A 126,839-nucleotide genomic window follows, 5' to 3' on the forward strand; every position below is an offset into this window, starting at 1 on the left:
GGAGTGTGGGGGGAGGGGAGTGTGAGAGGGAGGGGGTGTGAGGGGGGAGGGGGGTGTGGTGGGGAGTGTGGGGGGAGGGGGTGTGAGGGGGAGGGGGTGGTGGGGAGGGGAGTGTGAGGGGGAGGGGGTGTGAGGGGGGAGGGGTGTGAGGGGGAGGGGTGTGAGGGGAGGGGTGTGAGGGGGAGGGGGTGTGAGGGGGAGGGGTGTGGGGGGAGTGTGTGAGGGGATGAGGGGTGTGGGGGGAGGGGGAGTGGTGGGGAGTGTGGGGGGAGGGGAGTGTGAGGGGGAGGGGGTGTGAGGGGGGAGGGGGTGTGGTGGGGAGTGTGGGGGGAGGGGGTGTGAAGGGGAGGGGGAGTGGTGGGGAGTGGTGGGGAGGGGAGTGTGAGGGGGAGGGGTGTGAGGGGGAGGGGGTGTGGTGGGGAGTGTGGGGGGAGGGGGAGTGTGAGGGGGAGGGGAGTGTGAGGGGGTGGGGGTGTGAGGGGGGAGGGGAGTGTGGGGGGAGTGTGTGAGGGGGAGTGTGTGAGGGGGAAGGGGTGTGAGGGGGAAGGGGAGTGTGAGGGGGAGGGGAGTGTGATGGGGGAGGGGAGTGTGATGGGGGAGGGGAGTGTGATGGGGGAGGGGAGTGTGAGGGGGAGGGGAGTTTGAGGGGGAGGAGGAGTGTGAGGGGGGAGGGGTGTGAGGGGGGAGGGGTGTGAGGGGGGAGGGGTGTGAGGGGGGAGGGGTGTGAGGGGGAGGGGTGTAGGGGGGAGGGGTGTGAGGGGGGAGGGGTGTGAGGGGGGAGGAGGTGTGAGGGGGGAGGGGGTGTGAGGGGGAGGGGGGGTGTGAGGGGGAGGGAGGTGTGAGGGGGAGGGAGGTGTGAGGGGGAGGAAGGTGTGAGGGGGAGGAAGGTGTGAGGGGGAGGGGTGTGAGGGGGGAGGGGGTGTGGAGGGGTGTGAGGGGGGAGGGGGTGTGGAGGGGTGTGAGGGGGAGGGGGTGTGGAGGGGTGTGAGGGGGGAGGGGAGTGTGAGGGGGGAGGGAGTGTGGAGGGGAGTGTGAGGGGGCGGGGGTTTGTGGGGGGAGGGGAGTGTGAGGGGGAGGGGGTGTGAGGGGGAGGGGGGTGTGAGGGGGAGGGGGTGTGGTGGTGAGTGTGGGGGGAGGGGGGTGTGGTGGGGAGTGTGGGGGGAGGGAGTGTGGGGGGAGGGGGAGTGGTGGGGAGGGGGGTGTGGGGCGAGGGGGAGTGGTGGCGAGGGGGAGTGGTGGGGAGGGGGAGTGGAGGGGTGTGAGGGGGGAGGGGAGTGTGAGGGGGGAGGGAGTGTGGAGGGGAGTGTGAGGGGGCGGGGGAGTGTGAGGGGGCGGGGGTTTGTGGGGGGAGGGGAGTGTGAGGGGGAGGGGGTGTGAGGGGGAGGGGATGTGGGGGGAGGGGGTGTGGTGGGGAGTGTGGGGGGAGGGGGTGTGGTGGGGAGTGTGGGGGGAGGGAGTGTGGGGGGAGGGAGTGTGGGGGGAGGGGGTGTGAGGGGGAGGGGGTGTGAGGGGGAGGGTGTGTGAGGGGGAGGGGGTGTGGGGGAGTGTGTGAGGGGGAAGGGGTGTGGGGGGAGGGGGTGTGAGGGGGAGGGGGTGTGGGGGGAGGGGGTGTGAGGGGGAGGGGGTGTGGGGGGAGGGGGTGTGAGGGGGAGGGGGTGTGGGGGGGAGGGGGAGGGGGAGTGGTGGGGAGGGGAGTGTGAGGGGGGAGGGGGGTGTGAGGGGGAGGGGGTGTGAGGGGGAGGGGGGGTGTGGGGGGAGGGGGTGTGGGGGGAGGGGGTGTGGGGGGAGTGTGTGAGGGGGAAGGGGTGTGTGAGGGGAGTGTGAGGGGAGGGGAGTGTGAGGGGAGGGGGGTGTGGGGGGAGGGGGAGTGGTTGGGAGGGGAATGTGAGGGGGAGGGGTGTGAGGGGGAGGGGGTGTGAGGGGGAGGGGGTGTGAGGGGGAGGGGGTGGTGGGGTGGGGGTGGTGGGGAGGGGAGTGTGAGGGGGAGGGGGTGTGAGGGGGAGGGGAGTGTGAGGGGGAGGGGTGTGAGGGGAGGGGTGTGAGGGGGAGGGGTGTGAGGGGGAGGGGTGTGAGGGGGAGGGGGTGTGAGGGGGAGGGGGTGTGAGGGGGAGGGGGTGTGAGGGGGAGGGGGTGTGGGGGGAGTGTGTGAGGGGGAAGGGGTGTGAGGGGGAGGGGGTGTGGGGGGAGGGGGAGTGGTGGGAGTGTGGGGGGAGGGGAGTGTGAGAGGGAGGGGGTGTGAGGGGGGAGGGGGTGTGGTGGGGAGTGTGGGGGGAGGGGGTGTGAGGGGGAGGGGGAGTGGTGGGGAGGGGAGTGTGAGGGGGAGGGGTGTGAGGGGGAGGGGTGTGAGGGGGAGGGGGTGTGAGGGGGAGGGGGTGTGAGGGGGAGGGGGGTGTGGGGGGAGTGTGTGAGGGGGAAGGGGTGTGAGGGGGAGGGGGAGTGGTGGGGAGTGTGAGGGGAGGGGAGTGTGAGGGGGAGGGGGTGTGAGGGGGAGGGGGTGTGAGGGGGGAGGGGGTGTGAGGGGGGAGGGGGTGTGGTGGGGAGTGTGGGGGGAGGGGGTGTGAAGGGGAGGGGGTGTGAAGGGGAGGGGGAGTGGTGGGGAGGGGAGTGTGAGGGGGAGGGGTGTGAGAGGGGAGGGGGTGTGAGGGGGAGGGGTGTGGTGGGGAGTGTGGGGGGAGGGGAGTGTGAGGGGGAGGGGAGTGTGAGGGGGAGGGGAGTGTGAGGGGGTGGGGGGTGTGAGGGGGGAGGGGTGTGAGGGGGGAGGGGAGTGTGAGGGGGAGGGGAGTGTGATGGTGAGGGGAGTGTGAGGGGGGAGGGGAGTTTGAGGGGGGAGGGGAGAGTGAGGGGGGGAGGGGTGTGAGGGGGGAGGGGTGTGAGGGGGAGGGGGTGTGGAGGGGTGTGAGGGGGGAGGGGGTGTGGAGGGGTGTGAGGGGGGAGGGGAGTGTGAGGGGGGAGGGAGTGTGGAGGGGAGTGTGAGGGGGCGGGGGTTTGTGGGGGGAGGGGAGTGTGAGGGGGAGGGGGGTGTGAGGGGGTGGGGGTCTTTGGGCGGAGGGGAGTGTGTGAGGGGGGAAGGGGTGTGAGGGGGGAGGGGAGTGTGAGGGGGGAGGGGAGTGTGAGGGGGGAGGGGAGTGTGAGGGGGGAGGGGAGTGTGAGGGGGAGGGGAGTGAGGGGGGAGGGGGGTGTGGAGGGGTGTGAGGGGGGAGGGGGTGTGGAGGGGTGTGAGGGGGGAGGGGGGTGTGAGGGGGGTGTGAGGGGGAGGGGAGTGTGAGGGGGGAGGGAGTGTGGAGGGAGTGTGAGGGGGCGGGGGTTTGTGGGGGGAGGGGAGTGTGAGGGGGAGGGGGTGTGAGGGGTGGGGGTCTGTGGGGGGAGGGGAGTGTGTGAGGGGGGAGGGGAGTGTGAGGGGGGAGGGGGGTGTGAGGGGGGAGGGGAGTGTGAGGGGGGAGGGAGTGTGGAGGGGAGTGTGAGGGGCGGGGGTTTGTGGGGGGAGGGGAGTGTGAGGGGGAGGGGAGTGTGAGGGGGGAGGGGAGTGTGTGGGGGGAGGGGAGTGTGAGGGGGGAGGGGTGTGAGGGGGGAGGGGGTGTGGAGGGGTGTGAGGGGGAGGGGGAGTGTGAGGGGGGAGGGGGTGTGGGGGGAGGGGAGTGTGAGGGGGCGGGGGTTTGTGGGGGGAGGGGTGTGAGGGGTGTGAGGGGGAGGGGGTATGTGGGGGGGGTGGGGACTGTGGGGAGGGGGTGTGAGCGGGAGGGGGGTGTGGGGGGAGGGGATAAAGCTCCTGACCTGCTGCTGCCGCCGCCGCTCCGGCCGTTGGGAGATCACGTGGCGCGCGCTCGGAGGAAGTGACGACACCGGCGGAAGTGAGGTCGGGTGAAGATGGCGGCGCTGGCGGCGGAGCAGCTGGTGGCCGAGGCCGAGCGCTCGGTCCGGGTGGAGCGTCCGGTGGAGTTGGAGCTGGACCTGGGCAACCTGACGGCGCTGGACACGAACCCGCTGGCGGCGGGCCGGCAGGAGGCCGCGAGCGAGGCCGAGGCCGAGGCCGGGGCCTGGCTGCGCTCCCTCGCCCGGGACAACACGCAGCTGCTGGTGAACGCCGTGTGGCAGCTGCCGAGCGAGAGGCTCCCGGAGGGGGTGGTGGCCTCGCTGCCCCCGCCCTCCACCCGCATGCCCCGGGAAAAGCCGGTGCCCAGACCCCGGCCGCCCACCCGCTGGGAGCAGTTCGCCAAACTCAAGGGCATCCGGAAGAAAAAGAAGAGCGGCCTGGCGTGGGACGAGGGCCGGAAGGAGTGGCGCCGCCGCTGGGGCTACCAGAGAGCCAACGATGAGACCAAGGAGTGGGTCCTGGAAGTGCCCGACTCCGCCGACCCCAATGAGGACCAGTTCGCCAAACGCGTGGCCGCCAAGAGGGAGCGAGTGGCCAAGAACGAGCTGAACAGGCTGCGGAACATCGCCCGGGCCCAGAAGTCCAAGGTGCCCGGCGCGGGGCTCGCCCCCACCCAGCAGCCCAGCAAAGCCGAGCTCGGCGAAGCCATCCGCGTGGCGAGGGCCTCCACCGCTTCGGTCGGCAAGTTTCAGGAAAAGCTGCCCAAGGAGCAGGAGCCGAGGAACGCCGGCAAGAGGAGGAAGTTCGAGCCCCTGATCGGAGACTTCTCGGCGGAGAGGCGGAGGCAGCTGGAGCTTCTCGACGTTATCTCCAGCCGGAAACCCAGACTGGACACCACCAAGGCCGCCAACAGGCAGCTTCGGGAAGACGACCAGGAGCAGGCGGCGAAACGGAAGAAAATGCGGCCAAAAGGAGGAAAAGGAGGAAAAAGTCACAATCGCAATAATAAGGGGAAAGGTCAACATCGGAAATCGGGCATGAAACAGCTTGGGAAGAGAAAATGAGCCCAACTGAACCCTTAAATACTGTACTCTTGTTTTAGAGAACGTTGTAATTTTGCGAGGACGTACCTTATTTCTTTTTTCAGAATTTATGTTCTGACAGTTGTTTTTCACGAACTTAAAATAAAGTATTTTGTATTTCTTATGCATCTGAGTAACTATATATAAAAGTAGATGATTGTGCTTGAGACGGCTTGAATTGTACCCATAGCCATTTGTTTGGTTTAAAGATTGTCATTGAAATTGCCTGTTACTGTAATCCTGCATGCAGTTGACTGCTTCAAAAGGGATTCATTGGAATTATTGTAAGACACTGTTACAGTAATTAACAAAACCTGAAAGAACTGCAGATGCTGTAACTTAGAAATAAAAACAAGATACTGGAAAAGCTCAGCAGATCTGGCAGCATCCGTGCAGAGAAATCAAAGTTACGTTTTGGGTCAGTTCTGAGGAAGGGTTACCAGACCAGACACATTAACTTTGAATTCTGTTCACAGATGTTCTGAGCTTTTCTGACAACCTCCGTTTTTGTCTTTGATATTGAAATTGACAAATTAATTTTGGTGACATATGTTTGACTTTACAAAAGTAAAGACTCTGTATCTGAATGTACATATCATTCCTAACAAAGTAAGTACATTTATAGTGCATATTGAAATGAATTGATAGCTAAACATAAGCAGGTTTGGGTTCTGAATATTAACATTCAATAAGGTTAGGTTGTTGTAGTAATTAGTTTGCAAGTAGGTTCCATGCTTGAGTCTGTTTGCACATTGATTTGTATATATGTCAGAACACATTGCAGAACAATATAAAATAGCTGTTCACAAGTAGAAGGCAGTGTTCATATGTCAAACTTTAAGTAAACCCTGTGTGGGATTGCATTTGTAAATCAGATGTTTATAGTTCGAGGATCTCTCGTATTAGGTAAAGGTGGAGGGATAGCACTGTTAACCAAGGCTGAGATCTATGCAGATTGCCTGATTTAGGAAATCAGGGCACAGAATCTCTGGGTGGAGATATTGAACAAGGGAAGTAAGTGACTAGTGGGGTTGGTCTGAAACCCACCATCCTCTAACAGTAGCCACAGTTTCGGACAAAACATGTGAAGAGAAATATTGCGGTGAGGGGATGGCAATAACGTTAGGTGACTTTAGCTATACTAAGGAAAACATCAGATTGGTAAGAGTAGCTTCGATGAGGACTTCATAAAAACTATCTTGAAAACATTGTAAACCAATGTTTCTGAACCAGCAGGATGTGTCCCACCTATAGTCTAGGTGGGATTCTGTTCTAAAAATAGCTATTAAAAGTTCCAAAACTAAAAAAAACTATTCAGATAAGAATTAAGATACTAACTATTTACACATATACATGTGAACAACAGAATATGAACAATTTAACAACAAAGCTATTCAGAAACTGCTACCATTTTCTTCTGTATATCTTTATGAACAAGTCTACAATGGCAACTATTAGAACAGTCTTCAAAGTGAAACAGTTCTTTGCTGTTTCAACATTAAACTGCTCGTGTGACACCCCTTTTCAAAAAGGAAGGGAGGCAAAAAGCAGATAACTATAGGCTGAGTGGCTTAACAATTGTTGGAAACGTATTGGATTTGGTTATTGAGGTAATAGAATATTTGGAAAATTGTGATCCAATCAAGCAAAGTCAGCATGACTTCATGAAAGGGAAGTCGTGTCTGTCAAATATACTAGAGTTTTTTGAGGAAGTATTAACCAGAGTGGACTTCCAAAAGGCCTCCCACATCTCAAAAGGTTAAGTCATAAGAGCCCCTGGTGTTGGAGGTCCTATATTAACATTAATAGAGAATTGGATCATGGGCAGGAAACAGTGAGTGAGGTTCTGGTGACCTGTTAACAGTGGAATTCAACAAGGATCAGTGCTGGGACCACATCTTACAATATTGATTAAAATGTTGGAGGAAGGAAGTGAATGTACAGTAGCCAATTTTGCAGATGACTCTAAAACAGGTGGAAAGGCAGGCTATGAGAGGGATACAAAGTTTACAGAGAGATATTAATAGGTATTATGCAAAAGGTTGGCAAATAGAGTGAAAAATGTGAAGTTCATTTTGGAAGGGAGAACAATATTATTTAAACAGAAAAACTGCAGAAAGCTAGACATAAAGATACTTGGGACTTGTGCATGAAACAGTAGGCTAGACACAGGCAGCAGGTAATCAGAAAGGCTAATGGAGTGTTGGGGCTGAAAATGTGTTGCTGGAAAAGCGCAGCAGGTCAGGCAGCATCCAAGGAACAGGAGAATCGACGTTTCGGGCATAAGCCCTTCTTCAGGATGGAGTGTTGGCCCAAATTTCAAGGGTTTAGAGTATAAGAGCACTGCAACTGGACAAGATGCTGTTGAGACCACATCTGGAGTACTTTGAGTAGTTTTGGTGCCTGATTTAAGAAAAGATATTTCATTGGAGGCAATTGAGAGAAGGCTTAGTAGGATAATCCCAGGTATGGAGGGATTGTCTTATGAGTGAAAGTTAAACAGGTTAAGACTACTCGTGAGTTTAGAAGATTGAGGTGATCTTACTGAAATATGTAGGATTTTTAAGGGGCTTGACAGGGTAAATGCTGAGAGGATGTTTTCCCCTCATGGCAGAGTCTAAGACTAGAGGAAATAGTCTCAGAATAAGGAGACACCAATTTAAGAGTGAAATGAGGAAGAATTTCTTTTCTCAGAGGGTTATGAGTCTTTGGAATTCCTTGCCACAGAGAGCTGTCAGGGTAGAGAAATTTTGTATATTTAAGCCTGAGATAGATGCTTATCAAGGGTTATGGGGCAAATGCAGAAAAGTGCACGTGAGGGACATCAGGTCAGCAATGATCCTATTGAATGGCAGAGCAGGCTTGAGGGGCTGAATGGCCGCCTCCTGTTCCTTTTTCTTATGGTCTTCTTAGCCAAGAATTGATGTGGAGGAGCTGGGGTGTATAAAGTTAAAAAAAAATCACACAACACCGGGTTATAGTCCAACAGGTTTAATACGATGCACAAGCTTTCGGAGTGGTACTCCTTCATCAAGTGGACCGTGCTCCACAACCACCTGATGAAGGAGCAGCGCTCCAACAGCTAGTGCATCCAAATAAACCTGTTGGACTATAACCTGGTGTTGTGGGATTTCTAACATTAGCCAAGAGTTTGACATGCTTGCCTATGAGATGCAACCAGAGGTGTTATCATCTCATTTTGTTTGGTTTTTGCAATTTAGCAATAAAACATAAGACAATTTTTAATACCCCTCAAAGATCTGGCGCAGCCAAGTGGAGTGGCTGAAACAAACCAAAACAGAAATTGCTTGGGAAACTCAGCAGGTCTGGCAATATCTTTCGAGAGAGGCGCAGTTCTGAGGAAGCGTGAGTGGACTCGAAAGGTTAACTGCACAGAGGCTGCCAGACGTGGTGAGTTTCTTGTTTGTTTCAGATGTCCACAGCTACTTGTTTTATCTAAGTTGAGTGGGCTCCTGTTTTCAGATCCTGCGCTTTTGTTTTATTCTGTGCTTTTCTGGAATATCAACAAACATTGCTGAATTTAAAAGCAGCGCTGCAACAGGACTGAGGAAATGTTTAATTTGTGAGAAACTGCGTGCCCCCATCCCAGAGTTCTCCACTCTCTGAAAGGGCATGGCAGGTCGAGACAGAGTTACCCACTTGTTGAAGCAGCTGCAACTGGCGTCGTAAGTCAATGAAGGCAAAGCAAATGACAGTTTCTCTTTCGTGCAATGCCAGTGCATTCATCTTTCCGCTGTTTAGACTGAATTTGCAAATAGTATTGAGCTGTTGGGGTGGGGGCAGGGAGAGTCACTGTCAGTACTGGGATCAGCAGCTTTTGCAGGAACAGGGCGCCACTCTATAAGCAATCAATCCGGAGCAGACCGAGCCCATAGCTGCTTCTAGCAGCAAGGACAGCAGATTGTATCTGTCGGTCCCCAAGGACACTAGCGGCTTCTGAATGTTCTCCAGCAATGTTCCCAGTAACTGGGCTCGCTCAGCCTGAGCTGCATTTGCAGGAATTGAGCTGCAGTAACTCTCTCACATTGGGCCTGATTTATTATGTGCACCCAGACAATGTGTTTTCTGGCAGTCACATTCATTTTGGGGTCATAGTACCCAAAAAAATACTAAACAGCGATGTTAAACCTGAATGGAAGCTACCATTAGTGAAATGTCATGATCAGATTGGAGAAGGATTTCTTTTTAGAGTGTTTGTCCCTGGGGTATGCGGGGTGCTAGCAGAGGCAATATTTGTTACCAATCTCTCATTGCCTTTGAGCATTTGGCAATGAGCCCCTATTCCCCCCCCCCCCCCCCCCCCCCGCCCTCCTGAACCATTAGCAGTTCCATCTAGTGCAGGTACACCCACAGTGTTGTTAGGAAGAGTTACAGACTATGACCAAACCAGAGTGAAAGAACCAGGGTATTGTTCCAAGTGAGGATGGCATGTGAGTTGAGAGATTTGCAAATGATGGTTTCCCATGTGTCTTCTGCCCTGTCAATCTCAGTGGTTGCAGGTTCAGAGGGTGTCTCGTTGCAGTGTTAACTTGTAGACAGTATGCATTGCTGCCATTTGTTCTGCTGATGGAGGGAGTGAATGTTGTGATGTCTGGGGTGCAGGGGGCTGCCTCCTGTTGAGTGTTATCAAACCTCTGGCCTGCTGTTGGAGCTGTACTCAACCAGGCAAGTCTTAACTTGTGCCTTGTAGATATGTAGACTTTGGGGAGTTGGGAAGTAAGTTATTAGCCATTGAATCCTCTGGTCTGCCCCTATAGTCACAGTAATTATGTGAATGGACCAGTTCAGTTTCTATTTAGTGGTAATCCCCAGGATATTGATAGAGGTCAGGGATTAAGCAACAGGAATGGTGTTGAACATCATGGGTAGGTGGTTCAATTCTTTCATGTTGGAGGTGGTCATTGCCTGGCACTTGTGCAGCATGAATATTTCTTGATACACATCTGAATGTCTCCAGGTCTCTGTGTGTGTGTGTCAATATCTGAGGAGTTACAGTGAACATTGCCATCACTGGTGAACATTGCTATTTCTAAATGGGGAGGTGGTGGCCTATTGAAATTATCATTGGACTGCCAGTCCAGAAACCCATGTACAAATCCTGCCATGGTGGAATTTGAATTTTAAAAATCTGGAATTAAGAGTCTGACGATCACCATGTCACCATTGTTGATTGTTGGAAAACCCATCTGGTTCACTAATGAAGGAAACCGCCATCCTTACCTAGTCTGGCCTACATGTGACTCAAATCTCACAGCAATGTGGTTGACTCTTAACTGCTCTTTGGGCAGTTAGGGATGGGTACTGAATGCTGGCCTAGCCAGTGACACCCTCATCCGGTGAATGAAATTGAGGATATGCCCTAAAGATTAAAAATGAGGCCAGGTGGGTTGAATGTAGGACCAAAAACACCCCAGCTTAGAGTATGCTAAACATCCACAAAGAGGCAGAAGGAGATAGGAAAGCAAATATGTTGGCAAATGGTTGAGAGTATAGATAGGGCTGTTCAACTACTTATATATTACCTTGAATAAGACCAACATTAAAATAAAGTTTTGCGATTTACATATGAAAGAACTGAAACCAACATGGTCATTCTAAAAGATGAGAGATTTAACAAACAATCCAGGTCTTTTTCAAGATATAATTTCAGTTACATCACACTGTAAACTTTTGCCATAAATTCTGTGTTTTAGGATCTTATTCTCCACAACCACCTGATGAAGGAGCAGTGCTCAAAAAGCTAGTGCTTCCAAATAAACCTGTTTGACTATAATCTGGTGTTTTGTGATTTTTAACTTTCTGGATTTAGTTTTAGTGAGGGATTGGAGCATCAGAATCATGTGGAAAGCTGTGCCCATGTTTCAGTCACTGAGGCCTATAGGTCTTATAACCAGCCTTGGCACCTGCTCCCCAGTGCTGTCCTGGGACTCAGAAAACCCAAATCCTGCAAGTCCCTGTCTCCAGGAGATGAAAGCAAGATAGCTGTGGCGAGAGACTGATGGAACTGGGTTTCTGAAATCAGGGAAACATGGTTTGTTGTATTTCCTGGTCCATGTACAGTAAAGCAAATGTGAAACAATATTTGACACATATAACTGCCATATGATGATTTAATGCTGATTATTAACCACAGCCATCTTTGTAATTCTTTTATACTTAGAGAAGTAATACCATTTGAATACCTTTAATTCTTTATTGTTTGTCTAGATGTCGGTGCCCTGCTCACTCTCACGGTTACTCACAAGGTAATCCTCAATTATGAGAGCATTATTCAATACTATAGAAGGTGAAAATAGCACACAAGTTAGAGATAAATAATTCTATTTAAAATATAATTTCAGCAGTTTGGTTAAAACATCAGTTAAAATACTGGCAGTTGCCTCGTGATCTGTTAATCAATTCAAGAATATAAACTTGTGTCAGTGGCTATAATAAATGGCTGGATGCATTTTTACCAAGGTCAAAAATCACACACTTTTTTTGTGTGTGTTTCTGATTAACTCCAAGAGGAGTTTGATCTTTGATACCATGATTTCTATGATAGAGGAACGTGATCTGACCAGACACCAGGATATAAACATAACAATCTCAGAACATAACATTGGATTTAGGCTTCAGATTTTACAATTTTCAGCATATTGTAGTACAAGTAACTTTTGGGCATTAGTGACTACTTTCTCCTGCTGAGATCGAGGAGCTTGATTATTTTTCAAATCACTGAATTATTACAATCCAAAGGAGGCCATTCAGCCCATTTTGTCAATAGAAAAAACTCCATTAAGTGCTCTGTGAAATCAGGTTCAGTTGCTGACCCACATTGTAATGTGAAATTTCCCACTGTATTTAGGTGATAACACTGGGATTTAAAAATTGTTAATCTCTCCACAGCAGTTGATAGTTGCTGAGCATAATTGGGAAACAGCAATTTTGGCACAATTTTATCTGCACGTTCTAACTATCAGTTTGTGTTCAGAATTATATTGTAGAGATAGGCGTTCCTCACAGTCATTTCAAATTGTTTGAAATCTTGAGGTTCCCGTTTTCTCTGCAGTGTGGTGTGAGGAAGCTGTGAATGCTTTTCAATGTTGTTATTTATGTTTCAGCTCCAGAACATGTTGCAACCAGGACAACAGATTACGCATTTGAGGTACAAATGTTTCATTTCAGGCGTCGTGAGTCTTTTAAAGCTCAATCGTTTCATCATTCAGTGTTGTGGGAAAAGTTATAAAAAAAGGAATTGAATTTTATTTGCAAGGCTGATGATCTGTACGGATAATTATTCTGTTTTAGATGGCCTGTTCCAACATTCGATATGGAGAAGGGGTGACAAATGAAGTTGGGATGGTAAGAATGTTCCCTCTCAGATTATACCGGTTGTTTTACACGTGGTATGCAGCACAGAAACAAGACATTCAGCCCAGTTTACAGCAGCACAGTGGCTCAGTGGTTAGCACTGCTGCCTCACAGCACCAAGGACCCAGGCTCAATTCCACCCTTGGGCGAATGTCTGTGTGGAGTTTGCACATTCTCCCCTTTTCTGTATGGGTTTCCTCTGGGTGCTCCGGTTTCCTTCCACAATCCAAAGATGTGCAGCTTATGTGGATTGGCCATGGGAAATTGCCCGTAGTGTCCAGGGATGTGCAGGGGAGGTGGATTAGCCGTGGGAAATGAAGGTTTAGGGGGGATCGGTTTGGGTAAGATGCTGTTTGGAGGATCAGTGTGACTCAGATGGGCTGAATGGCCTGCTTCCACACTGTAGGGATTCTATGAATTACTCCATACTGGTATTTATGCTCCACTCAGCCTCCTTTTATCTTACCTCAAATAAATCACCCTCCCCTCTAAATAACTATTAGCTTCCCCATAAAGGTTTGGATATTTCTCTGACTTTATTTTCATCTTTCTACAATAAATATGTTCAATCATGCTAGTGAGGATTAATTCGGCAAAGAATCACGAGGATATTACTTGCTTCGTAATTTTGTCTGTTCACTCTTTAATGCACTTTAACCATTCAAACAGACCTCGGGATCTGCTTTTTTATACAGAATTACAGAATGAATTGAAGTAAAATAGCAAAGTAAAATTCATATAGATGGAGATAAATGACTAATAAAGGAGCACTCATGTTAATAGGAATAGTTTATAGACCACCTATTAGTATTTCCTGCCTCTCCCCACACCTTCACTAAGTTAAAAGCCCTCACGTTTCTATTGCCCTACAGTTTTGTTGAAAGGTCGTTCACCTGAAAGATTAATTCTGTTTCTCTGCACAAATGCTGCCTGAGCTGCTGAGTTTTACCATTTCTGAGATTTTCAGCATCTGCAGTATGTTGCCTTAGTGTTATAAATTGAGTTGGTTCCTTCAACTATCCGATATTGTGGAGAGAATGCATGGTGTACCTGGCTGAATTTGTGTAGCGCCTCCGACGGCAGCTCTGGTGTTCAGCGACTGTGTCCCACTGTGCAGAGTTCGGAGAGGACTGAGCCCAGTGCCACAGGCCATTCTCAGTTCTCCCAGCCACCAGCATCTGTCGGTGCTCGCATGTGAAGTGTAGACCCCAGTGAACTCTCAACGAGAACCCATTGTGGTGTGAGTGTTTGCACAGGAGCAAGACTGTGGTGATTTGGTCATTGACAAGTTCATAATTTTGACAATTATCACTGTCCATGGTACAGTTATGATTAATTACAGTCAGCATATGTATTTCCCAATCTATCACCAGTTGCATGTGAGATTCCTGTGTCTTTGTCTTTGGCTGAGAGGCATACAGAGATGACACTTACCTCCTGGGCGTTGCCTCTAGATCTTTATACAGTTTGAATTACTCACCATGACCAACCTCTCCCTTTCCTGTAATTTTTCTCATCTCAGACAAGGGTGAATCAAACAGATTTGTGAGTGAGACGATATCAACAAGTGGATACCCTGCAGCCTGTGAGGCTGTCGAAGAGACAGATGTATGGTATTGCAGAAGGATTGAGATGGGTGACAATGGTAGTTGGATGAAGGGAAGGTGATATAGTGATGGCAGTGGCTGGGGTGAAGAGTGAGCTGATGGAGATTTCTGATCAATACAGAGTGAAAGTGTGGAGGACCTAATGAAACAGCATTGCAGAATCAACAAAAGTACTCCCATTTCTTGGCCTGGCTAAATCATTAACTGCAATCAAGATCTGGGGATAACACACCAGCTCATTTCCTCAGCAACTTCCAACCTGGCTTTTTCTTTGTTGAAAGACATGGGTTTCCTCTTCCCATAGATAGAGAAAGTAGGTCCTTCCTGCTTCTTCCTGTACCCAGGAGTAATCACAGCAATGCATCATTCAGTCTGAGTGCTGACCTTGCTTGATGTGTGCATTCCCTCCTAAACTCCTCAAACTTCCATTCGTGCTTTTCCCCTTTAAGTGGAACTAAGACTGCATCCTATGGTGTACATCACAACCACTGTGCTCTTTGGAGACACAGGATCCAGAAGTCAAAGCGGATTGGTTCAACTGTAGACGGACCGAGTTGACTTGTAACCCATGGTATGGCACAGCTTGCCTGCCTACAGAAACTGAAACTGTCCTCACAGGAATATCGAGCACGATGTGTCAAGTGTAGCCAGAAACCCTTTCCTTTTCCGTGACATCGACATTGATTTGCCAGTCACCCTTTCATTTAGCAAACTGACGTGTCTGTCCTGAACAAGCAAACACAAAGTATAAAAACCGAAAGAACTGCGGATGCTGTAGATCAGAAACAAAAACAGAAATTGCTGGAAAAGCTCAGCAGGTCTAGAAGCATCTGTGTAGAGAAATCAGAGTTAACATTTTGGGTCCAGTGACCCTTCCTCAGAACACTCATTTGATCCCCTGAAATGTAAATGCTGATTTCTCACCACAGATGCTTCTAGACCTGCTGAGCTTTTCCAGCAATTTCTGTTTTCTAACACAAAGTGCAACTTGTTTTACAAAAGTCAACTCTTTGTCAGGATGCTTGAAAGTAACTTGGAACCTTGGTCTTTTTTTCCTGTGTTTGAGATGCAGCAGAGGGTAAGAGTAGAACTCTGGCAAATGTATGAGCTGTTCACTAATTTGCTGTTCATATGTTTTTCATGTTAAAACATTCCAGCATTTGGTATTTCTGTAGGATCTACAGAACATGAAGGCCAGGAATGTTTGTGTCATGACTGACAAGAATGTAGCCAAACTCCCTCCTGTTAAAGCAGTCCTGGATTCATTGGTTAAGAATGGAGTAAATTTTAAAGTATTTGACAAGGTCAGAGTGGAACCGACAGATCGAAGGTAAGCAGTAACTCATTGTGAGTTATGGAGTAATATCATTGTGATATTATTGTTGCTCATATCCCGAGTATTACTATTCCACTATTAGTAATCTCTCAATTTAAAAAGTCTGTACTTCAACTGGGTATATATTTTGAAGAAAATGCCTTCCACACGACACATTTAGCACAGGTTGAAGAAACTGCCTCATGTGGACATTCCTCACCACAGTGACCCAACAGATAGATAGGATAGTAAAGAAGGCATTTGCCTCTATTGGTCAGTGCATTGAGGATATGATTTGGGATGTCATGTTGCGGCTGTATAGGACATTGGTGAGACCACTTTTGGAATACATGTGTTCAATTCTGGTCTCCCTGGATAAGGTGCATAACAAAGGTCTTTTTCCCAGGGTAGGGGAGTCCAAACCTCGAGGGCAGAGATTTAAGGTGAGAGGGGAAAGATCTAAGGGACAGCACTTTCACACAGAGGGTGGTGCGTGTATGGAATGAGCTGCCAGAGGAAGTGTTGGAAGCTGGTACAATTACAACATTTAAGAGGCATCGGAATGGGTATATGAATAGGAAGGGTTTAGAGGGATATGGGCTAAATGTTGGCAAATGAGACTAGATTAATTTAGAATATCTGATCGGCATGGACGATTTGGACCGAAGGGTCTGTTTCTGTGTTGTACAAATGACTCTGGGATGGTTTGCATTCTCCTCCAGGCAATGGGACAATAACAATAATGTGGGTGGGAAGGACAGTGGCTCTCCATCTTGACTAGGATTTCCTTCTGAATCACTGCTGGCTTCCTCTTTACTCACTGGAATTCTGATGAAGGGCTTATGCTTGAAACATCGATTCCCCTGCTCCTTGAATGCTCCCTGACATGCTGTGCTTTTCCAGCGCCACACTTTTCGACTCATTATTTCTATTATCAATAGGGTAGGCTGAATGGGCGGCACAGTGGCTCAGTGGTTAGCACTGCTGCCTCACAGTTCCAGGGACCCCGGTTCAATTCCAGCCTCAGCCAACTGTCTGTGTGGAGTTTGTATGTTCTCCCTGTGTCTGTGGGGTTTCCTCTGGGTGCTCCAGTTTCCTCCCACAGTCCAAAGATGTGTTGGATTGGCGATGCTAAATTGCCAATGGTGTCCAGGAATGTGCATGCTCGGTGGGTTAGCCCTGGGGAATATAGGGTAAAGGGATGGTTCTGGGTGGGGTGCTCTTCGGAGGGTTGGTGTGAACTCATTGAGCTGAATGACCTACTTCCAGATCACTGTACAGATTCTAGGAACCAAATGGATTCCAACAGAAAGCAAAGGCTTTTTACTAGTGGGGCGATGGGAAGGATCTGCAGGCAATAATACAAACTAAAATATAAATGAAACAGGAAGGGCGAGGTCCAGACAGAGTAACCTTGGGGAGGAGGTGAAATTGCCTGTGAATAAGCTGGATTATCCAGCTGAAGTAAAACGATACTTCCAAGTAAAGTGATAGGCCTTGTTAGCTAAAATAAATTAAACTACAACTAATGCATAGTGCCAGTGAAATAGTCCAGGCTGATTGTTGTGCTTGTTAGGATCAGTTAGCTCAGCACAGATTAGGGAGATAGTTTCTCGTCAACCTATTGTTACACACCTCTGCTGCAAGTGGGACTTGAACCCAGGCCTCCTGGCTCAGAAGTAGGGACACTACCACAGCATTACAGGACAGCTACCAGCGTAGACTTAGGATAAAGCCCTGGGTGCATTCAGAATCCCAGAAGCTCTTACTTTCCAAGTGGAACTTACCTAAAATCCCGAAGAAGGGTCGCTGGACCTGAAACATTCTCTCCACAGATGGTGCCAAACCCGCTGAGCTTTTCCAACAATGTCTCATTTACCTAGAGCTCTCCTTTTGAAAAAAAAAGCAAAGTGTAACACTTGTTTAATTTTTTAGTATATACTATTCTGACGCGATGTTTTGGTTTACATTGATTATTCTCCACTTTTTGAAACTATATTAGCTTCAAGGAAGCAATAACATTTGCTCGTCAAGAACAATTTGATGCGTTTGTCGCTGTCGGAGGTGGATCGGTGATGGACACATGCAAAGTGGCCAACCTTTACGCCTGCAGTCCCGATGCTGAGTTCTTGGACTATGTCAATGCACCAATTGGAAAAGGCAAACCAGTTGTTGTTAGTCTCTGCCCTTTGATAGCAGGTGAGTCTGTGCTGCTGATTTCATTCTGAGTTGGTCTGTATTGTACCATTTCAATTTTTCTGTGTAACATACAGATTGTGATATCCAACTTTGTGTTTAGAGAGGGAACAATGGAAGTGAAAAATATTGATTGGCAGTGCTACTAACTCCATGCGAAACTGCGCAATGTGCAAATAATGAAAATGTGTGATATTGATTTAAGTGCTTGACAACATCATCAACAACATTAACCATCATCAAACATCCATTATATCAGCACACGCAGACATTGGACCCTGCTATAAATGTGGAGAAAGTGAGGTCTGCAGATGCTGGAGATCAGAGATGGAAATGTGTTGCTGGAAAAGCGCAGCAGGTCAGGCAGCATCTAGGGAACAGGAGAATCGACGTTTCGGGCATTAGCCCTTCTTCCTGAAGAAGGGCTAATGCCCGAAACGTCGATTCTCCTGTTCCCTAGATGCTGCCTGACCTGCTGCGCTTTTCCAGCAACACATTTCCATCCCTGCTATAAATGTACCAACCTGTTCAGTTGGTTAAACATTTATTGTCATGTGCAATCTATTTTCATTTTGTATTTGGTATATTCTTAATCACCACTTTTTTCCTTCAACTTTTAATAATGTAAGATCATTCAAATTGTGGACTGAATGATTATATAAAGGTGGTTTTCAGAAAGATCATCACTCACCAGTCTGTATTATACTAACCTATAAAGAGCTGCTGGTTCAAATAACTATGAGTTCGCTTTACTAATTTAAATCAACTATCTTGTCAATTAGAATCAAGGTTCACAATAATTTGTTACTCCCAAAATTGGAGCTTTAAAATGGTGGAAGTGAAAATTATTTGCAGGCGCAAATTTTATCTCTCCATATCTCTTTTCCCGCAATCTTTCCCTCCCCTCTGCCCACTGTCCTCTCACTCTGTCTGCATTCTCTGCTCTCCTCTTTGCCCCTTTGAGTCTTTCCTCCATCTCAGCACTCCTGAAAAATGCTGTTAGTCTTGATTATGTTTACAGTGCCATTGGAGATTAACTGTTGATGCAGTCATAAAGATTGTTGCATATAATGTAGCCATATAACAATAGCAACAGAACTCCCATTATAAGACTGCCCCTTGAAATGTGATTGATCTGCTGCCCCACCATATTCTGCTGACCCCCACTAACCACATTGTACATGTTGCCCACTATCTGCACCTCCATCACCCCCAAATCAGGCTCCACTCCAGACACTATCCACTTTTGCCTTTAGTCCATGGATTCTCCTGACTAAACCAATCTCTCCCTAACTGTTCTTCCACTGTATCCTTTTTATTCAGGCTTGCCATCTGACATAAATATTTCAGCAATAAATCATATTTAAATAGTGTAGTTTAGGAGTTGGGAAGTCATGTTGAGGTTGGTGAGAATCTTCTGGAATACTGTGTCCAGTTCTGGTTGCCCTGTTATAGGAAGGATATTATCAGACTGGAGAGGGTTCAGAAGAGATTTATCAGGATGTTGCTGAATATGGAAGCTTTGAATTTTAAGGAAAGGCTGAATAAGCTGGGTCTTTTTTCACTGGAACGTAGAAGGTTGAGAGGCAACCTGATAGAAGTTTATAAAATAACGAGGGGCTAGCAAATTTTGAGAAGATTTGTAGCTCAGGCTGAGGTTCTGGGTGTAAGTTTGCTCGCTGAGCCAAAAGGTTTGTTTTCAGACGTTTCGTCACCATACTGGGTAACATCATCAGTGAGCCTCTGGTGAAGCACTGGTGGTATAGTCCGCTTTTTATTTATGTGTTTATGTTTCCTTGGGTTGGTGATGTAATTTCCTGTGGCAATGTAGTGTGGTGATGTAGTTTCCTGTTCTTTTTCTCAGGTAATAAATAGAATCCAAGTCAATGTGTTTGTTGATAGAGTTTTGGTTGGAATGCCGTGCTTCTAGGAATCCTCGTGCATGTCTCTGTTTGGCTTGTCCCAGGATGGATGTATTGTCCCAGTCGAAGTGGTGTCCTTCCTCATCCGTATGTGAGGATACTAGTGAGAGTGGGTCATGTCTTTTTATGGCTAATTGGTGTTAATGTATCCTGGTGGCTATGGGCCAGGAGCGGCAGATGGGGCTAGTTTAGATTGGGATTATGATCGGCATGGACTGGTTGGACCAAAGGATTTGTTTCCCTGCTGTATGTCTCTATGACTTTATATCATGTAATTATGAACTTAAGGGATTCCCATCCAAATCTCAACTTCTATTACCTCTGCCAGTTCACACCCATGTGGGAGGTCGTTTAGGGCCTATATATTGTTATGAAGATGTGGGTGTACTTTAAGAGAGTTAAAAGCAACAGAACCACCAGACATAGCACCAAGTGTTCTCAATGAGGCAACAATGTATGTAACACTTGGTCGAACAACTTGATTAGCTTTTTGCCTGGATACAAAGACAAATTCAAATTTGGCCAATCAGTTTAAATTATACCCCGAAAAAATACCAATTTCCAATCAAGTTTGAATTGAGTATATTGACAACCTTAAAAGCCAATGACACAATCCAATGCTTTGGGGTATAATACTGGGGGGATATTGAACAGTTGAGAGGAGAACTGCCAAGTCCTAGCAAGTAACAGACTGCTTGAAAAAAAATCTTTCTTAAAAGTACCTTTTCGATTAGTAACCTGTGATGCAGAAATTCTAAACAAGGAGAAAAGAAGATACAGGAAGATCCGAAGATAAGAACCTCAAGCTGCCTGGTTTTTGAGATAAGAAATGTTGATGTGTAAATCATAATTGGGAGTTTTATTGGACTAGTATTATAGAAGGGAAAGTAAAAGATAGGTTAGAGAAAGAAATTGTAAATAATGGTTAGTTAATTATTCTCTATTATACTTTAAGAAATAAAGTTGTTAATTTTTACTTTACATAGTTCTTGGCCACTCGAATATTTACAGATTACTGCATGGGATAACTCTTTTTTGTGTTGCTGGTTTTACATTAAGCAGGAGGGTTTACCCACGTGACAATATTTATACCTATTGTCAATTAGCCAAAAGAATGTTTCATGTGTCATGTTTCTTTAGTCATCACAAATCTTAAAGGAAGACAGATTTATGTTTCTGCCGTGCCTATAGTGACATAAGGCCATCACGAGCCCCATCTCAGCCCATTTCTGTAGTCGGCAAATTAAATGTTGGAAGTATATATATGTATATTAAAAAAAGCATATAGCTATTAACTAATCACATTTTAATTTTTTATTCTCAGTTCCTACGACAGCTGGCACAGGAAGTGAGACCACGGGTGTGGCAATATTTGACTATGAAGCTATGAAAGTTAAAACAGGTACAAGTAACCATGACGATGCAAACTGTGATGAGGTGGCTCTTTCCCATGTTAATTTGGTAAGGGTATTTATAACTAATTACAAATCTGATCCATAGAACCACAGCAGCACCTTCAGAATCCCCAAATAGCGTGTGCACATTTTGTGTGTGATTCACAGTACATGTGATTATTGTTTAGGCTTTTGATTTGATTTGATTTATTTATTGTCACGTGAATCTTGTTACAAAAAAGCGAATAGTGTTGTATAGTGTTGTCACTCTCTGGCACTACAGAACTTAATAGGCTACAGATCTTTAAACACAGGAAAATAAACCGAACCATAGAATGTAAAGGCACAACAATGCAGAAATAAAGAAAGTGTCCAGTTTTACAGCCCTTCTTGTTAAGTGCTCCATCACAGGCCTGTTGGCCAGCCATGAGTCCCCTTCACTGCACCATCGCGGATGGAAGGAAACTCGTCTGCTCTTCAGCACCATCTCACCACCACCACCACCACCGATGCCCTGGCGACTGTGGACCTCACCAATGCAGCCACTGCCGATGCTGCCAGGTACCCGCACTGATCCCAAACTCTACTCAACCATGAGCCCCCTTCGGGCCCACTTCGCCAATGCAGCCCCCGCCGATGCAGCTGGGTCTTGTACTGGGCCCAAACTCCCCTCCACCACCCATCTCCAGGAACGCGCGCTGGACGCAGACGCTGTCAGGAACCCCAACCTGTCTCTAACGCCACCACACTGAGTCCCACGCCATTGCGCCCAGTCACAGCTGCTGATGTTGTCACCACACCAAGCTCCTCACCGAGAGCCCAGTACAATAAAATAAAAAAGAGAAAAAAAGAACGAGAGAAGAAAGGATAAAATAAGAAAAGAAAAGTGAATGGAGTGGATAAACTCAGGTTCCAGAAATATCAGGGAAGGTGACCATGGAGAGTCCATCAGGCTCCTTCCCTGCAGGAGCTGGAGATATTTGCAACATCTGAGTTTGCTACAGTGAGTACATCAGACAGGTCACTGCAGCCTGAGATGTTATATCCCGTCACCTACTGGGGACTGGGTTACAGACACACCCTGACTTTGATGGTTCACAATGGCAGGTCCTGGCTTTGCCTAAGGCAGGGGTATGAGCTAATCTCTCCCTGCCTCCAGAGACCACGGCAGAGATTCCTCATGGGAATTGGACCGATACTGATGAACTTAGTGTTATTATCTTAGAATTTTATCAAGAGGGTGACTTAGGACTGAAATGGTGAGAAATTTCTTTAGTCAGAGAGTGCTGAGCCTGTGGAATTCACCACCACAGGGAGTAGTTGAGCCCAAATCGTTGTGTTTTAAGAAGGAGGCAGATGTAGCTCTTGTGACTAAAGGGATCAGAGGATATAGGGGAGGATGGGATTAGGGTATTGACCTCTCCCTGCTATAAGAAAGCTGTTGTGAAACTTGAAAGGGTTCAGAAAAGATTTACAAGGATGTTGCCAGAGTGGGAGGATTTGAGCTACAGGGAGAGGCTGAACAGGCTGGGACTGTTTTCCCTGGAGCATCGGAGGCTGAGGGGTGACCTTATAGAGGTTTACAAAATTATGAGGGGCATGGATAGGGTAAATAAGCAAAGTCTCTTCCCCAGGGTAGGGGAGTCCAGAACTAGAGGGCATAGGTTTAAGGTGAGAGGGGAAAGATTTAAAAAGGACCTAAGGGGCAGCATTTTCACGCAGAGGGTGGTACATGTACGGAATGAGCTGCCAGAGGAAGTGGTGGAGGGTGGTACAATTGCAACATTTAAAAGGCATCTGAATGGATATATGAATAGGAAGGGTTTGGAGGGATATGGGCCGCGTGCTGGCAGGTGGGACTAGATTGAGTTGGGATATCTGGCCGGCATGGACAGGTTGGACCGAAGGATCTGTTTCCATGCTGTAACATCTCTATGACTCTATGACTGAGCTGGTTTTGTTTTCCCACTGTCTGCTGAATATTCCATTTTAGGTATTGCCAGCAGGGCTCTGAAACCAGTGCTTGGAATTGTGGACCCTTCGCACACACTGCACATGCCTGAGCGAGTGGCTGCTTACAGTGGATTTGATGTACTTTGGTAGGTAATCTTTCCAGGTTCAAAATTGTCTTAGCAACTGCTCCCTCTCTGCTAGCACAACATCACTAGAGATGTGGTGGAAATCACACCTTCCATTGCTGCACCAGTGAGCACAGATTTGGAGCAACTCTGAAATAATTGTAAGCAAACGTAATAAAAGTTTAAATGATCGAACGAGTAACATTCTGTGTAGAAATTTCAGTATGTCTATGATTATTTAACATGTATTTTTCTTAGTTTGATGAGCTTTTTTTTACTAATTTTGTCAAATTTGAAAATGCATATTTTGTTGTGAACAATCAGATTTCTCACATAGTCCTTCTGTATTGGCTGAGAGATCTCTGAACATCTCTTGAGAATTGCAGCTATTCACTTTTTACATTACTGATCGAAGGAACTAAGGGCAGTATTGCTAAGATTGCAGATGACACAAAGATAGGTGAAGGGACAGGGAGTGTTGAGGAAGCAGGGAGGCTGCAGAAGGACTTGGACAGGCTAGGAGAGTGGGCTAAGATGTGACAGATGGAATATAATGTGGGAAAGTGGGAGGTTATGCATTTTGGTAGGAAGAATAGAGGCATAGACTGTTTTACAGAAGGAAAAAGGCTTCGGAAATCTGAAGTACAAAGGGACTTGGGAGTCTTAGTTCAGGATTCTCTTCGAATTAACAGGCAGTTAGGAAGACAAATGCAATGTTAGCATTCATTTCCAGAGAGCTGCATACAAGAGCAGAGATGTACAACTAAGACTGTATAAGGCTCTGGTCAGACTGTGTTTGGAACATCGTGAGCAGTTTTGGGCCCTGCACCTAAGGAAGGATGTTCTGGCCTTGGAGGGGGTCCAGAGGAGGTTTACAAGAATGATCCCGGGGATGAACGTCTTGTCACATGAGGAGCAGTTGAGGAGGTTGGGTGTGTACTCGATGGAGGTTAGAAGGATGAGGAGGAATCTGATTGAAACTTACAGAATACTGAGCGACCTGGGTAGAGTGGACATGGAGAAGATGTTTTCACCGATAGGAGAGACTGGGGGACCCAAGGGCACAGCCTCAGACTGAAGGGACGACCCTTTACAACTGAGATGAGGAGGAAGCCAGGGGGTGGTAATTCCATGGAACCTATTGGCGCAGAGGGCTGTGGAGGCCAAGTCATTGAGTGTGTTTAAGACAGAAATAGACATGTTCTTGATTTGTAAGCAGTGATCAAAGATTACCAGGAGAAGGCAGGAGAATGGTGTTGAGAAACCTATCAGCCATGATTGAATGAAGGCAGATTCGATGGGCTGAGTGGACTACTTCTGTTCCTATATTATATTGTCCTAAAGTACAGGAGCTGTCTGATTCTTCAGATTATTGGAATTAGTATAATGCGCTTATAGTAGGGTCTTATCTTTGATAAATGCTGTGAGGGTAATTTTTGTTTGGTTTTTCATAAGCAGCCAAACTTGTAATTTCAGTCATATTTCCGATATAATTTTCTTCCATGTAATTGAGATGGTCTCATTCTTGATCTTTTGGATGTTCTAACTTTATAGTGTCTGTAACATGCAATACAGAATCATAGAGTCATACAGCACAGAAACAGACCCTTCGGTCCGATCAGTCCAAGCTGAACATAATCCCAAACTAAACCAGTCGCACCTGCCAGCACCTCCAAACCTTTCCTATTCATGTGTTTATCCAAGTGTCTTTTAAACGTTGTAATTGTACCCACATCCACCACTTCCTCAGGAAGTTCATTCCACACACAAATCACCCTTTGTGTAAAAGATTTGCTCCTCATGTCTTTTCAAAATCTCTATCCTTAAAAATGAGGCCCCAGTTCCAAGGTTCTCCATCCTAGGGAAAAAGACACCCACCATTAACCTTATCTATACCCCTCATGATTTTATAAATTTCTATATGGTCACCTCTGAACCTCCTGCACTCCAGTGAATGGCTGTTACTACACTGTTTTTGTCAAATATGTCAGTTAGGCTAGGGAAAGACCAGGCGGGTCCCAATCCTGACTATTGAAATAGCTGTTGGGAAGTGTCTATAGATGGCCATCATGGCTGTGATATCCCAAACCCAGTGCTCAACACTCATGTACAATATTGGTAACTTAACATGCTGAATGATCAGACCCATATCCAATGGCATGTCTTCAAGAGGTAAAATGAACGTTGTATCTTGTCATCAGACAATCAGCTCATCTTTGGCATATAGTTGTATTGTGATAGTTAAATATGAAATAATTATTCTGTTTTTTTCTTCAGTCAACATAATTTCATTTTCCCAGAAACCAATACATTCTTCCAGTTGCAGAACAATCTCTAAATTATGGTGTTGAATTTCAACAAATGTTTGATCAACATTTAATATAAGCTATATTTTGCTAAAGGAAGTTAAAGCACACACCCTTGCTAAGGATAATGAAACCTTTATTTATTTATTTAGGTGAACACTTGAAACAACATGGCACACAAGGGTCTGGGCAAACTGCTGGGAAATGGATTGGTTTGAGGGTTGGTGCAGCCAGAATGAAACATGGAGCCTCTTTTTCTGTTACAAAACACTGACTGTAAATTACATTTAATGTTCAAGAAAGAGACCACATATTGTTTTGCAGCTAATGCTGTCATTAACAACCTCTACGAACCTCTCTAAACTGCACAGTATAAAAGGCAGGAGAGCACTGTGACATCGATTAAAGTCTTACTCGCTATTCACCTGCTGCTGCAGATAACAGAAGGAGATTTCTGAAAAGCCAGTGGGAGGCTTTGAGGAACCATTATTTCATAAAGCTTCTGAGAGGGAGTAACTCTACCTAATTGGAGACCTTATAAGAGCGATGAGATGAAAAAGAGCTGGAAAAGCCGGAGGTAGTTGCCTCAGTAAAGACCAGACTTTGGCGCTTAGGAAGGAAGGACGGAGTGGGAGAGCAAGCTGACAGGGTCGGTGGATAGCAATGTAGCAATCTATCACATTTATCCATCTGTGAAATTGCACTGTAAACCAGATGCTGGCAAACATCATCAAATCAGCATTTATGGCCAAGGCTGTTGCTGATAAGCTAGAGTTCGGACTATGGTGGGGCAAGTTTAAGAAGAGCAGCCAAAAAAAATTAACATAATTTTCACCAGCTAATCAAATTATTGGAAGGCACATCGACCATAAACCAATCAAATTGCTCAAATAGCAACAGATGGTTCTGATGCAAAATTCAAAAGACCAATCACAGTGGCTCAGTGGTTAGCACTGCTGCCTCACAGCACCATGGACCCGGGTTTGATTTCAGCCTCGGGCAGCTGTCTGTGTGGAGTTTGCATGTTGTCCCCATTTCTGTGTGGGTTTCCGTCGGATGCTCTGGTTTCCAAAGATGTGCGGGTTAGGTGAATTAGTCATGCTAAATTGCCTATAGTGTTCAGGGTGTGTAGATTAGGTGCATTAGTCAGGGGTAAATGTAGAGTCATATGGTAGGGGAATGGGTCTGGGTGGGTTACTCTTTGGAGGGCCAGTGTGGATTTGTTGGGCTGAAGGGCCTGTTTCCACACTGTAGGGATTCTGTTCTATAAATCAAACTGTCTAGAACTCTCTTTTTAATCACGTAGAAACTTTTTTAAGTTCCAACAGTCACATTTAAATTCCTCCACACACAGGAAATACATTTAAAGTTGTTGATATTCTCTGTTCTTGTTCACAGCCACGCTCTGGAGTCCTACACCGCACTCCCCTACAACCAACGGTCACCCTGCCCATCTAACCCAATCAATCGTCCAGCTTATCAAGGGAGTAACCCCATCAGTGATGTCTGGTCCAAGCATGCCTTAAACATCGTGGCAAAATATCTGAAACGGTAACATGAAACCGATCTCTAGCTATGACTGGTTACAGCTTTAATAATTTGGCACCGAAGCAGAAATTGTTTGAGAAACTCAGCCTCAGAGTGAAGAGATGACCCTTTAGAATTGAGATGAGGAGGGATTTATTTTGGCCAGAGGGTGATGACTATGTGGAACTTATTACTACAGAGGGCTGTGGAGGCCAAGTCATTGAGTGTATTTAAGACAGAGACAGATAGGTTCTTGCTTAGTCAGGGGATCAAAGGATATGGGGAGAAGGCAGGAGAATGGGGTTGAGAAACATATCAGCCACGATCGAATGGGGAAGCAGACTCGATGGACCAAATGGCCTAATTCTGCTTGTCTTAACTTTTAGAGTGCAGTGACCCTTCTTTAGATATCATTTGATTTTAATAATGTGGTGTTTTGCGTTTGAAGAGGAGTTCGACTTGCAAAATAGAATAATTAGTAAATAAATAATGTCAAACTTAAACTTTTGAGGAAGGATATATTCTCCAGAAAAGGATTGGGAATCGTTGTTTTGGCCCAGTTATTCCCAGGCTGCTGCCAGTCACACAGCTAACCCACAGAGGGCAGTATAGCCATTCCAGAAATCAGAGGCAAGTGAATCTATGGAATTTGTCTACACACACGGCTGTTCAGGCTGGGTCAATAAATATATTTGAGGCTGAGGAAGGCAGATTTTTAATCAATAAGGGCAGTAAGGATGTAGGCAGGAAAGTGGACTTAAGAATCTTCAGATCAGCCACTATCTGATTAAATGGCAGAGCAGATACAATGGGCTGAATGGCCTAATTTTGCTGGTACATCTTGATGGTGACACAGTCATCAGCAATGTGAGCCTTTGTTAGAAAAAAAAACTTTATTACAGAGAGAACAATTAATCTTATTATCAAAGTTACTTAGCTGCAACATAATGGAGGAAAAATGAAATGAACTCTTCCAAAGTATTCAGTCTGTACCAGGTTCTAATAATCTAACTGGTTGGTGTATGATGACAGCTAAGATATATTCTTTGTTTCTTCTCTGGTTTATTTAATACTGTACATGGTCAAAAATATCATGGTTAAAGTTAACAATAAAATGTTATATTTATAATACCCTGAGTATTTCAAACATTGAACATTACAATCCAGGCCCTTCAGCCCTCGATGTCATGCCGACCTGTGGAACCAATCTGAAGCTGATCTATCGTACACTATTCCATTTTCATTCATATGTTTATCCAATAACCATTTAAATGCCCTTAAAGTTAGCAAGTCTACTACTGTTGCAGGCAGTGCTTTCCACGACTCTACTACTCTCTGAGTAAAGAAACTACCTCTGACGTCTGTCCTATACTTATCACCCCTCAATTTAAAGCTATGTCCCCACGTGTTAGCCTTCACCATCCAAGGAAAAAGGCTCTCACTGTCCACCCTATCTAAGCCTCTGATTATCTTCTATGTCTCAATTAAGTCATCTCTCAACCTTCTCTCTAACAAAAACATCTTCAGCCTTTCCTCATAAGACCTTCCCTCCATACGAGGCAACATCCTAGTAAATCTCCGCTGAACCCTTTCCAAAGCTTCCACATCCTTCCTATAATGCAGTGACTAGAACTGTCCAAAATACTCCAAGTACAGCCGCACCAGAGTTTTGTACAGCTGCAGCATAACTTTGTGACTTCAAAACTCAATCCTTCTACCAATAAAAGCTAACACACCATATACCTTAACAACCCTATCAATCTGGGTGGCAACTTTCAGGGATCTATGTACATGGACACCAAGATCCCTCTGCTCGTCTACACTATCAAGAATTATGGTGTAGGTTTGCTCGCTGAGCTATAGGTCTGGTATCCAGATGTTTCATTACCTGGCTAGGTAACATCATCAGTGGCGACCTCCAATAGAAAGCAGGAGACAACAGCTTCACTTCACTTGGAGGTCGCCACTGATGATGTTACCTAGCCAGGTAATGAAACGTCTGGATAGCAAACCTATAGCTCAGCGAGCAAACCTACACCCTAAACTTCAACCTGAGCTACAAACCTTCACAAACCTTGCAACTACCAAGAATCTTATCATTAGCCCAATACGCTGCATTCCTGTTACTCCTTCCAAAGTGAATCACCTCACACCTTTCTACATTAAACTCCATTTGCCACCTCTCAGTCCAGCTCTGCAGCTTGTCTATGTCCCTCTGTAACCTGCAACATTCTTCAGCACTATCCACAACCCCACCGACCTTAGTGTCATCTGCAAATTTACTAACCCATCCTTCTACACGTTCATCCAGGTCATTTATAAAAATGACAAACAGCAGTGGCCCCAAAACAGATCCATGCGGTCACCACTAGCAACTGAACTCCAGGATGAACATTTCCCATCAACCACCACCCTCTGTCTTCTTTCAGCAAGCCAATATCTGATTCAAACAGCTAAATTACCCTCAATTCCATGGCTCAGTATTTTGTGCAATAGCCTACCGTGGGGAACCTTATCAAACGCCTTACTGAATCCATACACACCACATCAACCGCTTTACCCTCATCCACCTGTTTGGTCACCATTTGAAAGAACTCAATAAGGTTTGTAAGGCACAACCCACTCTTCAGAAAACCGTGATGACTATCCCTAATCAACTAATTCCTTTTTAGATGATTATAAATCCTATCTCTTATAACCTTTTCCAACACTTTACCCACAACTGAACCCGCCTCAGGCGACTATCTGTGTGGAGTTTGCACATTCTCCCCGTGTCTGCGTGGGACTCCTCCGGGTGCTCCGGTTTCCTCCCACAGTCCAAAGATGTGCAGGTCAGGTGAATTGGCTAAATTGCCCGTAGTGTTAGGTGAAGAGGTAAATTTAGAGGAATGGGGCTGGGTGGGTTGTGCTTCGGATGGTCGGTGTGGACGTTGGGCCAAAGGGCCTGTTTCCACACTGTAAGTAATCTAATCTAAGTAAGGCTCGCTGGTCTATAATTGCCAGGGTTGTCTCTATTCCCCTTCTTGAACAAGGGGACAACATTTGCTATCCTCCAGTCTTCTGGAACTATCCCTGTAGACAATGTCAACATAAAGATCAAAGCCAAAGGCTCTGTAATCTCCTCCCTGGCTTCCCAGAGAATCCTAAACTAAATCCCATCCAGCCCAGGGGATTTATCTATTTTCACTCTTTCCAGAATTGCTAACACCACCTCCTTGTGAACCTCAATCCCGTCTAGACTAGAGGCCTGTATCTCAGTATTCTCCTTGACAATATTGTCTTTTTTCCAGTGTGAATACTGACGAAAAATATTCATTTAGTGTTTCCCTATCTCCTCGGACTCCACACGCAACTTCCCACTACTATCCTTGATTGGCCCTAATGTTTCTCTAGTCATTCTTTTATTCCTGATGTACATATAGAAAGCTTTAGGGTTTTCCTTGATCCTATCAGCCAATGTCCCTTCCTGGCTCTTCTTAGTTCTCTCTTTAGGTCTTTCCTGGCTAATTTAAAACCCTCAAGTGCCCTAATTGAGCCTTCAAGTCTCATCCTAACATAAACCTTCTTCCTGTTGAGAAGAGGTTCAACTTCTTTAGTAAACCACAGCTCCCTTGCTCAACCACTTCCTCCCTGGCTGACTGATACATATGTATCAAGGACACGCAGTAGCTGTTCCTTGAGTAAGGTCCACATTTCAATTGTGCCCATCCCCTGCTGTTTCCTTCCCCATCCTATGCATCCTCCATCTTGCCTAATTGCAACATAATTTGCCACTCCCCCAACAATAACTCTTACTCTGTGTTATATATCTATCTCTTCCATCACTAAGGTAAACATCACCAAATGTGGTCACTATCACCAAAGTGCTCCACTTACCTCCAAATCTAATTCCTGGCCAGGTTCATCAAATCTAATGTGGCCTTGCCCCTTATTGGCCTCTCTATCTACTGTGTCAGGAAACCATCCTGCACACAATGGACTAATTTGACCCATCTAAACTACTCAAACTATAATATTTCCAGTCAATATTTGGAAAGTTAAAGTTCTCCATAACAACTACTCTGTTACTCTCACTCCTATCCAGAATTACCTTTGCTATCCTTTCCTCCACATCTCTGGAACTATTCGGAGACCTGTAGAAAACTCCCAACAGGGTCGCCTCTCCTTTCCTATTTCTAACCTCAGCCCATACTACCTCGGAGTCCTCAAACATCCTTTCTGACACTGTAATACTGTCTTTGACTAACAATGCCACACCTCCCCCTCTTTTACCATCTTCATTTGCTATAGGACTAAGCTCCAAACCAGCTGAAGAATTATACTTGGGGTAGAATTAAATGAGAGGCATGCAGCCCATGGGCACAACTGCTGCCCATGGGAGCTGCACACGAGCAGGCACACTGCAGATTGAAGGGTGTGACCCACATCTTGTCATCCACTGGAAGATTGCATTCTGTAACCTACCTCCTCCCAAGCTGCTCATCTCCAAGTGACAAGAAGTTGAAGTGGCCATGGAAGAAACATTGAGGCACTCTAGTGCTGGTATATTAGGTATATTATTGTAAATATCACAGCATACCTTGTTCACTTTCTTATTGTATGGGTTAGTTGGAATCTCCTCCTTTAGACAGTTTTCTGCACTGTCAGGCATTCCACGTGGCAGCTGTTGGGTGGGATGCGGAGATAGCGGATGGCTAAGAGTCAACTGCTTACATCCGGTGATAGAACAGTGTACTCCCCATAGTGCTGTCAGAGGTAGGGATGGGTGAAATGAGGTAGTTCTTGATGGAAACTGGCAGAGAGATGGTTTGCAAGTGAGGAAAGATGGTAAGGTCACAGTATCACTTGTGGTCAGAACGATTGAAGATTGTTGTCTCTGATAGTCCTGACTACGTTTCTGCATGGTTCTGGCACCTGGGAGATCTACTCTGAGATCTCAGTCAGTGTGGTGCAGTCTGGGAAATGTTCCCCTGAAGTGAGCTCCTTGTAAAGGGATTTAGAGCCACGGTTACCTTTGAGGGTGATTGGCTTGGGTTCCCTCCGAGGCCTCTGAGCTATAGGGTGAGTGACTGCCTCCTGAGAAAGCTGTGTCCAGCATTGCGTCTTGGGCATCTGGAGATAGTTGGTGTGCATTCTGAACATTCGCTGGTGCTCCTGCACTCTGCAGTGATGAAGATGACCTCAGTTAGGTTTCTACCGACCTCCCTTCCCCCTCGGTTGATGATCTTGTGGCCTTGTTTCTGTGTGACCGAGCCATCCTCTGGTAGCAGGTGAAGCTGCAGAGAGACTGGGTATATGTTTGAGACCCATTGCACATCCACAAAGGGGACTGTGTGGAGGTGGCAGACAATGATGTGTGCACCTCTGTGGACGTGGTCTTCATTCCTATAGCACCTGGAGTTAATCAGTGGGATTGCATGACCCTCCCATGGGCCATACCCAGAGCCCCTCCCATCCCACAGTGGCTTCCTCCCTGATCTGCAATGTGATGGATGCCCATCTGATCTCCTGTGACGCAGCAGCTTCCAGTGGATGCACTGACCTGCCCAGTTCCCTTCCCTGACCATTGGCCTTCCATTGTGGTGCAACTGTCTCCCTGAGACACACAGGACCACAGCGCTGCAGTGATAACCCCTCCCCTAGAGGATGAAGCCTGGATCCCTTCAGGTACTTCCACCTCTTAACCCTCTGCTTCAAGACTTGGGCACCTTTTGCTAACCACTATGCTGTTTGAGGACCTGACTACTAAACTGTGTAGCCCCCCTCCAGACTTAACCCTGTAGATGGACTGAATTTGATGTGCTCCCCAATGGATGAGTTTTCAAGCTCCACAAATGAATGGGAAGTAGTTTCCCAACAGCCACTATCATGTTGGCCGCTTTGCCATTGACATGCCGCCCGGTATATCACACAACTTCAAACTGATGCTGCAGACTCAAGATGGCAGCTCCCAATAACATACCCTTCCCACGCCCCGAGCCCAGGTCCTTCCTATTCTTACAAACCCCATTAAATCCTGCCCCTGGTATCACCTATTATCGCCCATGTTGAGTGTCATAGTAGATTGTTCAGGTGTTTTCCTGTGAATGCTGTATCATGTGTAAAATATTAATTTCTCCTTCATACTGCTAGTGCTATTAAACACCCTGATGACATCGAGGCTAGATTCAACATGCACCTTGCAAGTGTTTTTGCAGGAATTGGTTTTGGAAACGCTGGTGTCCACCTCTGGTAAGCAATGCAATACATGTGTATGATATGAATGCCAATCTTCCACAGATAACACACCTTTACAGAGTTTAATATTTTAGTGTTTTATGGACTGATTTGCCTTTTCCTTTCTTTGCTGTGTATTAGTTAAAAGCAGTTGGTTAGCTCAGTTGGCTGGACATCTGGTTTGTGATGCAGAGGGATAGCAATAGTATGGGGTCAGTTCCCAACCCCAGCTGCTAAGTTCCCACCTTCTCAATCTCTCCCCTCACTTGAGGCATGGTGACCCTCAGGTTAAACCATGACCAGTTGTCTCTGTCTCTCTCTCTCTCTGTCTCTCTCTCTGTCTCTCTCTGTCTCTCTCTCTCTGTCTCTGTCTCTCTGTCCTTCCCTCTCTCTCTCTCTCTGTCCCTCCCCAATGAGAGAGCAGCCTTATGGTCTGGTAAGACTATGGTGACTTTACCCTATTTTACTACTTATCTTTGAAGTCTGCAGATCCAGCAACATCTGTGCCAAGAGGTAACATTACTGCAGAGTGCCTCCTCTATATAAACCTGCCAATAATTATTGGCTGATATCAATCAAACAGCATTATAAAGGGATCTCCTAAAGTATGTGTGACTATGATACTGCTACCTGCAGTGGGACCTTCTTTAAGTCTTGAGTACATGTTTTATTATCCTTTAAAAGATAAGAGAATAACTAAAGTAAACATTACTCTCTTCGAAGCCGAGACAGGAGAAATTATAATGGAGAATGAAAAAATGTCAGAGATATTGGAACAAATGTCCTGTATCTGCCTTCATTGTAGAAAAATATATTGCAAATGCTGAGTTAAACTAGGGTTTAAACAGAATGGGGAAATTAAGGTCATTAATATCTGCAGAAACCTGACATTCTGACTATTTCCCAGGTCCTAGCAGACTGAAACCTTGGGCTGTAAAAGAGATTGCTGTCACCTTCGTTGTACAATCGCTGGGATTTTCCAAACTGGCCCAGCTTTGATAGTGGACCCATCAGTTTCAAAATTGGAAAATGTAACACCACTTTTAAAAAAAAGGAGAGAGAAAGTGAGGCATTGAAGGCCTCACCTCAGATTGATTGTTGTGAGAATGCTGGTGTCGATTATCAAGGGAACTTTAACAATTCAGTCACATTACAGAAGTCACAAGGAAGGGGAATGCCAGTGGAATGATAACCCTGCAGCTAGCCAGCCCTCTGCTGATTGAATGCCAATGTGCAGCACACATTGCCTTCTGGACAGGAGGGGCAAACATTCCGAATTGGACCAAAGAGAAGCAGGAGGGTGGCAGGATCTTTACTCTGCACCTTGCAAACCCAAAGGCATGGCTCAGTCCTGCTCCTGAACCTGGGCAGAGACGGGTCATCAAATTCCACCTACCTTACTATCTAACTGCTTCGCAAACCCGGACACACTGTCTATTGAAGCCCTTTGTCTCTCGTTTCAAAACCTGTCAACTTGACAAACAGTGTATGCCCTTAAAAAAACATCCATACTGTCTCTGAAGTAACTCAGGGACTTTTTAAATCTCACTAATTTTAATCTATAATTGTGGATTCAGTTAGTTTTAACATGAGACTTTTAAAATTATGTTGAATTTTCAGATCTCTTGAGTTACACAAGAGAAAATACAGTAACTCAAAACTGTACTGAAAACAACAAATTTTAGATTAGATTCCCTACTGTATGGAAACAGGCCCTTCGGCCCAACAAGTCCACACCGACCCTCCGAAGAGTACCCCACCCAGACCCAATACCCTACTCTATATTTACCCCTGACTAATGTACCTAATATTATGGGCAATTTAGCATGGCCAGTTCATCTGACCTGCGGGAGGAAAGCTACACAGACACAGGGAGAATGTGCAAACTCCACACAGCTAGTCACCCGAGGTGGGAATCAAACCGGGTCCCTGGTGCTGTGAGGCAGCAGTGCTAACCACTGAGTGACCGTGTCACCCTTTTTTTTTCTTCAATTAAGCCTGATGTGACTTGAACATGCAACCTTCTGATCTGGAGTCAGACACGCTACCGTTGCACCACAAGCCCATACTCTTTGCTGGAGATCACAGTGGGTCAGACAGCATCCAGGGAGAGAGAGCAAGCTAACATTTTGAGTCTAAATGACTCTTCATCAGGGCTTAAAGTGTGGAGGGGGCAGCATTTATGCTATAGTTCAGGGGGGTGGTGGGGACGTATTGGGTGCTCGTGGTGAAAAGATGTGAGTAGCTTACATTAGGTGATCAGACTCAAACTGTACATTTTGTGTACTCTCAGTCATGGAATGTCGTATCCAATAGCAGGAATGGTGAAAAACTTTACAGCAAAGGACTACAACGTGGATCACCCTTTGGTGGTATGTATTTGCAGTGAATGTACATCCGGCCGACTCAGACATAGATCATGCAGGGAATATGATAAAGATGTATTACAAAGCAGTGACTTATTGTTGGAGTAGGGTGATGTGACAAAGTTATAAAGGGTGGTATACTGAACATGGGCTGGATGCCTAACTTGTAATGTGTCACATTAGAAACTTGGAGCAGTAGTAGGCCATTCAGCCCTTTGAGCCTGCCTCATCATCCCTGACCCTCTATCACAGCATATTCCTGCTTCTCTCCATACCTCATGGTGCCTTTGAAATGTAAAAGATTGTTGTATTCTCGTATATATTATTCATCTGACTCATGAGTAACTTTCTCACTTAAGAGTGATGAGCAAAGACATGTTGCTGAGATTAACACAGTGTGCAGTACATTTCTATGACTCTATGACTTAAATACAACAGAAAGCATGGTTAGTAAGTTTGTGGATGGCATCAAAATTGATGGTAATGTGGACAGTGAGGAAGATTATCTAAGATTACTAAGGGATCTTGATCAATTGGGTCAATGGACTGAGGAATGGCAGATGGAATTTAATTTGGATAAATGAGAGGTGTTGCATTTTGGTAAAAGAAACATGGGCAAGAGTTCAACAGTTAAAACTAGGGCCTTGGGTAGTGTTGTAGAACAGAGAGACCTAGGGGTTCAGGTACATAATGTTTTGAAGTTTGCATCACAGGTAGACAGGGTGGTTAAGAAGGCGTTTAGCAAGCTTGCCTTTATTGCTCAGTCCTTTGAGCATAGGAGTTAGGAAGTCATATTAAAGTTGTACAGGACATTGGTGAGGCCTCTTCTGGAATATAGTGTTCAGTTCCGGTCACCCAGTTATAGTATGGATATCATTAAGCTGGAGAGGGTTCAGAAAAGATTTACCAGGATGTTGCTAGGAATGGAGGGTTTGAGTTTTGGGGAGAGGCTGGATAGGATGGGACCTTTTTCCTGGGGTGTAGAAGGTTGAGGAGTGATGCTGCAGAGGTTTATAAAATCCTGAGGGGCATGGATAGGTCAATGGCAGGTGTCTTTTTCCTTCGAGTGAGGGCTTTCAAGACTAAACGGCATATTTTTAAGGTGAGAGGAGGAAGATTTAAAAAAGACATGAGGGTCAATTCCTTTACACTGAGAGTAGTTCATGTGTGGATGAACTTCCAGAGGAAGAGGTGGATGCAGGTACAGTTACAGTGTTTAAAAGACATTCGGATAAGTACATGAATAGGAAAGGTTTGGAGGGACATGGGCCAGGAGCAGGCAGGTGGGACTAGTTTAGTTTGGGATTATGTTTGGCACGGACTGGTTGGACTGAAGGGTCTGTTTTCGTGCTGTATGACTCTATAACACTGTATTTTGCATTCTGTTCTGTTACGCTGATGCACTTCTATGGTTTGGTCTGCCTGTAGAACACACAAGACAACGCTTTCACTGTATCTCGTTGCATATGACAAGAAGAAATCAAACTCAAACTCAAACTCGTGACTCTTTATCAGTCACCTAGTTTATTCTTTAAATGCAGCAGTTCGGTCACCCTGTTCCAAACTCTGATAGGTTGTAAACCGTGTCAAAAATTTGACAGATCTCAAGTAACTCACCTGGTCTTATAAAGTAGCTCCAATTACAATAAAGAATTTTGTTATAATGAGTCTCACAGGGTGATCACTTCTGTAATGTCAGAGAGCGTTAACATGTAAAACCTCTGTTATCAGCTCAAAGACTGATGATCACTTTTAGCATTCCTCAGTCAAAAAGGGTGAGTCTTTGTGCCATCCCTCACAGAGGGTGTGCTGGGGAATGTGATGGGACGGTTGCACCTTCTACCCCATCCTAATGTAAATCAGTAGCAGTTATGCCCGTGGATGTCCACTACTGGTATTGACCCAGTGAAGGGTGAGATACCCGGCGGGCAACACAACAGGATGACTCCAGAATTGGGGTGAGTTTGGGTTGAAATTTGGTGGTGTTCCTGAGGTGGAATATTGTGAATGTGGAAATAAGGTAGAAAATTCAGTTTAAGGTCAAACCAAATGCCAAGAGCTAATTCCAGTAGACTAAATTCGAGTGAGCAACTCATAGAATCCCTACAGTGTGGAAGGAGGCCATTTGGCCTTTGAGGTCTGCAGCGACCCTCCAAAGAGCATCCCAGCCAGGCCTGCTCCCCATGCCATGGCCAATTCACCTAACCTGCTCATCTTTGGACTGCGGGAGGAAACCCACGCAGACACAGAGAGAATGTGTAAACTCTAAACAGACAATCACCTGAAGGTGCAATCAAACCTGGTCCCTGGCCCTGTGAGGCAGCAGTGCTAACCACTGAGCCACTGGAGAAGTTAATGGGGTGACTTGCAGGGAGATGTTTGTGAAGGTTTTGTACAGCAACCCTATGACTGATTTAGGATATCTAGTCAGCATGGACAAGTTGGACCGAAGGGTCTGTATCCATGCTGTACAGCTTTATGACTCTATGACTGTCTCCACTGAATCTGCCAAACCTGTTGAGTTTTTCCAGCAATTTCTGTTTTTGTTTCAGATAAATCTTATTTGGATTGAACCCGTTAAATATTAAATCTGCCCATTGCTATCAAAGAATAAACTAAACCTTGTTATGTAAGTTAAGTGCCTGCTCTTGTTAGGATTCTACTGTGGTCTATCCTCAGACAAGCCCTTGCACTAAGAGTAGAGGAGATTTAGCTGGGGTTGCTGTAGCACCCCATTCATGATACTTTGGATAAGTGTCTGTTACAGTTCTGTACATTTCCCTTTGGCAGCGTGAATGTTGGTTTTGTTACAGGCAATGTGACTTTACTAACTTTACTTTGAAAGAGCAGAAAGGAGGATTGATGGTAGCAACCGACCTCAGCTAGTGGTTGGTAATGTGACCATTGGGATTGGGTGGAGAGAGGAGACAGAGTCGTACAAGGGATTTACTTTCACAGAATCACAGCTAAAGGGGATCTTGGTGAAATCATGGATATGAGGATTTGGAAGGAAGTTGATTTTAGGCATTTCCTTACTTTCCACGTGTTTTGTTGGCAATTTCTTCTCCTGCAACATAAGCTTTGTCCTCTCTTTGCAGCCCCATGGCCTTTCGGTGGTTTTGACTTCACCTGCAGTCTTCACTTTCACAGGCTCTGTGTGTCCCGAACGACACTTGGAAGCAGCGGGGATACTAGGTGGGACAGTACAATTCTGGCTGATCACTTTGACACTACAGTAGTGCCTCGACTTATGAACTTAATCCATTCCGGGACCCAGTTCACGAACCGAAAAGTTTGCGAACTGAATCAATTTTTCCCATTGTTCGGATAGCGTAAGAATGCTTGGATGTAGCAACGAACGCTGTTCGCAGTGCACGTGCCAAAGACGAACTGAATGAGATCACGGGGGGCCCAAGAGCTTTTGCGTTCAACAAGTGTGTAACAAAGCAGAACAATGAAACCACGTGGTCGCACACGGGCTTTTTGTGTTCGTACCTTCGTTCATACCTTGAATTTCGTACGTACGTTGAAGCAAAATTTTACGTACCATCCTGTTTGTAAACCGATTTGTTCGGGAACGGGGTCGTTCGTATGTCGAGGTGCTACTGTATTAGAATTGAGCATTTGAAAGTGAATTTGTAAAATCTGTAAAAAGTACCTTTTCTTCAGTTCATTTCTGGTAATGTCCTTACAAAAACATTTTTACAAAATTCAGATTGATAAGGTTAACAGCTAATCTCATTGACTAACTGAATAAAATACAATGTATTTAGTCTGCACAGATTTTTCAGATCAGATTATCCATTAGATATAAATTCCATGTGTACAACATTGTTTACAGATTCTCTTTCTGGTACGTGTGAATCAATAAAATGTTACAGTTAGTAAAGAAACATTAGTGAATATTACTAAAATTAATATTAAGATATAGTTAGTTATTGTTCTTCTGGTTCATTAGCAGACTGCAATTAATAAACTTGATCCAAACTAAATATCAAAGAGCTTTGTGTATAAAATGTATCGTAATCGCAAGACAGTTCCTGGCTGGCGAGAAATTCAGCTTCTCTGATTTCCACAAAGAATTTCTTTGTAAGGCCATAATCAACACAAGCTTTGTTGAAATAGTTAGTAATTGCATTCATTTTGCTTTTTTCCAGTGATTTGATTGTCACATTTCCTGGAATCGGATGTAGAGGAGAGTAAAATGATGTTGTAATTTACTGAGTATACAGTGTGACCTCCTTTCCAGCTGATACTACAAACTGAGCACTTTGTTTCCTACAGGGACTGACGTGCGGACTGTGAAACGTGAAGATGCAGGATTAGTTCTGGCTGATACTCTTCGCAAATTCCTCTTTGAGTTGAAGGTTGAAGATGGCCTAACTGCAGTTGGTTACAGCAAAGAAGATATTCCAGATCTGGTCAAAGGAACTCTGCCTCAGGTGTGTAGTAGTCTAAAGCACTGCTTCAGCAAGGAGAGATTAGTTTTGATTTTTACAAATTTAGGCACAATGGCTCCGTGGTTTGCACTGCTGCCTCACGGCGCTAGGGACCTGGGTTCAATCTCACCCTCGGGCAACTGTCTGTGTGGAGTTTGCACATTCCCCCTGTGTCTGTGTGGGTTTCCTCCAGGTGCTCTGGTTTCCTCCCACAGTCGAAAGATGTGCAGGTTAGATAGATTGGCCATGCTAAATTGCCCATAGTGTTCAGGGATGTGCAGGCATGGTAGGTTAGCCATGCAAAACGCAGTGTTACAGGGATAGGGATAGGGGTGGGTTTGGGTGGGATGCTCTTTGGTGGGTTGGTGAATGCCCGATGGGCCGAATGGGCAAAAATGAGTACTGCAGATGCTGGAAATCAGAGTCTAGATTATAGTGGTGCTGGAAAAACACAGCAGGTCAGGCAGCATCCGAGGAGCAGGAAAATCAACATTTCGGGCAAAAGCCCTTCATCAGGAATGAAGGCAGGGAGCCTCGAGGGGAAAGGTAAATGGGAGGGGGGTGGGGCTGGAGGTGATAGGTCAGAGGGGAGGGTGGAGCGGATCGGTGGGAAGGAAGATAGGCAGGTAGGACAGGTCATGGGGACAGAGCTGAGCTGGAAGGTTGGAACTGGGGTAAGGTGGGGAGAGGGGAAATGAGGAAACTGGTGAAGTCCACATTGATGCCCTGGGATTGAAGTGTTCCGAGACGGAAATTGAGGCGTTCTTCCTCCAGGCGTCGGGTGGTGAGGGAGCGGCGGTGAAGGAGGCCCAGGATCTGCATGTCCTCGGCGGAGTGGGAGGGAGAGTTGAAATGTTGGGCCACAGGGCAGTGGGGTTGATTGGTGCGGGTGTCCCAGAAATGTTCCCTAAAGCACTCTGCTCGGAGGCGTCCAATCTCCCCAATGTAGAGGAGACTGCATCGGGGGCAACGGATACAGTAAATGATATTGGTGGATGTGCAGGTAAAACTTTGATGGATGTGGAAGGCTCCTTTAGTGCCTTGGATGGAGGTGAGAGGGGAGGTGTGGGCGCAGGTTTTGCAATTCCTGCGGTGGCAGGGGAAGGTGCCAGGATGGGAGGGTGGGTTGTTGGGGGGGGCGTGGATCGGACCAGGTAGTCATGGAGGGAACGGTCTTTGCGAAAGGCGGAAAGGGGTGGGGAGAGAAATATATCCCTGGTGGTGGGGTCCGTTTGGAGGTGGCGGAAATGTCGGAGGACGATTTGGTTTATGCGAAGGTTGGTAGGGTGGAAGGTGAGCACCAGAGGGGTTCTGTCCTTGTTACGGTTGGAGGGGTGGGGTTTGAGGGCGGAGGTGCGGGATGTGGACGAGGTGCATTGGAGGGCATCTTTAACCACGTGGGAAGGGAAATTGCGGTCTCTAAAGAAGGAGGCCACCTGGTGTGTTCTGTGGTGGAACCGGTCCTCCTGGGAGCTGATACGGCGGAGGCGGAGGAATTGGGAATAGGGGATGGCATTTTTGCAGGAGGTAGGGTGGGAAGAGGTGTAATCCAGGTAGCTGTGGGAGTCGGTGGGTTTGTAAAAAATGTCAGTGTCAAGTCGGTCGTCATTAATGGAGATGGAGAGGTCCATGAAGGGGAGGGAGGTGTCAGAGATGGTCCAGATGAATTTAAGGTCAGGATGGAATGTGTTGATGAAGTTGGTGAACTGCTCAACATCCTCGCGGGAGCACGAGGTGGCGCCAATGCAGTCATCAATGTAGCGGAGGAAGAGGTGGGGAGTGGTGCCAGTGTAACTACGGAAGATGGACTGTTCTACGTAGCCAACAAAGAGACAGGCATAGCTGGGACCCATGCGGGTGCCCATGGCTACCCCTTTGGTCTGGAGGAAGTGGGAGGATTCGAAGGAGAAATTATTAAGGGTGAGAACCAGTTGAGCCAAACGAATGAGAGTGTCAGTGGAAGGGTACTGTTGGAGATGTCGGGAGAGGAAGAAACAGAGGGCTTGGAGGCCCTGGTCATGGCAGATGGAGGTGTAGAGGGACAAATGCCCTGCTTCCACACTGTAGGGATTCTATGATTATCCAATAGAGGGACAAAACAAAATGTAATACAAGAAATAAGGGAAATAAATTGAAAAGTGGTGTATTAGTGAAAGATATCTCCCACCCTCTGTGTGCAGAAGTGCTTCCTAACATCTTCCCTGAACAATCTGACCCTAACTCTCAGATTAAGCCCCATAATTCCAGAACCCCCAACCAATGAAAATAGTTTACTTTTTTCTAACTGGTCTTTTCCTGTTAATATCTTGAAGACTTTGATCAGATCACCCCTTAACTCTCTAAATTCTAGAGAAACAATTTGTACATTCTTTCCACATAACCAACTCCCCCCTGAAATCCACGTATGTAAAGTTTTTCTTCAGGGAACCAGACCCATTGGCAGCTTATTCCAGGGGCATGTAGTGCATGTAAACGGAAAAAAGAACCACCTTTAGCAACTTGGAGACAATAAACCATTTTTCTGCTGATCTCACTTAGGAGAGAGTAACAAAACTGTCACCAAGGCCTCAGACAGAGGAAGACCTGTCAGCTTTATTCGAGTCCTCTATGAAGCTGTATTAATCTTGTTCTATGAAGAAGCTCAAAACTATATTAAGATAAGGGAACCTCGCTGAATACAAAGGAATGTAAGCAAACCATTAGTTTTGTCAACCAACTTGTCAATAAGTTTTAAATATGTTGTTGAAAATATTTCAAGTTAATGATAGTAATCAGTCATTATTTTATGATTTTCTGAATCACTAATTGCTTTATTATTTCACTGGCATGTATTGGTTACCTAGTACCATTGCAAGGTCAATAGAAAGATAAATCAGGTGTGATGGAGTCATACAGCACAGAAACAGACCCTTCGGCCCAACAAGTCCATACCCTCCAAAGAGTAACCTACCCAGACCCATTTAGCTCTGACTAATGTACCTAACACTATGGGCAGTTTAGTGTGGCCAATCCACCTGACCTGCACATCTTTGGACTGTAGGAGGAAACCGGAGCACCCGGAGTAAACCCACACAGATACGGGGAGAATGTGCAAACTCCACACAGACAGTCACCTGGGGCCAGAATCGAACCTGGGTGCCTGGTGCTGTGAGACAGCAGTGCTAACCACTGAGCCACTGTGCCACCCCTTTTGTGTGCATTTGGCCCACATCCCTTTAAACCTTTCCTATTCATGTACCTGTTCAAATGTCTTTTAAATGTTCTAAGAGTACCCGCCTTTACCATTTCCTCTGACAGCTTATTCCATACATGCACCACCCTCTGGGCAAAAACATTACCCCTCAGGTCCCTTTTAAATCTTTCCCCTCACACCTTAAACCTATGCACTGTTGAAGGGCTAATGCATGAAACGTCGATTCTCCTGGTCCTTGGATGCTGCCTGACTTGCTGCGCTTTTTCAGCATCACACTCTCCACTCTGATCTCCAGTATCTGCAGTCCTCACTTTCTCCTAGGGAAAAGACCTTGGCTATTCACTTTATTCTCTGCCTCTCATGATTTTAGAAACCTCAATGAAGTCACCCCTCAGTCTCCTATGCTCTGGGGAAAAAAAAGTCCCAGCCTATTGAGTCTCTCCTTATACCTCAAGCCCTCCAGTCTTTGTAAATCTTTTTTTTGCACCCTTTCTAGTTTAATACCATCCTTCCCATAGCAGGGTAACCAGAATTGTGCACAGTACTTCAAATGTGGCCTTACTACTGCCTTGTACAGCTATAACGTGATTTCCCAACTCCTGTACTCAGTGCTCTGACGGATGAAGGCCAGCGGACTAAACACTTTCTTCACCACCCTGTCTTCCTGTGACGCCACTTTCAAGGAACTATGTACCTGAAACTATGTACCCTATTTCAACAACATTCACCAGGGGTCTCCCATAGACTGTGTAAGTCTTGCCCTGGTTTACCTGATCAAAATGCAACATCTCGCACTTATTTGAATCAAACTCCATCTGTCATTCCTCAGGCCACTGGTTCAGTTGAACAAGATCCCATTGTAATCTTAGATAACCTTCTTCACTGTCCTCTATGGCACCACTTTCGGTGTCATCCACAAATGTACTAACCATGCCTCCTACATTCTCATCCAAATACTTTGTCCAAACGGCCAACAACAGTGGACCCAGCGCCTAAACCTGCAGCACACCACTAGGCACAGGCCATCAGTCTGAACAACAACCCTCTATCACTGCCCTCCGTCTCCTACCATCAAGCCAACTTAGTATCTGTGATAGAATTCCTGATCAGCCAGGGTTGAAAATTTTAAACCATTTGTATCCAAGCTAATTATCACATGTTATGAAGAATTTCATGACCTTAAAGAGGGTGCAGAGAAGATTTACTGTAATGGTACCAGGGACACATTCCGCTCTGCAGAGAAAATGGAACATCTATCTCTGTCTTAAACACTCAATGTCTTGGCCTCCACAACCCTTTGCAGCAGTGAGTTCCACAGATTCACCACCCTCTGGCATCTCTGTTCCCCTCTGAGGCTGAGTCCTCGGGCCTTCGTCTCTCTTAACCAGTGGAAACATCTTCTCCATGTTACTGCTTTCTCCAGGTCTCTCAATATTCAGTAAGTTTCAATCAGATCCCTCCTCATCCTTCTGAACTCCATTGAGTACAGACCCAGAGTCCTCAACCACTCCTCAAATGACAAGCCCTTCATCTCCGGGATCATTCTTGTAAACCTCCCTTGGACCTGTCTCCAACACCAGCACATCCTGCCTTAGGTACAGGGCTAAAACTGTTCGCAATATTCCAAATATAGTCTGAACAGAGCTGTACATCTCTGCTCATGTATTCTAGCCCTCTTGAAATGAAAGCTAACATTACATTCCTAATTGCCAACTAGACCTGTATACAAATCTTAAGAGAATGCTGAACTTGGACTCCTAAGCTCCTTTGTGCTTCAGATTTCCAAAGTCTTTCCCCATTTAGAAAATAATCTATGCCTCTATTCTTCCTACTAAAGTGCATAACCCCACTTTTTCCCTCACTGTATTCCATGTGCCACTTCTTTGCCCACTCTCCCACCCTGTTCAAGTCCATCTGTAACCTCCCCGCTTTGTCAACACTCCCTGGACTTCCACCTATCTCAGTGTCATCTGTAAACTTAGCAACAACACCCTCCGATCCTTCCTCCAGATTGTTTATGTATAACATGAATAGTTGTGGTCCCAACACTGAGCCCTGTGGAAGTCATTGGCTGCCATCCTGAAAAAGACTCCTTTATTCCCACTCTCTGCTTCTGCCAGCCAGTCAGTCCTCTATCCATGCCAGGGCCTTGCCCCAAACACCATGGATTCTTATCTTATTTGGCAGTCTCCTGTGTGACACCTTGTTAAAGGCCTTCTGCAAATCCAAATAGATCACATTCATAGGCTCTCCTTGTCTAATCTGCTTGATACCTCCTCAAAGAATTCTAACAGATTTGTCAGGCATGTCCTCCCCTTGACAAAGCTTTGCTGACTCAGCCTTATTTTTACTACACACTTCCAAGTACTCCACAACCCCATTCTTAATAATGGACTCTAACATCTTACCAATGATAGATGTCAAGCTGACCAACCTACAGATTCCTGTCTTCTGCCTCCCTCTGTTCTGAACACTTTCCAAGTCCAGTGATCTTTGATGAAGGGTCACTTGTATATTATAATTTGGAGATGCCGGTGTTGGACTGGGGTGTACAAAGTTAAAAATCACACAACACCAGGTTATAGTCCAACGGGTTTAATTGGAAGCACTAGCTTTCGGAGCGACGCTCCTTCATCAGGTGATTGAGAATCACCTGATGAAGGAGCGTCGCTCCGAAAGCTAGTGCTTCCAATTAAACCTGTTGGACCATAACCTGGTGTTGTGTGATTTTTAACTTGGTATATTATATGCATTGATGTGAATTTGGGTAAGGACAATAGATTTTCTTCCCTAAAGGGCATTCATGAAGCGGATGGGATTTTATAGCAATCAACAAATAGTTACATGGTCACCACTGAACTTGCTTTTCATTTGATTTTCATTGAATTCCTGTTTCACTCTCTGTCATAGTGGGATTTCAACCCATTTTGGCAGAACATTAACGCAGGCTCTGGATCACTAATCCAGTGACATCACCACCATGCCACCAGTTTACAGCAGCTTGTTGATGGCAATATTTAAATCCTAAATCCAGGGCGATCCATTTAATTTTCAGACACCAATGTTAATGAGCAAGCCAGAATAAACTGGGGTAATGCAATAATATACACTGCCCTCACTAATACTGCAATGGAGGTAAAGCAGAGTAATGGAACTTTCACTATGCATCTAATCAGACAACCTTAGACTCTTCAATAGAAACATCGTGCACAAAGTAGAGATTTTATTCTTCAGTAAAGTTATTTTAACAAATTTCTAAGAGCAAGAATGGAATGGCTTGGACCCTGACCACTCCAGCTTCCTATCTGATTGTTAGTAGAATATATTTTCCTCCAGTTGTTGATCTGAATGAGAAAGTGTGCAGCGATCAGAGGAAGGTCTATACATAATGTGTGACAAAATAGGATGATTTTGTATCTTTTTAACGGAGAGCTCCAGAAAAGAGCTGAAAACCATTGTATAGTGTGAGATTTATGACATTATCATGTAATGACTGCTGGAAAGCAGCATTATATTTTAGTTTTTAGTGTTTCTGTAGCATGAAAAAGAGTTAGGAGTGTGTTTTAACTGTAACAAACAAGCTGTAAAAGAAACTCACAAATTGAGATTTGTCCCAGTTTGTTATGCAGTTTTGCATGGCTTTGAGACACACTTCATTGCAAATTACATTCAAGAAGGCCTCATTGCATATCTGCAATAACAGAATCTTTTGTTCCAAAAGTGATCTCATGCCTGGACTAAATTGCTGTATCTTGGTCTTGTGAACTGTAAGAAAATATCCTAAAAGCATTATGTTGCCAAACAATATTGCTTTCTTTTACTATCATAGAGTTTCCATTGTGTAAAATATAATTCCTGCTGTTTTTCATTCAATTGTGATTTTAAAATGGACATACCACAAATAAATTTAGTTTACAGTGAATTAACTTGTCATGATCTTATATATTTCTCAGCTGCACATCAACAACTAACACTAATGCTTGTAAAACATATTTGTGATCAGATTTCTGAAAGATGCAATATTCAAGGAATAATATTTTGAGCATTGTGGTGAAGACATAATTCTATCACAGTTTCTGCAGAAAACATACTGATGGCTTTAAAGCAGATTTGGGGTTCTATCCCTATTGATTCATTATTTGTAGCATTATTATATAGTGTTATGCCTGTGTGAATATGATATTGTTTACCAATTAGTTTACAGAACTACAGAACAAGTCTGGACAATGCTGCGCCAGATCCCCAGATTATCTCAACAGTGCCTTTTTGGATTTTCTGACCATTTGATTCAGTCAGGGCAACCACCCATTTTATTTTACATTTTATCATCCAACACTTCCAAAACATACAAATCTTAATTTTCCTGTGTGTTCCTGAATAATATTTGCAACCTAACAGATACACAAAAGTGCAATAATTAAGGAATCCGCTCATTTTAACATCCTACTCTTCATTTGCTTCAACACCAATGACTTCTGGTGACTGACCCATGCCCTCGCTAATCCTCACACACGACAACGTGAAAAAGTACTTCGTGAACAGTAAATGATTCTGATGATGTATTATGTAAAGTCTTTGGATTTAGGTATATATTCCTGACATATCAAGAGTGGCTTTGGGTATAAACGTATATGATTCATTTAAGTCTGTATCCTTATAAATACATAAAGGCAAAATAAGACAAGAAACAGAAGCAGACATCAAGTCTGTTCTGCCATTCAGTGAGATCATGGCTGTTCTGGTAAACTTTAACCCCAATTTCCTGCCTTTTCCCCTTTTAGGGGTGACTTGATAGAGGTGTATAAGATGATTAGGGGTTTAGATAGGGTCGACAGTGAGAACCTTTTGCCACGTATGGAGTCAGCTATTACAAGGGGGCATAGCTTTAAATTAAGGGGTGGTAGGTATAGGACAGATGTTAGGGGTAGGTTCTTTACTCAGCGAGTCGTGAGTTCATGGAATGCCCTGCCAGTAGCAGTTGTGGACTCTCCCTCATTATGGGCATTTAAGCGGGCATTGGATAGGCATATGGAGGATAGTGGGCTAGTGTAGGTTAGGTGGGCTTGGATCGGCGCAACATCGAGGGCCAAAGGGCCTGTACTGCGCTGTATTCTTCTATGTTCTATTAACCCTTGATTCTCTTACTCATTAAGAATCTGTCTCTCTTAGCCTTCAGTATTGTTAATGACCCAGCCTTTACAGCCCTCTGTAGTAAATAAATTCCACAGATTCACTACATTCAAAGAGAAGAAATTCCTCCCCATCTCTGTCCTAAATAGATGATGCTTTGCTTTGAGATTACACCCTCCGGTCCTGGACTCTCCCACAAGGGGAAACAATTTTCTGCACCTACCCTGTCAAGTCCCCCAAAACTCTTGAATGTTTCAACAAGGACACCTCTGTACCTGGACACTGAGATCGCTCAGCTCATCTACACTACCAAGAATCTTACCATTAGCCCAGTACTCTGCATTCCTGTTACTCCTTCCAAAGTGAATCTTTACTGCATTAAACTCCATTTGCCACCTCTCAGCCCAGCTCTGCAGCTTATCTATGTCACTCTGTAACCTACAAAATCCTTCAGCACTATCCACAACTGTACTAACCTTAGTGCCGTCCACAAATTTACTGACCCATCCTTCTATGCCTTCATCCAGGTCGTTCATAAAAACGACAAACAGCAGTGGCCCGAAAACAGATCCTTGTGGTACACCACTAGTAACTATACTCCAGGATGAACATTTCCCATCAACCACCACCTTCTGTCTTCTTTCAGCTAGCCAATTTCTGATCCAAACCACTAAATCACCCTCAATCCCACACCTCCATATTTTGTGCAGTAGACTACCATGGGGAACCTTATCAAACACCTTACTGAAATTCATATACATCACATCAATGCCTTTACCCTCATTCATCTGTTTGATCATCTTCTCAAAGAGCTCAACATTTGTGAGGCGAGACCTACCCTTCAGGAAACCATGTTGACTATCCCTAATCAACTTATTCCTTTCCAGATGGTTATGAATCCTATCTCTTATAACCTTTTCCAAACCTTAACCCACAACCAAAGTAAGGCTCACTGGTCTATAATTACCAGGGTTGTCTGTACTCCTTGAACAAAGGGACAACATTTGCCATCCTCCAGTCTTCTGCTATTATTCCTGTAGACAATGATGTCAAAAAGATCAAAGCCAAAGGCTTGGCAATCTCCTCCGACTTCCCAGAGAATCCTAGGATAAATCCCATCTGGCCCAGGGGACTTATCTATTTTCTCACTTTCCAGAATTGCTAACACCTCCTCCTTGTGAACTTCAATCCTGTCTAGTCTAGTAGCCTGTATCTCAGTATTCTCGACAACATTGTCTTTTTCCAGTGTGAATACTGACGAAAAATATTCATTTAACACTTCCTCTAACTCCACACACAACTTCCCACTACTGTCCTTGATTGGCCCTAATCTTACTCGAGTCATTTTTTTTTTATCCCTTATACACCTAAAGAAAGCTTTCAGGTTTTCCTTGATCCTATCCGCCAACGACTTCTCATGTCTCCTCCTCGCTTGTCTTAGCTCTCTCTTTAGGTCTTTCCTAGCTACCTTGTAACTCTCAATCGCCCTAACTGAGCCTTCACATTTCATTCTAACATTAGCTTTCTTCTTCCTCTTGACAAGAGATTAAATTTCCTTAGTAAACCACGGCTCCCTCACTCCACCACTTACTCCCTAACTACCTTACCAAGGACACGCAGTAGCTGTTTCTTGAATAAGCTCCACATTTCAATTGTGCCCATTCCCTGCAGTTTCCTTTCCCCATCCTATGCATCCTACATTTTGTCTAATTGCATCATAATTGCCTTTCCCCCTGCTGTAGCTCTTGCCCTCTGGTGTATACCAATCCCTTTCCATTGCTAAAGTAAGCATAACCAAATTGTGGATACTATCACCAAAGTGCTCACCAACCTCCAAATCTACCAGCTAGCTGGGTTCATTCCTCAGCATCAAATCTAATGTGGCCTTGCCCCTTGTTAGCCTGTCTATGTACTGTGTCAGGAAACCCTCCTGCACACAATGGACAAAAACTGACCCATCTAAAGTACTTAAACTATAGTATTCCCAGTTAATATTTAGAAAGTTAAAGACCATAACAACTACCCCATCACACTCGCTCCTATCAAGAATCATCTTTGCTATCCTTTCCTCTACATCTCTGGAACTATTTGGAGGCTTATAGAAAACTCCCAACAGGGTGACCTCTCCTGTTTCTAATCGCAGCCCATACTACCTCAAATGTCCTTTCTGCACTGTAATACTGTCCTTGACTAACAATGCCACACGCCCACCTCTTTTTACCATCTTCTCTGTTCATACTGAAACATCTAAATCCTGGAACCTGCAACAACCATTCCTGTCCCTGCTCTACCCATGTCTCTGAAATGGCCACAACATTGAAATCCCAGGTACCGACGCATGCTGCAGGTTCACCCACTTTATTCCAGATGCTTCTGGCGTTGAAGTAGACACACTTCAAACCAACTTCTTACATGCCGGTGCCCTCTTGTGACCCTGAAATCTTAATTTGGACCTCCCTACTCTCAACCTCCTCTATACTTGAACTACAATTTAGTTCCCCCCCCGCCCGCTGAATTAGCTTAAACCCACCCACCCCAGATATTGGTACCCCTCTGGTTCAGGTGAAGACCATCCTGTTTGTAGAGATCCCACCTACCCCAGAAAGAGCCCCAGTTTTCCAGGAATCCAAACCCCTCCCTCCTGCACCATCCCCGTAGCCACGTGTTCAATCATCTCTCTCCCTATCCTTAGCTCCCTGAATTTCTGCCTTAAATCCCCATTGCTCTTCCTATGCCATTGGTGCTTTTGTGGACCACAACTTGGGGCTGCTCCCCCTTACCCACAAGGATCCCGAAAACACGATCAGAGACATCACAAATCCTGGCACCTGGGAGGCGACACACCAACCGTGAGTCTCTCTTATTTATAAAGCAGAGGATCCTGTACGCATTTTAAACCATTTGCTTAAACTGCCCTGATGCCTTTAATGATTTGCGCACAAACTCCTGGGCCTTTGTGTCTAATTTCTGCAGCCTTGAGGAAGTCACGGTACAGCTGTTAGCACTGCTGCCTCACAGTGCCAGGAACCCTCAGGCAACTGTGTGCAGTTGCACATTCTCCCCGTGTCTTCGCGGGTGTCCTCAGGTGGATTGGCTATGCTAAATTGCCCATGGTGTTCAGGGATGTGTCGGCTAGATGCATTAGTTAGGGGTAAATATTGAGTACTAGGACCTGGGAATGTGTTTGGGTGGGATACTCTTTGGAGGGTCAGTGTTTTGTTGGGCCGAAGGGCCTGTTTCCATATTGTAGGGATTCTATGATTCATTGACATCTATGCGGCCCAGCCCCTCGCTTGAAGAGGGAGCACCTCAACATATGCGGGCAATGCAGCCTCACATTCTTGATGTTTGGGCTGGACAGTTCAGGAGATCAGATGGTGGAACTGCTTTTGGGCTTGGCCAATGTGGCTGTTAACAAACAGGTATCGGAAGGGGTTTGTTTAGATCTGAAGTGCCTTTTTGTTTGTGCTGCAGATCTCTATGATTCTATGACTGCCTGCCTCTCTTCCATGGTTATGTCCACACTCAGGTTTTCTTGGAGTGTTTGCTATCAGGCTTGAGGCCTTCCATTATCAGTGGGAACTGCTGGGATTGAAGGGTATCATCTCCTTCGCCAAAACCAATTTTCAACTTAATTTCACATTTGCAGTTAAGTTTCAATTTCTAGTAAGGAAATGTGTAACCTTCTGTTAATGTGCCCATTTAATGTGCAACCATTAACTAATTGAATTTTTTCTCAAAAATAATATATTCCTGAGCCCTCTGTTCAGTACTCCTTTTAGAATTTTGTCCACTCATCTTTTCTTACCAAAGTGTGTCATATCACGCTTTGCTTTATTAACTCTATCCTTTCCACCTGCCCATGTTTTCTTCAAGTCTATCACTACCCCTCCACGTCGTCTAATTTTCCAACCTTTATGTTGTAGAAGATCTCACTATTTTTCTTTTATTTTTCTTGTTTTGTTTTGCTCTGGATCTGAGAGTTGAGGTCAAGAGACAAAAACAGAAGTTGCTGGAAAAGCTCAGCAGGTCTGGCAGCATCTGTGGAGAGAAATCAGAATTAACGTTTCGGGTCCGTTGACTGGAGTTCTGAGAAAGGGTCAGTTGATTTGAAATGTTAACTCTGATTTCTCTCCACAGATACTGCCAGACCTGCTGAGCTTTTCCAGCAATTTATGAATGGGGCTGGGTGAGTTACTCTCCGGAGGGTCAGCGTGAACTTGTTGGGCCGAAGAGCCTGTTTCCACTCTGGAGGGATCAGAATTCTAATTGTTTTGTTTCCGATTTACAGCACCTGCAGTTCTTTCAGTTTTTGTTGAGGTCAATGGTTGTACTTTGAACAAAAGCTTGTTTAACAAAGAGAAGAGAGACAGATTTTTGCTCCTGGAAGATAATGCAACTTAATTACGGTTTTAAGGGCACTAGATGAATCAGCACTGAGCTGTGTAAAAAACTTGGCTAACTACCCCCCTCATCTTAAAACTATGCCACCTACTATTTGACATGTTTTTTCTCGCAGGGGAAGACTCTAACAACGCATCCTGTCCATGCCCCTCATAATTTTATATATTTCTAGCATGTCGCCCCTCAGCCTCCAATGCTGTAACAAAAAAAAAATCCAAGTTTGTCCAACCTATTCTTGTAGCTCATGCACTCCAATCCAGCTTAAACCTCTATTGCACCTTCTCCAAAACCTCCATATCTTTCCTATTTCATGGAGACCAGCTCTACAAACCATCCTCCAAATGTGGCTTTGTTAACATTTTATATAGTTGCAATATGACTGCCAACTTATGTACTCAATGCCCCAATCAATGAAGGCAAGCATGCCGTATGCCTTCTTTACTGTCTAATCCACTTGTGTGCCACTTCCAGGGAACTATGGGCTTGCGCCCCAAGATCCCTCTGTATTTCTATGCTCCTAAGGGTCCTGCCATTTACTGTATACTTTTCTCATGCATTTGACCTCCCAAAATGCATCACCTCTCACTTATCTGGATTAAACTCAATCTGCCATTTCTCTGCCCAACTTTCCAAGTGATCTATATCCTGCTGTATCCTTATCAACCTTCCCGACTATCCACAATTTACAATTTTCATGTTGTTTACACTTACTAATCAGACCATTTCCATCCAAATCATTTACATATCTTACAAACCAGAGGTCCCAGTATTGATCTTCACTAAACACTACTGGTCACAGACCTCCACAATTACAGTCTCTCTAATGACCTTCATTAGTACTTCTTCAGTTATAAAGATAAAGGTTGTGAATGGTACTATACAAATGTAAGTCTTTGTAGTTTCATAATTGCTTTATGATATATTGGATATTTATTCAGTTTTGGAGAAAGTGAGGACTGCAGATGCTGGAGATCAGAGCTGAAAAATGTGTTGCTGAAAAAGCGCAGCAGGTCAGGCAGCATCCAAGAAGCAGGAGAATCGACGTTTCGGGCATAAGCCCTTCTTCAGTTTTGACAACCTACAATTATGCTTGGAGTTGCTAAATGGAGTAGGTTTATGCAGGAAATGCAACTGACATCCAGCCTAGTTTCAGAAAGGTTTGAACAAGTTTTCACCTGTGTCATTCCCCTCCCTCCCCCCCTTAAAAAGAAATTTGAGACAGAAACGTTCTGTTTCTTCCAAGTACGGAGCTAATTAATGGATTAGTTGTTATTTAGAAAATAAAAGGGACAGAGCCCTTTATTATCTCACTAAAACTGCAGCACCTAAAGTTCTGGAATGTTGTCAGCTGGGGGAATAAACTGGCCTATTTTAGAGTCGTAAAGACACATTTAATCCCCAATTACTACTAAGTTAGTTGATTTCAGCTGAAGCAGCAATTTAGATCCCAATATCAATTAAAATACAATCAGCCCTTTTGTAAAAGATGCTTTAATTTTTATACATGTGCTGAATGAAACAAAATGTGTAAACAAAATTCAAATAGGTCCATTGCAACGACAACACGAGTTCCAATCATTCATTATTACTGCTGCATGGCTACAAGAGAGAAAAAAAGATCAGTAATAATCAATGTTCTGTCACAATGCTTTAACATACTGTAAACCCTCTCTCAATAACACAGTTATAAACAGCACTGAAAACTATTCTCTGTCCCCTTTACTAAGGAAGAATTCTCCCTCCCGACAAAACACACGCCTATCATGCAGTAATTCCCATCAGCTTTCAAAACACACAGTGTAAAGAACATATAGCTGCTTTGTACTAAGTTCAGAGCCATCCATCAGCATAAAGGGGTCTTGCTGATTACTGGCGCCAATGTTTCACATTTCATCGATGGCCAGATTGAAATGGAATCCTTTACACCCAGTATTGTAGGGATCAACAACAAAACTCCAATTAGAACACTGACGTCTGGAGGAGGAAAGGCCCTGGTATCTCTGCGGCTCACATTGCCACCAGACCTTTGAAGTGCAATGGTAAATTAAAACTCAGACTCCACCAACAAGTGGACTAAATAATCCAAGAACACAATTTCAATAGTAAAGGAGTTCTCATAGTGCCCTGGCCAATTAGCTAACTAAATCAACAGATTCTTTGGTCTTTATTGCATTGTTGTGTGCAGATTAGCTACCAAGTCATTATGTTACAAGATTTACTAAATTCAAAAAAATACTTTGGTTATCAAGTACTTTGGTACACTCAGAAGCTTTGAAAGGTGTTACATAAATGCCAAGTTCTTTTTTTATATGGTTGATTCTTAATGTCTTACAAATGGGCAATGTTTTGCTAGCATAGCTCTTCATTAAAAGGAAATACCCAAACTAAGAGATTCCCACTAGCAAGACTCTTTCACACACCGAGTGATCCCTGCTCCATATAAAATTCTTGACGCCAAACTCTGCCGCACAAGTCACTGCTACCATGCCAATTGCACATTTTCAGCCTCAACGTGACATTTTTAATTCAAATATCACTAAAGGACAGTCATGCCAGAGACCAACCACACCACAGTACGGCATTCCTGAGTGCTACAATCCACCAAACACAAGTCCTTTCAACAAGTCAACAATGGGTAGTTCTACACTAGAAAGGGGATTGCCACTCTCGTGCCACGTACCACCAGTGTGTCTAGGATAGTGCATGTAAAGTGTGATTCTGAGAGTATGACATGTCAAGTAGTTGTTTCACTCCTCTGTAAGACAGCTCTCCCATATGTTAGTGTGGAGGATTTGCAAGTTTGACGAAGCAGTGTTTTCCATAAGACATAGGAACAGATGTAGGCCATTCAACCCTTCCAATCTGCTCCACCATTCCATTAAATCCTGGCTGATCTGATCATCGGCAACTCCACCATCCTGCTTTTACCCTAGAAAGCTTGATTCCCTTATTAAGTATATTCAAGGCCGAGAGTTTTAAAGACTTAGCTTCTGCAGCCTTCTGTGGTAACGAATTCCACAGATTTACAATCCTCAGACAAAAACTCCTCCTCATATCTTAAATAGATGACCCCTTTTTGAGATGATGCCCTCTGGTCCTAAACTCTCCCACAAGGGCAAACAACCTTTCAACATCTACCTTCAAGTCCCTCAAGAATCTTGTATGTTTCAATAAGGTTGTCTCTCATTCTGCTAAACTCCATCGAGTACAGGCCCAACCTACTCAACTTCCCCTTATAAGCCTTTCAGCACTCAGGATTAGCTGAATAAATCTACTTGGGTCTGCCTTCAATACCAGTATATCTGTCCTTAGATAAACCATTCATAGATTTCCAGCTATGGTCTGACCAGTGCCTTGTATAGTTTTAGCAAGACTTTTCTATTTTTATAGTCCATTCTATTTAAAAGGTCAACATCCATTTACCCTCTCTATTACATGATGAACTTCTTTTGTGAAATATGCAAGAGAATCCCTAAATCCCTCTCCACTGCAGCTTTCTGCAATCTTCCTCCATTTTAATAACAGCTAGCCTCTCTAATTCTTTTGCTGTAATTTCCAGCATCTTAGTCTCTTCATTCCTTTGAGATTTTGTAGCGATTAATACAACAAAGTGGCCATTTCAGAATGCAGTTAAGAGACATTGCCGTGGATCTGAAGTCACTTGTAGGCCAGACCAGGTAAGGTCAGTAGCTTTCCCCTCCCTAAAGGACATCAGTGAATCAGGTGGGTTTCCACAACAATCGACAGTAACTTCATGGTCATCATAATTCCAGATTTTTACCAAATTCAAATTTCGCCACCTGCCATGATGAGATTCATACCCAGGTCCAAGAACATTACATGGGTCTCAGGATGACTATCCCAATGACAATGCCACTACACCCCATCCCTCGCCCATTTCCTTTTTATGTGTATATCCAATTCAAAATTACAAATGAACATTTAGCACATCACATCAATTTGCTACATGAAGAAATTCTCAACTTTTTATTGCTTTTTCCATTAATTACATACATTCTCAGATAAAAGTTAAATAGACCATCTTTCTTTGGACATAATCAGAGGTGAAGGATTAGTTAATTCCCTCTTTCCCATTTCTGTTACCGAATTAGAACAATTTAATCTCAGTAAGGTCCGGAAATGTTATTACACACTACCAATAGCTTTCCCAAATCACTGGGACGTTTCTTCCAACAACTAACAATCACAAGTACATCACCCGTGTAGCCAACTGGATGTTTACAAGCAAAGACAGGCAGCATCCGAGGAGCAGGAAAACTGACGTTTCAGGCAAAAGCCCTTCATCAGGAATTCCTGATGGAAGGGCTTTTGCCCGAAACGTCGATTTTCCTGCTCCTTGGATGCTGCCTGACCTGCTGTGCTTTTCCAGCACCACTCTAATCTAAACTCTGGTTTCCAGCATCTGCAGTTCTCACTTTTTGCCTATTTACAAGCAAAACCTACAGGGAGTGTAAATCATCAAAAATGCGGAGGGATAGAGGGAGCAAGTATGGGCTAAATCAAAATGTAATCTGGGGGAGGGGGGAAGAAATGAATCATGTTCATCTACAGCATTTTTGTTAATTTCACTTGATGCCCCCAAAAAAAGAAATTCATCTCAAATCCACTCACCAATGTGCACACTTAACCTATGAAGTTGATCACCACCAGATGAAGAATGGTGCTAGCAAAGAGAAAGTCTGCAAATGCTCGCTCAGGCGAGATACCAATGAAATCTCCTTTGTTCTGAGGGTTGATCTGTATCCGCAAGCAAACTGTAATAGTGGAGGAAAGCAAAGTTTAATAATTAGTGGAAAATACTGCAGTGCTATCATCATATATACGTAGAAATAAATAGCTGTCAGTTCAGATTATGATCAAGAAACAATGCACCCTGCACAGCTTAACCCAACCTCAGTGGATGCCAAAGACAGTGGAATACCTCTTTATCTTTCTGATAATGGACCTGAAATCTTAACTCCGATCTCTCTACACAGACACTGCCAGACCTGCTGAGCTTTTCCAGCGACTTCTGTTTCAGTTTTGGTTTATCACTGCTCATTTTTACATTGTTTTACTTTAACGGGAGTTCAGGGGATCTGTGTTCTTGTCATTTTGTGGGTTTTGTTCCAAAGATGCTTTGTGCCAGTCTGACGCTGGGCCACCTGACCTGATTGGCACCATTCTGCTGCCTAAACCACCATCTGGCTGTTGACCTATGGCATCTGCTGTTCTGATTCACCCCAAAGTCAAAGGCGGTTCCTCCTGCCCCTCATCACTCATCCCCATAGCAAGGCTTCATGAGAGAGAAGCATGAATCTGGAAAAGGGAATTTAGCAAGAGGATGAAGCAACAAGATGAGACACAGTGAGCACAAGTCAGACGGCTGATTGCAAGAGAGTGGGTGAAGTCACTAGTTGGAGGGTGGACAGAAGAGGAGTAGAAGAGGTCATCAGCCAGAGTCAGTCAGTGGAATACTCTGAAATTACTCAGTGGGTCAGTCAGCAAGAGGTATGGTGAATGAGAAATGCAGAAAGCGGCATCAGCAGGAAGCAGAATTGCCAGTGAGCAGGAGGTACAGCAAGATAATTACCACATTTCTTTTACACTTGTTTTGAACATCATTTCACTCACAAATATAGGAAATCTACTTACAAGTATAATTTTTATAAATGATGAGGAAGGTCTAAGGTCAGGGGTCACCTAATTTAAACAGAGGAGGTGAATCATTTTCCTCCCAGAGTGACTTTGGAACGCTTCCTGGAACCTTGCTGGAAGTGGAGCTCCTGAATATTATTTTAAGGCAAAGATAGATTCTTAAACAAAATAAAAAGAAATGCAGATGTTGGACATCTGAAACAAAAACAGAAATTGCTAGAGAAACTCAACAGGTCTGGCAGCACCTGTGGAGAGAAAGTCGAGTTAACATTTTGGGTCCAGTGACCCTTCCTCAGAATTGTCTTTTGAAGAAGGTTCACTAGACCGAGAAGGCAGCTTTTGTTTTGCTCTGTCTGCAGATGCTACCAGATGTGAGTTTCTCTAGCAATTTCTGCTTTTGTGATCGATAGCTTCTTGCTAAGCAAGCAGGTAAAAGGTTATCAGCGCAGGCAGGAATACAACTTTGTGATTACAATCGGATCAGCTCTTATTGTGATCACAGAGCAGGCTCACAGTCACTGTTCCCTTGTATGTGTCTTGCTGCTACAAGGATCTCCAAGGTCCTTGTGTGACAGCAGCTTTGATATACAGGGAGCTTCCCAGTGCTGCACAACACAGATAGAACATTGCTCAAGGGCTGCAATGGCCTTTTCTTGCTCCTCATTTATATGTTCATATATGGTTTATATGAGAGAGCCTATAGAACCAATATTGGTTTTAATGGGAAGAGGTGAATTGTTTTTAAGTCATTCATTTAACAATAGTATTTCTTATAAACACAATTCTAAGTGAGGACTAACTGTATGAAGAAGGCAGGTACTTATTTCATCGCAGGCATTCAATACCAAAGGTAACAAGAGTTATCAATGATGGTCCTGGGTAAAGTTTCAACTGATGAAAATTAAATCAGGTCACTGCGTCACCATCAATTCAACCACATAACACCAAGGCATAATTACCTGATCTTAAACTTCAAATTCAGGGCAGTTTACATCCATCCAGGAAGGAACCATAGTCCACCCCACCTCAGAAATCAGGTGACAGGGTCTCTAATCCTTGTTGCACCTAAACCCATCTGGAACGACAAGGGCAGCAGAGGGGCTTGGAGGGGAACACCGCCCGCCCAAGCAAGTTCCCCTCCAAGCCACTCACCATCCTGACTTGGAAATCCAGTCTGTTCTGATATACCGCCATTGTTCTGTTCCTGTGTGATCCCACAACAGCAGAACCGTTTAAACCAATGGAATTGGAATCACATTATAGACAATACAGGTGAGGAAAGTTTACGTTCTATAAATAATGGTCTAAATTCATCAATCACATTATAGCCAATTCGCTTTGAAGTAAACATCCGTTATAGCAGAACGGACTGTATATCCCCATTCCTGGACTGTCGCTGGGTCAAAATCCTGAAATTCACTCCGGAAGGGCATTGTAGATCAATCTACAACACACGGACAGCAGCGGTTCAAGAAGGCAGCTCACCTTCACAAGGGCAACTGGGGACGAGCAATAAATGATGGCCCAGCCAGCAAAGCCTACACCTAGTGAACAAAAACAAATGAACACGTACCTCCCAGGACCGAGCACCACACCATTACCCTCTGGGATTTGAACCCCCATTCCAACAGGGTCTACAATAGTACAATCCCTCATTCAGGTTCCAATGGAGCCCAAGGCTTTGAAGGGCGGCCCTCATAACAGGTCAAATATCACCTATCACTGCCACTTTTGACCCCTCCACAGTGACTCTCCCCAACTCCACTCCCACTAACCCCCCTTCCCCAGTCTCGCTCTCCGCACACATCCCCTTCCCCAGTGTCTCCCCCCACACACCCCCTTCCCCAGTATCTCATCTCGGTGCCCCTCCCCCACCTGCCCCCCTCCCCTGGTGCCCTCCCCCCAGTGCCCCCCCCACCTGCGCCCCAGTGCCCCCCCCGGTGCCACTCTCCCCCAGCACCCCTCCCCCACCTGCCCCCCTGGTGCCCCTCCCCCCAGTTGCCACTCCCCCCGTGCCCCCTCCCCCACCTGCCCCCCTCCCCCCAGTGCCCCCCTCCACCCGGTGCCCCCCTCCCCCACCTGCCCCCTTCCCCAGTGCCCCTCCCCCACCTGCCCCCTTCCCCAGTGCCCCTCCCCCACCTGCCCCCCTCCCCCCGGTGCCCCCACCTGCCCCCTCCCCCCAGTGCCCCTCCCCCACCTGCCCCCCTCCACCCGGTGCCCCCCTCCCCCCGGTGCCCCTCCCCCACCTGCCCCCCTCCCCCCGGTGCCCCCACCTGCCCCCCTCCCCCCGGTGCCCCCACCTGCGCCCCTCCCCCCAGTGCCCCTCCCCCACCTGCCCCCCGGTGCCCCTCCCCCACCTGCCCCCCTCCCCCCGGTCCCCCCCTCACCCACCTGCCCCCACCCCCGGTGCCCCGGTGCCCCCCTCCCCCCGTGCCCCTCCCCCACCTGCCCCCCCAGTGCCCCTCCCCCACCTGCCCCCCTCCCCCGGTGCCCCTCCCCCACCTGCCCCCCTCCCCCCCGGTCCCCCCCCTCCCCCCGGTGCCCCTCCCCCACCTGCCCCCCTCCCCCCGGTGCCCCTCCCCCACCTGCCCCCCTCCCCCCGGTGCCCCTCCCCCACCTGCCCCCCTCCCCCCCGGTCCCCCCCCTCCCCCCGGTGCCCCTCCCCCACCTGCCTCCCACCCCCGGTGCCCCTCCCCCACCTGCCCCCCTCCCCCCGGTGCCCCTCCCCCACCTGCCAGCACGAACGCCCCGACACAGGCGATGAATCCGGACAGGAAGGAGTTGAACGGGAAGGTTCCGACCAGGGCGCAGTAAAGGAACTGCGCGACGCCGCTCAGCGCCATGTACAGCAGGTACGAGTCCAGCAGCTTGAGGCGGAGCGGCGTCCCCGCCGCGTACTCCTGGGAGAAGCGGCTCAGCACCGACAGCACGGAACCGCGCATCGTGACAGACGAGAGGGACCGACCCGGGGGAACATAATCACCCGGACACAACCCTCCCACATCAGCAAAGCCGCCCTGTCCCCGCCACAAACCGTCCGGGCACAGCCGAAGCTGCTGCAGCCCTGACGGAAGGGCCGGGAACAAACATTCCCCCCTCCTCCAAGCCCAGGCCAACTCCAGACATTGAATTAATGTTTTTTAAAAAATCTGAATCTCCTTCAAACAAACAAAAACTTAAGAAGAAACTGCTCAATCATTTAGAAACTGGCATTAAATTTGAATAAAGTCCTTCCATTCAGTTTTCATGTCATTTGATTATTGTGGTAACATCAATTTGAGAGTATTTTACAGCAGGGAAATATTAAAATAATTCCCAGCAATGTAATCAAAAGTAAACTTAGCCACCAAGACACATGAGGACACATGGTTGGTCAAAGAGTTCTTAACCAGCTGAAGAGGCTCAGAAAGAGGAATCCAGAGTTTAGGATCTTGACAGCCTAGGGCACAAACATATCCTAAAATAAAGAATGCGGAAGCTGGAAATCTGAAACAAAAAAAAACAGGAATTGCTGCAGAAACTCAGTAGGTCTGTCAGTATCCACGGATAAATAAACAGAGTTAATGTTTCAAGTTCAGTGGCCTTTCTCCAGAAGTGTAACTGATGGTTTTAATGCAATTGATATCACTAATGTTTGTTGTGTTGGTAAGTCCCGTGTGAACCAATATTAAACAGATAGTTTTTCTTTCAATTTTGCATTTCAGCCATTCAAAGTGTTGTTTTAAATGTGTGTTTGGAAGTTGTTTCAAATTTGTAACATGCCACTTGGAGTGGTTCAGCAAATACAATCAACTAGTTATACAGTGCAATGATGCAAAAGATTGTGGTACGATGATGCACCTATATTTTATCAGCTCAAAAATAAAACAAGATGAGGGACTGAGCTAGAGATCAACAGTCGGAGATATTTACAGAAGTTTGGAAGCAACAGTGTTAAAATTAAAAGTCGCCATAGTCTTACCAGGACCAAAGGGCTGTTCCCTCAGAGAGAGAACTGAGGGTGTTTAACCTGAGGCAAGGGGAGACGCTGAGATGGACAGTCCTTGTAAATAATCACTTCGACATGACAGATGAGCTGAGGCAAAACAAGTATGGGTTTTGTTGGAGTGGGGTAGATAGTCATTAACATCAGGAACTTGAATTGGATGTGTATTTGTGGAATGTCAGGGATTTGACACTAGCAATCACTACTGTGACATGGTATCTGCTTTTCATCGTTCAACAGCATATAAAACTCAGAAATGCTATCAATTCAAAACCAATGAAAAGCAGCCCCAAATAAAAATCAACTATCCCATTGGAATTGCTTCAACATGACTGAATATTTGCAAATCCTTTCCATTTTGTTTTTGTGATATTTCATCTGAAAATGAAGCCAGAGACATATAAGCACATATTAAGAATAGCATGCCCACTGACCTTCAGAAAATTTCATGTTCCCTATCCTATCTCACCAACCAGCACAAAGAACTGCCGTTGGCAGAATCCAAACTGGACGATCTGTGCCCACACAGTTAATAACTATTAGTGACTGTCACGTACATCTGTACATAAAAGCGGATTAAAAGGATACTCATTTTTTTGACATTTGGACATTGTTTTAAAAGTTGAAATTTTAATTACATTTTATAAAAATGTGGGGGTTTTAACAACTAATATGTTCAAACATTTTAAATGTCACAAAACAGACTGGTAGGTCTTCAAACCATCAGGTTAACCATCAGAGAGCAGACATGCATTAGGTAGCTAGGAAACAAAGCAGAGAGCATAGGAACAATCTAGATTATTTAATCACACATTCAGCTTTCCACTTGTAATAAATAGGTATAGAAACTATCTATAAAGAAGGTAGTGCTAATCAAATTAAAGAAGCTACAAAATCTATCATCTTTATGCTATCCTTTAATGTCCAAAAGCACTGAAGGAGCTTTATGTTCGCATTTGTAATAACTCCACAGATGCTGGTATCCCATCACCAAGTCATCCATTATTTCCATTGCCTAGCATCTGACACTGACCCAGCTAGCTCAGAGGCAGCTCCTGGAGTGAGCAGAACCTCTGAGACTCCAATTTCTATCTGTCAGCCAGGGCTCTCCGATTGGACCAGGTTACCAGCCCCAATTAAGGAACTCATAATCTATGTGGTCCACCTGGCTGACCCTGTCACAATCACTACAGCATTGCCAATGGAAATTTGGCACATGAGATGTTAGGGCAGATACCAAAAGGTTGGTGAAAGATGCAAGCGTTCAAAGTGGAGAGAGAAGTAGAGAGGTTTGAGGACTAAATTACAGCGCTTGAGGCCTCGGCAGTTGGCAAGTGGTAGGTAATATTCATGTCACACGAGGTATGGACAATGACCATCTCCAACAAGAGAGAATCTCCCCTTGAAATTCATTAGCTATCAACATTCTAGGTGTTACCATTGACCAGAAGCTGAACTAAACTTGCAAAGTAAATACTGTGGCTACAAGAGCAGATCAGAGACTAGGAGTAATGCAGGGAGTAACTCACCGCCTGGCATTCCAAAGCCTTACTCCCATCTACAAGGCCCAGTTAGGAGTGTGATGGAATAATCCTACTTGCCCAGATAGGTGCAGCTCCCAGGACAAAGCATTACACCAACAAACATTCACTTTCACCACCAATCTATCTAGACAATGCATGGCACAAATGCATCAAAGATCCTTAGACAGCACTTTCTACCAGCATCCAGAAGGACACGGGTAGCAGATCCATGGGAACGCCACCAACTGCAAGTTCCCTTCCAAGCCACTCACCATCCTGTCTTGGAAATATATCACCATTCCTTCAGTGTCACTGGGTCAAAATCCTGGAGTTCCCTCCCTTGGGATATATGGGTCTACCTACAGCACATGGGCTGCAGCGGTTCAAGAAGGCAGCTCAGCCCCACCTTCTCAAGGGGCAACTAGGGGGCAGGCAATAAGTCAACTAAGCAAAAGTGAGGTCTGCAGATGCTGGAAATCAGAGTCTAGATTAGAGTGCTGCTGGAAAAGTACAGCCGGTCAGGCTGCATCTGAGGAGCAGGAAAATCAATGTTTCGGGCAAAAGCCCTTCCTTTTGCCCGAAGCGCCGATTTTCCTGCTCCTTGGATGCTACCTGACCTGCTGTGCTTTTCCAGCACCACTCTAATCTAGACTCACAGGCAATAAGTGTTGAGTCCAGCCAGTGACACCATGTCCATTCAATTTTTGTTTTAATTGACCTAATGTGACAGATAATAGAAACTGAATGGTACTGTTCTCAAATCTAAGATTATGGTTTTAATTCAAAATGTGAAGTGTTTTAAGAGATCTGATTTACAGCCAGTTTGCAATATGTTTTTCTCATTTTGTTTCTACTGTCTGAATTTTGAGATTGAACATCTGTGCTTGGCAGGCAGAATAAGCGTTACATTCTGCACTAAGTTAAATCAGTAATGTATCAGCACCAGGTTAGACAGTTTGGCTATAAATTTCAATCTAAGATGCTTTGAATTAAAAAGGTCTAATTCTTGTATTTGTTACTTAAGGAGGAAGTTGTCAAGTGCCAAACCAAACTATTCAAATAAAAGCATTCCTTAGAATAAAACTGATATTCTTTGCTATTCCAGTGGAGGTTATTTCTGTTTAAGCGGGAAAGTCTGGAAAAGTCTTTCAGGAAACTGTGAAAGAGACTTATCGGGCTGACCGAATGAAGGAGAAGCACAGAAAATGGTGAAGAAAGTGGGGATAGGGTTCAGAAGTGATGAAATTTCAGAATAACCAATATAAACGCTGCTAATGTCAGTTCTCCATGGTTTCTGCAACTCTTACATTGAAGTTACATAAGACAAATAGAGAACTGGAGAGAAATTCACTCATTATTTAGTTTGATAAATAGGTCTTCTATTGGAAAACAGAATGAGACAAAAGATGAGGTCAATCTTTTTTTTAAATAGTTGATAGAGTCATATGGTGTTACAGCACAGAAACAGACCCTTCAGTCCATGCCAGCCAGGTCTCCCAAACTAAACTACTCCCATTTCCCTGCATTTGGCCTATATCCCTCTAAACTTTTCCTATTCAGGTAACTGTCAAAATGCCTTTTAAATGTTGTAACTTTATCTGCATTTACCACTTCCTCCTGCAGCTCAATCCACACACGAATCATCATTTGAGTGATGAACCTGCCCCTCAGGTCACTTTTAAATCTTCCTCCTCCCTCTTTAAAAGTATGCCCTCTAGTTTTGAAATCCCCCACCCTAAGGAAAAGACTGTTACTATTCACCTTATCTATGCCCCTTGTGATTTTTTAAATATCTCTATAAGATCACCCCTCAGCCACTGACTCTCCAGGAAATCAAATTCCCAGCCTATCATTACAATCTTTCCATTCTGCCCATCTGCTCCATAAGACTCACCAGACAGTGGTGTCATTAGTATTACATGCTAATTTGACACCAGCATTTCCATTTTGTTAACCTTAGCTTACATCCTTAGTCTTACACAGCTAAGCATGCATTCAGCAATATAAAGGACACCCATCATCTCTATTTAAAGTGGTCCCATGCTATTTTTCAAATTAATTGCTAATTGCTGAGTCCAGCTTATTACTGATATTGCTAAAATGTTTCAACAACATAAATTGCTGGAAAAATTCAGCCGTTCTGGCAGAATCCGTGGAGAGAAAGCAGAGTTAGTATTTCAGGTCCAGTGACGCTCCTTCAGAGTGCTTTTTTGTTGCTAACACGTTTGATGGTTTGTACTATTTCTTAAAGTCGCTGGAGACTACAGGAAGTGATGTGGCAGGTGTTCAAGGACTCGGTCTGGGAATCAAGGAGTCTGCCTAGCTCAGGTTTCCAGCCATTGGGCTGGTAATTCACATCTGTGTTAACCTGTAGCACAAGAAGAATAGGGAAGCATTGGCCTAGTGGTATTATTGTGACCTAGTGACCCAGGTAATGTTCAGGGGTATGGGGTTCAATAAAAATCTGGAATGGAGAGTCTAATGATGACCACAAGTCCATTGTCAGTTGTTGGGAAAACCCAATGTCCTTCAGGGAAGGAACCTGCTATCCTTACTTGGTTTGGTCTACATGTGACTCCAGCCCATAGAAATATCTTTACTGTGCTCTGGACAATTAGGGATGGACAATCAATGCTGGCCTGGCCAGTGACACCCTCACCTGATGAGTCAATAAAAAAATACATTCAGGTGATATAGAGAAGGACCAACTGGTCAAAGAGGATGTAGGAGCCGGGACAGAATCAATCTGAGACAGTAGCCACATCTAAGCAGAGTTTTCAGGGAGCAATTTCCCTACATCCAAACCGAGTGAGGAACAATGTATTTGCTGCTCCTGTTTCATTCTGGATGTGCTCACTGCAGCTTCTCCACTCACAAGCAAACCTTAGAGGAGGCCACTGACAGCATCATCTCTGTCGGTAGAGGAGAACTTGACTGAACCTTCATGTATTGCCACCATTGCTGCAGCAAGTGATAGTTCTAACCATTTTCAGGTCTCTTGCTCCATTGCACTGGGGGTCGAAATAGAAAGAGAGATGAATAGATGGTGCCAAGTGATGTTGCTTGTATAATTTTAAAAGTTGCTTGAGCAACTTGAAAATGAAACAAGATTGGAAAGCATTGCACTCATTCAATGATGACAACCACAACCCATTCCAACCTCTCCAACAGACCACCTCAACCCATTCCAACCTCTCCAACAGACCACCTCAACCCATTCCAACCTCTCCAACAGACCACCTCAACCCATTCCAACCTCTCCAACAGACCACCACAACCCATTCCAACCTCTCCAACAGACCACCTCAACCCATTCCAACCTCTCCAACAGACCACCTCAACCCATTCCAACCTCTCCAACAGACCACCTCAACCCATTCCAATCTCTCCAACAGACCATCTCAACCCATTCCAACCTCTCCAACAGACCACCTCAACCCATTCCAGCCTCTCCAACAGACCAGGAGAAAGTGAGGACTGCAGATGCTGGGGGTCAGAGCTTAAAAATGTGTTGCTGGAAAAGCGCAGCATGTCAGGCAGCATCAAAGGAGCAGGAGAATCGACGTTTCGGGCATAAGCCCTTTCCTGACCTGCTGCGCTTCTCCAACAGACCAACACAACCCATCCCAGCCTCTCCAACAGACCACCTCAACCCATTCCAACCTCTCCAACAGACCACCACAACCCATTCCAACCTCTCCAATAGACAACCTCAATCCATTACAGCCTCTCCAACAGACCACCACAACCCATTCCAGCCTCTCCAACAGACCACCACAACCCATTCCAACCTCTCCAACAGACAACCACAACCCATTCCAGCCTCTCCAACAGACCACCTCAACTCATTCCAGCCTCTACAACAGACCACCACAACTCATTCCAGCCTCTACAACAGACCACCACAACTCATTCCAAACTCTCCAACAGACCACCACAACCCATTCCAGCCTCTCCAACAGACCACCTCAATCCATTCCAGCCTCTCCAACAGACCACCACAACCCATTCCAGCCTCTCCAACAGACCACCTCAATCCATTCCAGCCTCTCCAACAGACCACCACAACCCATTCCAGCCTCTCCACAAGACCACCACAACCCATTCCAGCTTCTCCAATAAACACAGGAAACTACATGTGATTAACGTTTCCACTTTCACCTTGAACATTATTGGTTTATTATTAATGAGCCCTCATCAACAGGATCTCCTCTTGTGCGATGTAAGTTGGTCTATCAGCCAGATAAACTCCATCATAGACAGCCCTTCAGTGCTCATATGGAGTGGGCTATCACTTACACACTGGAGAGGATAGGGCACCATCTCTGCACAAAGCCTGTTTGGCACCAATCAAGTCAAGTTCCTGCTTGGCGCCAATCACTGACGTCAATCACCAGCTTGATATCAGATGAGCCAAGTATTTCAGTGAGAGTACCCATCGACCTTGCCTTGTTGGTCCAGCCCATCAAGATCCTGATCTGAGTCCACGGCAGTGAGTTTAATTTCCAATGGGCAAGCACAAAACCATGCTTGGTACTCACGGCTACAGAGTACCAGTGCCCAGTGTGTCACCATATGAAAATCTCTTCTCTAAATTAGCCGAGGAATTAGAGGGAGAAATCACTATCTGAACTGCTGGTGGTCAGAGTGAGAGTAAGGTGCAACACTTCTTCATCATCAATGTATACCCCCTGCTCCAATTGTGCCTGACCAAGTCATAGTTCTCTGAGCAGTCAAAGAAACAAAGATTGAGTTATGGTGATAGAAGAAGTGGGAACCAAGAAGGTGAGGAGGAAAGCGTAGCAGGTCAGTATCGCTGTGTAACAGACTGGGGGAGTGCGCGGTGAGCCAGAATCACTGTGTAACAGACTGGGGGAGTGTGCGGTGAGCCAGAATCACTGTGTAACAGACTGGGAGGAGTGTGCGGTGAGTCAGTATCACTGTGTAACAGACTGGGAGGAGTGTGCGGTGAGCCAGAATCACTGTGTAACAGACTGGGAGGAGTGTACAGTGAGTCAGGATCACTGTGTAACAGACTGGGAGGAGTGTGCGGTGAGTCAGTATCACTGTGTAACAGACTGGGGGAGTGTGCGGTGAGTCAGGATCACTGTGTAACAGACTGAGCGGAGTGTGCGGTGAGCCAGAATCACTGTGTAACAGACTGGGAGAAGTGTGCGGTGAGTCAGTATCACTGTGTAACAGACTGGGAGGAGTGTGCGGTGAGTCAGTATCACGGTGTAACAGACTGGGAGGAGTGTGCGGTGAGCCAGAATCACTGTCTAACAGACTGGGGGAGTGTGCGGTGAGTCAGTATCACTGTGTAAGAGACTGGGAGGATGTGCGGTAAGCCAGAATCACTGTGTAACAGACTGGGAGGAGTGTGCGGTGAGCCAGAATCACTGTGTAACAGACTGGGAGGAGTGTGCGGTGAGTCAGTATCACTGTGTAACAGACTGGGAGGAGTGTGCGGTGAGTCAGTATCACTGTGTAACAGACTGGGGGAGTGTGCGGTGAGTCAGGATCACTGTGTAACAGACTGGGAGGAGTGTGCGGTGAGCCAGAATCACTGTGTAACAGACTGGGGGAGTGTGCGGTGAGTCAGTATCACTGTGTAACAGACTGGGGGAGTGTGCGGTGAGTCAGGACCACTGTGTAACAGACAGGGAGGAGTGTGCGGTGAGTCAGTATCACGGTGTAACAGACTGGGGGAGTGTGCAGTGAGTCAGTATCACTGTGTAACAGCCTGGGAGGAGTGTGCAGTGAGTCAGTATCACTGTGTAACAGACTGGGAGGAGTGTGCAGTGAGTCAGTATCGCTGTGTAACTGACTGGGAAGAGTGTGCGGTGAGTCAGTATCACGGTGTAACAGACTGGGGGAGTGTGCGGTGAGTCAGTATCACGGTGTAACAGACTGGGAGGAGTGTGTGGTGAGTCAGTATCGCTGTGTAACATCCTGGGAGGAGTGTGCAGTGAGTCAGTATCACTGTGTAACAGACTGGGAGGAGTGTGCAGTAAGTCAGTATCGCTGTGTAACTGACTGGGAGGAGTGTGCGGTGAGTCAGTATCGCTGTGTAACAGCCTGGGAGGAGTGTGTGGTGAGTCAGTATCGCTGTGTAACAGCCTGGGAGGAGTGTGCAGTGAGTCAGTATCACTGTGTAACAGACTGGGAGGAGTGTGCAGTGAGTCAGTATCGCTGTGTAACTGACTGGGAGGAGTGTGCGGTGAGTCAGTATCACTATGTAACAGACTGGGTGGAGTGTGCGGTGAGTCAGTATCGCTGTGAAACAGACTGGGAGAATTGTGCAGTGAGTCAGTATCACTGTGTAACAGACTGGGAGGAGTGTGCAGTGAGTCAGTATCACTGTGTTACAGACGGGAGGAGTGTGCAGTGAGTCAGTATCGCTGTGTAACTGACTGGGAGGAGTGGGTGTGCGGTGAGTCAGTATCACTATGTAACAGACTGGGTGGAGTGTGCAGTGAGTCAGTATCACTGTGTAACAGACTGGGAGGAGTGTGCAGTAAGTCAGTATCGCTGTGAAACACACTGGGTAGAGTATGCGGTGATTCAGTACCGCTGTGTAACAGACTAGGAGGAGTGTGCAGTGAGTCAGTATCGCTGTGTAACAGACTGGGTGGAGTGTGCGGTGAGTCAGTATCGCTGTGTAACAGACTGGGAGGAGTGTGCAGTGAGTCAGTTTCACTGTGTAACAGACTGGGAGGACTGTGCGGTGAGTCAGTATCGCTGTGTAACAGACTGGGAGGAGTGTGCAGTGAGTCAGTATCGCAGTGTAACACACTGGGAGGAGTGTGCGGTGAGTCAGTATCACTGTGTAACAGACTGGGAGGAGTGTGCAGTGAGTCAGTATCGCTGTGTAACAGACTGGGAGGAGTGTGCAGTGAGTCAGTTTCACTGTGTAACAGACTGGGAGGAGTGTGCGGTGAGTCAGTATCGCTGTGTAACAGACTGGGAGGAGTGTGCGGTGAGTCAGTATCGCTGTGTAACAGACTGGGAGGAGTGTGCAGTGAGTCAGTTTCACTGTGTAACAGACTGGGAGGAGTGTGCGGTGAGTCAGTATCGCTGTGTAACAGACTGGGAGGAGTGTGCAGTGAGTCAGTATCGCTGTGTAACAGACTGGGAGGAGTGTGCGGTGAGTCAGTATCGCTGTGTAACAGACTGGGAGGAGTGTGCGGTGAGTCAGTATCGCTGTGTAACAGACTGGGAGGAGTGCGCAGTGAGTCAGTATCGCTGTGAAACAGATTGGGTAGTGTATGCGATGAGTCAGTATCGCTGTGTAACAGACTGGGTGGACTGTGCGGTGAGTCAGTATCGCTGTGTAACAGACTGAGAGGAGTGTGCAGTGAGTCAGTTTCAATGTGTAACAGACTGGGAAGACTGTGCGGTGAGTCAGTATCACTGTGAAACAGACTGGGAGAGTGTGCGGTGAGTCAGTCTCACTGCGTAACAGACTGGGTGGAGTGTGCGGTTAGTCAGTATCGCTGTGTAACAGACTGGGAGGAGTGTGCGGTGAGTCAGTATCACTGTGTAACAGACTGGGAGGAGGGTGCGGTGAGTCAGTATCGCTGTGTAACAGACTGGGAGGAGTGTGCGGTGAGTCAGTATCGCTGTGTAACAGACTGGGAGGAGTGTGCGGTGACTCAGTATCACGGTGTAACAGACTGGGAGGAGTGTGCGGTGAGTCAGTATCACTGTGTAACAGACTGGGAGGAGTGTGCGGTGAGCCAGAATCACTGTGTAACAGACTGGGAGGAGTGTACAGTGAGTCAGGATCACTGTGTAACAGACTGGGAGGAGTGTGCGGTGAGTCAGTATCACTGTGTAACAGACTGGGGGAGTGTGCGGTGAGTCAGGATCACTGTGTAACAGACTGAGCGGAGTGTGCGGTGAGCCAGAATCACTGTGTAACAGACTGGGAGAAGTGTGCGGTGAGTCAGTATCACTGTGTAACAGACTGGGAGGAGTGTGCGGTGAGTCAGTATCACGGTGTAACAGACTGGGGGAGTGTGCGGTGAGTCAGGATCACTGTGTAACAGACTGGGAGGAGTGTGCGGTGAGCCAGAATCACTGTCTAACAGACTGGGGGAGTGTGCGGTGAGTCAGTATCACTGTGTAAGAGACTGGGAGGATGTGCGGTAAGCCAGAATCACTGTGTAACAGACTGGGAGGAGTGTGCGGTGAGCCAGAATCACTGTGTAACAGACTGGGAGGAGTGTGCGGTGAGTCAGTATCACTGTGTAACAGACTGGGAGGAGTGTGCGGTGAGTCAGTATCACTGTGTAACAGACTGGGGGAGTGTGCGGTGAGTCAGGATCACTGTGTAACAGACTGGGAGGAGTGTGCGGTGAGCCAGAATCACTGTGTAACAGACTGGGGGAGTGTGCGGTGAGTCAGTATCACTGTGTAACAGACTGGGGGAGTGTGCGGTGAGTCAGTATCACTGTGTAACAGACTGGGGGAGTGTGCGGTGAGTCAGGACCACTGTGTAACAGACTGGGAAGACTGTGCGGTGAGTCAGTATCACTGTGAAACAGACTGGGAGAGTGTGCGGTGAGTCAGTCTCACTGTGTAACAGACTGGGTGGAGTGTGCGGTTAGTCAGTATCGCTGTGTAACAGACTGGGAGGAGTGTGCGGTGAGTCAGTATCACTGTGTAACAGACTGGGAGGAGGGTGCGGTGAGTCAGTATCGCTGTGTAACAGACTGGGAGGAGTGTGCGGTGAGTCAGTATCGCTGTGTAACAGACTGGGAGGAGTGTGCGGTGACTCAGTATCACGGTGTAACAGACTGGGAGGAGTGTGCGGTGAGTCAGTATCACTGTGTAACAGACTGGGAGGAGTGTGCGGTGAGCCAGAATCACTGTGTAACAGACTGGGAGGAGTGTACAGTGAGTCAGGATCACTGTGTAACAGACTGGGAGGAGTGTGCGGTGAGTCAGTATCACTGTGTAACAGACTGGGGGAGTGTGCGGTGAGTCAGGATCACTGTGTAACAGACTGAGCGGAGTGTGCGGTGAGCCAGAATCACTGTGTAACAGACTGGGAGAAGTGTGCGATGAGTCAGTATCACTGTGTAACAGACTGGGAGGAGTGTGCGGTGAGTCAGTATCACGGTGTAACAGACTGGGGGAGTGTGCGGTGAGTCAGGATCACTGTGTAACAGACTGGGAGGAGTGTGCGGTGAGCCAGAATCACTGTCTAACAGACTGGGGGAGTGTGCGGTGAGTCAGTATCACTGTGTAAGAGACTGGGAGGATGTGCGGTAAGCCAGAATCACTGTGTAACAGACTGGGAGGAGTGTGCGGTGAGTCAGTATCACTGTGTAACAGACTGGGAGGAGTGTGCGGTGAGTCAGTATCACTGTGTAACAGACTGGGGGAGTGTGCGGTGAGTCAGGATCACTGTGTAACAGACTGGGAGGAGTGTGCGGTGAGCCAGAATCACTGTGTAACAGACTGGGAGGAGTGTGCGGTGAGTCAGTATCACTGTGTAACAGACTGGGAGGAGTGTGCGGTGAGTCAGTATCACTGTGTAACAGACTGGGGGAGTGTGCGGTGAGTCAGGATCACTGTGTAACAGACTGGGAGGAGTGTGCGGTGAGCCAGAATCACGGTGTAACAGACTGGGGGAGTGTGCGGTGAGTCAGTATCACTGTGTAACAGACTGGGGGAGTGTGCGGTGAGTCAGTATCACTGTGTAACAGACTGGGGGAGTGTGCGGTGAGTCAGGACCACTGTGTAACAGACAGGGAGGAGTGTGCGGTGAGTCAGTATCACGGTGTAACAGACTGGGGGAGTGTGCAGTGAGTCAGTATCACTGTGTAACAGCCTGGGAGGAGTGTGCAGTGAGTCAGTATCACTGTGTAACAGACTGGGAGGAGTGTGCGATGAGTCAGTATCGCTGTGTAACAGACTGGGAGGAGTGTGCGGTGAGTCAGTATCGCTGTGTAACAGACTGGGAGGAGTGTGCAGTGAGTCAGTTTCACTGTGTAACAGACTGGGAGGAGTGTGCGGTGAGTCAGTATCGCTGTGTAACAGACTGGGAGGAGTGTGCAGTGAGTCAGTATCGCTGTGTAACAGACTGGGAGGAGTGTGCGGTGAGTCAGTATCGCTGTGTAACAGACTGGGAGGAGTGTGCGGTGAGTCAGTATCGCTGTGTAACAGACTGGGAGGAGTGCGCAGTGAGTCAGTATCGCTGTGAAACAGATTGGGTAGTGTATGCGATGAGTCAGTATCGCTGTGTAACAGACTGGGTGGACTGTGCGGTGAGTCAGTATCGCTGTGTAACAGACTGAGAGGAGTGTGCAGTGAGTCAGTTTCACTGTGTAACAGACTGGGAAGACTGTGCGGTGAGTCAGTATCACTGTGAAACAGACTGGGAGAGTGTGCGGTGAGTCAGTCTCACTGTGTAACAGACTGGGTGGAGTGTGCGGTTAGTCAGTATCGCTGTGTAACAGACTGGGAGGAGTGTGCGGTGAGTCAGTATCACTGTGTAACAGACTGGGAGGAGGGTGCGGTGAGTCAGTATCGCTGTGTAACAGACTGGGAGGAGTGTGCGGTGAGTCAGTATCGCTGTGTAACAGACTGGGAGGAGTGTGCGGTGACTCAGTATCACGGTGTAACAGACTGGGAGGAGTGTGCGGTGAGTCAGTATCACTGTGTAACAGACTGGGAGGAGTGTGCGGTGAGCCAGAATCACTGTGTAACAGACTGGGAGGAGTGTACAGTGAGTCAGGATCACTGTGTAACAGACTGGGAGGAGTGTGCGGTGAGTCAGTATCACTGTGTAACAGACTGGGGGAGTGTGCGGTGAGTCAGGATCACTGTGTAACAGACTGAGCGGAGTGTGCGGTGAGCCAGAATCACTGTGTAACAGACTGGGAGAAGTGTGCGGTGAGTCAGTATCACTGTGTAACAGACTGGGAGGAGTGTGCGGTGAGTCAGTATCACGGTGTAACAGACTGGGGGAGTGTGCGGTGAGTCAGGATCACTGTGTAACAGACTGGGAGGAGTGTGCGGTGAGCCAGAATCACTGTCTAACAGACTGGGGGAGTGTGCGGTGAGTCAGTATCACTGTGTAAGAGACTGGGAGGATGTGCGGTAAGCCAGAATCACTGTGTAACAGACTGGGAGGAGTGTGCGGTGAGCCAGAATCACTGTGTAACAGACTGGGAGGAGTGTGCGGTGAGTCATTATCACTGTGTAACAGACTGGGAGGAGTGTGCGGTGAGTCAGTATCACTGTGTAACAGACTGGGGGAGTGTGCGGTGAGTCAGGATCACTGTGTAACAGACTGGGAGGAGTGTGCGGTGAGCCAGAATCACTGTGTAACAGACTGGGGGAGTGTGCGGTGAGTCAGTATCACTGTGTAACAGACTGGGGGAGTGTGCGGTGAGTCAGTATCACTGTGTAACAGACTGGGGGAGTGTGCGGTGAGTCAGGACCACTGTGTAACAGACTGGGAAGACTGTGCGGTGAGTCAGTATCACTGTGAAACAGACTGGGAGAGTGTGCGGTGAGTCAGTCTCACTGTGTAACAGACTGGGTGGAGTGTGCGGTTAGTCAGTATCGCTGTGTAACAGACTGGGAGGAGTGTGCGGTGAGTCAGTATCACTGTGTAACAGACTGGGAGGAGGGTGCGGTGAGTCAGTATCGCTGTGTAACAGACTGGGAGGAGTGTGCGGTGAGTCAGTATCGCTGTGTAACAGACTGGGAGGAGTGTGCGGTGACTCAGTATCACGGTGTAACAGACTGGGAGGAGTGTGCGGTGAGTCAGTATCACTGTGTAACAGACTGGGAGGAGTGTACAGTGAGTCAGGATCACTGTGTAACAGACTGGGAGGAGTGTGCGGTGAGTCAGTATCACTGTGTAACAGACTGGGGGAGTGTGCGGTGAGTCAGTATCACTGTGTAACAGACTGAGCGGAGTGTGCGGTGAGCCAGAATCACTGTGTAACAGACTGGGAGAAGTGTGCGATGAGTCAGTATCACTGTGTAACAGACTGGGAGGAGTGTGCGGTGAGTCAGTATCACGGTGTAACAGACTGGGGGAGTGTGCGGTGAGTCAGGATCACTGTGTAACAGACTGGGAGGAGTGTGCGGTGAGCCAGAATCACTGTCTAACAGACTGGGGGAGTGTGCGGTGAGTCAGTATCACTGTGTAAGAGACTGGGAGGATGTGCGGTAAGCCAGAATCACTGTGTAACAGACTGGGAGGAGTGTGCGGTGAGTCAGTATCACTGTGTAACAGACTGGGAGGAGTGTGCGGTGAGTCAGTATCACTGTGTAACAGACTGGGGGAGTGTGCGGTGAGTCAGGATCACTGTGTAACAGACTGGGAGGAGTGTGCGGTGAGCCAGAATCACTGTGTAACAGACTGGGAGGAGTGTGCGGTGAGTCAGTATCACTGTGTAACAGACTGGGAGGAGTGTGCGGTGAGTCAGTATCACTGTGTAACAGACTGGGGGAGTGTGCGGTGAGTCAGGATCACTGTGTAACAGACTGGGAGGAGTGTGCGGTGAGCCAGAATCACGGTGTAACAGACTGGGGGAGTGTGCGGTGAGTCAGTATCACTGTGTAACAGACTGGGGGAGTGTGCGGTGAGTCAGTATCACTGTGTAACAGACTGGGGGAGTGTGCGGTGAGTCAGGACCACTGTGTAACAGACAGGGAGGAGTGTGCGGTGAGTCAGTATCACGGTGTAACAGACTGGGGGAGTGTGCAGTGAGTCAGTATCACTGTGTAACAGCCTGGGAGGAGTGTGCAGTGAGTCAGTATCACTGTGTAACAGACTGGGAGGAGTGTGCAGTGAGTCAGTATCGCTGTGTAACTGACTGGGAAGAGTGTGCGGTGAGTCAGTATCACGGTGTAACAGACTGGGGGAGTGTGCGGTGAGTCAGTATCACGGTGTAACAGACTGGGAGGAGTGTGTGGTGAGTCAGTATCGCTGTGTAACATCCTGGGAGGAGTGTGCAGTGAGTCAGTATCACTGTGTAACAGACTGGGAGGAGTGTGCAGTGAGTCAGTATCGCTGTGTAACTGACTGGGAGGAGTGTGCGGTGAGTCAGTATCGCTGTGTAACAGCCTGGGAGGAGTGTGTGGTGAGTCAGTATCGCTGTGTAACAGCCTGGGAGGAGTGTGCAGTGAGTCAGTATCACTGTGTAACAGACTGGGAGGAGTGTGCAGTGAGTCAGTATCGCTGTGTAACTGACTGGGAGGAGTGTGCGGTGAGTCAGTATCACTATGTAACAGACTGGGCGGAGTGTGCGGTGAGTCAGTATCGCTGTGAAACAGACTGGGAGAATTGTGCAGTGAGTCAGTATCACTGTGTAACAGACTGGGAGGAGTGTGCAGTGAGTCAGTATCGCTGTGTAACTGACTGGGAGGAGTGTGCGGTGAGTCAGTATCACTATGTAACAGACTGGGTGGAGTGTGCAGTGAGTCAGTATCACTGTGTAACAGACTGGGAGGAGTGTGCAGTGAGTCAGTATCGCTGTGAAACACACTGGGTAGAGTATGCGGTGATTCAGTACCGCTGTGTAACAGACTAGGAGGAGTGTGCAGTGAGTCAGTATCGCTGTGTAACAGACTGGGTGGAGTGTGCGGTGAGTCAGTATCGCTGTGTAACAGACTGGGAGGAGTGTGCAGTGAGTCAGTTTCACTGTGTAACAGACTGGGAGGACTGTGCGGTGAGTCAGTATCGCTGTGTAACAGACTGGGAGGAGTGTGCAGTGAGTCAGTATCGCAGTGTAACACACTGGGAGGAGTGTGCGGTGAGTCAGTATCACTGTGTAACAGACTGGGAGGAGTGTGCAGTGAGTCAGTATCGCTGTGTAACAGACTGGGAGGAGTGTGCAGTGAGTCAGTTTCACTGTGTAACAGACTGGGAGGAGTGTGCGGTGAGTCAGTATCGCTGTGTAACAGACTGGGAGGAGTGTGCAGTGAGTCAGTATCGCTGTGTAACAGACTGGGAGGAGTGTGCAGTGAGTCAGTTTCACTGTGTAACAGACTGGGAGGAGTGTGCGGTGAGTCAGTATCGCTGTGTAACAGACTGGGAGGAGTGTGCGGTGGGTCAGTATCGCTGTGTAACAGACTGGGTGGAGTGTGCAGTGAGTCAGTATCGCTGTGTAACAGACTGAGAGGAGTGTGCAGTGAGTCAGTTTCACTGTGTAACAGACTGGGAAGACTGTGCGGTGAGTCAGTATCACTGTGAAACAGACTGGGAGAGTGTGCGGTGAGTCAGTCTCACTGTGTAACAGACTGGGTGGAGTGTGCGGTTAGTCAGTATCGCTGTGTAACAGACTGGGAGGAGTGTGCGGTGAGTCAGTATCACTGTGTAACAGACTGGGAGGAGGGTGCGGTGAGTCAGTATCGCTGTGTAACAGACTGGGAGGAGTGTGCGGTGAGTCAGTATCACTGTGTAACAGACTGGGAGGAGTGCGCAGTGAGTCAGTATCGCTGTGTAACAGACTGGGAGGAGTGTGCAGTGAATCGGTATCACTGTGTAACAGACTGGGAGGAGTGTGCGGTGGGTCAGTATCGCTGTGTAACAGACTGGGTGGAGTGTGCAGTGAGTCAGTATCGCTGTGTAACAGACTGGGAGGAGTGTGCGGTGAGTCAGTATCGCTGTGTAACAGACTGGGAGGAGTGTGCGGTGGGTCAGTATCGCTGTGTAACAGACTGGGTGGAGTGTGCAGTGAGTCAGTATCGCTGTGTAACAGACTGGGAGGAGTGTGCGGTGGGTCAGTATCGCTGTGTAACAGACTGGGTGGAGTGTGCGGTGAGTCAGTATCGCTGTGTAACAGACTGGGAGGAGTGTGCGGTGAGTCAGTATCGCTGTGTAACAGACTGGGAGGAGTGTGCAGTGAGTCAGTTTCACTGTGTAACAGACTGGGAGGAGTGTGCGGTGAGTCAGTATCGCTGTGTAACAGACTGGGAGGAGTGTGCAGTGAGTCAGTATCGCTGTGAAACAGACTGGGAGGAGTGTGCGGTGAGTCAGTATCGCTATGTAACAGACTGGGAGGAGTGTGCGGTGAGTCAGTATCGCTGTGTAACAGACTGGGAGGAGTGCGCAGTGAGTCAGTATCGCTGTGTAACAGACTGGGAGGAGTGTGCGGTGAGTCAGTATCGCTGTGTAACAGACTGGGTGGAGTTTGCGGTGAGTCAGTTTCACGATGTAACAGACTGGGTGGAGTGTGCGGTGAGTCAGTATAGCTGTGTAACAGACTGGGAGGAGTGTGCGGTGAGTCAGTATCGCTGTGTAACTGACTGGGGGGAGTGTGCGGTGAGTCAGTATCACGGTGTAACAGACTGGGTGGAGTGTGCAGTGAGTCAGTATCGCTGTGAAACAGATTGGGTAGAGTCTGCGGTGAGTCAGTATCGCTGTGTAACAGACTGGGTGGAGTGTGCGGTGAGTCAGTATCGCTGTGTAACAGACTGAGAGGAGAGTGCAGTGAGTCAGTTTCACTGTGTAACAGACTGGGAGGACTGTGCGGTGAGTCAGTATCACTGTGTAACAGACTGGGAGAGTGTGCGGTGAGTCACTATCACTGTGTAACAGACTGGGAGGAGGGTGCGGTGAGTCAGTATCACTGTGTAACAGACTGGGAGGAGGGTGCGGTGAGTCAGTATCGCTGTGTAACAGACTGGGAGGAGTGTGCGGTGAGTCAGTATCGCTGTGTAACAGACTGGGAGAAGTGTGCAGTGAATCGGTATCACTGTGTAACACACTGGGAGGAGTGTGCAGTGAGGCAGTATCGCTGTGTAACAGACTGAGAGGAGTGTGCAGTGAGTCAGTTTCACTGTGTAACAGACTGGGAGGAGTGTGCGGTGAGTCAGTATCGCTGTGTAACAGACTGGGCTGAGTGTGCGGTGAGTCAGTATCACTGTGTAACAGACTGGGAGGAGGGTGCGGTGAGTCAGTCTCACTGTGTAACAGACTGGGAGGAGTGTGCGGTGAGTCAGTATCACTGTGTAACAGACTGGGTGGAGTGTGCGGTGAGTCAGTATAGCTGTGTAACAGACTGGTTGGAGTGTATGGTGAGTCAGTATCGCTGTGTAACAGACTGGGAGGAGTGTGCAATGAGTCAGTTTCACTGTGTAACAGACTGGGAGGAGTGTGTGGTGAGTCAGTATCATTGTGTAACAGACAAGGGGAGTGTGCGGTGAGTCAGTATCACGGCGTAACAGACTGGGTGGAGTGTGCGGTGAATCAGTATCGATGTGTAACAGACTGGGTGGAGTATGCAGTGAGTCAGTATCGCTGTGTAACAGACTGGGGGAGTGTGCAGTGAGTCAGTATCACTGTGTAACACACTGGGTGGAGTGCGCGGTGAGTCAGTATCGCTGTGTAACAGACTGGATGGAGTGTGCGGTGAGTCAGTATCACTGTGTAACAGACTGGGAGGAGTGTGTGGTGAGTCAGTATCTCTGTGTAACAGACTGGGAGGAGTGTGCAGTGAGTCAGTATCACTGTGTAACAGACTGGGAGGAGTATACGGTGAGTCAGTATCATTGTGTAACAGACAGGGGGAGTGTGCGGTGAGTCAGTATCACGGTGTAACAGACTGGGGGAGTGTGCGGTGAGTCAGTATCGCTGTGTAACAGACTGGGTGGACTGTGGGAGGAAACCGGAGCACCCGGAGAAAACCCACGCAGACACGGGGAGAACGTGCAAACTCCACACAGTCAGTCGCCTGAGGCGGGAATTGAACCCGGGTCTCTGGCGCTGTGAGGCAGCAGTGCTAACCACTGTGCCACCGTGCCGCCCACTTTTTATAATTATACGTGGAATAGTGGTAATGAGGAGTGGGCGATGAGTCAGTATCGCTGTGAAACAGACTGGGTGGAGTATGCGGTGAGTCAGTATCACGGTGTAACAGACCTGGGGAGTGTGCAGTGAGTCAGTATCACTGTGTAACAGACTAGGAGGAGTGTACGGTGAGTCAGTATCGCTGTGTAACAGACTGGATGGAGTGTGCGGTGAGTCAGTATCGCTGTGTAACAGACTGGGGGAGTGTGCAGTGAGTCAGTATCACTGTGTAACAGACTAGGAGGAGTGTACGGTGAGTCAGTATCACGGTGTAACAGACTGGGAGGAGTGGGCGGTGAGTCAGTATCGATGTGAAACAGACTGGGTGGAGTATGCGGTGAGTCAGTATCGCTGTGTAACAGACTGGGGGAGTGTGCAGTGAGTCAGTATCACTGTGTAACAGACTGGGAGGAGAGTGCGGTGAGTCAGTATCACGGTGTAACAGACTGGGAGGAGTGTGTGGTGAGTCAGTATCGCTGTGTAACAGACTGGGAGGAGTGTGCGGTGAGTCAGTATCACGGTGTAACAGACTGGGAGGAGTGGGCGGTGAGTCAGTATCGCTGTGTCACAGACTGGGAGGAGTGTGCGGTGAGTCAGTATCACGGTGTTACAGACTGGGAGGAGTGTGCGGTGAGTCAGTGTCATGGTGTAACAGACTGGGAGGAGTGTGCGGTGAGTCAGTATCGCTGTGTAACAGACTGGGAGGAGTGCGCAGTGAGTCAGTATCGCTGTGTAACAGACTGGGAGGAGTGTGCAGTGAGGTAGTATCACTGTGTAACAGACTGGGAGGAGTGTGCGGTGAGTCAGTATCATTGTGTAACTGACAGGGGGAGTGTGCAGTGAGTCAGTATCGCGGTGTAACAGACTGGGGAGTGTGCGGTGAGTCAGTATCACTGTGTAACAGACTGGGAGGAGTGTGCGGCGAGTCAGTATTGCTGTGTAACAGACTGGGAGGAGTGTGCAGTGAGTCAGTATCACTGTGTAACAGACTGGGAGGAGTGTGCGGTGAGTCAGTATCATTGTGTAACAGACAGGGGGAGTGTGCGGTGAGTCAGTATCACGGTGTAACAGACTGGGGGAGTGTGCGATGAGTCAGTATCGATGTGTAACAGACTGGGTGGAGTGTGCGGTGAATCAGTATCGATGTGTAACAGACTGGGTGGAGTATGCAGTGAGTCAGTATCGCTGTGTAACAGACTGGGGGAGTGTACAGTGAGTCAGTATCCATGTGTAACACACTGGGTGGAGTGCACGGTGAGTCAGTATCACGGTGTAACAGACTGGGTGGAGTGGGCGGTGAGTCAGTATCATTGTGTAACAGACTGGGTGGAGTGGGCGGTGAGTCAGTATCGCTGTGTAACAGACTGGGAGGAGTGTGCGGTGAGTCAGTATCACGGTGTAACAGACTGGGAGGAGTGTGCGGTGAGTCAGTATCACGGTGTAACAGACTGGGAGGAGTGTGCGGTGAGTCAGTATCGCTGTGTAACAGACTGGGAGGAGTGTGCAGTGAGTCAGGATCACTGTGTAACAGACTGGGAGGAGTGTGCGGTGAGTCAGTATCATGGTGTAACAGACTGGGAGGAGTGGGCGGTGTGTCAGCATCGCTGAGAAACAGACTGGGTGGAGTATGCGGTGAGTCAGTATCGCTGTGTAACAGACTGGGGGAGTGTGCAGTGAGTCAGTATCACTGTGTAACAGACTGGGTGGAGTATGCGGTGAGTCAGTATCGCTGTGTAACAGACTGGGGGAGTGTGCAGTGAGTCAGTATCACTGTGTAACAGACTGGGAGGAGTATGCGGTGAGTCAGTATCGCTGTATAACAGACTGGGAGGAGTGTGCGGTGAGTCAGTATCACTGTGTAACAGACTGGGAGGAGTGTGCGGCGAGTCAGTATTGCTGTGTAACAGACTGGGAGGAGTGTGCAGTGAGTCAGTATCACTGTGTAACACACTGGGAGGAGTGTGCGGTGAGTCAGTATCATTGTGTAACAGACAGGGGGAGTGTGCGGTGAGTCAGTATCACGGTGTAACAGACTGGGGGAGTGTGCGGTGAGTCAGTATCGCTGTGTAACAGACTGGGTGGAGTGTGCGGTGAATCAGTATCGATGTGTAACAGACTGGGTGGAGTATGCGGTGAGTCAGTATCGCTGTGTAACAGACTGGGGGAGTGTGCAGTGAGTCAGTATCACGGTGTAACAGACTGGGAGGAGTGTGCGGTGAGTCAGTGTCGCTGTGTAACAGACTGGGAGGAGTGTGCAGTGAGTCAGTATCACTGTGTAACAGACTGGGAGGAGTGTACGGTGAGTCAGTATCATTGTGTAACGGACAGGGGGAGTGTGCGGTGAGTCAGTATCACGGTGTAGCAGACTGGGAGGAGTGGACGGTGAGTCAGTATCGCTGTGAAACAGACTGGGTGGAGTATGCGGTGAGTCAGTATCACGGTGTAACAGACTGGGGGAGTGTGCAGTGAGTCAGTATCACTGTAACAGACTGGGAGGAGTGTAAGGTGAGTCAGTATCGCTGTGTAACAGACTGGGGGAGTGTGCGATGAGTCAGTATCGCTGTGTAACAGACTGGGTGGAGTGTGCGGTGAATCAGTATCGATGTGTAACAGACTGGGTGGAGTTTGCAGTGAGTCAGTATCGCTGTGTAACAGACTGGGGGAGTGTACAGTGAGTCAGTATCCATGTGTAACACACTGGGTGGAGTGCACGGTGAGTCAGTATCACGGTGTAACAGACTGGGTGGAGTGGGCGGTGAGTCAGTATCGCTGTGTAACAGACTGGGAGGAGTGTGCGGTGAGTCAGTATCACGGTGTAACAGACTGGGAGGAGTGTGCGGTGAGTCAGTATCCCGGTGTAACAGACTGGGAGGAGTGTGCGGTGAGTCAGTATCGCTGTGTAACAGACTGGGAGGAGTGTGCAGTGAGTCAGGATCACTGTGGAACAGACTGGGAGGAGTGTGCGGTGAGTCAATATCATGGTGTAACAGACTGGGAGGAGTGGGCGGTGTGTCAGCATCGCTGTGAAACAGACTGGGTGGAGTATGCGGTGAGTCAGTATCGCTGTGTAACAGACTGGGGGAGTGTGCAGTGAGTCCGTATCACTGTGTAACAGACTGGGAGGAGTATGCGGTGAGTCAGTATCGCTGTATAACAGACTGGGAGGAGTGTGCAGTGAGGTAGTATCACTGTGTAACAGACTGGGAGGAGTGGGCGGTGAGTCAGTATCGATGTGAAACAGACTGGGTGGAGTGTTCGGTGAGTCAGTATCGCTGTGTAACAGACTGGATGGAGTGTGCGGTGATTCAGTATCGATGTGAAACAGACTGGGTGGAGTATGCGGTGAGTCAGTATCGCTGTGAAACCGACTGGGTGGAGTATGCGGTGAGTCAGTATCACGGTGTAACAGACTGGGGGAGTGTGCAGTGAGTCAGTATCGCTGTGTAACAGACTGAGAGGAGTGTGCGGTGAGTCAGTTTCGCTGTGAAACAGACTGGGTGGAGTATGCGGTGAGTCAGTATCGCTGTGTAAGAGACTGGGTGGACTGTGCGGTGAGTCAGTATCGCTGTGTAACAGACTGAGAGGAGTGTGCAGTGAGTCAGTTTCACTGTGTAACAGACTGGGAAGACTGTGCGGTGAGTCAGTATCACTGTGTAACAGACTGGGAGAGTGTGCGGTGAGTCAGTCTCACTGTGTAACAGACTGGGAGGAGTGGGCGGTGAGTCAGTATCGATGTGAAACAGACTGGGTGGAGTGTTCGGTGAGTCAGTATCGCTGTGTAACTGACTGGATGGAGTGTGCGGTGATTCAGTATCGATGTGAAACAGACTGGGTGGAGTATGCGGTGAGTCAGTATCGCTGTGAAACCGACTGGGTGGAGTATGCGGTGAGTCAGTATCACGGTGTAACAGACTGGGGGAGTGTGCAGTGAGTCAGTATCGCTGTGTAACAGACTGAGAGGAGTGGGCGGTGAGTCAGTTTCGCTGTGAAACAGACTGGGTGGAGTATGCGGTGAGTCAGTATCGCTGTGTAAGAGACTGGGTGGACTGTGCGGTGAGTCAGTATCGCTGTGTAACAGACTGAGAGGAGTGTGCAGTGAGTCAGTTTCACTGTGTAACAGACTGGGAAGACTGTGCGGTGAGTCAGTATCACTGTGTAACAGACTGGGAGAGTGTGCGGTGAGTCAGTCTCACTGTGTAACAGACTGGGTGGAGTGTGCGGTTAGTCAGTATCGCTGTGTAACAGACTGGGAGGAGTGTGCGGTGAGTCAGTATCACTGTGTAATAGACTGGGAGGAGGGTGCGGTGAGTCAGTATCGCTGTGTAACAGACTGGGAGGAGTGTGCAGTGAATCGGTATCACTGTGTAACAGACTGGGAGGAGTGTGCGGTGGGTCAGTATCGCTGTGTAACAGACTGGGTGGAGTGTGCAGTGAGTCAGTATCGCTGTGTAACAGACTGGGAGGAGTGTGCAGTGAGTCAGTTTCACTGGGTAACAGACTGGGAGGAGTGTGCGGTGAGTCAGTATCGCTGTGTAACAGACTGGGAGGAGTGTGCAGTGAGTCAGTATCGCTGTGAAACAGACTGGGAGGAGTGTGCGGTGAGTCAGTATCGCTATGTAACAGACTGGGAGGAGTATGCGGTGAGTCAGTATCGCTGTATAACAGACTGGGAGGAGTGTGCAGTGAGGTAGTATCACTGTGTAACAGACTGGGAGGAGTGTGCGGTGAGTCAGTATAGCTGTGTAACAGACTGGGAGGAGTGTGCAGTGAGTCAGTATCGCTGTGTAACAGACTGGGAGGAGTGTGCAGTGAGTCAGTTTCACTGTGTAACAGACTGGGAGGAGTGTGCGGTGAGTCAGTATCGCTATGTAACAGACTGGGAGGAGTGTGCGGTGAGTCAGTATCGCTATGTAACAGACTGGGAGGAGTGTGCGGTGAGTCAGTATCGCTGTGTAACAGACTGGGAGGAGTGTGCGGTGAGTCAGTATCGCTGTGTAACAGACTGGGAGGAGTGTGCGGTGAGTCAGTATCGCTGTGTAACAGACTGGGAGGAGTGTGCAGTGAGTCAGTTTCACTGTGTAACAGACTGGGAGGAGTGTGCGGTGAGTCAGTATCGCTATGTAACAGACTGGGAGGAGTGTGCGGTGAGTCAGTATCGCTATGTAACAGACTGGGAGGAGTGTGCGGTGAGTCAGTATCGCTGTGTAACAGACTGGGAGGAGTGTGCGGTGAGTCAGTATCGCTGTGTAACAGACTGGGAGGAGTGTGCGGTGAGTCAGTATCGCTGTGTAACAGACTGGGTGGAGTGTGCGGTGTGTCAGTTTCACGATGTAACAGACTGGGTGGAGTGTGCGGTGAGTCAGTATAGCTGTGTAACAGACTGGGAGGAGTGTGCGGTGAGTCAGTATCGCTGTGTAACTGACTGGGAGGAGTGTGCGGTGAGTCAGTATCAGGGTGTAACAGACTGGGTGGAGTGTGCAGTGAGTCAGTATCGCTGTGAAACAGATTGGGTAGAGTATGCGGTGAGTCAGTATCGCTGTGTAACAGACTGGGTGGAGTGTGCGGTGAGTCAGTATCGCTGTGTAACAGACTGAGAGGAGAGTGCAGTGAGTCAGTTTCACTGTGTAACAGACTGGGAGGACTGTGCGGTGAGTCAGTATCACTGTGTAACAGACTGGGAGAGTGTGCGGTGAGTCAGTATCACTGTGTAACAGACTGGGAGGAGGGTGCGGTGAGTCAGTCTCACTGTGTAACAGACTGGGTGGAGTGTGCGGTTAGTCAGTATCGCTGTGTAACAGACTGGGAGGAGTGTGCGGTGAGTCAGTATCACTGTGTAACAGACTGGGAGGAGGGTGCGGTGAGTCAGTATCGCTGTGTAACAGACTGGGAGGAGTGTGCGGTGAGTCAGTATCGCTGTGTAACAGACTGGGAGGAGTGTGCAGTGAATCGGTATCACTGTGTAACACACTGGGAGGAGTGTGCAGTGAGTCAGTATCGCTGTGTAACAGACTGAGAGGAGTGTGCAGTGAGTCAGTTTCACTGTGTAACAGACTGGGAGGACTGTGCGGTGAGTCAGTATCACTGTGTAACAGGCTGGGAGAGTGTGCGGTGAGTCAGTATCACTGTGTAACAGACTGGGAGGAGGGTGCGGTGAGTCAGTCTCACTGTGTAACAGACTGGGTGGAGTGTGCGGTGAGTCAGTATCGCTGTGTAACAGACTGGGAGGAGTGTGCAATGAGTCAGTTTCACTGTGTAACAGACTGGGAGGAGTGTGTGGTGAGTCAGTATCGCTGTGTAACAGACTGGGAGGAGTGTGCAGTGAGTCAGTATCACTGTGTAATAGACTGGGAGGAGTGTGCGGTGAGTCAGTATCATTGTGTAACAGACAGGGGGAGTGTGCAGTGAGTCAGTATCGCGGTGTAACAGACTGGGGAGTGTGCGGTGAGTCAGTATCACTGTGTAACAGACTGGGAGGAGTGTGCGGTGAGTCAGTATCGCTGTTTAACAGACTGGGAGGAGTGTGCAGTGAGTCAGTATCACTGTGTAACAGACTGCGAGGAGTGTGCGGTGAGTCAGTATCATTGTGTAACAGACAAGGGGAGTGTGCGGTGAGTCAGTATCGCTGTGTAACAGACTGGATGGAGTGTGCGGTGAGTCAGTATCACTGTGTAACAGACTGGGAGGAGTGTGCAGTGAGTCAGTATCACGGTGTAACAGACTGGGGGAGTGTGCGGTGAATCAGTATCGATGTGTAACAGATTGGGTGGAGTGCGCGGTGAGTCAGTATCGCTGTGTAACAGACTGGATGGAGTGTGCGGTGAGTCAGTATCGCTGTGTAACAGACTGGATGGAGTGTGCGGTGAGTCAGTATCACTGTGTAACAGACTGGGAGGAGTGTGCAGTGAGTCAGTATCACTGTGTAACAGACTGGGAGGAGTGTACGGTGAGTCAGTATCATTGTGTAACAGACAGGGGGAGTGTGCGGTGAGTCAGTATCACGGTGTAACAGACTGGGGGAGTGTGTTGTGAGTCAGTATCATTGTGTAACAGACAGGGGGAGTGTGCGGTGAGTCAGTATCACGGTGTAACAGACTGGGGGAGTGTGCGATGAGTCAGTATCGCTGTGTAACAGACTGGGTGGAGTGTGCGGTGAGTCAGTTTCACTGTGTAACAGACTGGGAGGACTGTGCGGTGAGTCAGTATCACTGTGTAACAGGCTGGGAGAGTGTGCAATGAGTCAGTTTCACTGTGTAACAGACTGGGAGGAGTGTGTGGTGAGTCAGTATCGCTGTGTAACAGACTGGGAGGAGTGTGCAGTGAGTCAGTATCACTGTGTAATAGACTGGGAGGAGTGTGCGGTGAGTCAGTATCATTGTGTAACAGACAGGGGGAGTGTGCAGTGAGTCAGTATCGCGGTGTAACAGACTGGGGAGTGTGCGGTGAGTCAGTATCACTGTGTAACAGACTGGGAGGAGTGTGCGGTGAGTCAGTATCGCTGTTTAACAGACTGGGAGGAGTGTGCAGTGAGTCAGTATCACTGTGTAACAGACTGCGAGGAGTGTGCGGTGAGTCAGTATCATTGTGTAACAGACAAGGGGAGTGTGCGGTGAGTCAGTATCACGGTGTAACAGACTGGGTGGAGTGTGCGGTGAATCAGTATCGATGTGTAACAGACTGGATGGAGTGTGCGGTGAGTCAGTATCACTGTGTAACAGACTGGGGGAGTGTGCAGTGAGTCAGTATCACTGTGTAACACACTGGGTGGAGTGTGCGGTGAGTCAGTATCGCTGTGTAACAGACTGGATGGAGTGTGCGGTGAGTCAGTATCACTGTGTAACAGACTGGGGGAGTGTGCAGTGAGTCAGTATCACTGTGTAACACACTGGGTGGAGTGCGCGGTGAGTCAGTATCGCTGTGTAACAGACTGGATGGAGTGTGCGGTGAGTCAGTATCGCTGTGTAACAGACTGGATGGAGTGTGCGGTGAGTCAGTATCACTGTGTAACAGACTGGGAGGAGTGTGCAGTGAGTCAGTATCACTGTGTAACAGACTGGGAGGAGTGTACGGTGAGTCAGTATCATTGTGTAACAGACAGGGGGAGTGTGCGGTGAGTCAGTATCACGGTGTAACAGACTGGGGGAGTGTGTGGTGAGTCAGTATCATTGTGTAACAGACAGGGGGAGTGTGCGGTGAGTCAGTATCACGGTGTAACAGACTGGGGGAGTGTGCGATGAGTCAGTATTGCTGTGTAACAGACTGGGTGGAGTGTGCGGTGAATCAGTATCGATGTGTAACAGACTGGGTGGAGTATGCAGTGAGTCAGTATCGCTGTGTAACAGACTGGGGGAGTGTACAGTGAGTCAGTATCCATGTGTAACACACTGGGTGGAGTGCACGGTGAGTCAGTATCACGGTGTAACAGACTGGGTGGAGTGGGCGGTGAGTCAGTATCACGGTGTAACAGACTGGGAGGAGTGTGCGGTGAGTCAGTATCACGGTGTAACAGACTGGGAGGAGTGTGCGGTGAGTCAGTATCGCTGTGTAACAGACTGGGAGGAGTGTGCAGTGAGTCAGGATCACTGTGGAACAGACTGGGAGGAGTGTGCGGTGAGTCAATATCATGGTGTAACAGACTGGGAGGAGTGGGCGGTGTGTCAGCATCGCTGTGAAACAGACTGGGTGGAGTATGCGGTGAGTCAGTATCGCTGTGTAACAGACTGGGGGAGTGTGCAGTGAGTCAGTATCACTGTGTAACAGACTGGGAGGAGTATGCGGTGAGTCAGTATCGCTGTATAACAGACTGGGAGGAGTGTGCAGTGAGGTAGTATCACTGTGTAACAGACTGGGAGGAGTGTGCGGTGAGTCAGTATCATTGTGTAACAGACAGGGGGAGTGTGCAGTGAGTCAGTATCGCGGTGTAACAGACTGGGGAGTGTGCGGTGAGTCAGTATCACTGTGTAACAGACTGGGAGGAGTGTGCGGCGAGTCAGTATTGCTGTGTAACAGACTGGGAGGAGTGTGCAGTGAGTCAGTATCACTGTGTAACAGACTGGGAGGAGTGTGCGGTGAGTCAGTATCATTGTGTAACAGACAGGGGGAGTGTGCGGTGAGTCAGTATCGCTGTGTAACAGACTGGGTGGAGTGTGCGGTGAATCAGTATCGATGTGTAACAGACTGGGTGGAGTTTGCGGTGAGTCAGTATCGCTGTGTAACTGACTGGGAGGAGTGTGCGGTGAAGCAGTATCGATGTGTAACAGACTGGGTGGAGTTTGCGGTGAGTCAGTATCGCTGTGTAACAGACTGGGGGAGTGTGCAGTGAGTCAGTATCACTGTGTAACAGACTGGGGGAGTGTGCAGTGAGTCAGTATCACTGTAACAGACTGGGAGGAGTGTAAGGTGAGTCAGTATCGCTGTGTAACAGACTGGATGGAGTGTGCGGTGAGTCAGTATCGCTGTGTAACAGACTGGATGGAGTGTGCGGTGAGTCAGTATCGCTGTGAAACCGACTGGGTGGAGTATGCGGTGAGTCAGTATCACGGTGTAACAGACTGGGGGAGTGTGCAGTGAGTCAGTATCGCTGTGTAACAGACTGGGAGGAGTGGGCGGTGAGTCAGTATCGATGTGAAACAGACTGGGTGGAGTGTTCGGTGAGTCAGTATCGCTGTGTAACAGACTGGATGGAGTGTGCGGTGATTCAGTATCGATGTGAAACAGACTGGGTGGAGTATGCGGTGAGTCAGTATCGCTGTGAAACCGACTGGGTGGAGTATGCGGTGAGTCAGTATCACGGTGTAACAGACTGGGGGAGTGTGCAGTGAGTCAGTATTGCTGTGTAACAGACTGAGAGGAGTGGGCGGTGAGTCAGTTTCGCTGTGAAACAGACTGGGTGGAGTATGCGGTGAGTCAGTATCGCTGTGTAAGAGACTGGGTGGACTGTGCGGTGAGTCAGTATCGCTGTGTAACAGACTGAGAGGAGTGTGCAGTGAGTCAGTTTCACTGTGTAACAGACTGGGAAGACTGTGCGGTGAGTCAGTATCACTGTGTAACAGACTGGGAGAGTGTGCGGTGAGTCAGTCTCACTGTGTAACAGACTGGGTGGAGTGTGCGGTTAGTCAGTATCGCTGTGTAACAGACTGGGAGGAGTGTGCGGTGAGTCAGTATCACTGTGTAACAGACTGGGAGGAGGGTGCGGTGAGTCAGTATCGCTGTGTAACAGACTGGGAGGAGTGTGCGGTGAGTCAGTTTCGCTGTGTAACAGACTGGGAGGAGTGCGCAGTGAGTCAGTATCGCTGTGTAACAGACTGGGAGGAGTGTGCAGTGAATCGGTATCACTGTGTAACAGACTGGGAGGAGTGTGCGGTGGGTCAGTATCGCTGTGTAACAGACTGGGTGGAGTGTGCAGTGAGTCAGTATCGCTGTGTAACAGACTGGGAGGAGTGTGCAGTGAGTCAGTTTCACTGTGTAACAGACTGGGAGGAGTGTGCGGTGAGTCAGTATCGCTGTGTAACAGACTGGGAGGAGTGTGCAGTGAGTCAGTATCGCTGTGAAACAGACTGGGAGGAGTGTGCGGTGAGTCAGTATCGCTATGTAACAGACTGGGAGGAGTGTGCGGTGAGTCAGTATCGCTGTGTAACAGACTGGGAGGAGTGTGCGGTGAGTCAGTATCGCTGTGTAACAGACTGGGAGGAGTGTGCGGTGAGTCAGTATCGCTGTGTAACAGACTGGGTGGAGTGTGCGGTGAGTCAGTTTCACGATGTAACAGACTGGGTGGAGTGTGCGGTGAGTCAGTATAGCTGTGTAACAGACTGGGAGGAGTGTGCGGTGAGTCAGTATCGCTGTGTAACTGACTGGGAGGAGTATGCGGTGAGTCAGTATCACGGTGTAACAGACTGGGTGGAGTGTGCAGTGAGTCAGTATCGCTGTGAAACAGATTGGGTAGAGTATGCGGTGAGTCAGTATCGCTGTGTAACAGACTGGGTGGAGTGTGCGGTGAGTCAGTATCGCTGTGTAACAGACTGAGAGGAGAGTGCAGTGAGTCAGTTTCACTGTGTAACAGACTGGGAGGACTGTGCGGTGAGTCAGTATCACTGTGTAACAGACTGGGAGAGTGTGCGGTGAGTCAGTATCACTGTGTAACAGACTGGGAGGAGGGTGCGGTGAGTCAGTCTCACTGTGTAACAGACTGGGAGGAGTGTGCGGTTAGTCAGTATCGCTGTGTAACAGACTGGGAGGAGTGTGCGGTGAGTCAGTATCACTGTGTAACAGAATGGGAGGAGGGTGCGGTGAGTCAGTATCGCTGTGTAACAGACTGGGAGGAGTGTGCGGTGAGTCAGTATCGCTGTGTAACAGACTGGGAGGAGTGTGCAGTGAATCGGTATCACTGTGTAACACACTGGGAGGAGTGTGCAGTGAGTCAGTATCGCTGTGTAACAGACTGAGAGGAGTGTGCAGTGAGTCAGTTTCACTGTGTAACAGACTGGGAGGACTGTGCGGTGAGTCAGTATCACTGTGTAACAGGCTGGGAGAGTGTGCGGTGAGTCAGTATCACTGTGTAACAGACTGGGAGGAGGGTGCGGTGAGTCAGTCTCACTGTGTAACAGACTGGGTGGAGTGTGCGGTGAGTCAGTATCGCTGTGTAACAGACTGGGAGGAGTGTGCAATGAGTCAATTTCACTGTGTAACAGACTGGGAGGAGTGTGTGGTGAGTCAGTATCGCTGTGTAACAGACTGGGAGGAGTGTCCAGTGAGTCAGTATCACTGTGTAATAGACTGGGAGGAGTGTGCGGTGAGTCAGTATCATTGTGTAACAGACAGGGGGAGTGTGCAGTGAGTCAGTATCGCGGTGTAATAGACTGGGGAGTGTGCGGTGAGTCAGTATCACTGTGTAACAGACTGGGAGGAGTGTGCGGTGAATCAGTATCGCTGTTTAACAGACTGGGGGAGTGTGCAGTGAGTCAGTATCACTGTGTAACACACTGGGTGGAGTGCGCGGTGAGTCAGTATCGCTGTGTAACAGACTGGATGGAGTGTGCGGTGAGTCAGTATCGCTGTGTAACAGACTGGATGGAGTGTGCGGTGAGTCAGTATCACTGTGTAACAGACTGGGAGGAGTGTGCAGTGAGTCAGTATCACTGTGTAACAGACTGGGAGGAGTGTACGGTGAGTCAGTATCATTGTGTAACAGACAGGGGGAGTGTGCGGTGAGTCAGTATCACGGTGTAACAGACTGGGGGAGTGTGCGGTGAGTCAGTATCGCTGTGTAACAGACTGGGTGGACAGTGGGAGGAAACCGGAGCACCCGGAGAAAACCCACGCAGACACGGGGAGAACGTGCAAACTCCACACAGTCAGTCGCCTGAGGCGGGAATTGAACCCGGGTCTCTGGCGCTGTGAGGCAGCAGTGCTAACCACTGTGCCACCGTGCCGCCCACTTTTTATAATTATACCTGGAATAGTGGTAATGAAGAGTGGGCGGTGAGTCAGTATCGCTGTGAAACAGACTGGGTGGAGTATGCGGTGAGTCAGTATCACGGTGTAACAGACCTGGGGAGTGTGCAGTGAGTCAGTATCACTGTGTAACAGACTAGGAGGAGTGTACGGTGAGTCAGTATCGCGGTGTAACAGACTGGGAGGAGTGTGCGGTGAGTCAGTATCGCTGTGTAACAGACTGGGGGAGTGTGCAGTGAGTCAGTATCACTGTGTAACAGACTGGGAGGAGTGTGCAGTGAGTCAGTATCGCTGTGTAACAGACTGGGTGGAGTGTACGATGAGTCAGTATCGCTGTGTAACAGACTGGATGGAGTGTGCAGTGAGTCAGTATCACTGTGTAACAGACTAGGAGGAGTGTACGGTGAGTCAGTATCGCGGTGTAACAGACTAGGAGGAGTGTGCGGTGAGTCAGTATCACGGTGTAACAGACTGGGAGGAGTGGGCGGTGAGTCAGTATCGATGTGAAACAGACTGGGTGGAGTATGCGGTGAGTCAGTATCGCTGTGTAACAGACTGGGGGAGTGTGCAGTGAGTCAGTATCACTGTGTAACAGACTGGGAGGAGAGTGCGGTGAGTCAGTATCACGGTGTAACAGACTGGGAGGAGTGTGTGGTGAGTCAGTATCGCTGTGTAACAGACTGGGAGGAGTGTGCGGTGAGTCAGTATCACGGTGTAACAGACTGGGAGGAGTGTGCGGTGAGTCAGTATCACGGTGTAACAGACTGGGAGGAGTGTGCGGTGAGTCAGTATCGCTGTGTAACAGACTGGGAGGAGTGTGCAGTGAGTCAGTATCACTGTGTAACAGACTGGGAGGAGTGTGCGGTGAGTCAGTATCATGGTGTAACAGACTGGGAGGAGTGGGCGGTGTGTCAGCATCGCTGTGAAACAGACTGGGTGGAGTATGCGGTGAGTCAGTATCGGTGTGTAACAGACTGGGGAAGTGTGCAGTGAGTCAGTATCACTGTGTAACAGACTGGGAGGAGTATGCGGTGAGTCAGTATCACTGTATAACAGACTGGGAGGAGTGTGCAGTGAGGTAGTATCACTGTGTAACAGACTGGGAGGAGTGTGCGGTGAGTCAGTATCATTGTGTAACAGACAGGGGGAGTGTGCAGTGAGTCAGTATCGCGGTGTAACAGACTGGGGAGTGTGCGGTGAGTCAGTATCACTGTGTAACAGACTGGGAGGAGTGTGCGGCGAGTCAGTATTGCTGTGTAACAGACTGGGAGGAGTGTGCAGTGAGTCAGTATCACTGTGTAACAGACTGGGAGGAGTGTGCGGTGAGTCAGTATCATTGTGTAACAGACAGGGGGAGTGTGCGGTGAGTCAGTATCACGGTGTAACAGACTGGGAGGAGTGTGCAGTGAGGTAGTATCACTGTGTAACAGACTGGGAGGAGTGTGCGGTGAGTCAGTATCATTGTGTAACAGACAGGGGGAGTGTGCAGTGAGTCAGTATCGCGGTGTAATAGACTGGGGAGTGTGCGGTGAGTCAGTATCACTGTGTAACAGACTGGGAGGAGTGTGCGGTGAATCAGTATCGCTGTTTAACAGACTGGGGGAGTGTGCAGTGAGTCAGTATCACTGTGTAACACACTGGGTGGAGTGCGCGGTGAGTCAGTATCGCTGTGTAACAGACTGGATGGAGTGTGCGGTGAGTCAGTATCGCTGTGTAACAGACTGGATGGAGTGTGCGGTGAGTCAGTATCACTGTGTAACAGACTGGGAGGAGTGTGCAGTGAGTCAGTATCACTGTGTAACAGACTGGGAGGAGTGTACGGTGAGTCAGTATCATTGTGTAACAGACAGGGGGAGTGTGCGGTGAGTCAGTATCACGGTGTAACAGACTGGGGGAGTGTGCGGTGAGTCAGTATCGCTGTGTAACAGACTGGGTGGACAGTGGGAGGAAACCGGAGCACCCGGAGAAAACCCACGCAGACACGGGGAGAACGTGCAAACTCCACACAGTCAGTCGCCTGAGGCGGGAATTGAACCCGGGTCTCTGGCGCTGTGAGGCAGCAGTGCTAACCACTGTGCCACCGTGCCGCCCACTTTTTATAATTATACCTGGAATAGTGGTAATGAAGAGTGGGCGGTGAGTCAGTATCGCTGTGAAACAGACTGGGTGGAGTATGCGGTGAGTCAGTATCACGGTGTAACAGACCTGGGGAGTGTGCAGTGAGTCAGTATCACTGTGTAACAGACTAGGAGGAGTGTACGGTGAGTCAGTATCGCGGTGTAACAGACTGGGAGGAGTGTGCGGTGAGTCAGTATCGCTGTGTAACAGACTGGGGGAGTGTGCAGTGAGTCAGTATCACTGTGTAACAGACTGGGAGGAGTGTGCAGTGAGTCAGTATCGCTGTGTAACAGACTGGGTGGAGTGTACGATGAGTCAGTATCGCTGTGTAACAGACTGGATGGAGTGTGCAGTGAGTCAGTATCACTGTGTAACAGACTAGGAGGAGTGTACGGTGAGTCAGTATCGCGGTGTAACAGACTAGGAGGAGTGTGCGGTGAGTCAGTATCACGGTGTAACAGACTGGGAGGAGTGGGCGGTGAGTCAGTATCGATGTGAAACAGACTGGGTGGAGTATGCGGTGAGTCAGTATCGCTGTGTAACAGACTGGGGGAGTGTGCAGTGAGTCAGTATCACTGTGTAACAGACTGGGAGGAGAGTGCGGTGAGTCAGTATCACGGTGTAACAGACTGGGAGGAGTGTGTGGTGAGTCAGTATCGCTGTGTAACAGACTGGGAGGAGTGTGCGGTGAGTCAGTATCACGGTGTAACAGACTGGGAGGAGTGTGCGGTGAGTCAGTATCACGGTGTAACAGACTGGGAGGAGTGTGCGGTGAGTCAGTATCGCTGTGTAACAGACTGGGAGGAGTGTGCAGTGAGTCAGTATCACTGTGTAACAGACTGGGAGGAGTGTGCGGTGAGTCAGTATCATGGTGTAACAGACTGGGAGGAGTGGGCGGTGTGTCAGCATCGCTGTGAAACAGACTGGGTGGAGTATGCGGTGAGTCAGTATCGGTGTGTAACAGACTGGGGAAGTGTGCAGTGAGTCAGTATCACTGTGTAACAGACTGGGAGGAGTATGCGGTGAGTCAGTATCACTGTATAACAGACTGGGAGGAGTGTGCAGTGAGGTAGTATCACTGTGTAACAGACTGGGAGGAGTGTGCGGTGAGTCAGTATCATTGTGTAACAGACAGGGGGAGTGTGCAGTGAGTCAGTATCGCGGTGTAACAGACTGGGGAGTGTGCGGTGAGTCAGTATCACTGTGTAACAGACTGGGAGGAGTGTGCGGCGAGTCAGTATTGCTGTGTAACAGACTGGGAGGAGTGTGCAGTGAGTCAGTATCACTGTGTAACAGACTGGGAGGAGTGTGCGGTGAGTCAGTATCATTGTGTAACAGACAGGGGGAGTGTGCGGTGAGTCAGTATCACGGTGTAACAGACTGGGAGGAGTGTGCAGTGAGGTAGTATCACTGTGTAACAGACTGGGAGGAGTGTGCGGTGAGTCAGTATCATTGTGTAACAGACAGGGGGAGTGTGCAGTGAGTCAGTATCGCGGTGTAACAGACTGGGGAGTGTGCGGTGAGTCAGTATCACTGTGTAACAGACTGGGAGGAGTGTGCGGCGAGTCAGTATTGCTGTGTAACAGACTGGGAGGAGTGTGCAGTGAGTCAGTATCACTGTGTAACAGACTGGGAGGAGTGTGCGGTGAGTCAGTATCATTGTGTAACAGACAGGGGGAGTGTGCGGTGAGTCAGTATCACGGTGTAACAGACTGGGGGAGTGTGCGGTGAGTCAGTATCGCTGTGTAACAGACTGGGTGGAGTGTGCAGTGAGTCAGTATCGCTGTGTAACAGACTGGGAGGAGTGTGCGGTGAGTCAGTATCGCTGTGTAACAGACTGGGAGGAGTGTGCAGTGAGTCAGTATCACTGTGTAACAGACTGGGAGGAGTGTACGGTGAGTCAGTATCATTGTGTAACAGACAGGGGGAGTGTGCGGTGAGTCAGTATCACGGTGTAACAGACTGGGAGGAGTGGGCGGTGAGTCAGTATCGCTGTGAAACAGACTGGGTGGAGTATGCGGTGAGTCAGTATCACGGTGTAACAGACTGGGGGAGTGTGCGGTGAGTCAGTATCACTGTGTAACAGACTGGGAGAGTGTGCGGTGAGTCAGTATCACTGTGTAACAGACTGGGAGGAGGGTGCGGTGAGTCAGTCTCACTGTGTAACAGACTGGGTGGAGTGTGCGGTTAGTCAGTATCGCTGTGTAACAGACTGGGAGGAGTGTGCGGTGAGTCAGTATCACTGTGTAACAGAATGGGACGAGGGTGCGGTGAGTCAGTATCGCTGTGTAACAGACTGGGAGGAGTGTGCGGTGAGTCAGTATCGCTGTGTAACAGACTGGGAGGAGTGTGCAGTGAATCGGTATCACTGTGTAACACACTGGGAGGAGTGTGCAGTGAGTCAGTATCGCTGTGTAACAGACTGAGAGGAGTGTGCAGTGAGTCAGTTTCACTGTGTAACAGACTGGGAGGACTGTGCGGTGAGTCAGTATCACTGTGTAACAGGCTGGGAGAGTGTGCGGTGAGTCAGTATCACTGTGTAACAGACTGGGAGGAGGGTGCGGTGAGTCAGTCTCACTGTGTAACAGACTGGGTGGAGTGTGCGGTGAGTCAGTATCGCTGTGTAACAGACTGGGAGGAGTGTGCAATGAGTCAGTTTCACTGTGTAACAGACTGGGAGGAGTGTGTGGTGAGTCAGTATCGCTGTGTAACAGACTGGGAGGAGTGTCCAGTGAGTCAGTATCACTGTGTAATAGACTGGGAGGAGTGTGCGGTGAGTCAGTATCATTGTGTAACAGACAGGGGGAGTGTGCAGTGAGTCAGTATCGCGGTGTAATAGACTGGGGAGTGTGCGGTGAGTCAGTATCACTGTGTAACAGACTGGGAGGAGTGTGCGGTGAATCAGTATCGCTGTTTAACAGACTGGGGGAGTGTGCAGTGAGTCAGTATCACTGTGTAACACACTGGGTGGAGTGCGCGGTGAGTCAGTATCGCTGTGTAACAGACTGGATGGAGTGTGCGGTGAGTCAGTATCGCTGTGTAACAGACTGGATGGAGTGTGCGGTGAGTCAGTATCACTGTGTAACAGACTGGGAGGAGTGTGCAGTGAGTCAGTATCACTGTGTAACAGACTGGGAGGAGTGTACGGTGAGTCAGTATCATTGTGTAACAGACAGGGGGAGTGTGCGGTGAGTCAGTATCACGGTGTAACAGACTGGGGGAGTGTGCGGTGAGTCAGTATCGCTGTGTAACAGACTGGGTGGACTGTGGGAGGAAACCGGAGCACCCGGAGAAAACCCACGCAGACACGGGGAGAACGTGCAAACTCCACACAGTCAGTCGCCTGAGGCGGGAATTGAACCCGGGTCTCTGGCGCTGTGAGGCAGCAGTGCTAACCACTGTGCCACCGTGCCGCCCACTTTTTATAATTATACCTGGAATAGTGGTAATGAAGAGTGGGCGGTGAGTCAGTATCGCTGTGAAACAGACTGGGTGGAGTATGCGGTGAGTCAGTATCACGGTGTAACAGACCTGGGGAGTGTGCAGTGAGTCAGTATCACTGTGTAACAGACTAGGAGGAGTGTACGGTGAGTCAGTATCGCGGTGTAACAGACTGGGAGGAGTGTGCGGTGAGTCAGTATCGCTGTGTAACAGACTGGGGGAGTGTGCAGTGAGTCAGTATCACTGTGTAACAGACTGGGAGGAGTGTGCAGTGAGTCAGTATCGCTGTGTAACAGACTGGGTGGAGTGTACGATGAGTCAGTATCGCTGTGTAACAGACTGGATGGAGTGTGCAGTGAGTCAGTATCACTGTGTAACAGACTAGGAGGAGTGTACGGTGAGTCAGTATCGCGGTGTAACAGACTAGGAGGAGTGTGCGGTGAGTCAGTATCACGGTGTAACAGACTGGGAGGAGTGGGCGGTGAGTCAGTATCGATGTGAAACAGACTGGGTGGAGTATGCGGTGAGTCAGTATCGCTGTGTAACAGACTGGGGGAGTGTGCAGTGAGTCAGTATCACTGTGTAACAGACTGGGAGGAGAGTGCGGTGAGTCAGTATCACGGTGTAACAGACTGGGAGGAGTGTGTGGTGAGTCAGTATCGCTGTGTAACAGACTGGGAGGAGTGTGCGGTGAGTCAGTATCACGGTGTAACAGACTGGGAGGAGTGTGCGGTGAGTCAGTATCACGGTGTAACAGACTGGGAGGAGTGTGCGGTGAGTCAGTATCGCTGTGTAACAGACTGGGAGGAGTGTGCAGTGAGTCAGTATCACTGTGTAACAGACTGGGAGGAGTGTGCGGTGAGTCAGTATCATGGTGTAACAGACTGGGAGGAGTGGGCGGTGTGTCAGCATCGCTGTGAAACAGACTGGGTGGAGTATGCGGTGAGTCAGTATCGGTGTGTAACAGACTGGGGAAGTGTGCAGTGAGTCAGTATCACTGTGTAACAGACTGGGAGGAGTATGCGGTGAGTCAGTATCACTGTATAACAGACTGGGAGGAGTGTGCAGTGAGGTAGTATCACTGTGTAACAGACTGGGAGGAGTGTGCGGTGAGTCAGTATCATTGTGTAACAGACAGGGGGAGTGTGCAGTGAGTCAGTATCGCGGTGTAACAGACTGGGGAGTGTGCGGTGAGTCAGTATCACTGTGTAACAGACTGGGAGGAGTGTGCGGCGAGTCAGTATTGCTGTGTAACAGACTGGGAGGAGTGTGCAGTGAGTCAGTATCACTGTGTAACAGACTGGGAGGAGTGTGCGGTGAGTCAGTATCATTGTGTAACAGACAGGGGGAGTGTGCGGTGAGTCAGTATCACGGTGTAACAGACTGGGGGAGTGTGCGGTGAGTCAGTATCGCTGTGTAACAGACTGGGTGGAGTGTGCAGTGAGTCAGTATCGCTGTGTAACAGACTGGGAGGAGTGTGCGGTGAGTCAGTATCGCTGTGTAACAGACTGGGAGGAGTGTGCAGTGAGTCAGTATCACTGTGTAACAGACTGGGAGGAGTGTACGGTGAGTCAGTATCATTGTGTAACAGACAGGGGGAGTGTGCGGTGAGTCAGTATCACGGTGTAACAGACTGGGAGGAGTGGGCGGTGAGTCAGTATCGCTGTGAAACAGACTGGGTGGAGTATGCGGTGAGTCAGTATCACGGTGTAACAGACTGGGGGAGTGTGCGGTGAGTCAGTATCACTGTGTAACAGACTGGGAGAGTGTGCGGTGAGTCAGTATCACTGTGTAACAGACTGGGAGGAGGGTGCGGTGAGTCAGTCTCACTGTGTAACAGACTGGGTGGAGTGTGCGGTTAGTCAGTATCGCTGTGTAACAGACTGGGAGGAGTGTGCGGTGAGTCAGTATCACTGTGTAACAGAATGGGACGAGGGTGCGGTGAGTCAGTATCGCTGTGTAACAGACTGGGAGGAGTGTGCGGTGAGTCAGTATCGCTGTGTAACAGACTGGGAGGAGTGTGCAGTGAATCGGTATCACTGTGTAACACACTGGGAGGAGTGTGCAGTGAGTCAGTATCGCTGTGTAACAGACTGAGAGGAGTGTGCAGTGAGTCAGTTTCACTGTGTAACAGACTGGGAGGACTGTGCGGTGAGTCAGTATCACTGTGTAACAGGCTGGGAGAGTGTGCGGTGAGTCAGTATCACTGTGTAACAGACTGGGAGGAGGGTGCGGTGAGTCAGTCTCACTGTGTAACAGACTGGGTGGAGTGTGCGGTGAGTCAGTATCGCTGTGTAACAGACTGGGAGGAGTGTGCAATGAGTCAGTTTCACTGTGTAACAGACTGGGAGGAGTGTGTGGTGAGTCAGTATCGCTGTGTAACAGACTGGGAGGAGTGTCCAGTGAGTCAGTATCACTGTGTAATAGACTGGGAGGAGTGTGCGGTGAGTCAGTATCATTGTGTAACAGACAGGGGGAGTGTGCAGTGAGTCAGTATCGCGGTGTAATAGACTGGGGAGTGTGCGGTGAGTCAGTCTCACTGTGTAACAGACTGGGAGGAGTGTGCGGTGAATCAGTATCGCTGTTTAACAGACTGGGGGAGTGTGCAGTGAGTCAGTATCACTGTGTAACACACTGGGTGGAGTGCGCGGTGAGTCAGTATCGCTGTGTAACAGACTGGATGGAGTGTGCGGTGAGTCAGTATCACTGTGTAACAGACTGGATGGAGTGTGCGGTGAGTCAGTATCACTGTGTAACAGACTGGGAGGAGTGTGCAGTGAGTCAGTATCACTGTGTAACAGACTGGGAGGAGTGTACGGTGAGTCAGTATCATTGTGTAACAGACAGGGGGAGTGTGCGGTGAGTCAGTATCACGGTGTAACAGACTGGGGGAGTGTGCGGTGAGTCAGTATCACTGTGTAACAGACTGGGAGGAGTGTGCGGTGAGTCAGTATCGCTGTGTAACAGACTGGGTGGAGTGTACGATGAGTCAGTATCGCTGTGTAACAGACTGGATGGAGTGTGCAGTGAGTCAGTATCACTGTGTAACAGACTAGGAGGAGTGTACGGTGAGTCAGTATCACGGTGTAACAGACTGGGAGGAGTGGGCGGTGAGTCAGTATCGATGTGAAACAGACTGGGTGGAGTATGCGGTGAGTCAGTATCGCTGTGTAACAGACTGGGGGAGTGTGCAGTGAGTCAGTATCACTGTGTAACAGACTGGGAGGAGAGTGCGGTGAGTCAGTATCACGGTGTAACAGACTGGGAGGAGTGTGTGGTGAGTCAGTATCGCTGTGTAACAGACTGGGAGGAGTGTGCGGTGAGTCAGTATCACGGTGTAACAGACTGGGAGGAGTGTGCGGTGAGTCAGTATCACGGTGTAACAGACTGGGAGGAGTGTGCGGTGAGTCAGTATCGCTGTGTAACAGACTGGGAGGAGTGTGCAGTGAGTCAGTATCACTGTGTAACAGACTGGGAGGAGTGTGCAGTGAGTCAGTATCAAGGTGTAACAGACTGGGAGGAGTGGGCGGTGTGTCAGCATCGCTGTGAAACAGACTGGGTGGAGTATGCGGTGAGTCAGTATCGGTGTGTAACAGACTGGGGAAGTGTGCGGTGAGTCAGTATCACTGTGTAACAGACTGGGAGGAGTATGCGGTGAGTCAGTATCACTGTATAACAGACTGGGAGGAGTGTGCAGTGAGGTAGTATCACTGTGTAACAGACTGGGAGGAGTGTGCGGTGAGTCAGTATCATTGTGTAACAGACAGGGGGAGTGTGCAGTGAGTCAGTATCGCGGTGTAACAGACTGGGGAGTGTGCGGTGAGTCAGTATCACTGTGTAACAGACTGGGAGGAGTGTGCGGCGAGTCAGTATTGCTGTGTAACAGACTGGGAGGAGTGTGCAGTGAGTCAGTATCACTGTGTAACAGACTGGGAGGAGTGTGCGGTGAGTCAGTATCATTGTGTAACAGACAGGGGGAGTGTGCGGTGAGTCAGTATCACGGTGTAACAGACTGGGGGAGTGTGCGGTGAGTCAGTATCGCTGTGTAACAGACTGGGTGGAGTGTGCAGTGAGTCAGTATCGCTGTGTAACAGACTGGGAGGAGTGTGCGGTGAGTCAGTATCGCTGTGTAACAGACTGGGAGGAGTGTGCAGTGAGTCAGTATCACTGTGTAACAGACTGGGAGGAGTGTACGGTGAGTCAGTATCATTGTGTAACAGACAGGGGGAGTGTGCGGTGAGTCAGTATCACGGTGTAACAGACTGGGAGGAGTGGGCGGTGAGTCAGTATCGCTGTGAAACAGACTGGGTGGAGTATGCGGTGAGTCAGTATCACGGTGTAACAGACTGGGGGAGTGTGCGGTGAGTCAGTATCACTGTGTAACAGACTGGGAGAGTGTGCGGTGAGTCAGTATCACTGTGTAACAGACTGGGAGGAGGGTGCGGTGAGTCAGTCTCACTGTGTAACAGACTGGGTGGAGTGTGCGGTTAGTCAGTATCGCTGTGTAACAGACTGGGAGGAGTGTGCGGTGAGTCAGTATCACTGTGTAACAGAATGGGAGGAGGGTGCGGTGAGTCAGTATCGCTGTGTAACAGACTGGGAGGAGTGTGCGGTGAGTCAGTATCGCTGTGTAACAGACTGGGAGGAGTGTGCAGTGAATCGGTATCACTGTGTAACACACTGGGAGGAGTGTGCAGTGAGTCAGTATCGCTGTGTAACAGACTGAGAGGAGTGTGCAGTGAGTCAGTTTCACTGTGTAACAGACTGGGAGGACTGTGCGGTGAGTCAGTATCACTGTGTAACAGGCTGGGAGAGTGTGCGGTGAGTCAGTATCACTGTGTAACAGACTGGGAGGAGGGTGCGGTGAGTCAGTCTCACTGTGTAACAGACTGGGTGGAGTGTGCGGTGAGTCAGTATCGCTGTGTAACAGACTGGGAGGAGTGTGCAATGAGTCAGTTTCACTGTGTAACAGACTGGGAGGAGTGTGTGGTGAGTCAGTATCGCTGTGTAACAGACTGGGAGGAGTGTCCAGTGAGTCAGTATCACTGTGTAATAGACTGGGAGGAGTGTGCGGTGAGTCAGTATCATTGTGTAACAGACAGGGCGAGTGTGCAGTGAGTCAGTATCGCGGTGTAATAGACTGGGGAGTGTGCGGTGAGTCAGTATCACTGTGTAACAGACTGGGAGGAGTGTGCGGTGAATCAGTATCGCTGTTTAACAGACTGGGGGAGTGTGCAGTGAGTCAGTATCATTGTGTAACAGACAGGGGGAGTGTGCGGTGAGTCAGTATCACGGTGTAACAGACTGGGAGGAGTGTGCGGCGAGTCAGTATTGCTGTGTAACAGACTGGGAGGAGTGTGCAGTGAGTCAGTATCACTGTGTAACAGACTGGGAGGAGTGTGCGGTGAGTCAGTATCGCTGTTTAACAGACTGGGGGAGTGTGCAGTGAGTCAGTATCATTGTGTAACAGACAGGGCGAGTGTGCAGTGAGTCAGTATCGCGGTGTTATAGACTGGGGAGTGTGCGGTGAGTCAGTATCACTGTGTAACAGACTGGGAGGAGTGTGCGGTGAATCAGTATCGCTGTTTAACAGACTGGGGGAGTGTGCAGTGAGTCAGTATCACTGTGTAACACACTGGGTGGAGTGCGCGGTGAGTCAGTATCGCTGTGTAACAGACTGGATGGAGTGTGCGGTGAGTCAGTATCGCTGTGTAACAGACTGGATGGAGTGTGCGGTGAGTCAGTATCACTGTGTAACAGACTGGGAGGAGTGTGCAGTGAGTCAGTATCACTGTGTAACAGACTGGGAGGAGTGTACGGTGAGTCAGTATCATTGTGTAACAGACAGGGGGAGTGTGCGGTGAGTCAGTATCACGGTGTAACAGACTGGGGGAGTGTGCGGTGAGTCAGTATCGCTGTGTAACAGACTGGGTGGACTGTGGGAGGAAACCGGAGCACCCGGAGAAAACCCACGCAGACACGGGGAGAACGTGCAAACTCCACACAGTCAGTCGCCTGAGGCGGGAATTGAACCCGGGTCTCTGGCGCTGTGAGGCAGCAGTGCTAACCACTGTGCCACCGTGCCGCCCACTTTTTATAATTATACCTGGAATAGTGGTAATGAAGAGTGGGCGGTGAGTCAGTATCGCTGTGAAACAGACTGGGTGGAGTATGCGGTGAGTCAGTATCACGGTGTAACAGACCTGGGGAGTGTGCAGTGAGTCAGTATCACTGTGTAACAGACTAGGAGGAGTGTACGGTGAGTCAGTATCGCGGTGTAACAGACTGGGAGGAGTGTGCGGTGAGTCAGTATCGCTGTGTAACAGACTGGGGGAGTGTGCAGTGAGTCAGTATCACTGTGTAACAGACTGGGAGGAGTGTGCGGTGAGTCAGTATCGCTGTGTAACAGACTGGGTGGAGTGTACGATGAGTCAGTATCGCTGTGTAACAGACTGGATGGAGTGTGCAGTGAGTCAGTATCACTGTGTAACAGACTAGGAGGAGTGTACGGTGAGTCAGTATCATGGTGTAACAGACTGGGAGGAGTGGGCGGTGTGTCAGCATCGCTGTGAAACAGACTGGGTGGAGTATGCGGTGAGTCAGTATCGGTGTGTAACAGACTGGGGAAGTGTGCAGTGAGTCAGTATCACTGTGTAACAGACTGGGAGGAGTATGCGGTGAGTCAGTATCACTGTATAACAGACTGGGAGGAGTGTGCAGTGAGGTAGTATCACTGTGTAACAGACTGGGAGGAGTGTGCGGTGAGTCAGTATCATTGTGTAACAGACAGGGGGAGTGTGCAGTGAGTCAGTATCGCGGTGTAACAGACTGGGGAGTGTGCGGTGAGTCAGTATCACTGTGTAACAGACTGGGAGGAGTGTGCGGCGAGTCAGTATTGCTGTGTAACAGACTGGGAGGAGTGTGCAGTGAGTCAGTATCACTGTGTAACAGACTGGGAGGAGTGTGCGGTGAGTCAGTATCATTGTGTAACAGACAGGGGGAGTGTGCGGTGAGTCAGTATCACGGTGTAACAGACTGGGGGAGTGTGCGGTGAGTCAGTATCGCTGTGTAACAGACTGGGTGGAGTGTGCAGTGAGTCAGTATCGCTGTGTAACAGACTGGGAGGAGTGTGCGGTGAGTCAGTATCGCTGTGTAACAGACTGGGAGGAGTGTGCAGTGAGTCAGTATCACTGTGTAACAGACTGGGAGGAGTGTACGGTGAGTCAGTATCATTGTGTAACAGACAGGGGGAGTGTGCGGTGAGTCAGTATCACGGTGTAACAGACTGGGAGGAGTGGGCGGTGAGTCAGTATCGCTGTGAAACAGACTGGGTGGAGTATGCGGTGAGTCATTATCACTGTGTAACAGACTGGGGGAGTGTGCAGTGAGTCAGTATCACTGTAACAGACTGGGAGGAGTGTAAGGTGAGTCAGTATCGCCGTGTAACAGACTGGATGGAGTGTGCGGTGAGTCAGTATCACTGTGTAACAGACTGGATGGAGTGTGCGGTGAGTCAGTATCGCTGTGTAACAGACTGGGAGGAGTGGGCGGTGAGTCAGTATCGATGTGAAACAGACTGGGTGGAGTGTTCGGTGAGTCAGTATCACGGTGTAACAGACTGGGAGGAGTGGGCGGTGAGTCAGTATCGCTGTGAAACCGACTGGGTGGAGTATGCGGTGAGTCAGTATCACGGTGTAACAGACTGGGGGAGTGTGCAGTGAGTCAGTATCGCTGTGTAACAGACTGGGAGGAGTGGGCGGTGAGTCAGTATCGATGTGAAACAGACTGGGTGGAGTGTTCGGTGAGTCAGTAACGCTGTGTAACAGACTGGATGGAGTGTGCGGTGATTCAGTATCGATGTGAAACAGACTGGGTGGAGTATGCGGTGAGTCAGTATCACGGTGTAACAGACTGGGAGGAGTGGGCGGTGAGTCAGTATCGCTGTGAAACCGACTGGGTGGAGTATGCGGTGAGTCAGTATCGCTGTGTAACAGACTGGGGGAGTGTGCAGTGAGTCAGTATCACTGTGTAACAGACTGGGAGGAGTATGCGGTGAGTCAGTATCGCTGTGTAACAGACTGGGAGGAGTGTGCAGTGAGTCAGTATCGCGGTGTAACAGACTGGGGAGTGTGCGGTGAGTCAGTATCACGGTGTAACAGACTGAGAGGATTGTGCAGTGAGTCAGTATCGCTGTGTAACAGACAGAGGAGTGTGCGGTGAGTCAGTATCACGGTGTAACAGACTGGGAGAGTGCGCGGTGAGTCAGTATCACGGTGTAACAGACTGGCGGAGTGTGCAGTGAGTCAGTATCGCTGTTTAACAGACTGGGAGGAGTGTGCAGTGAGTCAGTTTCGCAGTATAACAGACTGAGAGGAGTGTGCAGTGAGTCAGTATCGCTGTGTAACAGACTAGGGGAGTGTGCGGTGAGTCAGTATCACTGTGTAACAGACTGGGAGGAGTGTGCGGTGAGTCAGTATCGCTATGTAACAGACTGGGAGGAGTGTGCGGTGAGTCAGTATCATTGTGTAACATACAGGGGGAGTGTGCAGTGAGTCAGTATCACGGTGTAACAGACTGGGGGAGTGTGCGGTGAGTCAGTATCACTGTGTAACAGACTGGGTGGAGTGTGCGGTGAGTCAGTATCGATGTGAAACAGACTGGGAGGAGAGTGTGGTGAGTCAGTATCACGGTGTAACAGACTGGGAGGAGTGTGCGGTGAGTCAGTATCATTGTGTAACAGTCAGGGGGAGTGTGCAGTGAGTCAGTATTGCGGTGTAACAGACTGGGGAGTGTGCGGTGAGTCAGTATCACTGTGTAACAGACTGGGAGGAGTGTGCGGTGAGTCAGTATCGCTGTGTAACAGACTGGGAGGAGTGTGCAGTGAGTCAGTATCACTGTGTAACAGACTGGGAGGAGTGTGCGGTGAGTCAGAATCATTGTGTAACATACAGGGGGAGTGTGCGGTGAGTCAGTATCGCTGTGTAACAGACTGGGGGAGTGTGCGGTGAGTCAGTATCGCTGTGTAACAGACTGGTTGGAGAGTGCGGTGAATCAGTATCGATGTGTAACAGACTGGTTGGAGAGTGCGGTGAATCAGTATCGATGTGTAACAGACTGGTTGGAGAGTGCGGTGAATCAGTATCGCTGTGTAACAGACTGGTTGGAGAGTGCGGTGAATCAGTATCGATGTGTAACAGACTGGGGGAGTGTGCAGTGAGTCAGTATCACTGTGTAACAGACTGGGTGGAGTGCGGGGTGAGTCAGTATCACGGTGTAACAGACTGGGAGGAGTGGGCGGTGAGTCAGTATCGCTGTGAAACAGACTGGGGGAGTGTGTAGTGAGTCAGTATCACTGTGTAACAGACAGTGGGAGTGTGCGGTGAGTCAGTATCACGGTGTAACAGACTGGGGGAGAGTGCGGTGAGTCAGTATCACGGTGTAACAGACTGGGTGGAGTGTGCGGTGAGTCAGTATCGATGAGAAACAGACTGGGAGGAGAGTGTGGTGAGTCAGTATCACGGTGTAACAGACTGGGAGGAGTGTGCAGTGAGTCAGTATCGATGTGAAACAGACTGGGTGGAGTGCGCGGTTAGTCAGTATCACAGTGTAACAGACTGGGAGGAGTAGGCAGTGAGTCAGTATCACTGTGAAACAGACTGGGTGGAGTATGCGGTGAGTCAGTATCGCTGTGTTACAGACTGGGGGAGTGTGCAGTGAGTCAGTATCACTGTGTAACAGACTGGGAGGAGTGTGCGGTGAGTCAGTATCGCTGTGTAACAGACTGGGTGGAGTGTGCGGTGAGTTAGTTTCACGGTGTAACAGACTGGGAGGAGTGCGCGGTGAGTCAGTATCGCTGTGAAACAGACTGGAAGGAGTGTGCGGTGTGTCAGTATCGCTGTGTAAGAGACTGGGATGAGTGTGCAGTGAGTCAGTATCGCTGTGTAACAAACTGGGGGAGTGTGCGGTGAGTCAGTATCACGATGTAACAGACTGGGGGATTGTGCGGTGACTCAGTATCACGGTGTAACAGACTGGGAGAGTGCGCGGTGAGTCAGTATCACGGTGTAACAGACTGGGGGAGTGTGCAGTGAGTCAGTATCGCGGTGTAACAGACTGGGGAGTGTGCGGTGAGTCAGTATCGCTGTGAAACCGACTGGGAGGAGTGTGCGGTGAGTCAGTATCGCTATGTAACAGACTGGGAGGAGTGTGCGGTGAGTCAGTATCGCTTTGTAACAGACTGGGAGGAGTGGGCGGTGAGTCAGTATCGCTGTGAAACAGACTGGGTGGAGTATGCGGTGAGTCATTATCACTGTGTAACAGACTGGGGGAGTGTGCAGTGAGTCAGTATCACTGTAACAGACTGGGAGGAGTGTAAGGTGAGTCAGTATCGCCGTGTAACAGACTGGATGGAGTGTGCGGTGAGTCAGTATCACTGTGTAACAGACTGGATGGAGTGTGCGGTGAGTCAGTATCGCTGTGTAACAGACTGGGAGGAGTGGGCGGTGAGTCAGTATCGATGTGAAACAGACTGGGTGGAGTGTTCGGTGAGTCAGTATCACGGTGTAACAGACTGGGAGGAGTGGGCGGTGAGTCAGTATCGCTGTGAAACCGACTGGGTGGAGTATGCGGTGAGTCAGTATCACGGTGTAACAGACTGGGGGAGTGTGCAGTGAGTCAGTATCGCTGTGTAACAGACTGGGAGGAGTGGGCGGTGAGTCAGTATCGATGTGAAACAGACTGGGTGGAGTGTTCGGTGAGTCAGTAACGCTGTGTAACAGACTGGATGGAGTGTGCGGTGATTCAGTATCGATGTGAAACAGACTGGGTGGAGTATGCGGTGAGTCAGTATCACGGTGTAACAGACTGGGAGGAGTGGGCGGTGAGTCAGTATCGCTGTGAAACCGACTGGGTGGAGTATGCGGTGAGTCAGTATCGCTGTGTAACAGACTGGGGGAGTGTGCAGTGAGTCAGTATCACTGTGTAACAGACTGGGAGGAGTATGCGGTGAGTCAGTATCGCTGTGTAACAGACTGGGAGGAGTGTGCAGTGAGTCAGTATCGCGGTGTAACAGACTGGGGAGTGTGCGGTGAGTCAGTATCACGGTGTAACAGACTGAGAGGATTGTGCAGTGAGTCAGTATCGCTGTGTAACAGACAGAGGAGTGTGCGGTGAGTCAGTATCACGGTGTAACAGACTGGGAGAGTGCGCGGTGAGTCAGTATCACGGTGTAACAGACTGGCGGAGTGTGCAGTGAGTCAGTATCGCTGTTTAACAGACTGGGAGGAGTGTGCAGTGAGTCAGTTTCGCAGTATAACAGACTGAGAGGAGTGTGCAGTGAGTCAGTATCGCTGTGTAACAGACTAGGGGAGTGTGCGGTGAGTCAGTATCACTGTGTAACAGACTGGGAGGAGTGTGCGGTGAGTCAGTATCGCTATGTAACAGACTGGGAGGAGTGTGCGGTGAGTCAGTATCATTGTGTAACATACAGGGGGAGTGTGCAGTGAGTCAGTATCACGGTGTAACAGACTGGGGGAGTGTGCGGTGAGTCAGTATCACTGTGTAACAGACTGGGTGGAGTGTGCGGTGAGTCAGTATCGATGTGAAACAGACTGGGAGGAGAGTGTGGTGAGTCAGTATCACGGTGTAACAGACTGGGAGGAGTGTGCGGTGAGTCAGTATCATTGTGTAACAGTCAGGGGGAGTGTGCAGTGAGTCAGTATTGCGGTGTAACAGACTGGGGAGTGTGCGGTGAGTCAGTATCACTGTGTAACAGACTGGGAGGAGTGTGCGGTGAGTCAGTATCGCTGTGTAACAGACTGGGAGGAGTGTGCAGTGAGTCAGTATCACTGTGTAACAGACTGGGAGGAGTGTGCGGTGAGTCAGAATCATTGTGTAACATACAGGGGGAGTGTGCGGTGAGTCAGTATCGCTGTGTAACAGACTGGGGGAGTGTGCGGTGAGTCAGTATCGCTGTGTAACAGACTGGTTGGAGAGTGCGGTGAATCAGTATCGATGTGTAACAGACTGGTTGGAGAGTGCGGTGAATCAGTATCGATGTGTAACAGACTGGTTGGAGAGTGCGGTGAATCAGTATCGCTGTGTAACAGACTGGTTGGAGAGTGCGGTGAATCAGTATCGATGTGTAACAGACTGGGGGAGTGTGCAGTGAGTCAGTATCACTGTGTAACAGACTGGGTGGAGTGCGGGGTGAGTCAGTATCACGGTGTAACAGACTGGGAGGAGTGGGCGGTGAGTCAGTATCGCTGTGAAACAGACTGGGGGAGTGTGTAGTGAGTCAGTATCACTGTGTAACAGACAGTGGGAGTGTGCGGTGAGTCAGTATCACGGTGTAACAGACTGGGGGAGAGTGCGGTGAGTCAGTATCACGGTGTAACAGACTGGGTGGAGTGTGCGGTGAGTCAGTATCGATGAGAAACAGACTGGGAGGAGAGTGTGGTGAGTCAGTATCACGGTGTAACAGACTGGGAGGAGTGTGCAGTGAGTCAGTATCGATGTGAAACAGACTGGGTGGAGTGCGCGGTTAGTCAGTATCACAGTGTAACAGACTGGGAGGAGTAGGCAGTGAGTCAGTATCACTGTGAAACAGACTGGGTGGAGTATGCGGTGAGTCAGTATCGCTGTGTTACAGACTGGGGGAGTGTGCAGTGAGTCAGTATCACTGTGTAACAGACTGGGAGGAGTGTGCGGTGAGTCAGTATCGCTGTGTAACAGACTGGGTGGAGTGTGCGGTGAGTTAGTTTCACGGTGTAACAGACTGGGAGGAGTGCGCGGTGAGTCAGTATCGCTGTGAAACAGACTGGAAGGAGTGTGCGGTGTGTCAGTATCGCTGTGTAAGAGACTGGGATGAGTGTGCAGTGAGTCAGTATCGCTGTGTAACAAACTGGGGGAGTGTGCGGTGAGTCAGTATCACGATGTAACAGACTGGGGGATTGTGCGGTGACTCAGTATCACGGTGTAACAGACTGGGAGAGTGCGCGGTGAGTCAGTATCACGGTGTAACAGACTGGGGGAGTGTGCAGTGAGTCAGTATCGCGGTGTAACAGACTGGGGAGTGTGCGGTGAGTCAGTATCGCTGTGAAACCGACTGGGAGGAGTGTGCGGTGAGTCAGTATCGCTATGTAACAGACTGGGAGGAGTGTGCGGTGAGTCAGTATCGCTTTGTAACAGACTGGGAGGAGTGTGCAGTGAGTCAGTATCACTGTGTAACAGACTGGGAGGAGTCTGCAGTGAGTCAGTATCACGGTGTAACAGACTGGGGGAGTGTGCGGTGAGTCAGTATCACGGTGTAACAGACTGGGGGAGTGTGCAGTGAGTCAGTATCGCTGTTTAACAGACTTGGAGGAGTGTGCAGTGAGTCAGTATCACTGTGTAACAGACTGGGGGAGTGTGCGGTGAGTCAGTATCGCCATGTAACAGACTAGGAGGAGTGTGCGGTGAGTCAGTATCGCGGTGTAACAGACTGGGGAGTGTGCGGTGAGTCAGTGTCACGGTGTAACAGACTGGGGGAGCGTGCAGTGAGTCAGTATCGCTGTGTAACAGACTGAGAGGAGTGTGTAGTGAGTCAGTATCACGGTGTAACAGACTGGGTGAGTGCGCGGTGAGTCAGTATCACGGTGTAACAGACTGGGGGAGTGTGCAGTGAGTCAGTATCGCGGTGTAACAGACTGGGGAGTGTGCGGTGAGTCAGTATCACTGTGTAACAGACTGGGAGGAGTGTGCGGTGAGTCAGTATCGCTGTGTAACAGACTGGGAGGAGTCTGCAGTGAGTCAGTATCACGGTGTAACAGACTGGGGGAGTGTGCGGTGAGTCAGTATCGCCGTGTAACAGACTAGGAGGTGTGTGTGGTGAGTCAGTATCACTGTGTAACAGACTGGGAGGAGTCTGCAGTGAGTCAGTATCACGGTGTAACAGACTGGGGGAGTGTGCGGTGAGTCAGTATCGCCGTGTAACAGACTAGGAGGTGTGTGTGGTGAGTCAGTATCACGGTGTAACAGACTGGGGAGTGTGCGGTGAGTCAGTATCACTGTGTAACAGACTGGGAGGAGTCTGCAGTGAGTCAGTATCACGGTGTAACAGACTGGGGGAGTGTGCGGTGAGTCAGTATCGCCGTGTAACAGACTAGGAGGTGTGTGCGGTGAGTCAGTATCGCTATGTAACAGACAGAGGAGTGTGCGGTGAGTCAGTATCACGGTGTAACAGACTGGCGGAGTGTGCAGTGAGTCAGTATCGCTGTTTAACAGACTGGGAGGAGTGTGCAGTGAGTCAGTTTCGCGATGTAACAGACTGAGAGGAGTGTGCAGTGAGTCAGTATCGCTCTGTAACAGACTAGGGGAGTGTGCGGTGAGTCAGTATCACTGTGTAACAGACTGGGAGGAGTGTGCAGTGAGTCAGTATCACTGTGTAACAGACTAGGAGGTGTGTGCGGTGAGTCAGTATCGCGGTGTAACAGACTGAGGAGTGTGCGGTGAGTCAGTATCACGGTGTAACAGACTGGGGAGTGTGCGGTGAGTCAGTATCACTGTGTAACAGACTGCGGGAGTGTGCGGTGAGTCAGTATCACTGTGTAACAGACTGGGGGAGTGTGCGGTGAGTCAGTATCACGGTGTAACAGACTGAGAGGATTGTGCAGTGAGTCAGTATCGCTGTGTAACAGACAGAGGAGTGTGCGGTGAGTCAGTATCACGGTGTAACAGACTGGGAGAGTGCGCGGTGAGTCAGTATCACGGTGTAACCGACTGGCGGAGTGTGCAGTGAGTCAGTATCGCTGTTTAACAGACTGGCAGGAGTGTGCAGTGAGTCAGTTTCGCGGTGTAACAGACTGAGAGGAGTGTGCAGTGAGTCAGTATCGCTGTGTAACAGACTAGGGGAGTGTGCGGTGAGTCAGTATCACTGTGTAACAGACTGAGAGGATTGTGCAGTGAGTCAGTATCGCTGTGTAACAGACAGAGGAGTGTGCGGTGAGTCAGTATCACGGTGCAACAGACTGGGAGAGTGCGCGCTGAGTCAGTATCACGGTGTAACAGACTCGGGGAGTGTGCAGTGAGTCAGTATCGCGGTGTAACAGAATGGGGAGTGTGCGGTGAGTCAGTATCACTGTGTAACAGACTGGGAGGAGTGTGCGGTGAGTCAGTATCGCTATGTAACAGACTGGGAGGAGTGTGCAGTGAGTCAGTATCGCTGTGTAACAGACTGGGTGGAGTGTGCAGTGAGTCAGTATCACTGTGTAACAGACTGGGAGGAGTCTGCAGTGAGTCAGTATCACGGTGTAACAGACTGGGGGAGTGTGCGGTGAGTCAGTATCACGGTGTAACAGACTGGGAGGAGTGTGCAGTGAGTCAGTTTCACTGTGTAACAGACTGGGAGGAGTGTGCGGTGAGTCAGTATCGCTATGTAACAGACTGGGAGGAGTGTGCAGTGAGTCAGTATCGCTGTGTAACAGACTGGGTGGAGTGTGCAGTGAGTCAGTATCACTGTGTAACAGACTGGGAGGAGTCTGCAGTGAGTCAGTATCACGGTGTAACAGACTGGGGGAGTGTGCGGTGAGTCAGTATCACGGTGTAACAGACTGGGAGGAGTGTGCAGTGAGTCAGTTTCACTGTGTAACAGACTGGGAGGAGTGTGCGGTGAGTCAGTATCGCTGTGTAACAGACTGGGAGGAGTGTGCGGTGAGTCAGTATCGCTGTGTAACAGACTGGGGGAGTGCACGGTGAGTCAGTATCGCTGTGTAACAGACTGGGTGGAGTGTGCGGTGAGTCAGTATCGCTGTGTAACAGACTGGGAGGAGTGTGCGGTGAGTCAGTATCGCTGTGTAACAGACTGGGAGGAGTGTGCGGTGAGTCAGTATCGCGGTGTAACAGACTGGGAGGAGTGTGCGGTGAGTCAGTATTGCTGTGTAACAGACTGGGAGGAGTGTGCGGTGAGTCAGTATCGCTGTGTAACAGACTGGGAGGAGTGTGCGGTGAGTCAGTATCGCGGTGTAACAGACTGGGAGGAGTGTGCGGTGAGTCAGTATTGCTGTGTAACAGACTGGGAGGAGTCTGCAGTGAGTCAGTATCACGGTGTAACAGACTGGGGGAGTGTGCGGTGAGTCAGTATCACGGTGTAACAGACTGGGAGGAGTGTGCAGTGAGTCAGTTTCACTGTGTAACAGACTGGGAGGAGTGTGCGGTGAGTCAGTATCGCTGTGTAACAGACTGGGAGGAGTGTGCGGTGAGTCAGTATCGCTGTGTAACAGACTGGGGGAGTGCACGGTGAGTCAGTATCGCTGTGTAACAGACTGGGTGGAGTGTGCGGTGAGTCAGTATCGCTGTGTAACAGACTGGGAGGAGTGTGCGGTGAGTCAGTATCGCTGTGTAACAGACTGGGAGGAGTGTGCGGTGAGTCAGTATCGCGGTGTAACAGACTGGGAGGAGTGTGCGGTGAGTCAGTATTGCTGTGTAACAGACTGGGAGGAGTGTGCGGTGAGTCAGTATCGCCGTGTAACAGACTAGGAGGAGTGTGCGGTGAGTCAGTATCGCTATGTAACAGACTGGGAGGAGTGTGCAGTGAGTCAGTATCACTGTGTAACTGACTGGGAGGAGTCTGCAGTGAGTCAGTATCACGGTGTAACAGACTGGGGGAGTGTGCGGTGAGTCAGTATCACGGTGTAACAGACTGGGGGAGTGTGCAGTGAGTCAGTATCGCTGTTTAACAGACTTGGAGGAGTGTGCAGTGAGTCAGTTTCGCTGTGTACCAGACTGAGAGGAGTGTGCAGTGAGTCAGTATCGCTGTGTAACAGACTAGGGGAGTGTGCGGTGAGTCAGTATCACTGTGTAACAGACTGGGAGGAGTCTGCAGTGAGTCAGTATCACTGTGTAACAGACTGGGGGAGTTTGCGGTGAGTCAGTATCGCTGTGTAACAGACTGGGAGGAGTGTGCGGTGAGTCAGTATCGCGGTGTAACAGACTGGGGAGTGTGCGGTGAGTTAGTATCACGGTGTAACAGACTGGGGGAGTGTGCGGTGAGTCAGTATCACGGTGTAACAGACTGGGGGAGCGTGCAGTGAGTCAGTATTGCCGTGTAACAGACTGAGAGGAGTGTGCGGTGAGTCAGTATCACGGTGTAACAGACTGGGGAGTGTGCAGTGAGTCAGTATCGCGGTGTAACAGACTGGGGAGTGTGCGGTGAGTCAGTATCACTGTGTAACAGACTGGGAGGAGTGTGCGGTGAGTCAGTATCGCTGTGTAACAGACTGGGAGGAGTCTGCAGTGAGTCAGTATCACGGTGTAACAGACTGGGGGAGTGTGCGGTGAGTCAGTATCGCCGTGTAACAGACTAGGAGGTGTATGTGGTGAGTCAGTATCGCGGTGTAACAGACTGGGGAGTGTGCGGTGAGTCAGTATCGCTATGTATCAGACTGGGAGGAGTGTGCGGTGAGTCAGTATCACTGTGTTACAGACTGGGAGGAGTCTGCAGTGAGTCAGTATCACGGTGTAACAGACTGGGGGAGTGTGCGGTGAGTCAGTATCGCCGTGTAACAGACTAGGAGGTGTGTGCGGTGAGTCAGTATCGCGGTGTAACAGACTGGGGAGTGTGCGGTGAGTCAGTATCGCTATGTATCAGACTGGGAGGAGTGTGCGGTGAGTCAGTATCACTGTGTAACAGACTGGGTGGAGTGTGCAGTGAGTCAGTATCACGGTGTAACAGACTGGGAGGAGTCTGCAGTGAGTCAGTATCACGGTGTAACAGACTGGGGGAGTGTGCGGTGAGTCAGTATCACGGTGTAACAGACTGGGAGGAGTGTGCAGTGAGTCAGTTTCACTGTGTAACAGACTGGGAGGAGTGTGCGGTGAGTCAGTATCATTGTGTACCAGACTGGGGGAATGCGCGGTGAGTCAGTATCGCTGTGTAACAGACTGGGAGGAGTGTGCGGTGAGTCAGTATCGCTGTGTAACAGACTGGGAGGAGTGTGCGGTGAATCCGTATCGCTGTGTAACAGACTGAGAGGAGTGTGCGGTGAGTCAGTATCACGGTGTAACAGACTGGGTGAGTGCGCGGTGAGTCAGTATCACGGTGTAACTGACTGGGGGAGTGTGCAGTGAGTCAGTATCGCGGTGTAACAGACTGGGGAGTGTGCGGTGAGTCAGTATCACTGTGTAACAGACTGGGAGGAGTGTGCGGTGAGTCAGTATCGCTGTGTAACAGACTGGGAGGAGTCTGCGGTGAGTCAGTATCACGGTGTAACAGACTGGGGGAGTGTGCGGTGAGTCAGTATCGCCGTGTAACAGACTAGGAGGTGTGTGTGGTGAGTCAGTATCGCGGTGTAACAGACTGGGGAGTGTGCGGTGAGTCAGTATCACTGTGTAACAGACTGGGAGGAGTCTGCAGTGAGTCAGTATCACGGTGTAACAGACTGGGGGAGTGTGCGGTGAGTCATTATCGCCGTGTAACAGACTAGGAGGTGTGTGCGGTGAGTCAGTATCGCGGTGTAACAGACTGGGGAGTGTGCGGTGAGTCAGTATCGCTATGTATCAGACTGGGAGGAGTGTGCGGTGAGTCAGTATCACTGTGTAACAGACTGGGAGGAGTGTGCAGTGAGTCAGTATCACTGTGTAACAGACTGGGAGGAGTCTGCAGTGAGTCAGTATCACGGTGTAACAGACTGGGGGAGTGTGCGGTGAGTCAGTATCACGGTGTTACTGACTGGGAGGAGTGTGCGGTGAGTCAGTATCGCTGTGTAACAGACTGGGAGGAGTGTGCGGTGAGTCAGTATCGCCGTGTAACACACTAGGAGGAGTGTGCGGTGAGTCAGTATCGCTGTGTAACAGACTGGGAGGAGTGTGCGGTGAGTCAGTATCGCTGTGTAACAGACTGGGAGGAGTGTGCGGTGAGTCAGTATCGCGGTGTAACAGACTGGGAGGAGTGTGCGGTGAGTCAGTATCGCTGTGTAACAGACTGGGAGGAGTGTGCGGTGAGTCAGTATCGCCGTGTAACAGACTGGGAGGAGTGTGCAGTGAGTCAGTATCACTGTGTAACAGACTGGGAGGAGTCTGCAGTGAGTCAGTATCACGGTGTAATTGACTGGGGGAGTGTGCAGTGAGTCAGTATCACGGTGTAACAGACTGGGGGAGTGTGCAGTGAGTCAGTATCGCTGTTTAACAGACTTGGAGGAGTGTGCAGTGAGTCAGTTTCGCAGTGTACCAGACTGAGAGGAGTGTGCAGTGAGTCAGTATCGCTGTGTGACAGACTAGGGGAGTGTGCGGTGAGTCAGTATCACTGTGTAACAGACTGGGAGGAGTCTGCAGTGAGTCAGTATCACTGTGTAACAGACTGGGGGAGTGTGCGGTGAGTCAGTATCGCCGTGTAACAGACTAGGAGGAGTGTGCGGTGAGTCAGTATCGCGGTGTAACAGACTGGGGAGTGTGCGGTGAGTTAGTATCACGGTCTAACAGACTGGGGGAGTGTGCGGTGAGTCAGTATCACGGTGTAACAGACTGGGGGAGCGTGCAGTGAGTCAGTATCGCTGTGTAACAGACTGAGAGGAGTGTGCGGTGAGTCAGTATCACGGTGTAACAGACTGGGTGAGTGCGCGGTGAGTCAGTATCACGGTGTAACAGACTGGGGGAGTGTGCAGTGAGTCAGTATCGCGGTGTAACAGACTGGGGAGTGTGCGGTGAGTCAGTATCACTGTGTAACAGACTGGGAGGAGTGTGCGGGGAGTCAGTATCGCTGTGTAACAGACTGGGAGGAGTCTGCAGTGAGTCAGTATCACGGTGTAACAGACTGGGGGAGTGTGCGGTGAGTCAGTATCGCCGTGTAACAGACTAGGAGGACTGTGCGGTGAGTCAGTATCGCGGTGTAACAGACTGGGGAGTGTGCGGTGAATCAGTATCGCTATGTATCAGACTGGGAGGAGTGTGCGGTGAGTCAGTAACACTGTGTAACAGACTGGGAGGAGTCTGCAGTGAGTCAGTATCACGGTGTAACAGACTGGGGGAGTGTGCGGTGAGTCAGTATCGCCGTGTAACAGACTAGGAGGTGTGTGCGGTGAGTCAGTATCGCGGTGTAACAGACTGGGGAGTGTGCGGTGAGTCAGTATCGCTATGTATCAGACTGGGAGGAGTGTGCGGTGAGTCAGTATCACTGTGTAACAGACTGGGAGGAGTCTGCAGTGAGTCAGTTTCACGGTGTAACAGACTGGGGGAGTGTGCGGTGAGTCAGTATCACGGTGTAACAGACTGCGAGGAGTGTGCAGTGAGTCAGTTTCACTGTGTAACAGACTGGGAGGAGTGTGCGGTGAGTCAGTATCATTGTGTACCAGACTGGGGGAGTGCGCGGTGAGTCAGTATCGCTGTGTAACAGACTGGGAGGAGTCTGCAGTGAGTCAGTATCACTGTGTAACAGACTGGGGGAGCGTGCAGTGAGTCAGTATCGCTGTGTAACAGACTGAGAGGAGTGTGCGGTGAGTCAGTATCACGGTGTAACAGACTGGGTGAGTGCGCGGTGAGTCAGTATCACGGTGTAACAGACTGGGGGAGTGTGCAGTGAGTCAGTATCGCGGTGTAACAGACTGGGGAGTGTGCGGTGAGTCAGTATCACTGTGTAACAGACTGGGAGGAGTGTGCGGGGAGTCAGTATCGCTGTGTAACAAATTGGAAGAGTCTGCAGTGAGTCAGTATCACGGTGTAACAGACTGGGGGAGTGTGCGGTGAGTCAGTATCGCCGTGTAACAGACTAGGAGGTGTGTGTGGTGAGTCAGTATCGCGGTGTAACAGACTGGGGACTGTGCGGTGAATCAGTATCGCTATGTATCAGACTGGGAGGAGTGTGCGGTGAGTCAGTAACACTGTGTAACAGACTGGGAGGAGTCTGCAGTGAGTCAGTATCACTGTGTAACAGACTGGGGGAGTGTGCGGTGAGTCAGTATCGCCGTGTAACAGACTAGGAGGTGTGTGCGGTGAGTCAGTATCGCGGTGTAACAGACTGGGGAGTGTGCGGTGAGTCAGTATCGCTATGTATCAGACTGGGAGGAGTGTGCGGTGAGTCAGTATCACTGTGTAACAGACTGGGAGGAGTCTGCAGTGAGTCAGTATCACGGTGTAACAGACTGGGGGAGTGTGCGGTGAGTCAGTATCACGGTGTAACAGACTGCGAGGAGTGTGCAGTGAGTCAGTTTCACTGTGTAACAGACTGGGAGGAGTGTGCGGTGAGTCAGTATCATTGTGTACCAGACTGGGGGAATGCGCGGTGAGTCAGTATCGCTGTGTAACAGACTGGGAGGAGTGTGCGGTGAGTCAGTATCGCTGTGTAACAGACTGGGAGGAGTGTGCGGTGAATCCGTATCGCTGTGTAACAGACTGAGAGGAGTGTGCGGTGAGTCAGTATCACGGTGTAACAGACTGGGTGAGTGCGCGGTGAGTCAGTATCACGGTGTAACTGACTGGGGGAGTGTGCAGTGAGTCAGTATCGCGGTGTAACAGACTGGGGAGTGTGCGGTGAGTCAGTATCACTGTGTAACAGACTGGGAGGAGTGTGCGGTGAGTCAGTATCGCTGTGTAACAGACTGGGAGGAGTCTGCGGTGAGTCAGTATCACGGTGTAACAGACTGGGGGAGTGTGCGGTGAGTCAGTATCGCCGTGTAACAGACTAGGAGGTGTGTGTGGTGAGTCAGTATCGCGGTGTAACAGACTGGGGAGTGTGCGGTGAGTCAGTATCACTGTGTAACAGACTGGGAGGAGTCTGCAGTGAGTCAGTATCACGGTGTAACAGACTGGGGGAGTGTGCGGTGAGTCATTATCGCCGTGTAACAGACTAGGAGGTGTGTGCGGTGAGTCAGTATCGCGGTGTAACAGACTGGGGAGTGTGCGGTGAGTCAGTATCGCTATGTATCAGACTGGGAGGAGTGTGCGGTGAGTCAGTATCACTGTGTAACAGACTGGGAGGAGTGTGCAGTGAGTCAGTATCACTGTGTAACAGACTGGGAGGAGTCTGCAGTGAGTCAGTATCACGGTGTAACAGACTGGGGGAGTGTGCGGTGAGTCAGTATCACGGTGTTACTGACTGGGAGGAGTGTGCGGTGAGTCAGTATCGCTGTGTAACAGACTGGGAGGAGTGTGCGGTGAGTCAGTATCGCCGTGTAACACACTAGGAGGAGTGTGCGGTGAGTCAGTATCGCTGTGTAACAGACTGGGAGGAGTGTGCGGTGAGTCAGTATCGCTGTGTAACAGACTGGGAGGAGTGTGCGGTGAGTCAGTATCGCGGTGTAACAGACTGGGAGGAGTGTGCGGTGAGTCAGTATCGCTGTGTAACAGACTGGGAGGAGTGTGCGGTGAGTCAGTATCGCCGTGTAACAGACTGGGAGGAGTGTGCAGTGAGTCAGTATCACTGTGTAACAGACTGGGAGGAGTCTGCAGTGAGTCAGTATCACGGTGTAATTGACTGGGGGAGTGTGCAGTGAGTCAGTATCACGGTGTAACAGACTGGGGGAGTGTGCAGTGAGTCAGTATCGCTGTTTAACAGACTTGGAGGAGTGTGCAGTGAGTCAGTTTCGCAGTGTACCAGACTGAGAGGAGTGTGCAGTGAGTCAGTATCGCTGTGTGACAGACTAGGGGAGTGTGCGGTGAGTCAGTATCACTGTGTAACAGACTGGGAGGAGTCTGCAGTGAGTCAGTATCACTGTGTAACAGACTGGGGGAGTGTGCGGTGAGTCAGTATCGCCGTGTAACAGACTAGGAGGAGTGTGCGGTGAGTCAGTATCGCGGTGTAACAGACTGGGGAGTGTGCGGTGAGTTAGTATCACGGTCTAACAGACTGGGGGAGTGTGCGGTGAGTCAGTATCACGGTGTAACAGACTGGGGGAGCGTGCAGTGAGTCAGTATCGCTGTGTAACAGACTGAGAGGAGTGTGCGGTGAGTCAGTATCACGGTGTAACAGACTGGGTGAGTGCGCGGTGAGTCAGTATCACGGTGTAACAGACTGGGGGAGTGTGCAGTGAGTCAGTATCGCGGTGTAACAGACTGGGGAGTGTGCGGTGAGTCAGTATCACTGTGTAACAGACTGGGAGGAGTGTGCGGGGAGTCAGTATCGCTGTGTAACAGACTGGGAGGAGTCTGCAGTGAGTCAGTATCACGGTGTAACAGACTGGGGGAGTGTGCGGTGAGTCAGTATCGCCGTGTAACAGACTAGGAGGACTGTGCGGTGAGTCAGTATCGCGGTGTAACAGACTGGGGAGTGTGCGGTGAATCAGTATCGCTATGTATCAGACTGGGAGGAGTGTGCGGTGAGTCAGTAACACTGTGTAACAGACTGGGAGGAGTCTGCAGTGAGTCAGTATCACGGTGTAACAGACTGGGGGAGTGTGCGGTGAGTCAGTATCGCCGTGTAACAGACTAGGAGGTGTGTGCGGTGAGTCAGTATCGCGGTGTAACAGACTGGGGAGTGTGCGGTGAGTCAGTATCGCTATGTATCAGACTGGGAGGAGTGTGCGGTGAGTCAGTATCACTGTGTAACAGACTGGGAGGAGTCTGCAGTGAGTCAGTTTCACGGTGTAACAGACTGGGGGAGTGTGCGGTGAGTCAGTATCACGGTGTAACAGACTGCGAGGAGTGTGCAGTGAGTCAGTTTCACTGTGTAACAGACTGGGAGGAGTGTGCGGTGAGTCAGTATCATTGTGTACCAGACTGGGGGAGTGCGCGGTGAGTCAGTATCGCTGTGTAACAGACTGGGAGGAGTGTGCGGTGAGTCAGTATCGCTGTGTAACAGACTGGGAGGAGTGTGCGGTGAATCCGTATCGCTGTGTAACAGACTGGGAGGAGTGTGCGGTGAGTCAGTATCGCGGTGTAACAGACTGGGAGGAGTGTGCGGTGAGTCAGTATCGCTGTGTAACAGACTGGGAGGAGTGTGCGGTGAGTCAGTATCGCCGTGTAACAGACTAGGAGGAGTGTGCAGTGAGTCAGTATCACTGTGTAACCGACTGGGAGGAGTCTGCAGTGAGTCAGTATCACGGTGTAACAGACTCGGGGAGTGTGCGGTGAGTCAGTATCACGGTGTAACAGACTGGGAGGAGTGTGCAGTGAGTCAGTATCACTGTGTAACCGACTGGGAGGAGTGTGCGGTGAGTCAGTATCACGGTGTAACAGACTGGGGGAGTGTGCAGTGAGTCAGTATCGCTGTTTAACAGACTTGGAGGAGTGTGCAGTGAGTCAGTTTCGCTGTGTACCAGACTGAGAGGAGTGTGCAGTGAGTCAGTATCGCTGTGTAACAGACTAGGGAATGTGCGGTGAGTCAGTATCACTGTGTATCAGACTGGGAGGAGTGTGCGGTGAGTCAGTATCACTGTGTAACAGACTGTGGGAGCGTGCAGTGAGTCAGTATCGCTGTGTAACAGACTGAGAGGAGTGTGCGGTGAGTCAGTATCACGGTGTAACTGACTGGGGGAGTGTGCAGTGAGTCAGTATCACGGTGTAATTGACTGGGGGAGTGTGCGGTGAGTCAGTATCACGGTGTAACAGACTGGGGGAGTGTGCAGTGAGTCAGTATCGCTGTTTAACAGACTTGGAGGAGTGTGCAGTGAGTCAGTTTCGCAGTGTACCAGACTGAGAGGAGTGTGCAGTGAGTCAGTATCGCTGTGTGACAGACTAGGGGAGTGTGCGGTGAGTCAGTATCACTGTGTAACAGACTGGGAGGAGTCTGCAGTGAGTCAGTATCACTGTGTAACAGACTCGGGGAGTGTGCGGTGAGTCAGTATCGCCGTGTAACAGACTAGGAGGAGTGTGCGGTGAGTCAGTATCGCGGTGTAACAGACTGGGGAGTGTGCGGTGAGTCAGTATCACTGTGTAACAGACTGGGGGAGCGTGCAGTGAGTCAGTATCGCTGTGTAACAGACTGAGAGGAGTGTGCGGTGAGTCAGTATCACGGTGTAACAGACTGGGTGAGTGCGCGGTGAGTCAGTATCACGGTGTAACAGACTGGGGGAGTGTGCAGTGAGTCAGTATCGCGGTGTAACAGACTGGGGAGTGTGCGGTGAGTCAGTATCACTGTGTAACAGACTGGGAGGAGTGTGCGGGGAGTCAGTATCGCTGTGTAACAAATTGGAAGAGTCTGCAGTGAGTCAGTATCACGGTGTAACAGACTGGGGGAGTGTGCGGTGAGTCAGTATCGCCGTGTAACAGACTAGGAGGTGTGTGTGGTGAGTCAGTATCGCGGTGTAACAGACTGGGGACTGTGCGGTGAATCAGTATCGCTATGTATCAGACTGGGAGGAGTGTGCGGTGAGTCAGTAACACTGTGTAACAGACTGGGAGGAGTCTGCAGTGAGTCAGTATCACGGTGTAACAGACTGGGGGAGTGTGCGGTGAGTCAGTATCGCCGTGTAACAGACTAGGAGGTGTGTGCGGTGAGTCAGTATCGCGGTGTAACAGACTGGGGAGTGTGCGGTGAGTCAGTATCGCTATGTATCAGACTGGGAGGAGTGTGCGGTGAGTCAGTATCACTGTGTAACAGACTGGGAGGAGTCTGCAGTGAGTCAGTATCACGGTGTAACAGACTGGGGGAGTGTGCGGTGAGTCAGTATCACGGTGTAACAGACTGCGAGGAGTGTGCAGTGAGTCAGTTTCACTGTGTAACAGACTGGGAGGAGTGTGCGGTGAGTCAGTATCATTGTGTACCAGACTGGGGGAGTGCGCGGTGAGTCAGTATCGCTGTGTAACAGACTGGGAGGAGTGTGCGGTGAGTCAGTATCGCTGTGTAACAGACTGGGAGGAGTGTGCGGTGAATCCGTATCGCTGTGTAACAGACTGGGAGGAGTGTGCGGTGAGTCAGTATCGCGGTGTAACAGACTGGGAGGAGTGTGCGGTGAGTCAGTATCGCTGTGTAACAGACTGGGAGGAGTGTGCGGTGAGTCAGTATCGCCGTGTAACAGACTAGGAGGAGTGTGCAGTGAGTCAGTATCACTGTGTAACCGACTGGGAGGAGTCTGCAGTGAGTCAGTATCACGGTGTAACAGACTCGGGGAGTGTGCGGTGAGTCAGTATCACGGTGTAACAGACTGGGAGGAGTGTGCAGTGAGTCAGTATCACTGTGTAACCGACTGGGAGGAGTGTGCGGTGAGTCAGTATCACGGTGTAACAGACTGGGGGAGTGTGCAGTGAGTCAGTATCGCTGTTTAACAGACTTGGAGGAGTGTGCAGTGAGTCAGTTTCGCTGTGTACCAGACTGAGAGGAGTGTGCAGTGAGTCAGTATCGCTGTGTAACAGACTAGGGAATGTGCGGTGAGTCAGTATCACTGTGTAACAGACTGGGAGGAGTCTGCAGTGAGTCAGTATCACTGTGTAACAGACTGGGGGAGTGTGCGGTGAGTCAGTATCGCGGTGTAACAGACTGAGGAGTGTGCGGTGAGTTAGTATCACGGTCTAACAGACTGGGGGAGTGTGCGGTGAGTCAGTATCACGGTGTAACAGACTGTGGGAGCGTGCAGTGAGTCAGTATCGCTGTGTAACAGACTGAGAGGAGTGTGCGGTGAGTCAGTATCACGGTGTAACAGACTGGGTGAGTGCGCGGTGAGTCAGTATCACGGTGTAACTGACTGGGGGAGTGTGCAGTGAGTCAGTATCGCGGTGTAACAGACTGGGGAGTGTGCGGTGAGTCAGTATCACTGTGTAACAGACTGGGAGGAGTGTGCGGTGAGTCAGTATCGCTGTGTAACAGACTGGGAGGAGTCTGCGGTGAGTCAGTATCACGGTGTAACAGACTGGGGGAGTGTGCGGTGAGTCAGTATCGCCGTGTAACAGACTAGGAGGTGTGTGTGGTGAGTCAGTATCGCGGTGTAACAGACTGGGGAGTGTGCGGTGAGTCAGTATCACTGTGTAACAGACTGGGAGGAGTCTGCAGTGAGTCAGTTTCACTGTGTAACAGACTGGGAGGAGTGTGCGGTGAGTCAGTATCATTGTGTACCAGACTGGGGGAGTGCGGGGTGAGTCAGTATCGCTGTGTAACAGACTGGGAGGAGTGTGTGGTGAGTCAGTATCACTGTGTAACAGACTGGGAGGAGTCTGCAGTGAGTCAGTATCACGGTGTAACAGACTGGGGGAGTGTGCGGTGAGTCATTATCGCCGTGTAACAGACTAGGAGGTGTGTGCGGTGAGTCAGTATCGCGGTGTAACAGACTGGGGAGTGTGCGGTGAGTCAGTATCGCTATGTATCAGACTGGGAGGAGTGTGCGGTGAGTCAGTATCACTGTGTAACAGACTGGGAGGAGTGTGCAGTGAGTCAGTATCACTGTGTAACAGACTGGGAGGAGTCTGCAGTGAGTCAGTATCACGGTGTAACAGACTGGGGGAGTGTGCGGTGAGTCAGTATCACGGTGTAACAGACTGGGAGGAGTGTGCAGTGAGTCAGTTTTACTGTGTAACAGACTGGGAGGAGTATGCGGTGAGTCAGTATCGCTGTGTAACAGACTGGGAGGAGTGTGCGGTGAGTCAGTATCGCTGTGTAACAGACTGGGAGGAGTGTGCGGTGAGTCAGTATCACGGTGTAACAGACTGGGAGGAGTGTGCGGTGAGTCAGTATCGCTGTGTAACAGACTGGGAGGAGTGTGCGGTGAGTCAGTATCGCGGTGTAACAGACTGGGAGGAGTGTGCGGTGAGTCAGTATCGCTGTGTAACAGACTGGGAGGAGTGTGCGGTGAGTCAGTATCGCCGTGTAACAGACTAGGAGGAGTGTGCGGTGAGTCAGTATCACAGTGTAACAGACTGGGAGGAGTCTGCAGTGAGTCAGTATCACGGTGTAACAGACTGGGGGAGTGTGCGGTGAGTCAGTATCACGGTGTAACAGACTGGGGGAGTGTGCAGTGAGTCAGTATCGCTGTTTAACAGAGTTGGAGGAGTGTGCAGTGAGTCAGTTTCGCTGTGTACCAGACTGAGAGGAGTGTGCGGTGAGTCAGTATCACGGTGTAACAGACTGGGTGAGTGCGCGGTGAGTCAGTATCACGGTGTAACTGACTGGGGGAGTGTGCAGTGAGTCAGTATCGCGGTGTAACAGACTGGGGAGTGTGCGGTGAGTCAGTATCACTGTGTAACAGACTGGGAGGAGTGTGCGGTGAGTCAGTATCGCTGTGTAACAGACTGGGAGGAGTCTGCGGTGAGTCAGTATCACGGTGTAACAGACTGGGGGAGTGTGCGGTGAGTCAGTATCGCCGTGTAACAGACTAGGAGGTGTGTGTGGTGAGTCAGTATCGCGGTGTAACAGACTGGGGAGTGTGCGGTGAGTCAGTATCACTGTGTAACAGACTGGGAGGAGTCTGCAGTGAGTCAGTATCACGGTGTAACAGACTGGGGGAGTGTGCGGTGAGTCATTATCGCCGTGTAACAGACTAGGAGGTGTGTGCGGTGAGTCAGTATCGCGGTGTAACAGACTGGGGAGTGTGCGGTGAGTCAGTATCGCTATGTATCAGACTGGGAGGAGTGTGCGGTGAGTCAGTATCACTGTGT

The 126,839-nt window shown here is 48.9% G+C and overlaps 3 protein-coding genes across 3 annotated transcripts; 2 read left to right on the forward strand and 1 right to left on the reverse strand.

The window, feature by feature from the left end:
* Window positions 1-3,841: 3,841 nt before the first annotated feature.
* On the forward strand, window positions 3,842-5,019 carry rrs1 (ribosome biogenesis regulator 1 homolog). The gene has a single exon (XM_043689432.2). The coding sequence runs from the start codon at window positions 3,865-3,867 to the stop codon at window positions 4,873-4,875; it is 1,011 nt and encodes a 336-aa protein (XP_043545367.2). The 5' UTR covers window positions 3,842-3,864; the 3' UTR covers window positions 4,876-5,019.
* Window positions 5,020-5,207: 188 nt separating this feature from the next.
* Window positions 5,208-45,408, forward strand: adhfe1 (alcohol dehydrogenase iron containing 1). The gene is made up of 14 exons (XM_087985941.1): window positions 5,208-8,579; window positions 11,122-11,159; window positions 12,018-12,061; window positions 12,205-12,258; window positions 15,050-15,204; window positions 17,192-17,388; window positions 20,632-20,709; window positions 22,695-22,800; window positions 26,484-26,636; window positions 32,745-32,843; window positions 35,122-35,200; window positions 38,293-38,389; window positions 39,479-39,636; window positions 42,172-45,408. The coding sequence occupies exons 1-14, from the start codon at window positions 8,527-8,529 to the stop codon at window positions 42,253-42,255; spliced, it is 1,395 nt and encodes a 464-aa protein (XP_087842067.1). The 5' UTR covers window positions 5,208-8,526; the 3' UTR covers window positions 42,256-45,408.
* Window positions 45,409-53,833: 8,425 nt separating this feature from the next.
* Window positions 53,834-60,991, reverse strand: dad1 (defender against cell death 1). Its single transcript, XM_087985942.1, has 3 exons — window positions 60,750-60,991; window positions 56,993-57,135; window positions 53,834-53,959 (listed from the first exon to the last, which is right to left on the reverse strand). The coding sequence occupies exons 1-2, from the start codon at window positions 60,958-60,960 to the stop codon at window positions 57,005-57,007; spliced, it is 342 nt and encodes a 113-aa protein (XP_087842068.1). The 5' UTR covers window positions 60,961-60,991; the 3' UTR covers window positions 53,834-53,959; window positions 56,993-57,004.
* Between the last annotated feature and the right edge of the window lie 65,848 nt (window positions 60,992-126,839).

The sequence above is a fragment of the Chiloscyllium plagiosum genome, unplaced genomic scaffold (assembly GCF_037043375.1).
Source record: "Chiloscyllium plagiosum isolate Xiang-an unplaced genomic scaffold, Cpla_swu_hap1 HiC_scaffold_4, whole genome shotgun sequence".
Classification (NCBI taxonomy): domain Eukaryota; kingdom Metazoa; phylum Chordata; class Chondrichthyes; order Orectolobiformes; family Hemiscylliidae; genus Chiloscyllium; species Chiloscyllium plagiosum.

Coding starts and splice junctions, on each gene's coding strand:
- dad1 (XM_087985942.1), bottom strand. CDS start 60,960: ATGCGCGGTTCCGTGCTGTCGGTGCTGAGCCGCTTCTCCCAGGAGTAC. Junction 57,136..60,749: donor CGGGGCGTTCGTGCTGGCAG/GTGGGGGAGGGG, acceptor CCACTATTACAG/TTTGCTTGCGGATACAGATC.
- rrs1 (XM_043689432.2), top strand. CDS start 3,865: ATGGCGGCGCTGGCGGCGGAGCAGCTGGTGGCCGAGGCCGAGCGCTCG.
- adhfe1 (XM_087985941.1), top strand. CDS start 8,527: ATGGCAGGTCGAGACAGAGTTACCCACTTGTTGAAGCAGCTGCAACTG. Junction 12,259..15,049: donor TGACAAATGAAGTTGGGATG/GTAAGAATGTTC, acceptor GTATTTCTGTAG/GATCTACAGAACATGAAGGC. Junction 26,637..32,744: donor GTGGCAAAATATCTGAAACG/GTAACATGAAAC, acceptor TCATACTGCTAG/TGCTATTAAACACCCTGATG.